General features: G+C 41.8%; 10 protein-coding genes, 1 long non-coding RNA gene and 1 pseudogene across 22 annotated transcripts in view; 7 read left to right on the top strand and 5 right to left on the bottom strand.

The window, feature by feature from the left end:
• The window catches only part of nfatc3b (nuclear factor of activated T cells 3b), a 25,303-nt gene extending 5,795 nt beyond the window's left edge, over positions 1 to 19,508 (bottom strand). Inside the window, 10 exon segments of the mRNA XM_044192316.1 lie at positions 1 to 375; positions 4,927 to 4,982; positions 5,095 to 5,235; positions 5,598 to 5,770; positions 7,533 to 7,732; positions 9,398 to 9,560; positions 10,134 to 10,532; positions 11,539 to 11,630; positions 11,633 to 12,216; positions 19,023 to 19,508. The exon segment at positions 1 to 375 is cut by the window's left edge and continues 424 nt beyond it. Coding sequence (XP_044048251.1) covers positions 1 to 375; positions 4,927 to 4,982; positions 5,095 to 5,235; positions 5,598 to 5,770; positions 7,533 to 7,732; positions 9,398 to 9,560; positions 10,134 to 10,532; positions 11,539 to 11,630; positions 11,633 to 12,216; positions 19,023 to 19,095 — 2,256 coding nt within the window. The 5' untranslated portion in view covers positions 19,096 to 19,508.
• A 2,591-nt stretch (positions 19,509 to 22,099) lies between these two features.
• On the bottom strand, positions 22,100 to 30,147 carry dus2 (dihydrouridine synthase 2). Of its 3 annotated transcripts, none has more exons than XM_044193932.1 (16): positions 29,996 to 30,147; positions 29,156 to 29,293; positions 29,029 to 29,074; positions 28,808 to 28,899; positions 28,656 to 28,699; positions 27,852 to 27,912; positions 27,719 to 27,766; positions 27,438 to 27,503; positions 26,997 to 27,067; positions 26,686 to 26,772; positions 26,206 to 26,374; positions 25,834 to 25,955; positions 25,596 to 25,736; positions 24,858 to 24,945; positions 23,145 to 23,218; positions 22,100 to 23,031 (listed from the first exon to the last, which is right to left on the bottom strand). In XM_044193932.1, the coding sequence occupies exons 2-16, from the start codon at positions 29,276 to 29,278 to the stop codon at positions 22,767 to 22,769; spliced, it is 1,497 nt and encodes a 498-aa protein (XP_044049867.1). In that variant the 5' UTR covers positions 29,279 to 29,293; positions 29,996 to 30,147; the 3' UTR covers positions 22,100 to 22,766. The 3 variants fall into 3 exon arrangements, with proteins under 3 accessions (XP_044049867.1, XP_044049868.1, XP_044049869.1); XM_044193933.1 differs by lacking the exon at positions 29,996 to 30,147 and adding an exon at positions 29,406 to 29,857; XM_044193934.1 differs by lacking the exon at positions 29,996 to 30,147 and adding an exon at positions 29,383 to 29,402.
• A 2,950-nt stretch (positions 30,148 to 33,097) lies between these two features.
• On the bottom strand, positions 33,098 to 55,478 carry slc7a10b (solute carrier family 7 member 10b). Its single transcript, XM_044194279.1, has 11 exons — positions 55,223 to 55,478; positions 49,573 to 49,777; positions 46,996 to 47,147; positions 39,869 to 39,994; positions 39,624 to 39,777; positions 38,512 to 38,635; positions 36,209 to 36,312; positions 36,024 to 36,120; positions 35,302 to 35,451; positions 34,159 to 34,336; positions 33,098 to 34,076 (listed from the first exon to the last, which is right to left on the bottom strand). The coding sequence occupies exons 1-11, from the start codon at positions 55,362 to 55,364 to the stop codon at positions 33,946 to 33,948; spliced, it is 1,563 nt and encodes a 520-aa protein (XP_044050214.1). The 5' UTR covers positions 55,365 to 55,478; the 3' UTR covers positions 33,098 to 33,945.
• Positions 55,479 to 59,999: 4,521 nt separating this feature from the next.
• LOC122874858 (E3 ubiquitin-protein ligase TRIM21-like) lies at positions 60,000 to 63,496 on the top strand. 2 transcript variants are annotated; one of them, XM_044193327.1, is made up of 2 exons: positions 60,000 to 60,157; positions 61,463 to 63,496. In XM_044193327.1, the coding sequence occupies exon 2, from the start codon at positions 61,470 to 61,472 to the stop codon at positions 63,111 to 63,113; it is 1,644 nt and encodes a 547-aa protein (XP_044049262.1). In that variant the 5' UTR covers positions 60,000 to 60,157; positions 61,463 to 61,469; the 3' UTR covers positions 63,114 to 63,496. The 2 variants fall into 2 exon arrangements, with proteins under 2 accessions (XP_044049262.1, XP_044049263.1); XM_044193328.1 differs by having other exon boundaries at positions 60,020 to 60,157; positions 61,468 to 63,496.
• A 6,016-nt stretch (positions 63,497 to 69,512) lies between these two features.
• Positions 69,513 to 77,437, top strand: LOC122874862 (annotated as a pseudogene).
• On the top strand, positions 77,432 to 80,908 carry LOC122874860 (E3 ubiquitin-protein ligase TRIM21-like). 2 transcript variants are annotated; one of them, XM_044193331.1, is made up of 2 exons: positions 77,432 to 77,549; positions 78,879 to 80,908. In XM_044193331.1, the coding sequence occupies exon 2, from the start codon at positions 78,881 to 78,883 to the stop codon at positions 80,513 to 80,515; it is 1,635 nt and encodes a 544-aa protein (XP_044049266.1). In that variant the 5' UTR covers positions 77,432 to 77,549; positions 78,879 to 78,880; the 3' UTR covers positions 80,516 to 80,908. The 2 variants fall into 2 exon arrangements, with proteins under 2 accessions (XP_044049266.1, XP_044049265.1); XM_044193330.1 differs by having other exon boundaries at positions 77,440 to 77,549; positions 78,874 to 80,908.
• A 7,229-nt stretch (positions 80,909 to 88,137) lies between these two features.
• On the top strand, positions 88,138 to 92,281 carry LOC122874859 (E3 ubiquitin-protein ligase TRIM21-like). The gene is made up of 2 exons (XM_044193329.1): positions 88,138 to 88,278; positions 90,239 to 92,281. Exon 2 carries the CDS (start codon positions 90,248 to 90,250, stop codon positions 91,886 to 91,888), a length of 1,641 nt encoding a protein of 546 aa, XP_044049264.1. The 5' UTR covers positions 88,138 to 88,278; positions 90,239 to 90,247; the 3' UTR covers positions 91,889 to 92,281.
• Positions 92,282 to 94,500: 2,219 nt separating this feature from the next.
• Positions 94,501 to 100,348, top strand: LOC122874861 (E3 ubiquitin-protein ligase TRIM21-like). Its single transcript, XM_044193332.1, has 2 exons — positions 94,501 to 97,783; positions 98,015 to 100,348. Exon 2 carries the CDS (start codon positions 98,188 to 98,190, stop codon positions 99,454 to 99,456), a length of 1,269 nt encoding a protein of 422 aa, XP_044049267.1. The 5' UTR covers positions 94,501 to 97,783; positions 98,015 to 98,187; the 3' UTR covers positions 99,457 to 100,348.
• faap24 (FA core complex associated protein 24) lies at positions 99,617 to 106,155 on the bottom strand. Of its 2 annotated transcripts, none has more exons than XM_044193337.1 (4): positions 105,867 to 106,155; positions 104,549 to 104,691; positions 104,306 to 104,461; positions 99,617 to 100,910 (listed from the first exon to the last, which is right to left on the bottom strand). In XM_044193337.1, exons 1-4 carry the CDS (start codon positions 105,967 to 105,969, stop codon positions 100,659 to 100,661), a joined length of 654 nt encoding a protein of 217 aa, XP_044049272.1. In that variant the 5' UTR covers positions 105,970 to 106,155; the 3' UTR covers positions 99,617 to 100,658. The 2 variants fall into 2 exon arrangements, with proteins under 2 accessions (XP_044049272.1, XP_044049273.1); XM_044193338.1 differs by lacking the exon at positions 105,867 to 106,155 and adding an exon at positions 105,737 to 105,826.
• LOC122874863 (uncharacterized abhydrolase domain-containing protein DDB_G0269086-like) lies at positions 105,235 to 111,632 on the top strand. Of its 3 annotated transcripts, none has more exons than XM_044193334.1 (2): positions 105,235 to 105,570; positions 109,474 to 111,632. In XM_044193334.1, exon 2 carries the CDS (start codon positions 109,993 to 109,995, stop codon positions 111,181 to 111,183), a length of 1,191 nt encoding a protein of 396 aa, XP_044049269.1. In that variant the 5' UTR covers positions 105,235 to 105,570; positions 109,474 to 109,992; the 3' UTR covers positions 111,184 to 111,632. The 3 variants fall into 3 exon arrangements, with proteins under 3 accessions (XP_044049269.1, XP_044049271.1, XP_044049270.1); XM_044193336.1 differs by lacking the exon at positions 105,235 to 105,570 and having other exon boundaries at positions 109,037 to 109,685; positions 110,031 to 111,632; XM_044193335.1 differs by lacking the exon at positions 105,235 to 105,570 and having other exon boundaries at positions 109,037 to 109,685; positions 109,976 to 111,632.
• Positions 107,050 to 114,884, bottom strand: LOC122874865. Of its 2 annotated transcripts, XR_006377700.1 has the most exons (3): positions 114,762 to 114,884; positions 113,542 to 113,671; positions 107,050 to 108,612 (listed from the first exon to the last, which is right to left on the bottom strand). It is a non-coding gene; the product is annotated as an uncharacterized LOC122874865 (long non-coding RNA). The 2 variants fall into 2 exon arrangements; XR_006377701.1 differs by lacking the exons at positions 107,050 to 108,612; positions 114,762 to 114,884 and adding an exon at positions 113,932 to 114,027 and having other exon boundaries at positions 113,338 to 113,671.
• tdrd12 (tudor domain containing 12) lies at positions 113,943 to 136,731 on the top strand. 4 transcript variants are annotated; one of them, XM_044193322.1, is made up of 37 exons: positions 113,943 to 114,054; positions 114,310 to 114,378; positions 116,163 to 116,327; positions 116,434 to 116,570; positions 116,886 to 117,005; positions 117,263 to 117,318; positions 117,483 to 117,568; positions 117,936 to 118,113; positions 118,699 to 118,763; positions 118,848 to 118,963; positions 119,093 to 119,158; positions 119,274 to 119,325; positions 119,571 to 119,680; positions 120,589 to 120,657; positions 120,873 to 120,947; positions 121,309 to 121,360; positions 121,974 to 122,081; positions 124,369 to 124,554; positions 124,806 to 124,959; positions 125,118 to 125,245; positions 125,814 to 126,005; positions 126,135 to 126,263; positions 126,639 to 126,756; positions 126,893 to 127,032; positions 127,176 to 127,405; positions 128,405 to 128,486; positions 128,918 to 129,099; positions 129,463 to 129,670; positions 131,404 to 131,496; positions 131,758 to 131,930; positions 132,039 to 132,341; positions 133,087 to 133,151; positions 133,661 to 133,742; positions 134,021 to 134,134; positions 135,851 to 136,004; positions 136,186 to 136,246; positions 136,397 to 136,730. In XM_044193322.1, the coding sequence occupies exons 2-37, from the start codon at positions 114,355 to 114,357 to the stop codon at positions 136,468 to 136,470; spliced, it is 4,347 nt and encodes a 1,448-aa protein (XP_044049257.1). In that variant the 5' UTR covers positions 113,943 to 114,054; positions 114,310 to 114,354; the 3' UTR covers positions 136,471 to 136,730. The 4 variants fall into 4 exon arrangements, with proteins under 4 accessions (XP_044049257.1, XP_044049258.1, XP_044049261.1 ...); XM_044193323.1 differs by lacking the exon at positions 113,943 to 114,054 and having other exon boundaries at positions 114,061 to 114,378; positions 120,876 to 120,947; positions 136,397 to 136,731; XM_044193326.1 differs by lacking the exon at positions 113,943 to 114,054 and having other exon boundaries at positions 114,061 to 114,378; positions 119,571 to 119,650; positions 120,876 to 120,947.
• Positions 136,732 to 141,807: the final 5,076 nt, after the last annotated feature.

The raw sequence follows: 141,807 nt of genomic DNA, 5'->3' as shown, positions 1-141,807 counted from the left end.
AGTAAACATTAAGGGGGTCTGATGGGGGACAGAGGAGGGAGGGGGGTGATGAAGATTAGGTGCGTTCTGGGAAGGAGGACCACGATGCACTGGGATGTCACAGGAATCATAATAAACCACGTCTGGGCCGAGCACTCGGTCGTGGGAGGGCACCTGGCGGGAGGCTGGACAGAAGCCAGGTGGATTGCGGGAGATGTGGTCCGTCTCCCAGCGCTCCTGTTTGACTCCAGCAGGGAGGTGACGTCTGACTCTAGGCAGGTAGGTGAAGCTCTGTGTTAGACTTCTTCTTTTCTTCCCGTTTGAGACGTAGAACTGGACTTGAACCGGATCCGTTGTCTTCTTATTGTAGGGAGGAACCTCCACCATAATGCTGGACTGAAAGACAGAAACATAGAGACATGAAGAAAACTAGAGAAAACCAAAAAAATGGTCTCTGGGTTGATGACAAAACAAGGATTTTCCTCCTTGGGTTCATGTATTTCAAATAAATAGGATTTAAAGACAGAACTTAACTTTGGGAGGGAGTAAATTTAAAACATAAATGTCAACAGAAACATGTCTGTCACACAGTCTGTAGTTGTCACAGCTACTATGATCTTTGAAATTAATACTGCACACTGTAGCACTTTCAGATATGCTAATGTTTTTTAAACCGATACCCAAATTCACACCTTCAGGCAAACAATGTCTTTATCGTGGCAGAATCTTAAAGTCGTCACCATCTTTGCAAACACATGCAGGTTTTTAAGGTTTGGCCTTAATGACAGTGACAGTGACTTTGCAGGAAGACAGAAGGGTATGATTTCTACGTAGAAGGAAACAAAAGTATATTTTGTGGCATTGCAATATTTGCCAAATTACAAAAGAAGAACAATACTTTCATGGACAAAATGTAATATAAACACATTTTTCGTTATGTAATGAAACAGAAATAATCAAAGAGCCACAATCACGTCTAAGTTACAAAATCTACAACAAACTGACTATATTCAGTGATGTCACGGCATCCTGTCCTTCTCCCTCAGACATAGACACACTCAAACTAAGCCTCAGACTCTTTGTGGTTTTCAACAAGCTCTTGTTAACTTCCTCTTTTTACTTCCTCTTGGGGGAATCCTCATCGCCATCTTAAGTGACGTTTAAACGCCCCAAATACTAGAGTGAATTTCTGTGAGATCGACCCTTCAAGGTGGACATTTGATCCAGAATGCATTGCGAGCTTTCACAATTCCCTCTGCTCATTGCATAACAGAACATCACATGATATACAGTATATAAGTGTAAGTAAACACAGCTGCATTAAAGTGGCAATAATCAATTTTTTAGGGCAAAAGGACTCCACAACAAGCAGACAGAGCAACACTATCATCCCATTGGCAGTGGTAAAAGAACCACTACAGCAATGTGAAAATACACCATTACAAGTAAAAGTCGTAAAACTCCTACTTAAGTAAAAGTACAGAAGTATTATCAACAAAATAAACTTAAAGTATCAAAAGTAAAAGTTCTCATTAGATAGAAAAATGTCTTGTGACTGATACCTGATTCTATCAGACATTTATTAGATTGTTAATCAACTCTTAGAAATAAGGGCTTCAAAAGTTCAAAAGTTATACCCAGAACCATTTGTTTCTGAAGAACCGTTTTTTGAATTAAGGGTTCTTCAAGGATTCTTTGTAAGACTAAGGGTTCCATTAAGAACCCATTCCATCCAAAGAACCCTTTTTGGAAGAAAGAGTTCTTCAAGGATTGTTGAAAGCATGGGTGTTAAAAGATCCTCACCCTCAATTATTATCAGATTAATTTCTACTTTTACACACGGGTTCCCAAACTTTTTCAGCTCGAGACCCAAAAGAGAAATTTGGTGTCTTCCCGGGACCCAAATTTATGAAAATGCATCATGAATTGCCATTACATCTACATTTAAAAACTACTGATAAAGAATACAACAAACCTTGAATTTAAAATGTATATGAAATGTATTTATTTCATTATAAAAGTACATTACAGCAATAATCAAATTTGCTGAGTGTAATGTTTCTCACCACCTCATAACGAACTTGGACTGTCACTGAAACGCTAGAGGGCTTTTAGTTTGAAACAGATACAGGAAGTGTTGAGTTTGTATTAACAGCACAATGCAGTAACTTTAACAAGGCAAACAGGAGAGGATCAAAACAAGGCTTCATACTAAAATATTGTAGTGACGGCCCACATTTCCCATCATGCCTATTGCTGGACTGAGTAGTTTGTTAAGTTTGGTTTTTTTATGTTCCAAAAGGCAAATGTTACTTTCTGTTAGTGTCTGTAATGTGTCTGTTCAGAACATGGTGGTTTATGTTAGTAACGTAATTGTAATATTTGTGCTGGTTTATAGTTTTACCCATTAGGTGGCTGTTACATTTCTTGACAATAGCTGTATTTTACCACTATATTTCACTATAAGTTCTTGTCCCATGAGTTGAATGTCATTAAATGGTTGACGTTGCCAAGAGCTGTTTTCTGTTTCTCATTCTGCCTCTCGTTCTGCGCTGCCTGCCACAACATCACTAATCACACTTATCAAACAGAGGGAATTAGAAATAAATGCCTGCCTCTAATACAAGCCTGTTTCAAATAAACGCCTGTTACCTTCTGCAGTTGAGGTAAATAAAAGCCCTGGTCACTATTTGAGGAAATACAGTATGCATTTCATATAGGGTTCTCCTACGGGGACAACCCTATATGGTTCTAGTTAGCACCTTTATTTATAAGAGTGTACTGATGCATCCATGTTAGAGCACCTTTTTTGCTGTTGTAGCTGGTCGCGTGGAGCCAGTTTGAACTACTTTATATACTGTACAGTTAGCTAGTTTGAATTGCTTTATGTACAGTTAGCTAGTTTGAACTACTTTATATACAGTTAGCTAGTTTAGTTCAGTGGTTCCCAACCTAGGTGTTTGGCACCTCCAAAGGGTCACCAGATAAATCTGAGGGGTCGTGAGATGATTAATGGAAGAGGAAAGAAGAAAAAAGTTCTGATACACATCAGTTTTCGGTTTTTGGACTTTTCTCTAATCTTTGCTTTTTTGTTAAATATTGGAAAGTTTTAGCCTCAAATAGTTATTTAATTAAAAAACAAGTGAGAAGTTTAGTTTGGTGGAACTGCTAACAACTCATGGATATCTAAAACGTGACAAGGAGACACAACCAGACACTAGGGGTGTGCCATGTCATGTCATGTCATATCGTTCACAATAATACCGGTATATTTTTTAATGTAATAAAAAAAAATTCATATCGTGATAATGGCAATATTCCAACTTGTTGACGTAATGATGCTGAAAGCGCAAGTAACATTGCCCAGTTCCAAAAAGGAGTGACTTCAGTTGTGTGGAAGTGATTTCAGTGTTTGCCATACAGACTTTACTTGGGCGGACCGCAAAGGTATATTAACGGCCACCAAAGTATATTTGGCGACTCATTTTAACTTTTTTATTTTTTTATTTTTTTATTCGTCCAATGCCATCCATGATCGATTAACTAGTGGACAATCTCCCCTCGCTTTCACCCCTCCCGTGCGGTCTACAGACAGTCGCACATGCTCTGCAGAGAAACACAAACAGAGAGTCTCCTGTTTATGTAGTCCTACTTATCCCGTTGTTTTGTAAAAGCTTGTAAGTGCACCAGTGCCAATGTCATTCGGTACCACGTTGGTTTTGATCGTTCATTAACAACAAGCCTCCTCGACACGTGGCACACCTGCTGCTGTGAAAACGAAATCGTGGGTGAAATAACAGAATACACATACAGGGAGAGAGAAACAGAAAGAGGGCAGTAATCATACCACCATATCACCATACCAGACAATGCTTTTTTGTGTGTTGGGAACTACTTGTTAAAACTTGTGTTTTAAGTCCCCCTAATTAGCATTTATAAGCAGTATCTAAACATTTAATAAATGGCTTGTAACACACATATTTAGCTGTAAGCAGAAAGTGCTTATTAAAGTATTTGTCAACGAAAATAACTCCTCCTGTGAGCACCCATAAATGCTAAATAATAACTACACCTGTTAAATAAATGTGGTGGAGTAAAAAGTACAATATTTCCCTCTGAAATGTAGTGGCGTAGTTATAAAGTAACATACTTTAAAATACTCAAGTGAAGTACAAGTACCTCAAAATTGTACCAGTACAGTACTTGAGTGAATGTACTACTTTGCTACTGTTTGGTCTCCACCAACTCTGAGGAAAATATTTCTCTCTGTGGAATCGCGACCAAAATAAAGGTTTGGCTCTAATTACGTCCAACATCTTGATGCTATAAACACACACGATGGGCAACTGGGCCTTTTATTTCCCCTACCTGCTCTGAAGAAAGTGTCAGACTGAATGTTTTTTTACACGTTAGCTTGCTGGATGCAGCAACAATAGGAACACAGCACGCACAGACTGAGTAACGTGGCAGATGATAGACTGATAACCTGTCGTATTGATGACCTACTTTAGTTCAAAATCAGTATCCTGTTGTTGGAGTGACAGGGAGTGATGATGAAAGATGCACAGACAGACTGCACCAAAGGTAATTACTGCAAAATAGCCAATTAAGTTCTATAATTAGAATTAATGTTTTTTGCCAAATCATATTATCCCAGTCCTGACCACTGTTTCTCTTGACCTGTCTTCCCTGTTATAATGTATACTGTACATGTCCTGATTTTTTTCATCTCTTTTATATTTTATAGCAATATATTTCATATCTGGCACATTTTTCTATTATTCCCATATTTCTTGTGCTGTATCTATTATTCCTGCTCCCAGATCCCAATTTTGTCAGGAATCACTGAAAAATCATTGTTTTTTATGATGTTAATCTTATCTATCTTGGTATTTTCAAATGTAAAATATATTTTCAAGGTGCTTTCCAAATAATGTTTCTACTTACTCCGCTGCTTTTTTCTGGTACAACTCTGGCATCCATTTCCCACAGTGATCTTCCATCTGAGGAGACAAAACATGTTAGTTAAAATTTGTCATTCAGGATGTTGAACATTAACAAAATCTGATGTAAACGTATTTAATGTACAGTAAAATCGATGTAAATTGGTCTTACCAGGCCCTTTATCCATGAAAACAACCCTGGACTGTGTGGAGATGTTGGATCCAGTGATGAGCAGCTCCTCTCCTCCGTCCACAGAGCAGCTGGCTGGACTGAAGCTCTCCACCTGGGGAAGCTCCTGGCCCGAACGCTGGGCTGAAACACAACACAGTTTTTGTTTTGATATTTAAATATATCAGTGGTTTCTCCATGTTACATGGCAGACCACAGCATAAGCACATTTCCTTAGAGACAGGAAATATTACTCAGCAGAAAGAAAAAAACCTCACTGATTAGGATCTGTGTTTGTCAAAATTTTGAAGCATGAAGAAATACCTCACATCCCCTGAACATCCTCCTCTGCTTGTTTGACTATAATCTGATTTCAAAATGGAGGAAATAACCTTTCTGTTTTCTTGCCCCCTGTTGAATGTAATGTACTGTTGACCTCTATGGAAGTCACTCTGCATAGCAAAATCAGATGCAAATGTGATGTATTAATTTTACAAGTGACTCACAGCACTCCACAGGAATAGATGTCGTCTGCAGCCACAGCATCTGGCCGTCCGGTTGAGGGACGGCGACCCTGAACACAACTCGCACCCTTGTGTTCTTCCGCCCGATATCCGTCTCTCCTTTCTTCAGCTCGATGTCGGCGTTACGCAGCTTCAAGATGCCGGCACAGTCAATGCTGTGGAAAAGAAAACCAATAGACATGCTGTTTATCATAATGCATTATCTATCACTAGTAGGGCTGTAGAGCAATGTTTTGATGTGTGAGCCCATCTTGTTTGTATCTTGTGTTCCACTAGCATGCGCAGAAGCATATAGGTGAGAAGATCCATATTTCACTCGACTGCAGAGGGCGGTAATGCAAATGTATAGTGCAGGCAAGCTATGAAACACGAGGAAAAGGAAGACGAACAGGTGAAACAAGATAACAGAAGAACCGTGTCAACTGGGGAAGGTAAGCAGTCTGACTTTGGCTGGAAACATCTCATTAGTTGCGAGCTTTGCCTGCATATTAAATTGCCCAATATTTTGGTAAATGAAAGTGGCATTTACCTAAAAAAATAGGTAGTCTAAAAAGCAGGGCTATATAATGTCCCTTGCAGACAGTTCCTCTGATCGACAGTTGGTTGGTAATGTACCAAGAAACGTAGCCAGCAAAATGACTACTACTATAATTACTACTGCTACCACTAATGATACTACTATCAGTGCTGCTATCAGCCTACTACTACTACTGCTGATTATATTGCTACTACTACTACTGCTACTACGACCAGTACATCTACCACAACAACCTTATTCAGATTACTACTACAACTGCTACTGATTCTACTACTACTGCTGCTGATACTACTAGCTTACAGTTACTACTTATGCCAATGACCTATAATATTAACATCTTTAACCTGAAAATCATTTTAGTATAATGGTCAGCATAGAAATGTCACTGGGATTCAATGATAAATAGAGCAGCATGTCATCAGCATAGAATTGAAGAATGTGAAAAAAGGGCAGCACTGGGAGGGGGCGCAATTGGATAGACCTACAACCAATCAGAGCAACGAAATGTGTGACTTTACATAGCGCTGAGCAACAGGGTGGTGCTTGGTCTGTTTTCAAGCAGGAAAAAATGGCGACCTGGTCACAAACTTTCTCTAATTACAACTAAACAGTACACTAAAATGTGTTTCTGAAAACATAAATAGGAATAGAAATAGGCAATGCAGTAACAGAATCTGGATTCGTATTTGATCAGCACTGCCTAGTTTGACAGTTTTATCTGAGTTTCGTGAACCTGGTGCGTTGCACTGGACGGACCTGCAGACTGGACACAGGCCCAGACCTACAACTAATCTGAGCAGCGAAACGTGTACGTTCATATACGTCCATGTACCATATACGTCACCTGCTTCAAGATCAGCCAATAGCAAAATTAAATTGCAATAACTGGGTTTCAACCTGTCGAGGGCAGTCGCTATGCATATTTATAACACAATATGTATAATTCAAATACTTTGCACTAAAAAAGTGTTTTGGGGGTTTAGTTACTCTTTAGGAATGTCATTAGTAATTCTTAATACTTAGCAGTTTTTGAGCTAAAATCTAGATTGAATTTTTTCAAAAATGTTACTGTGTTCAATCAGCTGTAACAACTGGGTTAAAACAACATTTTTCCAGGGGTTTGAAAATAAAGAGTAATTTAGAAATGGGCTTATAGCTGCTTAGGTCAGAAAGGCTAGGCTGTATATTACTACTACTTCTGTTGCTACTACTACTTCTACTAATGCTGCTGCTGTTATTACTACCATTACATTTGAGTTGGGCAACACTGACATGATCAGCTCACAGAAAGGACAACATGGGTCCAGATATCAGGGTAACCCTGGTTTTAATGCCTTACAAATCAACTCAAATATTAAATCCAGGTCTGATGCTGTTACCTGGCAGACATGTTGTTTTCTGGAAGCAGAGGGATCTCCAGGACTTTCGTGCTACTCATAATTTTCTCCTGGCAGTTGGTGGTAACCATCTTCCCCGTCACCCGGTGTACCTGGTAGAAGGAATGAGGGCGAAGGTAGCGGTCGTCCGCAGTGCCGATGAACAAAAACAGGCTCACCGGCCGCTTGCTGTATCCGGTCAACTGAAGACACAAATTCAATGATTCACATCTGATGAGCAGTTGCTCTTCTTGCCAGACATCTCAACAGTCATATCACTTAGACTTGTTGAAACTCGGAGGGATGAAACATCTTCACACTCTCCATGTGTAAAAACTTCCAGGAAGGGTGATAAAATTTAAAATGTTGAATATGAAACTAAAGTGTGAAATCTCAGAGAGAATCAGTCCAATTTTTGACTAAACTTGGAGTGAAGTGGATGCATGTTTGGCAGCATATTCTGGTGTTTTCATACACTTACTGGCCTGATTGGTGAATGTAATTCCAATGTAATTTAAAATGTCCAACATTTTGGGAAATGTATTTATTCGCTGAGTGAAATGAGAAGATCAATACCAATCACATGTCTGTATGTTAATTACGGAGCTAGAGCCATAAAATGGCTATCTTAGCTGAACATTAAGACTGCAAGCAGACCAAAAAACAGAAATGTAAAAAACAACAATTAGTGGTTTTACGGGGAGTTACGTGCTGGATCTATTTAATTGTTTTTGAATGGATTCAACAAATGAGATATAACGTGTGGTGTTAGACTGTGTATTTTTGAACTTCAGACAGATCAAGGCTAACGGTTTCCAGTCTTTATGCTACGCTAAGCTAATAACATCCTGACACCAGCTCCGTACTTAACACACACTACTATATTATATGATATATATATTACAAGGTAGAACTTTTGTTTAAATCATATTTTAGATACCACTGTTGATTTTTGGTTTTGCCAATGATTAGCTTGAAGAAGGCGCAACAACAATAAGAAAAAAACACTATGCCACCAGTCTAATTTGATGATGACATCTTGTTACTGACAGAAGTTCCTGCATCATTAGTAAGGAAAGATATATTTACTTACAAGAAATGCTAACATTTACGTGCATTTGCTATATAAAAAGCTCCCTAACTAATACATTAGACCAATAAATATTGGTTTGTACAATGACAATAAATAAAAGTAAATAGCAATAACTTATGAAAATTAAGAAACAAATGGATTAAAACATAAATGAATAAATAATAAAAGACACAAAAATAAAGAAATAAATATAAACGTGTAAAAACATTTATTTCTATAGGAGGATTTTGTTTTCGTCACTCTGTAAAATAAAAGGCCTGGTCTGGCAAAATACATGTCAGGTTTGATCCTCTAGAGAGTTCTGCTGTCTTTAGTGGATTACACAAACAAAATCTTCACCCTGTACTGATGGCTGCAGGGTGAAGATTTTTTTTGATTGATTTTCTGTTTCCTGTGTGACCCAGCAGCACTGTGAGTTTTTACACATCTTGCAGCAGGAAGCTCATCTGGCTTCAGTAGTGGCCTCAGAATGTGACACCCAGAATAGCCCTGCTTATATTTTGTGCAAATACTCAATATCTTGAAACTTGACAATGGCCCTGCTACCATGAACTACTAACATGATTTCGCCTGCATCAGAACATCTCTTGACATAATCTCTTGCACTTTAATGTTTGTTAGTCATTTGTTTCCCAAATAAATTAAGTGTGAATGTACCATCATTTTCCCAGAATGTTCCACTGACATTAAAAGCCTCGTGCAAGAACAAAATATAATCTACAAATCAGGGTGAAGTCAAACTGAGTGTGTTACTCGGTTAGAAGTGCGGACTTACCTTGACGACAGGATGTCCTACAGTAGCTGCCTTAATGGACCCTCTGCTGCCCTCCGTCTCATAATGCGCCCTGTGGTAAGATCTGGGCTGGACCTCCAGCTTTAGCTCACACTGGTCAAACTGGTTGGGCAGAGGCCAGTCCAGAGGAGGGGGCGATGAAGTCCTGGAGGCAGAGACAACAGACACAAAATGATCAGATACTGTATGAGACCAATCACTTAACCCTAAAATAGAGGATCTCTGAAGGGAGGGTTCCCAACATTTCTTTTCCTTTCACTACAGTTAGAGGATAGAAAATTAGAAAAGAGACATTATCCCAGATAGAGGATGTTTAAAGCAAGACAATTTGAAAAATATGTTTATTTGCTTTCTGATATCACTCTCATGTCTGTACAGTAAATATGAAGCTACTGCTTGAAGCTGGTTAGCTTAGCTTAGCATAAAGACAGGAAACAGGCAGAAACAGCTAGCCTGGCTTTGTCCAAAGTTCAAAAATGTACCTAGCAACACCTCTAAAGCTCACTAATAAACATGGTATATCCATACAAAAACAGTCAAATAATAACGTGTTAATTAAATATAACGATATTAATATTAATTATTTTATTATTAGTAACTGTAGGTAGTAGCAGCAGCAGTAGTAGAATCAGTAGCAGTTGTAGTAGGTGAGCCAGGCTAGCTGTTTCTCTGTTTCCACATTCGAAAGTAACAATAACTTTAGTGAAATGAAGCCAACCTGAAGAGAGGAGGGTTTCCAGGTTTGGGTTTGTTCCAGCTGAAGTGGCAGGGCACCTGAAGGAAGAGCTCAGCCAGGCCGTCCTGTTCACGTCCCTCCTCCCCGGGGGAATCCAGGAAGGGCTCCAGCCCGGGGTCTCCCTGACCGGCCATTAGGCCCAGCTGGCTCCCCGATGTCCTCCTGGTCTTGGAGGGGACGTCCAGTTCCTGGTAGCCGGACATAAGGAGGGGCCCCGAGGCACCGGCGGGGCTTCCCGCCCAGGTGTCGTCCGTCACGCTGCCTCGTGGAGAGGCGACTGGCGTGGGGCTGGGGGAGTGGTGAGGGGAGGGCGAGCGGGCGTGGGGGTCGGCACTGGAGTGGCGTCTCTTCCCGCCGGGGGAGGTCGGTCTGGATGACGGCCTGAGAAAGAAATCCAGTCGGGATTAGCAGGATTTTACCAGCGTCAATGTTGAATCAATTCAAAATTCATATTCAACATTTGACCCAAAAGTTAAAACTCAAACTAGGCTTCCTGTATAGAATTAAAGGGTGTCTGTCTCTTCTAACCCAAAAACTATTGTTCAGTCAACTTTTATGTCTGCACTTGATTACAGAGATATTCTGTACTTCAGCAGTTAAACCCTGTTCATCACAGTGCATTATGCTTTATCACTAATGACACATTTCATTCTCATATTTGCTCCCTGTATCACAAGGTTGGATGGACTTCCTTACTGTCAAGAAGGAATAATTGTCTCATGATATTCACCTATAAAGCTCTACTGTTAAAGCTGCCAAACTACCTCACATCTGTCCCTCATTTAAATACTACCATAACTACAGAAATACAGTCCAATAACTACTTACCCTTAGATATTCCATATGTTCGCACTAATCACAGCAGAACTGGTTTCAGGCACCTTTTAAATGGAATGAACTGCGAGGCTTGTAATATCTGATGTTTTTTAAGACTCTTGTAATTGTTTTTATTTATTTTGTTAATTGTCACTGTTACTGTTGGCTGCCTGGCCTTGTATGTGTTGTTTTTGCATGCTGGTTGCAAGGGCGTAGGTTTGGAAACAATGACGTCTGTATGTAGCCTGAGAGGCGAAAACCAGAGAAAAAAAAAGGTCGGCAAAGCACTTGCTGCTGCTCATTAAGCCTATTGCTCAACATTGTTATCTACTTTGTCCTTCTCTCATATGGATTTTGGCAGCTGGACAGTCTGAGGACACTGTTTAGAGAGATTTTAGTAAGAAAATCAACCCACTTAAATTATGCCCTTGGTTGTTTGTGTGGTTGTCTGAGTATGAATGTTTCTTTTTCTCAGGTCTCTCTTGCAAAAGAGATCTTGATCTCAATGACACTAGCTGGTTAAAGAAATAAAGTCACTAATTAGACATTTGGAAACCATGATAACATGTACCTGGAGGTGGGCCGACGGCTCAGCCAGTTCTCCTCTGTGACACTGGTGCGAGGGGAGTGGCAGGGCGACTGACGGGGCGACTGACGGGGCGACTGACGGGCGACTGATGAGGGGACAGCACCGGGCTGAAGGCCAGAGGATGCTGGTACTTCTGCTGCCACAGCTCCACCCCGAAGGCCCCGCCCCCGCAGCCTGGGGACCCCAGGGGCGACCCAAGGGGGGACCCCAGGGCGAGGCAGGCGGCATCGCGCAGCTCCCCCTCCACGTCGTCGTAGACATAGGAGAAGGACTCGCAGGAGGAGAGGTCAGACATCCAGCTCCTGGAGGACAGGCTGCTGCAGGGGCTCAGGGAGAGCGCTGTGTCCCGGTAGCAGGGGTCCAGGGGCAGGTAGAGCTGGCCTCTGGACCAGGACGCCTCAGGGTAACCCCCCTCTGCCCCGCCCACTGCCAAAGCTTCCTGGCTACTGCCCGGCTCCACATGATTGTTAGGAGCGATGGAGGTGATCTGGATACTTGGGCAATCAAAGGCTCTGGGGTTCCCCTGGGTTTGGTAGCCGACATGCTGGTAGTTGTCTGCGGTGGAGAAACATGAAGGGTGACTCTGCAGCTCCTGGAAGATGGGCTGCTCGGCCAGAGCCTGTGTGGAGGTGGGAGGTGTCCTCCCATCGAGATCTGGACCTGTGAGGTGCAAGAGATTAACCAACATGTAAATCAGACGTGTGATCATTTGCATTGTAAACATGTTTTCTTATTGCCATGTAGCAGCAGTCTCAGTACCGCACCTGACAGCTAATATTCATCTATCACCAGCAGACAGATTCATAAAACGCTGACAAGACACAACATCACAGGGTTCCCCACAGTGTTTTATAGCGGAGGTGGACCACCTTGCTTGTTAATCAATAGAAAATTAAGCAGTGACTTCATTAATAATAAGGATGTGCTGCTTTTCTGTTTCTGGTCACTGTAAACTGAATTTGTTTGGGTGTTTAAAGTTGTAGGTGCAACAACATAAGTCATTTTCAGACATCAGATCAGTTCAGTTCAGATATTTATTGTCCTACAAGAGGAAATTCTTTTTGCTCTGGAAACTTGTGATTGTGACAAAAGTAATTATTGTTTGACATTTTATAGACTAAATAATTAGTTGAAGAAAATAATCAACAATCATTTTGACAATCCATTGTTAAGGTCATCTGTCAAGCCAAAATGCCAAATATTTACTGGTTAGTGCTTATCAAATGTGAGGATTTTCATCTTTTCTTTACATCACTGTAAACTGAACGTCTTTGGGTTTGGACTTTTTGTCGGACAAGACATCCCCTCAGACTCTGGAAAGGACAGACATTTCTCACCAACAGACTAAAGGGCAACACACAGCAGCAGTGAGTGACACTCTTCAAAACACCCACACCCACTGTTTTCAGCGTAAGCCAACACACCAGCAGTGTCTCGCTGCACTCCATCAGGATACACCACTGTCTTATACCCCAGCGGCTGCGCACATCAACCAGTAAAGCTTCGTTCTTTTCACTTCACAGCAGCTAATGTGCTGTGAATCCTTTCTCCAACTAATGCCGCAACAATTAGTAGATTAACCAACAAGTCGACTGACAGAACTATTTTGATAGTCGATTAATCGTTTTCCTCTTTTATTAGTTGACAGTACACATGATTGCACTACTATTACTTATATTATTACATTGTACTGTACACTTACTTAGCTTTATACTTCATACCCACTTGTACTTATTTTGATCATATTTCAATTTGCTTGCAGACTTATTTATTATTATGTCTATTTCTATTCTATCAGTACTTCTTCTCCTGTGTGACGTGACAGTGAGCAGCTGGAACAAAGAGTTTCCCCTCAATCAATAAAGTATTTCTGATTCTGATCATGCCACAAAAAACAATTGCAAGTTGCAGCTTCTGAAGCGTGAGGATCTGCTGCTTTTCATTGTAAACAGAATATATTTTGGTTCTGGGGTTGAACAAGGCATTTGAAAATATATATGGGATACACGGATGATTCGAAACCCAACATCTACATTGGCAAAGAAACAACTCCTAGTTCAGTGTTCTAACATCCGCAAGCGACAACTGCTACCACAACTAGAGATTGATGAGGTACAACAAAGATGCAACGGCAAGAGGGAGCCAGGACGACAGGTCGGGGGGGGGTACAAGACTGGGTACCAAGCCCCAATAACAAGCCCTTACGGCACAGACTCACTTAACACAAGGGCGACTGACCTGAGAATGAAGATCATGACCAAGCTGGACCCCCAATTACAACGATCATGATTACCAAGGCTAAGTGACACGGTAACCTCTGAAAGTCTGTAAGAAGATGTGAATGCAGCACTCCATACTATCACTACTAAAACCATAACTTTAGACCAATGAGCTGATATACGCCACAGCAACAGTGATCCTAGAGATGCTTGGCTACAAGATGATCACCATAAGCCACAAAGAGCATTATCCCCCATGGAGGAGAAGGCTAGAGGCCAAGATCAAGGCAACACGGACAGAAGTTAGTCCGCTCTCAGAGGTACAGAAAGGTGCAAGGAAGAAAGGGCTACCTAAGAAATACAACAAGCCGTCTATACCCGAGGCACTGGAGACTGCCAAGCAAAGACTCACAGCCCCGGTTACCCGCCTGAGGAGATACACGGGAGAAGCAGAAGCCAGGAGAATTAACCGGATGTCCTCCACCGAACCATCCAAAGTGTACTCTCAGTGGCGGGGTAACAACACAAGAACAGATCACCCAGTGGGTGGGAGAAAGAGGCATCACATAACAACAATGCTGAACGCCATCACCAAGTAGCTGGCAGAGTGCACAGGAACATCTGCCATGAGTATGGGCTGGAAGTCCCAAGGTCAAAATGGAAGACACCTCCTGAGGTAGCCGAGAATGACCGAGCTAAGATCCTGCGGGACGTCCAGATGCAGACTGACAAACCGGTGACGGCTAACCAAGCAGACATCGCGTTGATCGACAGACAGCAGAAGAAGGCAGCGGTGATAGACGAAGGCATCCCAAGGGGCAGCAACATTGAGAAGAAGGAACACGAGAAAGCTCGAAAAATACGGGAACTGAAAGGAGGAGCTAGAAAAGATGCGGAGAGTAAAAGCAACAGTGGTGCCAGTAGTAACGGGAGCACTGGGGGTTGTGACCCCCCCAAACTGGGAGAGCGGCTCCAGCAGATTCCAGGTACAACATCTGAAGTCCTAGGAACAGCTGAGATACTGCGCAGAACCCTCAAACTCCCAGGCCGCTAATAGAGGACCCGAGCTTGAGGATGACACATATCACCCCCATATACAGTATATATATATATATATATATATATATATATATATATATATATATATATATATATATACACACACACACACACACACACTCTCTGCTCCCTGCCTGCTGTTTATGTTTTCCAACTGTGGTGACACGTGTTTATCATTTATTATTTTGTCTATGCACTTACAGTATATTACAGTACAGTGGCACTAGAGCTGCAGTTAATAGTTCATGCACTGGTTCAGTAAGTTCATTCACACAGCTGCGCTCACTCCTCACCACAACCCTACTATTAATACCCACACACCTTGCACGCTACATGCAAAAAAGGCGTCAAAGTGGCAACTGTGATCTGCTTCAACAGCTCCACTCGCTGCATCTTTGCAAATAGCCCTCAGTGAGCTGGATAGAAATAAACGATGTGATGCAACAGTTGCCCCCTCCAGGGCAGAAAGAGGGGGAGGAGGAGGTGATGCCTGCCGCCAGCTGTGCGCCACGGAGCTGTTAGAAAACCAGGAAGTAAAACCTGCCAGCAGACAGGCTAGGCGGCACGCCGTCTGAAACACAACCCGCCTCCACACATCTACAGTAACTATCTATCCATCGATCTCAACTGGTTGTTTTTTTTACCTTTTGCATTTCATCATCTCCAGACTTCGTCAGTGATTCTTCAGCTGCAGCAGTCCACCTGTTTCATTTTCTGGTTGATGTCATTTAGTTTGGGAGGGATTTGAACTTTGGATAAAAGCCTCCACTGAACAGCTAAAATATTTACTTAACCTGCGCTTCATGTGGACAAAACTGGTACAAAAAGTACCGATGAAATACCAAATCAATCTTTTCAGTCTGTGTTATTCATTCAGGGCTTCAACAAACTTTATTTTCATTACTGAATAATAAACGATTATAAACATGATTAACTGATTATTCCTTTTGTCCATAAAATATCAGAAAACGTAAAGAAAATGGCCATTACAAGTTGTGCTGAACTAAACTGAAGTTTACACAAACGGAGAGGTATTTCTTCACCACAATGACACTTAACTCAGCCGTTTAACAAACAAGGTAAAACACTGTTATGAGGCAATCAGTGACCAGGCAGAAACTGAAAACAACTACTTTTATTTTCAATTCTGCGTTGCTCCAAACAGACTTTTCAGTCAATTCACTGTTATTTAGACTCTATCAATTACTGATTTCACGTTATTAGATTCAGCCCTTTGACCCTCAGAGCAACATGTTTACTCTCACACTTAATGATTATTAACTGACTAGTCAATCTGCAGAAAATACTGCTGCAACTATTTAGATAATTTATTAATCATGTAAGTCATTTTTTAAGCAGAAAAGCCAAATACTCACTGACCATCTATGATTAATTGATTAATTGCTTGGTCTATAAAATATCAGAAAATAGTGACAAACGACACAATTTCCCAAAGCGACGTCAAATGTTCTGTTTTGTCAGAACAACAGTCAAAGACCCAAAGATATTCAGTTAAATCCCGTATAAGAGAAGATGGAACCAGTGCTTTTTTAGCATTTTTAGCCTCGCTAGCAGCATGGCTCATGGGACGGCAATGATGGTCTGTCGGTCGATCTTTCCACCACTTTGATCTGGACTGAAATATCTCAGCAACTATTACATTGATTGGCATAAACTTTTGTACAGACATTTATGGTCCTCAGAGGACGGATCCTGCTGACTTTAGGGATCCTCTAGCGCCACCACGAGGTCGACATTTCTGGCTTTTAGTGAAATGTCTAAAACAACTATTGGATGTATTGCCATGACAGTTGGTTCACACATTCATGCTCCCCTCAGGATGAATCCTCTGACTGTCCATCTAGCGCCACCATCAGGTCGACATGTTAACGTGTCCAACGCTTTGGTTTCTGACCTGCAGAGCTGATGGCGTCCCCATGATGGCGTTCTGTGTTTACTGCTTGTTAGCATGCTAACAAGCTAAATTAAGATGGTGATCATGGTAAACGTTACACCTGCTTAGCATCAACATGTTAGCATGCTAGCGTTAGCATTTAGCTGAAAGCACCACTGTGCCGAAGCACAGCCTCACAGAGCCGCTAGCGTCGCTGCAGAGTCTTGTTGTCTGATAAATGACTTAATTGATTAATCGATTATCGAAATAGCTGCATAATTTTCTGTTGACCAACAAAGTGATTTATCGACAAATCGTTTCCAACTTCTCAAATGTGAATATTTGCCAGTTTTCTTAGTTCTCTGTGATAGTAAATAAAATATCTTTGGGTTTTGGACTGTCGGTCGGAGAAAACGAGCAATTCGAAGAAGTCAGCTTGGGCTGACATTTCTGACATTTTATAGACCAAACGTTTGGTCAATTAATTGAAAACATAATCTGCAAATTAATCGATGATGAGCCTAATAGCCTAATTAGTTGCAGCCCTATTCCTATTCTTCAAGGAGGAATTAATTCTGACTGTCATCAGATCAATATTTCTTACTAGACTGAGCCATTAAAAGACTGAAAAATGACTTATAGTGAGTACTAAATAACAAGTGATACTTCATCTCATAGCATCACTATAAAATACAATTAATAGTCAGCATCAAGTGCTTGTTCAGTAAGTTTAGGTGAGTTAAGTCCTGAAATATCCGTTAACAGCTTTGGGAGTTATTAGTTAGTGGATCCCAAATAATTACAGCAACTTGTGCAACAGCCTGCTGATCAATACATTAAAACTACAGCAGACTAATCAATAATACTAATCAACACAGTAAAGACTCTGTAGCTTTCAGGGGTTTTACTGGAGGCTGATTTAGTCACTTCTTCACCTCCTGATCCACATTTAAAAATTTACCTAAATTTAACAGCAGACAGCTGGAAGTGTCACATCCACTAAACTAAGACAACATGACTTCCGGTTACAATCTCCAAAGTAAAATCCTGTATGCCTAACAAAGCAACTCCAGAGAGACCAATGTGTAACAAAAAGTGAGTGATCTCTTTAACAAACTTATATCCGCAGTTAGTTGATTAATCAAATTGTCGATTGAAAGAAAACTGATCACCGACCATTAGTGTATAGTTATTATCAGCCACACAGACAAAAATAAACCTGATATTCAGACAAAATAATGATGCTTTATACAAGTTACATCAGATTGATGCCATTTATTAGGATTTTAAAAAGCATTTACCTCATTTAACCTTTGAAAGGAGGTGTAAAATATCACTCAAAAGCAGTACACTAAAATGTACACTTTTTGTATTTTCTTCATACTTATATTTGTAGATCACCATAACTGACTGCTGTAATAGTTGCTGCTATAATTCCCACTGTCTATTTTTCTATTCTGACACTTATTTTACTATGTACTATAATAATTACCTCTTAATTATACAAATGTTTAACGATTTCCCAATATATCCAACACTACATCATATACACTTCCTGCATCGACAACACAAAGACCCACAATCCTAACGACAAAGCGAGACAGGAAAACAAAACAATATATGAGACAACACACATTTACATACAAAACAAACGAGATCACCACGAGTATCTTCATATCTGATCAACTTAAGTGAAGTACGTGAAATATAAATCAACATAAAACATATTTTATCGTTCACCAATAACTTCAACAACACGATCGGGGCCTTTAGATTCTGGCCACTTTATTCTCATCATGTGCCAGGTGTCTTTATTGTAAAGAAAAAAGCAAAAAAAACCTCAGACTACATTTAAAGTCCACATTTTTATGTTCTCATTGCTGTGATACCTCTCCCTACGTGACTTTCAACAGCTGTTGTCCTTTCCATTTTCACATCATAATACATATATTTTTTCCAGTGCAGTATTGTAGGAGGGGATGTGGATTCCCAGCGTTTGAGCAGACGTTTCTCAAATACAACTGATGAAAAAAGAACAATCCAACTCTTGAAATATACAAATTGAAGGATTAAAATTTAATTTCTCTCATATTTAATATCTTTATCTCTCTACAGTAGATTATGTACATGACTTTATATTGGATTAAACGCATATTTTCATTGACCGTATGAGGAGAGTCGCGTATTTTATTTTGAAAAGCACAATGCTTAACTTCCGGTGTAACTGCTGCTACTTCTTGCTAGCTTAATGCAGCTGACAAATTGCTAACTAACGTCGCCAAAATGACACGTACCTGCGGTCTGTCTGCCGTCGTCCTCAAAGATCAATCTGAAGTCCAGCTCCTCGGCGAAGTTTACCGTGGACATTGAACCGGAGAGACACTAAATGTCCTCAGAGGCAGCCGTTAAACCGACCTGTCTGTCTTCAAAACTGACCTGTCTCACTCACTTCCATCCAACTGAAAGCAGAACTCTTGTTTCAACTGACGCGCCAACAACACGTCGACTAATTCCCCGACTAAAAGTTGTTAACGGACATCAACACGATCAATAAATACGCCTCCGCACTCCGTAGTAAAACCGCAAGAGTCCCATTATTGCGTGAACTTGCTGTGCTCGGTGTTTCTGTTCGGTTGCAGCGACTTTTACGCTCCTCCAGGTTGATCCTTGTGCTGCGTTCACGGTGTCCTCGTAAAATTAATTATCACAACGATGTTAGGAAATTATAAAACCGTCCCTGAAATACAGTTTTCAATAACTGCTGTAGTTTAATTATAAATTATAAAATCAGCAGCCAAGAGTCCAGATCTAGCAGTTTGTGAATTTGGGCCTTATACTGACGAACAGTTCACCCCAAAAGCAAAAATACATATTTTTCCTCTTACCTGTAGTGCTATCTGTCCATCTAGATTGTTTTGGTGTGAGTTGCCCAGTTTTGAAGATATCAGCTTGTTGAGCTGATTAATGAAGGATTATCATAGATGTATGTGCTAAGACAGAATACAGGTGCGTCAATGAGAGGGACCCAGGTGGGACGGTGAGGTCACAGGGAGCAGAGGTGAAGAAGGTGCAGGACTTTAAGTACTTAGGGTCAACGGTTCAGAGCGATGGAGACTGTGGAAAAGAGGTGAAGAGGCGAGTGCGAGCAGGTTGGAGCGGGTGGAGAAAAGTGTCAGGTGTGTGATAAAAGAGTCTCAGCAAGAATGAAAGGAAAGGTGTTGGAGACGGCGGTGAGACCAGCGATGTTGTACAGCTTAGAGACAGCGGCGCTGAAGAAAAGACAAGAGGCAGAGCTGGAGGCAGCAGAGCTTAAGATGCTGAGGTTCTCTTTGGGAGGGACGAGGACGGACAGGATCAGGAACGAGGACATCAGAGGGACAGCTCATGTTAGACGTTTCGGAGATAAAGTCAGAGAGGCCAGATCGAGGTGGTTTGGACGTGTTCAGAGGAGAGACTGTGAATATATTGGTAGAAGGATGCTGAGGCTGGAGCTGCCGGGCAGGAGGTCTAGAGGAAGACCAGAGAGGAGGTTTATGGATGTAGTGAGAGAGGACATGAAGCTAACTGGTGTGAGTGAAGAGGACGCAGAGGACGGGGTTAGATGGAGGCACACGATTCGCTGTGGCGACACGTACTTAAGTAAAGATGGGTTCTTATAGAGTACAGCTGCACGAAATGTGGTGCTTTTGTTTCTCTCCTGCCATTTTTAGATGCGAAACCATACGGTTTCACCTTCAGCTTCGGCGAAACTCATTCACACACTCACAGGATCGCGATCAGCGAGGCGCGCTCCAATAAGCTGTTAGCAGTCGCGTGATTCTGACGACGCTCAAAACGAGACAGGAAGTGAAAGGCACAACGGACAAGATGGAGAAAAGCCCGCACTGTGCTGGTTACTGCGTCGCCCAAGTCAACACGTGTGTGAAATCTCGTTTGTTCGTAAATTATGGCTAAAAACCTATTTTGAGGTCACAGTGACCTTTGACCTTTGAGTCAAGCGTCACCTATTCAGCGTCCGACCAGCTGAGTTATGGTGTTGAATAACAGCAACAAAAAAAAGGACATTATGATGTCACAGTGACCTTGACCTTTGACCACCAAAATCTGATCAGTTCATCCTTGAGTCCAAGCGGACGTTTGTGCCAAATTTGAAGAAATTCCCTCCAGGCGTTTCTGAGATATAGGAGGCATAAAAACTCATTTAAAATACTTACATTTACCTTTAAATAGTGCAATAACACACTCTCAGTAAGATAAGTGTCATTAACTTTGCAATTAAATCTGAAAGCTGAAAACGTTAGAGCAGACGTGTGAGGCAGGCAGGCCTAAATGAAATCAGAAAGGTGAATTTAAAAGCCTTTACAAAGCTGATTTTGCTATTCCATTTTTAAATTCAGCTATCTATTCATCATTTTAAGACTAAGAACAAGGAGCTATTGTTTTAAAGTATAATTTCTCTGGTGGCACACTCGAGGCTCGGCACATGTAGGCTAGTAGATAAGTTCATAATGTATATAATAATCTGGTTTTATTACGTTACTTCTCACATCTATACTATGCATCGGTTTGTGCACTTCCTTTTGCTGCCGTGACACTCATTTCGTGAGATTAAATATATTAATCTGATATATTTTTTCAGTCCACAGGCTTGCACGTTTCGGCAGGTCTGTTTTGCACTGAGATGCTTTAAAGATGTGTTAAAAGGCTGCAGAACAAAAATATTCACAAACCTAAAAACATTTTTTTTTTTTTTTTTAAACACTCCACGGGGTGTGAATGACTTTCTGATTCTAGTTTATTTTAATCCTTTTGCGGTTTAGAGCGATGCATTTAAAAGTATGGTGTCACTCGGTGTTGCAGTGCAGCTTTGTTAGTCTCGTATCTCCCAGGGCCCTTGAAGGCACCATTGGCAAGCCCGGTGATGACGTCAGTGGCTGGGTGTCTACACCTCGCAGGTTCAAGTCAGGACTTAAAGACTTTTTAATCACAAGACCAAAGGCTGCATTTCAGTTAAAGGGCAAGTCCGGTGTTGTTTTGTCACGACGTGCACACTGGCCGGTTCATCGGAATCAAACGTGTCACCTAAATGCAACAGTTTGGCTCTTTCGCGTGTTTTTATCAGCTTGTTGTGGAGGCATCAGCTCCACCAGACAGCAGCTACACTATCAGTATTTGTTCTCAGGATGCATTTATCACTAGTTCTGCAGAAAACAATAAAAAAAGATTTGTTTTAAAAAGTAACACTCTCGGTTCCTTTAACATGACAATGAAACCAACTGTTTCTGGAGGATTTGGAAGATTTTTGAGGTGAAAACTTAAAAAATAAATAATAATAAATAAGTGCAAATAGAAACACACGTATCTACTTTAGTGAATGTTGATGACGACAGTTAAACTCTTTTAATCCAACATGAGGCGTGTTCAACAGAGTAAAAGATGCAATCAGGAAACAAAATAATGAGTTTAAAGGCCCATCCAAAAAAAAAAAAAAAGGTTCTTCTGTAAGGCACCAAGGTTCAAATGAGTAGTGTTTTTCTGAAATATCTTAAATGATGAAACCTCAATATGAAGGTTCAGCACTGCCCCCTACTGGCTGCAAATCCACATCTGAACCTCTTCAGTTACCAGGTTAAAACGGGGATTTTATCCAAAGAAAAATGTCCATGATAACGATGATGAAGACTCTCTCCCATCCGACCCAGTGGAAGACTGTATTTGCACTGGGCAAAACCCAGTTTGAACGTGTGAAAACCGGTTCTGACTGAAGCGATGAAAGAAAAAAAAAAAAAAAAAACTAACTGAAAAACCTTAAAGAGAGTCGAGCAGCTGCGGTTTGCGTTTGAGAGCAAATCATCTAAATTAAGAGTTAATTTTTAGGATCATCAGAAACGAAGTGATGAGCTTCAACACCAATAAAGGCTGCTTTTTAAAACTTCCAGCAGCTTCAGATTTGTTCTTCCGGTTCACACAAACGTCCGAGAGAAGCTTTTTATCCTCCGGTTTAAACTAAAAGAGACGTTTCTGACTGTTCGCTGGCGCTACGGTCGCTCTGGAGGCGTGTCTGGTTTGCGAAGGTCACCATTGGCCACAGCAGCAGTCTTTGAGGTGTCCGTTTCCTGTCGGATATCCGCTACATGTCGTTTGTTGCTCCCCTCTTCCTCTGCGGCGCCGTTCATCTTCCCCTCCCTCTTCCTCTTGCAGACCAGGCCGGAGTCTGCCTCGCCGATACGACCCTCCGGTATTCCCAGGACTCGCAGACAGACGATGGCGGCCGCTTGTTCGGCAAATTTCTTCGACTTCTCCCTGAAAATGACGAGATAATTTAACATGAGAGCCCTCGGGTCTATGCTGCTGCTGCGTAGTGTGTGTGTGTGTGTGTGTGTGTGTGTGTGTGTGTGTGTGTGTGTTTTACTGACCACAGTGAAGATCTGTATTTCTTCTCTGCTACAGTCACGATGGACTGAAAGGCTCGATCCTGCAAGCGCTGCACCTGAAAACGCAACACACGCGAACACAGTTGACGGCTACAACACCAACTACAAAATAAGACGGTGTAGTCCCTCATTCATTCGTCCAGCAGTGCTCCATCGTAGAAAAGGTTTCAGTCGTAGTCATCTGGACGCTGTTTTCAGAATCAAGACGTTTCGGCTCCCATCTGGAAGTCATTCTCAATTGTGAAAAAAATGGGGCGGGAACTAGAAATTTAAGCTACTCTGTGTTACATAAGCCCCGCCCTCAGGAAGGAGTCTACCTGAGTTGATTAGCTGGTTTCACCTGAAACTGACCTAATTGTTTCCATGATGGCCCAGTAATCAGTAATCAGGCCTATTGTTTTCTGGCTGTACCTCCCTCATCACTGTTAAGTACCTGATTAGCATACGATTGGCGTGACCAACGTGCTAATACACTGCGGTAGACTTTGGGCAGATTGAATCTCAGACCACCATTTCTGTTCAAAGAGGGGTTTTCTTCATTTCTTCACAATTGAGAATCACTTCTAGATGGGAGCAGAAACGTCTTGATTCTGAAAACAGTGTCCAGACGACTACGACTGAAACCTTTTCTACGATAGAACACCAACTACAGTTCGTCACTGCGGATCTCAACAGACCCTGGAGATGTTGGTGCTACTGATTTCCACGCTTGATGAAGCACGTGTGGCTTTATACTGAAATATGCGGCCAGGTGGACAGCCTCCTGCTCGCAGAATAAACTGCGTGTGTCAAATGTAAATCACATCTGACGTCTTTGTCACACTGATCTGTTGCACAACTTTATCAATCGAGGCTCAAACATCAGCTGGTAAAGCAGCTGATTAACCAACATTTAGTCACAACAATCAGGAGCTCTAAATCTGAACACCTCTATAATAAACAGAAATCTCTCAACCGTTCCCACTCACTCATCAAGGTGACGGTGTAAACGGTGACATTAAAAAGGTCCAGTGTGGAGGATTTAGTGGCATCTAGTGGTGAAACTGCAGATCGCAACCATCTGAATCCCGCTCGCCTCACCCTCCCCTTCCAAGCCTGTAGGAGAAACTACGGTGGCCGCTAAACTCGCGAACAGCCCTCTCTAGAGCCAGTGATTGGTTTGTCCGCTCTGGGCTACTGTAGAAACATGGCGGTGCAACATGGCGGCCTCCGTGGAAGGGGACCCGCTCCCTCTGTAGATATAAACGGCTGATTCTAAGGTAACGAAAACACAACGCTTCTTATTTTCAGGTGATTAAACACTGATGAAAACAAATATTATATATAAATATTTATAAATAAATATTATATTCCATTTCTGCCGACAGCTGCTCCTCAATGTTAAACTAAAATGCTTAAAACATGGGAAACATTTTCCCTCAGATTTTCAGGGGCATTTTGGTTCTTTTTGTGTTTCATTTTATTTTCTGTCGTAAGTTTTGTTAGAAGCAACTTAATTCCTGCTCAGGTGAAGATCTTCCCATCGACAACCAGCGCAGTTATCAACATAAATGCTATCAGACTGGAGCAAAACCCAGAATCAGCTCCAGTATTACCCTCAGCATCAAACTCAGGACTTTGGGCGTGTGCTTCAGTGTCCGTTTCAAAGCTGCAGAAGTTCACAGGGCAGATTTAAGTAACTCAAGAGTTTCTTACCGTCTCATAAAGCGGCTGCTCCAGTTTCTCCTTGCGGCTCCACTCAAGCAGGAACATCTTTGGAGTGATGTGAGGCGGATACTCCCTCCTAAAAGCACAAATACAAGTCGAGATCATCAAACGTCTCCTGAAAAATACCTGCTTAGTAAAAGAAAACAAAAAAAAGAAACCTTCACGAATATTCACGGGGTGAAATAGTGAAATTTGCAATGAGATTGTGAAGTATTTTCAGTTGAATGCTAACATAGCATGATAACATTAGATTGTGACATATACATACTAAACTTTAGTATGCTAACATGCTAACTGGATGGCAAATTTATAGCATACATGAGGCCGTTTCAAAGTGCTTTACACACGAGTATATTCACATGCTAACAAACGTTCGTATGTGCACGATGACATGCTAAATATTACATGCAAACTTTAGCATACTAACTGGATCTGGGTGGCGAGCTGCTGCATACAATTGCCCTTACAGAAATAAATAAAGTTGTATTGAATTCAAGTGAATTAACATTCTAAATGTTAGGCGCTAACGCTAACACATCACCATTCAGCACAAAACACAGCTGAGGCTGACAAAGTCCAGCCAAGTCGGAAAGCGTAGAGCTAAATCTGACAAACTCTACAAATAGATCACACTAAAATACCAACATCTGGTTTTACAGATCACACTTCCTAGTGCGGTGGCACAAATCTCTCACCGTACATTCATTAAGATGCATGATAACTGACCGCTCAAACTTGACAGCCATGGTGGTGACGTCTCCGTCCATTACGAGTCGCTCCGGCTGGCTGCTGCTCTGCAGGGCGTCCCTCCTGGCCTGCAGCCGTTCCTGCGTCTGCTGGTACAACTCCTGCAGCCCGTACGCCTCGCTACAACGCAACATTCACACCGCGTCACATTAAATCACCGCCATCGGACACCAGCAGTCGGCTGTGTCACCTCCGGTTTATAACGAAAGTCCTGTACCTGATCTCAGCGTTGGTCTGAGCCACCTGCACCTGCTTCCCCAGAGGAGACTCCACCTTGTCTCTCAGCATCTGGCACAGACAGTACTTTGAGTTGAACGCGTGGTTGTCGTATCGGATCGCCTGTGAAACACAAGACAACCAGGAACTGAGTCAGCCTGCATCCAAGTTTCCCCACTGGTTTGTCAGAGAAGTGGAAGACGTAGAACAGAGGTCAGAAGTTTCAACTTCCAACTTAAACAAAAACAACAGTTTTCAGTAAAGCAGGAAATGAAAATTAACTATAATCCACACACGCGACAAATTAAAGACATTGCTATACTTTTAATGCCTCACATTAAAACCATGGGTCTGTGATCATACAGACACTCACATATTTGAGGTATTCCTCCATGACCTTCTCTAAAGGAAGTGGTCCCTGGCTGCTGAACACCGATGCGTTCCACATGGCGGCACGGGCCAGCATGACCGACGAGGCGCCCGTCGCCTTCCTGAACTCCTCGATGTCGGCGTTTGTCTTCACCAGATCCAGAGAACCTCCACTGCAGGAGAGACGGGACACCGGCCGGGTTTAATGACTAATTAACAAACTGATTTTCTGTCCTGCATCTGGTTTCTGCTGCTATGAAAAAAATCTACTTGGAGACCTGAAACCCGCTTTAGTGGGTTTCTGTAATCTGGCACAAATAACTTGGTTTTTTTGTCAAAGCTTTGTCGTTGTCTTATGTTTATGCATTTGGGAGCAAAAATGGACTTACAAAATTCACGTTTTTTCAAAACATCAATTTCTTTTTGTCGAGTTAATTCTATTTATTTAGCCCAAACAGAAAGATCAGGAGGTGTTGAGGCTTACTTGGCGATGACGGGGATGGAAATCGCCCGAGCGACGGCCTGAATGTAATCGCAGTGGACGGGGTGTCTGGGACGCTCCTCCTTCAACCTGAACACCGCATCAGTCAGCAGAGAAACACGGAAATGTTGCAAGTAAACGCATCGTAATGCATGAATGAAGCAGGCCAATCAGGTAAAACACCAGACCAAGGGGAAAAAATCATGAATTATAACATGTGTGCACAAAAAGCAGCATGAGATAGATAGATAATATAATATTTCACGTTGTCTCCATGATGCTGGTGTGTCTGTTGAGGGACCTGAGCAGTTTACCTGCCGTGAACAGCGACAGCAGCGACGCCGGTCTTCTCAATCCTCTGGACCAGACTGACTGTCTCCTCCAACTGAAACCAGTGAAGAACATGAAGCCAGTCACAGCAGATGTTACTGGGGGACACTGCAAGACTTCCTCACTTTAAACAGCTGATAAATCTGCCTCTGGTGTTAGGACAGGCTACTGTAAGACAATATGAAATATAACATAACTGACAACTACAATAACCCTGATGGAGAATACAAAGTGAGACACATTCATACGATTACAAACCTTTTTAAATGCAGTAAAAACATCACGAGACAACAATAAATAAAAAACATCCTATCATAAAAGAAATCTGAATGAATTCTGAATGAAATTAGAGGGAGAGATATTGAAAGAATCGGATAAATGTCGACATAAACATGAACTGATAATGATGAATTTTCACATCTTACCGAAGGCAGGATTCGGATTTTACAGGTGACGGGTATGGAAACTCCGGTGACCAGCTTCTTGAGGATCTACAGATAAAAGTTACTTTGATAGTTAATCTGCTGTCTTTTTGTCCATATATAATCAATGGTATTTCAAATGCAAAAAGAGTGGTGGTGGTTGATTATATATATATATATATATATATATATATATATATATATATATATATATATATATATATATACATACACTTTAATACATGCGGTTTGTCAGAGACACGTTGTCTGGGGGAAGTACTCACCGCCTCGATCTTGTCAGGATCTGACAGAAGAGCAGCTCCCATCCCGCCCTGCAAGAGGTCAGAGGTCAGCCAGAGGTCAGCCAGAGGTCAAAGGTCAGAGCAGCAGCAGGTTGGTTACAGACAGGAAACTCACCTTGGTGGAGTACTCTTTTGGACAGCCCATATTCACATCGATAGCAGCCACGTCCTTCTCCCTGTACGACAAAGCAGATGAACTAGTCTTTAACCGGCCAGATTCAACAATGCATCATGGGATACAAAATGGCTCATTCACCACTTATTCAGTGTATTACAAATAGTGTATTTTCATCATATTTCCATTTCCCCCCCTTCTTTTTTTAAATGTGTATTTTTAGAGTTCTATTGTATTTTACTCTGCAAATTAGTTAGTACTTTAAAAAGTAAGTGTTTCATTCATATTTCCTCTAAGTGTCAGTCTGTATGATCCTAAGTCACTAAACTGGACATTGATCACGCTGTGCAATATACTCTTTTCAGTTTAAAATTCCCTATTTATTGATATTTATTCATACCTCTATTACTGCTGTGCAATATCCACCGTCTCTTAATCATCTTAATAAGCTACACTTAACTTGACAGTTCATTACTTTATACCGTATTATTATCATCAACCGGTAAACCCACTTTGTACTTCACACTTATTTTATTTTATGCTTATACCCAGCTGGTGCTTAATTAATCTGACCTGTATTATAGTGTATTATATTTTTTGCTTGGTACTTTTCTTCCTGTGTGCACTGACGTGACAGTGAGCTGCTGTAACAAAAGAGTTTCCCCTCGGGGGATCAATAAAGTATTTGTGATCTGATATTTGAATTTTATGTCACACTACAATTTTTATGTGAATTTTATGTCACACTACATACTTTGTATGTAGTGTGTTCAAGTGGTGTCACGCCACACTACTACTACTCACACAAGCCGGGCCACGGTCAGCGCTCTGTCTGGGTCAGCAGTTCCCTAAACAAAATTAAAAAAAATAAAAAAGGAGACAAGTCGCGGCTCCGACTGTGAATCTACAAACTGTCTGCACACGTGGGAGGAAAATATTCATGTTTCCTGTCTCACCATCTGGAAGACGACTCTGTCCTTCTCCCTCTCACAGGTCCTGAACATCACTCGATCATCTGGGGCAACAAAATCCACCGTCTCCAGCACCTCTGACACACACACACACACACACACACAACAAAAAAATAAAAAAACATGATGTAAAAGTGTGTCTTTGCCTTGTGTCAGTGGGTCTGGATCATCAGATACCATCTGGTGTGAAGGAGGAATGAACTAACCGTTCACCACTCTCTGACACTGGGCCATTTTGATGTCGATCAACTCCTGAAACAGTAAAGCAAGAGAGTTAATAACACTTTAACACTGATTTCACACTTGTTTCCCTGCCAAAGCCTCCACCCTCACCTCACAGTAAACCACATCAGCTCCGTAGTCCAGAGCCAGCAGCCTCATGGGCAGAGTCCCCACCCGGACCATCGGAGCCAGGGCGGTGATGTTGCTGAAGCTCAGCCTGCCTGCGGCCTTCATGGCGGCTCAGTCGTCCTGTTACCGACACAGAGGAGACAGCACTCATTCAGACACTCGTCTATAACCACTGGGTAACATTATCAACTGTTCTTGATTCGTTTTACCGCGATAAACCTCGTTTTCTTACACAAAGACCCTCACGCCAAACTCCGGTCAAAAATCAGTTGATTTGATGCGGTGTCGGTTCTGGCCCAAGTGCACACTTAACAAACGACAACTGAAGGCCTTAAACTTAAGACCTTAATTTGTATAATTTATTCTTCGACCCGGGAAACAATTAGCACACATATAACAAACAATATTAACTTGTAGTACCGCTTCTATATCTTGCTACTCCTACAGGTCGGCAAATTAATCTAGCTTTCTCCAGCGGTAAGAGCCAAGAATAAATTAAGATTTTATTGAAATTGAATTGCAATTAACGAATCAAAAGTGTGCCGAAATAACTACAGAGCGATGACGATTTGTAAAAAGATCCCATTTATGCTCTGGCAGGTCTGTTCGCTAACCGCCAAGCAAGCCACCTTTAAACCGCGACCTTTCTGAATGTAGTTTGGCGGAACGGATCGATCAGGGCTATGCTATGCTAACATTCTAGCTGCTCTGTTGCACCATGACGTTAGTTAAATAGTCATTAATATATTAGCGACGCTTATGTTTATACAGATGTTTACCTATATACTGTATGCCTTTTTTTAATGAATTAAATAAACTCACCGGCATTTATGTTGTCTAATATTGATGACAGCAGCTGTAACGTGTGGTCATGTGGGGCAAAAATGAAGCATGCTGTTTAAACTTCCTGTTTAGACCTCTACGTCATCATGCCATTATAGATCAGTGGTAAGTAGATCAGCACTACATTGAACCATGATCACAAAGAACAGCAGAAAAGCCATTGTAGTTTAAGTCCATCAGCATCTCACAAAAAAAGATAAACAACACCAGTCGTGCTTCAGTTCATTCTCGATTTATTGTGCTACTTATAGTTATTTACTCGTTTTTACAAAAAGTGCTCTAAGATACATCCAAGTTAACAATCCATGTAATGATCCCATTGTAAACACTGGACGCTTTACAAATAATTTACAGTGTAAACGTGTCTGTATGTCAAGACAACGCGAGACAGGTGAAGACACCGGCTGCTACACATCCTGTGCTGCGGTTTTCCCGATCTCCTGGACTTCAGCTTGTTATTTACCAACAGAACGAATCCCCCTCTAGTCTGTGAAGACAGAAATACTGATGTGTCTACATGAGGCCATTAAAGACTTATGTTACAGAATAATAATAATGATAATAACAGTTAAAAACAAGTGGATTTGCTGTATATTCTTGAAGATATCTCGCTTCTCGATGAGAGGTTAAATTAAAAATCATGTTGATTTATTTGGGGTGATGCAGCTGGGAAGGTCTGACATCTGGAACTTCTAATTCTGTGACAAAATACAGTTGCATTCATGTTCTGCTTAGTCTTAAAACCAAACCCACATGGCCACAAACAACCTGCTATGGAGGCTGCAGCTTTGCATGTTCACAGTTGGAGGTGGGGGGCATCAACTGAAACAAAATATTAAAATACAGAAATATTTTCAGAGTCAGCTGGTCTCTACATTCAAGCAGAAGCAGGCGAAACAAAGAGGACGAATGAAATATATAAACAGTTGGAAACTTTGGGCATGAATGAATGAAGCCGTGTCCCAATTCCACAGTACATACTAATTCAAAGCACGCTCTGAAAATGTCGTGTGTTTTTACTGGAAAAGTTACCAATTACCAAGTGCACTCAAAAAAAAGTCAGAATACATGTTGATGATATACGCTGTTGTCCCACAATGCAATGCACAAAGGAAAACGGAGGCACTGCTCACAGCTGCAAAAAGTTAAATAAATTGCAAATAGTGTTGAAAAAGCTCCAGAAATATCTTTGAAAACAAACAGCGTTGGCATTTCATAAAGTATCGTATACCAGTACATACTACTATAGTGTACTAACATTAGTATACAGTACATACGGTATACAGTTGGTATGTTTCGTGGCATTGGGACACAGTTTGAGGCTATGCAGTTAGCCTGCTAGCATTCAAAACCACTAGTAACAACTGCGTATTTAAACCAGAGATACAGATTTATTTTAAAATAAAAAAAGAAGTAATTTTGGATATTAACTAGCTAACAGCAGGAATAGCACTTCTTACCAATATCACCAATATACACGCAGCGGTGTTGATCAGAGACGTTTGTATGACTGTACAAACTGTGTGCTTGTTTCTCTGCTATTGATTATTTTGCATTATGAAGTATCACACAATACAGGCACTCTGTTATTGACACATATTTCTGTTTTTATGTGTCAAACAGCTGCACAGGTATAAAATAACGATTTGATCAAGAGTTTAAAAATGCTAACTGGCTAACGTTAAGTGTAATTCTCGTTTAACGCTCAATTAAATCACTGTTTTATAACAGCACAGTTGTCTGACACCAAAAACACACAGATATATCAGTGGTAACCCCTGCAGAGTATTATGTGTCGTATTAAATCATAAAATAAGTGAGTCAGAAGTTACTGGAAGTTGGCTTTGTACTGTTTAGAGAGCCAACTTGAGCAAAGTGATTAATTCCCTACTAAATAGACGTGAAACTACACGGACAATATCTGTAAAAAGGGTCAATTCTGTCTCAGTCACATGTTGCATTAGCACGGCTTAAAATACATAACAAAAGCTGCCACGACAGCATTTTAAAATCTTACTTTGCTGCAAGGATTTGTAAGCATTTCTACATCTGATAACAATCACAGTGTAAGTCAGTAAACCAGAGTGATGTGGATTGACGCGAGAGCAGCAGCAGGCAAGATTACTTAGTTAACGACAGATTAATAAACTCGAGCTTGCCCTTGGTCTCAGGGATATGACGGCATCTGGTTTTACAACTGAGAGGGAAAGAGTTCATACTGATCAGCAAGGAAACAGACGATATTTTGCACTGGCAAAATATATTAAAATCTAATATAGTGAATCAGTTATTAAACAATATTTGAATATACATTTCCCCAGTAAAGGCCTTTTCACACCAAGTCTGAAATCTCCATGAAAATACCTAATTTAAAAAAAAATAACACATTCAAATCTATGATGTGATGGAGCGTTTATTCAGAACCATTTTCGATTTCTATGTTGTTCATGTGTGTTTAAAGTCTGGATAATAAACAATCTCAATTCTGCTGTTCACATCATGTGTCTAAAAGAAATGCAGCGGCCGAACAGCTGATGTTTTCACCAGGCGTTGTATGACAAGCAGGGCGTTGTTGTAGATTTGAGGGGGCCTTCAGGTTATCCATAAAACTCAGTAAACCTGCCTTTTAGAAGAGAGCCTAGAAAGAAAACTGAACCTGAAACTGAAAGAAAACACGTGGCAAATTACCAACAACACGAGAGCTGAAGTGTTGACGTAACATCTGGCCCGGACGCTGCTCCACTAGCTTCTGAAACTCAGTGCAATCTCTCATTGAGAGTAACTTTTACTGGAGTTTCTGAAAAAGTGAAACGTGTTCTGTTTACTGTCCATATTCTACGATAAATTAGTGTCTGCTACAGCAGAGGATATCAGAATTCAAACCCAAAGTCAGCATGCTAACATGCTCACACTGACAGTGATAATTATGCTGATGTTTAGCAGGTATAATGTTTAGCATGTTAGCATGCTAACATTTGCTGATTAGCTCTAAATGCAAAGTACAGCTGAGGCTGATGGGAACGTCATCAGCTCTGCAGGTATTTGGTCATAAACCAAAGTATCTGACACATTTAAATGTTGACCTGATGGTGGCGCTAGATGAAAGGTCAGAGTATCGCCAAAGTTATTACAGTTCGTCCTGAGGGGAGCATGAATGTCTGCACCAAATTTCATGGCAATCCATCTAATAGTTGAGAGATTTCAGTCTAAAAGTTACCATCCTCATCTAGACATGCAGTGAACCACACAACATACTGCTGAGTGAGTTTTTGTTCAAGGCTGGATTTTTAGTAATTTGTGTTCCAACTTAGTTTCCTTACTTCTGTAACAGAATCCAAAGTTCTGCTTTCACTTGGGCTCCCTATAAGGACGACGGGCGTACATCATCGATCTCTACTGATACACATGCCTAATACGCTGTCTCAACCCCTTGTTCCAGAAGAACAGGATGTAAGATTCACATTCACTCAACTGCAGATCTTTTCTGAAATCATTTGCATCAGTTTTCTTTCTGTTTTCAGATTGCTGACTATAGATTTGTTTCGGGACTTGGTGTGAAAAGGCCTTAAGGCACAATAAAACACCAGCAACATTCAGAAGAAATAACCGCGCGCTGTCAGTCGGTCAGAGTTCTGTCATGTTATGAAAAAAGAAACAAATGGGTCCAAAAGTCCTTTTCACAGTGTGACACTGTTGGCATTAGGTTGTTGTACTTGACGACTTAGTAGAAAAGAGAAGAAAATCAAAAGTGCAAGCAGCCTGCGCAGATGAACAGGCGTTTCCACTCGACTGTAGGGAAACCAGAGTCTCGGAGGGTCAAAGGTCAGACAGGAAGCTCCCGTACCAGGAGGAAGTGTCTGGACTTACACAGTAACGGAATAAAAACAAGAGGCAAAAAAAAAGATCTTCATATATTCAGAAAAAAAGTTTTAAGAATTGGCGGACAAACTGCCCCTGCCTGATGACCGGTCAGTCCATTCTGAAGGATTGGCGATCTCGATGGGGTCAAACTGAGGAAAGACCACGAAACACAACCTCTGGCCCACGTACGTCGCCCTCTCTGCAGGAAAACATAAGAGTCATATATTAACTATAACAGACAGAGTCCAAACCTTTAATCAGACCGCCTTTTAGAAACTCACCAATGAAGTTGTAGATACACTTTGGCTTTTCTTTCCAATGGACGCCCAGGAAGTAGACGGGTACGCCGGTGAGCATGATGACTAAACCAACGCCACAAACCACCGGCTCTGAGTAAAGACTGAAACCCAGCAGCAGCGCCCAGAACATCAGGTAGCACACAGGAACCAACAGGTTCACCTGAAGAAAACGTTACAGTACAGTTTACCATAATTCATTGCTTATGGATACAACAAAATGTATTGGTAGTGAGTGAATGTGGTAAAAAGCAGAGGTGGAGGAAGTATTCAGATCCTTCAAGTAAAAGTCCTGCAGTGAAAATGTTGCTGCAGTGAAAGTGTGTGAGTGTAATCAGGAAAAGTCCTTAAAGCATTAAAGCAGTGCAGCGTCCCTGTGGCTGCTGTGCTGTTATATATTCTATCATCAGGTTATTATTCCTCGTGCATTAATGTAAAGCAGGATGTTGCTGCTGCAGCTGGTGGAGCTGGAGCTCATGTTGAACCGGTTTGTATCGGACTGCAGCTGATGATGCTTTTCATTCTGGATCCATCTGCGGATTCTTCTCTCCATCCATCCATCGATCGATCGATCGTTTGGTTTGGAAAACTGGTGAAAACAGTGAGAAACGCCGTCACGACGACCCAGAGCCCAAAGTGACGCCTTCACCGTGTCGTCGTGTCCGACCGACAGTCCAAAGCTCGACGTTATTAACAAACATCACAGTTATTACAGTCATTCAGAGGAAAAGCAGCAGATCTGCACATCTGAGAAGCTGCAGCCAGGAAGTGATTTTATATGAAAAATGACAGTTGGCAATTCATTTTCTGTCAATCGACTGCTTAATTAATCGACTAATTGTTTCAGCTGTACTTGAATAAACTGTTGGGTAGTTTAATTTAGTTAATGAACATATTTTAAAAGCTCTTTGTATGTTTTGTGTGCAAAAATCTTAATCTGTAAAGTAACTAAAGCCCTCAGATAAATGTAGTGAAGCAAAAAGCACAATATTTCCCTCTGAGATGTAGCGGAGTAGAAGAAGAAAGTGGCGTGAAAAGAAAAGACTCAAGTAAAGTACAAATAGCTCCAATTAGTTCTTAAATACAGTACTTGAGTAAATGTACTTAGTTTCTTAGAAGTGTTGGTACCTTGATGGGTCGGTACAGGTTGGGTTTCTTCCAGCGGTAGTACAGCAGGCCTGCGATGGTGACGCCGTACGACAGATAGTTGATGAAGGACACGTAGTTGATCAGGTTGTGTGTTTCTCCGATGCAGAGTATAACAATGGTGGCAGCGCACTGAAAAACACAGCAAGCCATGTCAATGTGATGAATATTAAAGGGGCACTCCAACCGATTTTATCAGTAGAGTGCAACTTTAAAAAACTAAAAATAAAAAATTACACGCATGTTGAATTCAACAGTAAAAGTGTCGTTTCCGGACAAGATAGGAAGAAACTTCGGTGACCCCTGTGGAGAAATCATGTCATCGCAGCTTCAGATGGCCACAGGACACAAAAAATGGCATGTAAATATGAACGTGACAGGTTTAAATAACATATTTAAGTTAAATTCCAATTAAAATTGATTATGCAAACATCGCCTTCAAATTTAGACGTAGAAGTGTCTTTGTTAGTTTCATAGTCAGAACTAAAGCAAGAAAAAGGGTTTCCAACTCAAATTAACTTTTTCTTTACCCTTTACAGCAAATCTGTCCTAACATACACTAAGAAGAGAGACAACGGGTACTAAAAGGAAAAAACTACAACTAATTTTAAAAAATACAGTGTACGGACAGATGCATCATCTAACAGAAGCAATAACAGAAGCAGAATAAGATCAGTGTATTATCAATGTGGGGTGGTACGTACGCAGACCAGCAGGGCAGGGATGGGCGTGCAGTTCTTATAATGGATCATGGCCAGCAGGCTGGGCAGGTGACCCTCTCTGGCTCCAGAGAAACACAACCTGCAGGCAGAAACATCAGACAGCCCGTCAGCAGCCACGGTAAAGCAGCGTTGGAGCGTGAAGGAGCAGGCGGAGCAGCGGATCTCACCTGGAGGAGGTGAACAGGTAGCCGTTGATTCCTCCGAAGGTGGACAGAGCCACGGAGATCGGCATGATGACGGAGAACATTCCCAGCAACTTCTCTCCAAATGTCTGAACAGCAGAACGACAGACAGAATCGCTGATGTGTACAGATCTTACAACATGAAGTCCAGCTGCCCCATGTGGGCTTTAACGGCTGGTATACGTATTTTTCCTCTGCTGTTTCATCTGAAAACGTTTCTGGCTGACGAATCATTCCACGTCAGAAACAAGCCTCTATAGAGTCAGTTTCACGCTAGTTTTAAAGCTGCATGCTTTTAGCCACACTAGCGGTGAGGGAATGGCAATATCGACTACTGAGTGAATCTCAAAATGGATTTTCATGAAATTTTGTACCAACATTATTGCGATTCTCTGACTTTTCACATATCACTACAAACAGGTCAAGTTGAACCCCACATCTAACATTTCACTAAAAATTAATGACCAAATTTCTGTCAGCATGCTTTTATTGTCAGCCTCATCATATTAACAATACAAACACGTTACTGCACACGCGCTAACATTACCGTCAGCAAGCTATGCTAAATGTTAGCATGTTAACATGATAACTGAAAGCATGCTAAACAAGCTATGTTAGTGTTAGTCTCAAAGTAAGCCGAGGTAAACTTGAGCTGACAGCTTAGACTGATGACTGTTGACAATTTCGAGCTGAGCCTGACAAGCTGAGGCTCAGATGTCCTTAAGTTTGAGGACATGTTGAGTGGAGAGCCTAGCCTAGCCCAATTACTGGATGCATATGTGAGAAGCTCTGCTAAATTAATGTATTTAATAGCGACATTAAAGACATTATAAATACATAAATGAAAATTAACTTTAGTTAGAGCAGCCATTTATCTTTGGATCAATCATAAGTGATTGAAAGGTAACAGTAAATTTATCTACATTGCAGAAAAGATGCTTCTGATCCCACACATCCATTAACTGAGCTAAGCTAACGTAGGTTAATCAATATTCGCCATACTTTCAAATTACGCAGGGAAAAAAGGCAACCATGACTTTGTCGGACTTTTAATAAGGAGGAAAAAGATCAGCGTAAACCAAACTCTACTTTAAGAATTTCACTGTATTCCTACAGTAGGTTGTCTTCGAACAACTCAAGGGCAAAACCCCCGAAATGCCCAAATGAAAGATGGCTGCCAATCAATGTGAAATTTGGTTCCAATTTGTTCCAGTTCATGTATATGAAGCATGGCAGTAATATTCTCACTACTTCCCTCACCTTTCCATCAAGGATGTAAAATAATACTATTAAATTATACTATTTTAAGCACCAAGTGTTCCCAGAATTCAATGCACTGCCCGGGCGCACAGGTCGGACACTGTAGGCGCTCTAAGGCAAGAAATCCTGCCTACCAACAGAGGTGGAAGAAGTATTCAGATCCTTTACTTGAGTAAAATAGCAAAACCAGACTCCTGCATTGAAAATTGTACTTACGTACAAGTTTGTAAGTATTATCAGCAAAATGTACTTCAAAAGTAAAAGTACTCATAATGCTAAACAGTTACCCCTGAGTGTTTTACTATTGTATATTGGATTGTTGGATTATTATTACTGATGCGTTCATGTGTAATTAACATTTTTCTGTTCGAGGTGGAGCTGATTTGAGCTATTTTTTAATATACTGTTATCATGTTTAAGTTAAGTAAATCATATGCTTTGTATGTAAAGTCTGCAATGTAACTAGCAACTAAAGCTGCCAGATAATTGTAGTGCAGCAGAAGTATAAAGTAGCGTAAAATAGAAATACTCAGTAAAATACAAGTACCTCAAATGTGTATTTAAGTACAGTACTTAAATGCCAGATGCCTACATGTCAAAGTGTCCTTGGGCAAGACACTGAACCCCATTTTCTCCCGATGGTTTGGCCAGTACAGTAGGTAGCTTGCTGCCATCTGTAATTTTATAAGACTTAAATACAATTTATATAATCTTTATAATTTTTTATAATTTTATTAAGGGAAAGCTTGTTGTGGTCTCTGGTTCTTGTAGCTGCTCACTTGTATGTAACACATTTCATCACTTTGGGGGCTCACTGACGGAAAGACGGAGGTAATGTTGAACTGAATGCATGGTACTGAATAAGTCTATTATAAGGGTGCTATCGCCTCTGACCTTTAACCTCCTATTGGTTGCTTGTAATGTTCCTGATCTAGAAATTAATTCTTATCCTCCACTGACCTAAATGCCTAAAAGAGAAAAGCATAATGGTGACGGCAGACTGATCATCACGTAGCCGCATTACTCACTACAGCCACAGCATTGGATGACAGCAGCTCCTCGGGCGACATGGAGGAGAAGTAGGCGATGTTGGTGAGCGTGTACACAAAGGTCACCAATGGGATGGAGATGTATATGGCACGAGGTAGATTCCTGACCGAGGCCACACACCATGCACAGATGATACAGTCAAAACCAAAACGCAATTAAACATGCATGAAAGTTGGGTTCACAGTCATAAAAAGTAGAAAGTGTTGGCAGCACACAGCTAGTGTGGGTGGAAAATACCAAGCAACACAAATCTCATGACATGAACAACATGTTTTACAGGAAACAAAAGTTAAAAAGTAAACGGGGGAGAAAAAGCTAATGAGCCAGTGGTATGCACCAGACTCCCTCTGCCAAATTAGAAGGAAATGGTTAAACTACAGGGTGTTTGTGTTGCAAATGGTTTTTTTAGGGTCTGATTTTAGCCAATATTGTGATATTATAATTTAATTTCAAATCTGGTAACCATTTTCAAAAAAAAAAATAAAAACTGAAAATGATGAGCCCTAACAATATGGAACATCATTCAACGGAAAAGTGTAGATGTACAGGCTAAAGACAGATATTAAAGGAATAGTTTGACATTGTCTTGTTTGTTTAATCCACACAAAAAAACGTAGTTTGTTTTACGGGGGGGGCTATTTTTTTTTTTTCTGAGCAGTTGCCAGGCAACCAGCAGAGATTCCAGGAAGTAACTGCTTCCAGCCAAAAAATATAATGTGTAACGCCCAGTAAAAACGTTGAATTGTTATTTTTATTTTTTAACCTGTTAATTAGTGCACTTTAAAGGTCCTGGTAGGTGGATTTTGTCAAGCTAACTGTTTCCCCCTGTTTCACGTCTTTGTGCTAAGCTAAGCTAACTGCCTGCTGGCATTACCTTCATATTTATTGAACAGATATGAGAGTGGTTTTTCCACAATGTCAAATTATTCCTTTAAGATTTGATTTGGATAAAAACTGCCCTTGAAAAACCGACAAAACGTCGGCAACAATCAAACAGAACAAAGAAACAAGCTGAGATGGAAGCTGAACATTTGCAATGTTAACGGCACTGGAAGATGTTGAGAAGGTGATGAGAAGCATAAATATTCACCGTCTGGGTTCGACCACTTCCTCCGTGACGTAGTTGAGGAAGTTCCAGCCGCTGAAGGCGAAGGAGGCCTGCAGGAAGGCCAGAGCGATCTGCCCGACTGACGGCATCCTGTCCAGGGAGAAGGCCACCTGAGGAGTCAGCGCCTCGTAGTTCCCTGGAAGATAATTCAGACATTTGAGTTTGTTTTTGTTTTTTTTTTACTTCAGTTAGCAGTAAAGCTTTAGGCCACAGACTGAGGACGTTACCATTGCAGATCTGGACCAGGCCGACCACAATGATGAGGCCCAGAGCCATGAGCTTCCCCACCGTGAAGACGTCCTGGATCCTGGTGGCCATACGAACGCTGGAGCAGTTCACCCAGGTCAGCAGCACTGAGCAGAAAACACACGGTCGGGATCACAGTCAAACCAGGAGGACATACACAGGGGTACATACTAACTGTTTAATCAATAATTATAGATAATGTAGTGAAATTCCTAATATTTCCCATTACAGTCTTATTTAATGCATAAATAAATGTTCTGCACACCATCCGAACACTGCAATGACTGGTCTGAAAACACAGCGCTACAACGGTGACATTCAGGAGTTTTTGCCATTTTGTGAGACACACCCTACTCTAATTGATCAATATTTCAATTTTAACAAATTGGAATATTATAATATTGATTGATTGAAACGTTAAAATTTTGCTTGATTTGCCTTTCGCTTTCGAAAATGAAGAAAACGTCGGAAGAAATGTTACATATCTTGATCTGAGATAGCTGTATTGATAATTACAGAGAAATCTGACTGAGAGCCTACAGCCACGCTAACAGCTCTGTGAGGCCAGATGGTGGCACTAGATGATAAGTTAAGGGATCAATAAAGTTATAACAATTCATCCTGAGGGGAACATGAACGTCTGGACCAAAGTGGTGGACCAACAGACCGACACCGCCATCTCCAGAGCCACTACGCCGCTAGCGTGGCTAAAATAAATATTGACACATTTTTTTGTCCTGATGATCAATTTCATAATTGTTTATTGTTCCAGCCCTGCAGAGTTCAGCCTCACAGCTGCCCGCCATGTTAGTGAAGTCAATGCTACTCCTCAATAACATTGGCATAAATAATACTAAACACCCGAGCAAGTTCTATTCACTGAAGAAGGTGGTGAGTCGAAAGATCAGGAAAAAACCTAGCAAGTGAACCTTGAGTTTAGGATATTTTAACACAGATAAACAATATGTTCCCACAGTCAGGAATGAAACCTCAAGCTCAGATATTGTATCAATACATCTGTGCCAACAATACTTCAGTCGGGATCAGGTAAAACACTTTCAATACTTAGTTCGTGCACTTGGTTGTTTATAAAGGAGCGAATAGAAAATAAAAATGATGATTTCAGAGGTTTTACTGTCCCGTCATAATCTAAAGGGTTTGGCATTATAAGTTTAATTTAAATGTTGGCATGACTCATCACTAATTAGCAGCTTTAACTTAAAGCACTCTGGTTTAGTGTTGCACTTCCATAAAGTTGGGGGACTTTTGAGAGACAGATTTAATAATTAATGGTCAAAATCGAAGCAGCAGAGGCTGAGATATACTGACACAAGGCGGCGGTCTACTCCATCAGAACTGCCTGTGAGGTGGTCAAATAGCTTCGGAAAACCCCTCCCCCCCCACACACACACCTTTCTGACGTCACAACTGAGGTTTTGTGTCCGTCAATTTCTGTAACTTTCCGAAACCAACAATCTGACATTCACACCAGCTTCACGCGGTGGTTGGCCAGCGGTGTGGAGGCGAGAAAGTAACCAGGGTTTGAAAGTCTCTCTCAAGCTGTATGTTTTTTAATGTTACACAACTATTTCTGGGACTTTTTGCACAACACTTCCAGGGGAGACTGAAAATGTTACCACATATCTAAATGATTACCATGTCTTGGTTTTCACCCCACCCGTGCTTACGGTCGTTCTGAACAGCTATAAACACTTTTGCCTACCGATATGCTCGGACACGTTGTACAAACTTATTTTCTAGCCCCAGCTCCAAAAACACTGGATCCTACATTTCCCATAATGCAACTCAGTAGCACCTTTTTGTTAGACTCTCCCTACCAACATCCTCCAAACCCCATGCCTCCGGTTTGTAACGCAGGCCATCTGTTTGTTTGTAGCTTCCAAGCCCAAACTGATGACATCACTACAGTATGACATCATCAAGGTTATTTTGTCAGACGTGTTCCCGCAGAGCCACACAAGACTTTATACAACTGTTTTCAGTCTTACTAACCACGACGAGTAAACACACTTTGTACAATTGGTGGAGTGCTCCTTTAAATTTCAGTATCAGCATTGTCCCATCCCTACACTGGGGAAGCGGTGCTGGTGTTCTTGCCGGCAGTGGGCGGCAGCAGCCAGTTGCCATGGGACGCAGGAATGTGGGAAACGGGCGAGTGAGGGAGGGCATGATTGTTTCACCTCGTCCATCATTGTCACCGGCTTTGCCCCGCTCTCTCTCATGTGGGCCTCGCTCTCCAACACAAAGACAAAGCTGTCAGCCCCACAAAACAAAACACTTCCGTTGCGAAGAGCAAACAAAATGTGGCAAGGTCCCCCCCCCCCCGCAGAGGAGGCTGGGCAAAGCTCACATTTCAGCATCCAGCGGCAAAAACATTTGTGAATGATGGCATCAGAGGCGAGGAATCACACGCTGAAGTACCGCTGTTTCACCTCGCCGACGGGATTTCGAGCCAGACGTTATTTACTCATTGACTCAAAGAGGCTGTGTGGATTAATGGTGTTCAGTGCAGGTACTCTCAGGCAACACAGCAAGCAATTAGGAAGCCTGACAGGTCCACACTGACTAATGTGATGTCAGCTCAGGGCTGCACAACACCGAGATCCTCCATGAGGTCTACTTGGCCTGTCACTTCTAGTACTGACAGTCCTTACAGGCCTCATGCAGCATTTCTTTTTTTGTACAATACATTTTTGATGGGAACATTTAAATTTTTGAGGAGTGAAGAATCTGTCTAATGATTTTGCATCCGCAAAATCCAGCAGGATGCTTCGTAATATCTGCAGATACTTCAGGTTTTGATGAGGTTAATGCCATCGTCTAGTTTTTCCTTCTTCTATTAAAGTCTTCCGCTAAATATTAACACGCAGAGCGGAATTTGGTATACTTCAAGCAGGTATACTTCACACAAAGTGCTTGTCGGATCGTCGAACAGTGTCTGAAACCCCCCTACTTCCACACCTTTCCAAGGTCATAACCGTTCATTAAACCCCTCCCCCAAACAGTGATTGTCCAATCACAGTTCAGCAACTCTAACAAGACACAGCAGGTCTGTCAGTCTTTGGTATATTTTCTTTCAGCCGTTCCAAAACCAAAAACACAGAGGAATTGATTAATCTGGTCTAACGTAAACGGCAAACATTAGCATGTCCGGCTAACTAGCTTACTAGCTACAGTAGTCATGCTAATGAAGGCGTTATACTTCCAAGGCCAAGGAACATTTCATTAGCTAACTGTATTATTTTGTGGGGTTACAGGTAACATTAGAAAAAGCCCCATTGGATATTGGATCATCCACTGTGTGGGAGCAGGTCCTGGATGCTATCAGAGTTTAGGCTAACGTTAGCAGCTCTGTCCTGCTCATTGGATTTGAGGAAGTTTACACTGCAGCCAAACTCGTTTGATTACGTTGGACAAACGAATCAGTTAGTTCTCATCCACAAATCTTTATTTTTCTTGTAAAACTGAAACATACTGTTGAAAATATAAACAATAAAGCATACATTTAACCTCTGTGTTGCTTGTCTGAGTATGTTTTTCTATAATAAGCTTAGAATCCAATCAGGGATTTTGTGAACAAAATAAGAGTATGATATGTTTCCTTATCATACTGTACTATAATATTAGGACTAACTAGTTCTACACTGCAATACGAGAACAAGTGCCACCTTTATTTCCATGGTTCTACATGAATCATTAACTGGAGCTCTCTTTATCCCGAGGACATGTAGGCCTACCGTAGCTTTAGCCTCAGTTCTTGTTTTTAAAAAAACTTTAAACCACGTTTTCAACCAACTCACAGAGTTAGCATTCATTAGCTAGCTAGCTAAAGCTGATAAAATCAGCCAGTGACGGTTGTCAGTTCAGCCGGCAATTCATTTGAGGAAGGTTACAGTCTCGCCATCGCTCCACACAAATCTGATGTTTCGTCTGCCTCCATTTTACGTCAGCGGAAGCGACAGTGGATGTTTACGTCACATGCTTCATGTACGTTATGATTTATTGGCTAAGTAAGATTTTCACCTTCTAGTGTGGCCGTTTGGAAAACAGGCAGAAACACTTTTGTCTTTTGATGTGTTCAGACTACACTTCATACGAACTAGTTTGTTTCAACTGTACCCCGAAACAAGAAGCATCCATTTCTTGCGTTCATACTACAGTCAAATGTATCTAGTTACATTTAAAGTAGCATAGACAACAAAATGTCTTGATTCTTTTTGTTAAATTATTAATTATTATCTTTCTGATCTACTGCCAGTCCTTAATTACATTCTTTGTCAATTTCATCATAAATACTTTTTCATTTTGCTATATATTTTAACGTTCAGGAGCATTTTTTTTTTACTTTATAAATAAATTATAGCTTAAGTGTTTATGTACAGTATTCATCACCAGCTTTTGTTTTCCAAACTACAGAAACCAAACGTTCTCCCTCATCCCATCTTCTAGTCTTCTAGTGCTTTCCTCCTTCCTAAAGGGATGCTGTGCATTATTTACTACAGCCATATAAAAGGTTTGAAAAAGCCTTCAGTCAGAAGTTACATAAGAGAGATTTTACATGTGACCGCAACACATGTCATCTTCATGAATGATGCAAGCGTACTGCGGACTGAATCAAAATTATATAGTGGAGCTGTTGCGTCCTTTAAATCCCCCACCCCTGAATGGGCGTCTCCTCATTAGCAGCCCTGTTTTACCAGACGATGCTAAACATATAACATTTTTAAGTAGCATTAAGTAGCAATATCACAATTTAGAAATACTTTGTCACAAGTAAAAGTACGGTGGCAGAGCGGCTAAAGCTCCTGCCTCCCAATAAGGAGATCGTGGGTTCGTGGGATCGATTCCCGGACCAGACTAACATCACACAATCTCTCTGGGTGGAGTCTGCATGTCCTCCCCGTGTTACAGTGGGTTCTCTCCGGGTTCTCCGGCTTCCTCCCACCGTCCAAAGACATGCATGTGTAGGTTAATTGATAACTCTAAATTGCCCGTATTGAATGAATGTGAGAGTGAATGGTTGTCTGTCCTTGTCTGTGTCTGTGTTAGCCCTGCGACGAGTTGGCCACTGTCCAGGGTGTACCCTGCCTAAGGCCCAAAGTCACTGGGATAGGCTCCAGTCACCCGCGACCCCTAACGGGACCAAGCGGTAGAAAATGGATGGATGGACAAGTAAAAGTCCTGCGTTCAAAATATTACTCAAGTAAAAAAGTATTAGCATCAAAATATACTTAAACTACTAAAAGTAATAGTACTCATTATGCAGAATGGCCCATTTCAGAATAATTTATGTAATATTATTGAATTATAATTAGTGATGCATTAATATGTACGTTATTTTAATGTTGCAGCTGGTAAAGGTGGAGCTTATTTTTTTTACTATATGTACGGGGATAAAAAAAATCTTTATCCAATTTAAAAGGAAAAGTCGGTCATATTTTATGTGGCTGTCCAATCAGTGTTGATGCAGTCGATTGAAGCAATAAATTCCTCAGTGCGTGCTATGTTGCCCCAGAAGGCTGAGTTCGCCAAGTAGTTCTTCCTGCATCCGCGCTGCCATTTGACGTGACAGTGACGTAGGTGGAGGCAAGGCAGAACTACAGGCTTCTTCAGCTTGGATTCCTAGCTTCTGCCTCTGGGCAGCCAGGGGCCCGCTCAAAAACAAAACGAACTTGCTCTCTTCACTTGTATTGCAAACTAGCTGCATTTCAAACAGCGAAAATGGCAACTCAAAATACGAGTGCAGAGGATGTTATGGACGAGGATTCATTTTACAGCGTTTAGGCTGACTCGGATATTCAGCCGTATATTCGAGTCAGAGCACACGGCTGAAGAAATGCAGCGGAGAGAGGCCGAGGCTGCCGCTGCAGCTGCAGCCGTGCAAGAGGACATGGCTGCACCCTCCAGAACCTGAACAGGTGGTGCCTTTGCTCAAACTGGCCTCCGATGATAACAGGAACTGAATCATTCTGCTGCAGTGAATTTCAGCGAGGGCCATTTTTGTTGGATGCTGTCGCCGACACCAACCCAGAGAGAGACCCCGAGTGTGTGTTACTATGCATGAAAGTTTTAGTCCAAACTTGGACAGAAGTGTGCTGGAGACCTTCTATAGGATCCCAAAGATAAACTGGAAAAGACAACCAGGACCTGCAGGGCCGAGAGGGCGGACGACCGTTGAGTGAATATTTCACCTAACGCTAAAAGTTATGTTTTGGCCATGAAAATAATAGCTAACGTTATAGGCTAGGGTGGTAACTTACTCCCACAGGCTGGGGCGATGTCGGACTAATGTTGTAATACTGAGGGACAATCGAGAGAAACTGTGTGAACGTTAAGCCTCATTTGAAGCCAACGAAATAACGAGAGTAGTCGGTTGGATACCGGAAACAGTTTTTTTGTGTTGCTTTTTGTGGAACTTTATACTGCAGCACTAGCTCAGCTAGCGTTAGCTTTGTTGTTATAAGGAAGCCCGTTCTGCCGGTACGTGCGTGTATGTGTGTGTATTGCTGCTGTATGTTACTTGATAGACATGCCTTGATGGCATCCATGGCAACAAGATAAACTGGTTGCTCAGAGCTGTAGTGGTCTGCTGGGTGTGGGCGGGCGTGGACATCAGAAGCTTGTGCGCAATGCATCCTGGTACATGTAGGCACTGTCAGACATCTGCTTTCTCAATATAGCACGCACTGAGGAATTTATTGCTTCACTTGACTACATTTACCATTAACACTGACTGGACATCCACATAAAAGGTGCCAAATTTTTCCCTTTAATATATCGCAATTTATTTGTTGATTATATTTCGATTTATTAATCTGAATCTGCAAAGTAACTAAAGGTAACAAATAAATGTAGTGGAGTAAAAAGTACAATATTTACCTCTGAAATGTAGTGGAGTAGAAGTATAAAGTAGCAGAAAATGGAAATACTCAAGTGAAGTACAAGTACCTCAAAATAGTACTTAAGTAGAGTACTTGAGTAAATGTACCTAGTTTCCACCACTGATCACGCCCTCTATGCGGGGTGGATCTGAGCCCCGCTGAGGAATAAAAGTTTAAAATCAATCAAAGATGGTAAAGCCACTTACAGAGACAGGTGGCGGACAGCATCCGCATCGCCATGTATGGAGGAACGCAGTTTGGGAAGACAGGCTGCAGGACGTAGCTGGAGAAAGTGAGGGCGATGACAGCCAGCGTGGTCGGGTACATGATGAGGACGGCGCTCCACAACAGCAGAAACCTGAATAAGAGAAAGACATTCAATGCCATGAGACAGATTCAATAATTGGTGTGTCAAAGTACGGCACCCTAATTCAGCATGACACGAGAACAGATGGAAAAACCTTGACCTGAAATTACTCGTAAAAATTTGTATTAGATTACACACATGAATACACATTACTTTTACTAGTAGGCTACTATTAGAGGTAATAGTTTTGGTAGTAGTGGAGAGTTTTAATGTAATTTGGTGATCTAAAATGCTTTTTCTGTGTTTTTCCACCTTGACCCCCAGGTAGCTAAAATTGCTTTCTCCAAAGGTGGCCTAAATGTGTTACACCTGGTTGCCACTTACTTTGACTCATGATGAGCGATGAACCAGAATTAGCCCAAGTATACCAAGCTTGCTAACATGCTAACATTTTTGTTTTAATATGTGTAAAGCTGCAATGTTATCATGCTAACGTTTAGCATGTTACACTGAGCATGATAGGAAACATATACAGTATATATATATATATATACGTTCTGTTTATATTTACATGTTTGTAACATGATAACATTGTTCAATTAAAGAAACTAGGTAATATTAAGCATATTAGAATGCTAGCATATTTGAAATGCTAATGGTAACTGCCTAATGGATAATGTTACCATGTTAGCAAACTAACAAGCTTGGATATATTGGACCAGTCGTTCATTATGAGTCTGACGTGAGTCTCACGTGAGTCTGGCAGCCATGCGTAACACATTTAGGGCCACATTTATGCTATGTTAGCATTGAACTCATAAGGAACCTTCACATTAAAGTTCTAAGATGATATTTTCAACATCAGAAGCCAAATACACAAAATACATGGCATTCATGTGGTTGAAATCTGCACTGATTTCTTTGGCAACTTGGGGGCAAACAAGTTGTGAACACAACATTGACATGATGGTGTCGTCCCTCATTCGTCCAGGAGTGTTCCATTGTAGAAAAGGTTTCAGTCGTAGTCATCTGGACACTGTTTTCAGAATCAAGACGTTTCGGCTCCCATCCGGATGTCATTCTCAATTGTGAAAATGGTCTGAGAACTCGGAAATCTAAGCTACTCTGTGTTGCTTAAGCCCCGCCCTCAGGGAGGAGTCTACCTGAGTGTCTGCTGTTTACCCTACCTAGTTTCACCTGAAACAAATGAAGGGCAGTTTCAGGTGAAACTAGGCAGGGTAAACAGCAGACACTCAGGTAGACTCTTTCTGAAAACAGTGTCCAGATGACTACGACTGAAACCTTTTCTACGAGACAACATGGACATGTCATCACTTAAGTTGATATGTTGAACTTGTTGCTTATGTACACCTTTAGCAGCTACAGAGCAACATGATCATCAGGAGGCGTGTCTGTGTCCTGATGGACGTCAGTCCAGTCTTCTCTCTGTCAGCTCTGTGTTTGGACTCCAGCAGCTGCTGAGGGAAACATCTGGCTCTTTAGCTGCTAGATGCTCCGCTATGTTCAGCAGCTGCTCTCTGACTGAGTCTGTCTGCAGCTCGTGTTCAGCGGCTTTTTACAGCTTTTTCTCTGGAAACGACGCTATGAGTGCTGAGAGGGAACCAGAACAGTGAAGTTGTAACAGATAAACAACGAGCTGAAACTCACTGTAAAGCTCCGTAAAAGCCGACGGAGCTGCAGATCCAGCTGATAAATCTCTAGAGGTTCATCGCTACCAGAGACACCCAACACATTTTTTCACATTGTGATTTGATACATTGTTATATGTATGTGTGTGTGTGTATATATATATATATATATATATATATATATATATATATATATATATATATATATATATTATTTTTGTTTATTTATTTATTTTTTTAATAAAAATACAATTATAACTGCTTGAAGTTGTGACTGTAATTTTGTATTTTCTGTTTTCAATGTCATGCTTGGAACAAAATAAAAGCTACAGAAAATTATGAACAAATAAAATAAAATAGGACATTTTTCTGGACTTTGACATTTTGAAAAACATCAGTGTATGTCACAACTCATAAACTTGCAAAGTCATATAAAAAACCACAACAGTGGATCATTCACATGAGGTGTATCAGAAATCTGTTATTATTTACTTTACAGTCCACTATATAGTGTGTTCGTCATATCGTAGTGTTGTCTAAATGTCTAGTGAAAATCGTTACACCCTATACCCTGCATAGTAAACTCAAACTTTCCCACAATGCATGGGCACTACACTCATGTATCGAGCAGACAGAAAAAAAGGGTCAGTTTAAACAACTGCGGGATGAAAAGCAATCACCTGAGTCCAAACCTGCTTTTTGATTTTGCCATCTGACACATTATATAGTCGTCTACATAGAGCTTCCTGTTTAGTGACACAACCACGGACTCTTCTCATAAATCCCACTCGACGGCACAAAAAGTACAGCAAAGGCGCTTTACTCACCCCATCAGACCACCGAATATCTCTGTGACATAGGAGTAGTCTCCTCCAGATTTGGGGATGGTGACGCCCAGTTCAGCGTAGCAGAGGGAGCCCAAGGCAGCGATGCAGCCTCCCAGTAACCAAACCACTAACGCCACCCCCACTGAGCCCGAGTGCTCCAGGACCCCCTTTGGAGAGATGAAGATCCCAGAGCCGATGATGTTCCCTGAGGAGGGGAGAGGAGGAAGAAGGTTTAAGATACTGACAGGTGTATATTTGTTAATTAATTAACAGAAAATATACACTTGTCAGTATAGTATAATAATGTATATGTAACAACTCCAAATGTGGTCTGGCCGGTCCGATAGCATTCTGGTTGCAATGTGTTCTGCATGTGTTTTTCCTTGTCCAGATAAAATATCGAAATACACACAGCATGTTAATAAAATGGAAATGGGGTCTTTGTATCGTTGAGCTACACTTGTGAAATATACTTCTTCCTGTGTGATGTCTTTCCACCTTTTGTCTTTTTGCTTGTAATCAGAGGTGTGGACTCGAGTCACATGACTTGGATTCAAGCCAGACTCAAGTCATAAATCTGATGACTTTAGATTTCAGGAAATCAAAAAAGACTTTGAAGTGAAAACTCCATCCTCTGCTGATGAAGATGGTGTGCTAAAGCTCCAGAACAGCTACTAAATGGACCTTAAGGTGAGATTGTTCTGTCAATTAAAAGATATGTTTAAAAAAAAAAAAAAGCAAATGAATTTGCCTGACATATACTGAATCAAACTCAACTGCAGCTAATCACGTTGTACAAGATGAACGAAAACTCATGATTGCAGCTGAGCAGACAGACAACAGATGATATCTCTGTTTATCACATTCAGATGCAAAACATTAAATTCAGAAATTACAAATTATTATAATAGTGTCACAGGAAAAACATACCAAGACACATCTGATCATTTTGCTTTTAAATGTTGTAAAGTTTTGTTACTCTTTTTAAATATTAACTTTGGTGAAGGATGCATAACGACTTGTTTAGGACTTGAAACACAAAGTTCAGAACTTGGACTTGACTTGGGACTCGTTGGTTTTGACTTGAAGCCTACTTGTGACTTGCAAGACTTTGCCCCGACTTCTGCGTGTAATTACATTTTTTAATTTCTGAAATAAATATCGAACTTAACAGCTAGTGGAGATGAAAATGTTGAAAATGCTCAAACATTAATCTAGCCCACGAACTGAAATTTTGCACATTTAATGCAAACATTTTCACACGTGCTTTTCACATGTGACTTGTTTGGAGGGGTTTTCACATGGTACACATCAGCCAGAACACCTCCAACTTTTCTGCTGCTGCACCTTAAAAACACCAGTCCCCCGCTGAGACTCTTGAACAACCCCAGTCACACAATCCAAACTGTTCCCCCTCTGAGTTTATACAGAGGGCATCAAAACACAAAGAGCTCTATAACAGAGTGAGCTAGAGAAGGAGGTAAAGGCCATCACTCAGGCCGGGACAATCCCTCCTGCCCAGAGCCTCAGTATGCAGTGTAGAGTACCAGCAGATCCGACACATTCAGACTACAGCGCTACCAGTAGCACGGCAGAAGGCAGCCAAGTGGCACAGACAGCCATTACATAACCAGACATAAATTATCCACTCCGGGCTGCAGAGGTGGGAAGTGCCCGACTCACCTTCTGCATCCGTTTACTCCTGCAGCTTCCTAAAAGTGACAAGCAGGGGCAAAAACAGACTGGTGTTGAGGAGATGAAGGTCTACAAAAACCTCAGTTCAATATAATCTAGTGGCACATGACTCTTGATGCTGAGCCTGGTCCAGTGTGCGGAGCCGCCAGCTTGTTCACTCAGTCCTCTCTCTGAATGGAAAGGTGCTTCAGCATTCTGCACACAGGACCTTTCTCTTGTTCTGGAGAAGGATTTTTACAAAAATGTCCGCCTTGAGCAAGCAACAACAGCTTAGCCGGCAGGGAGAGTTGGCCCAGTTAGCCAAAACCTGCACCAAAAGCCAAGGAGGCGCAGGTCGGACCTCATAAGGGCCGCTGTAACGTGCAACTGCTAAAAAGCCCTTAAGCGGGATCCTGAAGCCATCTGCTCCCCAGCTGCATTTAGTTCTTACTAAATGTCTAACAAGTCTAAAAGTCTGCAAATAGTAAATGGACTGCATTTATATAGAGCTTTCACACGCTCACACACCGATGGCAGCAAACTACCATGCAAGGTCCTGGTCTGACTATCGGGAACGATTTGGGGTTCAGTGTCTTACCCAAGGACATTTAGACATGTGGACCCTGCATTTAGTAAATAACCCGCTCCACCTCCTGAGCCACAGCCGCCCTCAGGCTGTAATGTTCATCACACGCCAGAAAACAAAACTGTCCGATGGATGAAAAACGGAGAGACAACTTTCAATCCCTACATCCTTACCACCAGTGGAGAAAGCTGTGTTTAGAGATTGGCGCCAGAGTAATAAACTTTATTTATAGAGCACTTATCAAAACAAAGTACAAAGTGCTTCACAGACAGAGAAATAAAATACCACAGTGAATGATAAAATACATAAAAACCAATCAAACAGACAGCTCAGGTAAGATCGGGATATGCTTTCCGATAAAAATGCGTTTTGAGAAGAGACTTAAAAGAAGACACTGACTCAGACAGCCTCATTTAGAGTAAAGACCATGCGGTTACTTAAACCAAAAGGGTTTATCCCGAGCGTAGTGAACGATGAATACATTTTCCTGCATAAACAGAATTTGATCCATTCAGTCCAATAAAATGTATCATCCCTCCTCTGTATCATTAAATTATTTCAAATCATTCATGTGTGCGGGGAGCCAACAGGAAGTCAGCTTTTTCAGCGTATACACCCAGCGAGCAACCTTCATAGGAATGAATGGGGCGCCATCTTGGAACCCGGTGTACAGTTTGTCTTAATACATCCATGATTTATCCTGTTCGGTGACCGTTTCACCATCTAAGATTCAGCCTATCGGGCTCAGCTCCACACTGTCAGACTTGGCTCAGCTTTCATCAGACTAATCTGGACTTTTCAGCCTCAGGGAGCCGCTCTGCTGCACTGGGTGACGTGTTCCTTCATCACCATGAACACACACACTGTAGTTTATTCTGACTCAGCCCCACACACACCGTCCTGCTGCCCCAAACACTCACTACAGCACCACATGTGGATTCATCCGCCGCTGGAAATAGTCCCCAACAGATGCTCTATTTCCTCCTGTTAGTTTGATAAAAACTACAGCGAGCAGCTGTTTGAGGAAATTATTGAGCCTTTTTAAACAGGAAACTATATATCTGTGAGGTGTTTTTAAAGATTTACATCTTCAGCAGGAACCAACGGGCTCGGAGCCGAGAGCCACAGACAGGAAGTCAAAGTATTGAGAGACGGACACATCGTTCACTTCAGCTCCACCCTGACTCTGTCACCTCGTAGGTAAATAGTAAATTCAATGTCCTGTTATACGTCAGCATGGTTTCCTTCAGTCTATTCTGTACAGTGGCTCCATCTCAGCCTTCTTCGAAAATACACATCAGATTTCATGAAAAAACTGCTTACAAAAAAAAATACAATTATTTCATAACCAAATTACTGCACTGACGAGTTCGATATGCACAACAATATTCTCTCTGATGAAGCTCTGACCGTCCAACAGCTTTCTGCTGGCATGAAAATAATTGTCAGTGAAGAAAGCAGACGAGGTATTGAGGTGAATATTGTCCCGCTGGAACAAAAGCAGAATTGTTTGGCTAAAAAAAACATCACTATGACCTGCATGTGGAAACTGAGGGACATCCTGTGCTAAATTCAGAGGTTTATTATCAGGCGAAGGTAGAGCTAGAGCAGCGAACTTTGGCTGTCCTAATATGAAATCAATACACACTGACATGGGACAAGGGAACTTTCCTTTTTTCAGACTGGACAAAGGTAAATGAAACTCTCACAGGTTCAATCATATCGCTGCTACATCTGCAGCCACGCCCATTAGAAAAAATCTAAAAAGCTAAATTGATCTATTAAGACATTTTTCGTACACTAAACAATATTACAGCAAAAAGCGAAACACAAAAACACAATTTAAAGTTCCTCTTTCTTCTTCTAACACCCTTACATGCTGTCGCCTCCGAGTTCCCATCATGAACAGAGCAAAACAACACAGCAGACAGCTTCATTACATCCAGTCGTCTCATGCTGGAATAATACGGAATAATGTGCACATTAACCTGTGGTCATTTGACTGATTGATTAAACACAACTGTATTTAGGAATGTGGAGCATGTACGCACAATATAGACTAACCCAATCAGAGCACAAGGTCCATTTAGTAGCTGTTCATATCACATGATCTTCATCAGCAGACGGAGTTTGCCAGGGTGTCGTGGAATCGTTCAAATTTGTCTCTTTTTTTTCTTGGCCCTTAACGGACGTCTCAGGTTACAATATGCGACTCCATCTGTTGATGAAGATCGTGTGGTATGACCGAAAGCTTCAGAACAGCTACTAAATGGACCTTCTGATGAGATTAGTTTGTCAACTACTGTTTCCAAGGTCAAGAACGAACGTTTTAGCTCAAAATAATTACAACTAGAGTTGCTACGGGGCCCCTACAAGACAGGGGCCACGAGATCAGGTGATAAAGGAGCCCGCCTTCATTTATATTATACTGAAGTGGTGCAGAATTGTGGGCCCCCACTGACACCCCGGTGTCTCCCTCTCTATGTGAACTAGGTACGAGCAATTAGTTTGTGGTAACTTGTTTAAGCACAATTATATTTAGTAAAATATTAACTCAGGGCCCCTCTAAAAGATGGGGCCTCAAGATTAGCAGGTGTTGTTTTAAGGCCTCTAGCATTTCAGCTGATAATATGCTTTAGCGATGAATACAGATAAACACATTTGCAGGCAATAAAATGACCACAAGCTAATTGCCCCCACAGTGAACCTGAAGCCTCTGGGCCCCCCCTCCCGAGGCTCTGGGTCAAGGCTGGTAGTCCAGTTTTGGGTCAACTAGGTGAAAAACTCGGTTGTGGGATTATCCATAGAGACCAAAAAAACCTCACAACAGAATTTCAGAAATCAGAATTTAAAATGAAAATTTAATATGAGATTACGGTGGGAAAGAGTGAGTTTTTGTGCTGAAGTCTGGGGAAACCAGACAGCTGACATTACTCCATCACCCCCCTGCACAGCAAAGCGTTAATATTAATACTACCAGTGATTTCTGAGAGCAGAGTGGTGCAGCCCCCCAGCCTGGATGATGCTCATAATTACTGTGTTTAAAGGTCCCTGCTGTTCATTCTGCTCCAGCAGACAATGTTCTTCTGCTTGACCACCAGCCTCCCTCTGGACTTCATATATTTTAGCCACGTAAGCACTAGTTTGATCTGAATCTCAAACATGGAGTCCCTCATTTTCTTATGACCAGTGCCACAAAAAACTATGATTTCCCTAAAGAGTCAAGTTATTAGTACTGCACAGGGAGTTTTATTCTAACACTTGTCTGTAGTGAGTCGGTCCTGCAGCAGTTTCTGAGGAAGTCAAAAGACACTAACTTGTTTTTAAAAGTTGTGCGGTAATAAAGTAAAAGGCAGGAGTGAGCGCAGCTCTCGTGTTTTCCTGCCTCACCTATGATGATGGTGCAGGCGCTCAGCAGCCCGATCTCCTTCTTCAGAGTCACTCTGTCGGGGATTTTCTTCTTCTTCTTGCCGTCCGTCACGGTGCCGTGCGGCCGGGAGCAGATGCTGCTGCTGCCGTTCTGTCCATCCATGTCCGCCTGCCCGGGTCCGGTCCGGTCCGTCCAGTCCACTGTGTCCTCCCAGTCCCAGTACTCCCAGTGCTCCTGTCCTCTCCTCACTCCGTATTCATGCAGACTGAATGGGCTGCGCTTGCGCAACAACCTGCCGCTGTCCAGGGTAGAATGTTAAATACCCAGGGCTCACCATGATGCGTTCAGGGACACCGGGAGGAACCATACTCTTCCCTGCCCCAGGTCGAGTGCTTATCCTTCAGCCTAAAGGTCGAAGGCTCCTTTAGAGGATTTAATTTTCTTTTAAATCAAAGATTTTTATTTTTTTTTACCCAAGTCCTGTAAAGTAATAAAATTCAAATACTACAATGTAAAAGTACTTCTTTAAACCAGGCAACGCTTTAAGACAGAAACTCGTTCACCCTAAGGACAAGATGCCCACACAGAAACAGAGCAATGTAGTTTATTCAATTCAACAGTACATAGGTGAGACTAAACAGCCACTTCACAAAAGACTTTATCAGCACAGACGACACGCTAACTCGGGATTGCACAGCGCCGTGCATTTGCATCTAAAAGCTACAAACCGCACATTTGAAGACAGCGAGGTGAAGATTCTAAGTAGAGAGAAGAGTTGGTTTGAAAGAGGAGTCAAGGAAGCCATTTTTGTGAAAAAAGAAAACCCCTCTTTGAACAGAAATGGTGGTCTGAGATTCAACCTGCCAACTGTTTACCACAGTGTATTAACACCATGGTCAAGCCAATCATATGCTAATCAGGTACTTAACAGTGATGAGGGAGGTGCAGCCAGAAAACAATAAGCCTGATTACTGATTACTGGGCCATCATGGAAACTATTAGGTCAGTTTCAGGTGAAACTAGGCAGGGTAAACAGCAGACACTCAGGAAGACTCCTCCCCGAGGGCGGGGCTTAAGCAACACAGAGTAATTTCTGAATTCTCAGATTTTCACATGAGAATTTCGAAAAGTCTTGATTCTGAAAACAGCCCACCGACTTACTTCATGGAACAGTATTTGTATGAGGGTTTAACAAATGCACTTAAGAACAATACTAAGAACAGTACTCATTCAGAGTGTTCATCTATAAAAAATCTAATAAAATGATGCAAATATGAAGCAACATTTCAATGCTGGAGTTGCCTAACTACTTTTATATACTTCTGAGTAGTTTAACTTCCAAAAATCACAGGGCTTCATAGGTTTTGTTTATCTTAGAATCAAGTCTTTGACTGACTCTTCTGATGTGCTGGACATTGTTACCTGATCTCCATACCTGTCCACTGACATACTCCTGTCTGCTCTATGTGCACGCAATCATCCAGCAACAACCGACAGAGGTGGAAAGTGACTAAGAACATTTACTCTAGTACTGTACTGAAGTACAAGGTAGGCCTTCTTGTACTTGAGTATTTCCATTTTATGCTCCACTGCAATTCAGAGACAAATGTTGTACTTTTTAATCCACTACATTTATTTGATACCTTTAGTCACTAGTTACTTTGTGGATTCAGATTAATAACACAAAATATAACCAATCCCTTGGTGAAATTCGCAAGCTACTACATATGTATATAAGCAGTACATATAGTAAAAAATAACCCCACCTTTTCCAGTGCATAACTTATCATAATTCAATAATCTAACATATATTATCCTGAAATGGTGCATTCTGCATGAGTTACTTTTTGTACTTTAATACTTTTGTAATTTCACTTAAGTAAGATGATGAAGCTGTTTTCTTCTTGCCTTATTTGTTGTTGTCGTGTTGTTTTTTGGGGCTAATAATTAAGTTATAAATTAAAAGAGAACATAAAGTCTGATCTCCAGTAATCACCACGATGCAACCGACATTTGAAACAAAAACGAAATACTGGATATCTTCAGAAATCAGCCTTATCCTTAGGTCTCACTCGTCGTGTCATTCATTCCTTTGGAAGCCGGAAAAATGCCACGCTGTCGATGAGCATCTCAAGATTTCTGTTTCTTTCCTGTCAAAAAAACTATTTTTTTCTTTCTTTATCATTTCCAAATGAATCTGATTCTTTTTTTCACTGCAGACATTTTGACTTGTCAAAGCAGAAAAAGCAAGGAAGCGAGAGGAACTAATAACACTGACGATGGCTCAGTTTCAGAAATGATTGCAAAGCAATGCAGAACTGAACCCTTTCAGTCCCAGGTTTCCATTGATCTGCCTCCCAAACCCTCTTATTCCCTTCAAATATGGATATATTGCACCTCTTTTTTTCAGAATTACCAGGGCTATTTGAAAATGAAGTAACATTTCATGTAAATGAATGTCATGAATAATATACATGTTGAATTAAGATTTGCCTGAAAAACATCCAGGTACAAAATGGATTTATTAGAATTCTGGATGTGTCAAATATGATAGCTCCTTAAAAAAAGAGTAATCCAACTTATCAGTGACATTTGTGAGGTTTTTGGTGGAACTGATGAGCCAAATTTGATAAAGTACAAAAATGAACCTTTGATACAGACAGCTTTTCTTCAAGTCAAACCATGTCACTAATCGCCCTGAATTCACAGTCAAGAGTCAACACCTTGGCTGTCGAGTCCCTACTGCTGCCTCACCTCGGAGCAGTTATGATCCATAATGGTACGCCACAGCGTGCACTGCCACAGCGTTCTCAACGTTCTTCCTTCTGCTTTGATGCAGTGGACATACAGTCCTGGACGAGGATCCAAGGGTGTGCCAAGCAGCTCCCTCCCCAGCTGCGTCCTGAACTCTAGATGAGATAGTAGTGTGTAGCCCCCGCCCCCGACAGTACTCCTTCTACAAGATGAAACTATTCAATACTCGTACAGTTTTGTATCACTTGTGTTTCTTCTGGCAGTGTAGATCTGAAGACCTTGGTCAGAAAGGTCCAACCCCCCCCCCATGTATTTGTTGTACGCTCTGACGGGGTTGGGAGAGAGGACACTGGTTCTGGTCCTCGTACCATCAGGCAGCCTCTTCCTTCTGGAAACACTGGATGAACTGTGGATAACTAATGTCTGACCAACTGAGCTCTGCAGTCAAAGATGTTTTTCAGATGTTTTAACACTCGTGTCTAAGTAAAATAAATAAATAAAAGGACTTGAGACTTGAAAGCAAAACTATTCACGTCTCAAGTTCTGACCTGGTAAAATCCTCAATGAAACATGATAAGACAGGCAGGACTTGAATATTTAATTGTCCAGTCTTTGCATTGAAAGGACTTGATCTCAGCTACAACATGCTCAGTAAAACAACAAACACTAACACAGATTTACCATTAACACACTCCAATAAATTCGCCATGCGCAAGGCCACAGAATTGTGAACTATTGACGAGTGGATGAACTTTTACTACTTTTGAAACCCCAAAATCACAGAGAAGCCCACTTGTGGCCCAGTGACAAAAGTTTTCCATCTCAGTGTTTCTTTACATTCCCCTGTAATGTGATCAGTAGGCTTTTAACCAGGACACCTGTGAGCCTCTTTACACTGGCTCCCTGTTTGTTTTAGGATATTATTGATTACCTTTAAGGCTCTTCATGGCTCCAGATTATATTTTAGACCTTATGAAACTTTTACATAGATGTCTGTTTATTTTATTGGTTTTTATGTATTTTGTCATTCACTGTGGTATTTTATTTCTCTGTCTGTGAAGCACTTTGTACTTTGTTTTGATATGTGCTCTATAAATAAAGTTTATTATTAATATTATTAAATCTGTCACATAAAGAAAAGATGGTAAACACTTTGAAAAGTGAAATTACAGGCTAAAAAGTGAGCTGAACATGTTTGTGGGATTGTAGATACAGTATGTTCTTGACTATCTTGTCTATTTAGGGCCCGAGCAGCGGCCGCTGTGTTGTCCCTATTGAAACCGAAGGAATCATTATTACTATTTATAGAAATTAATCTTAGTTTTGAGGGGCTAAAGGTGCTTGAGCACTCATGAAACTATGCACACTTGTCAGAAGTGGTGAAAATGTACATGTTTTGTGGGTCTTGGGAATGGGCACGGCAAAATGGCTCCATATCACCCCCTACAAAATTTTAAAACAGCAGCCCCCAGCCTAAATTTCATCTACATCTAAGAAATATGGGAGGTACATGTATCACCCCAGGACTTCCAAAAAAGCCTCTTGGAGCCATAACCTAAATCCAACACGAAGTCAGCCATTTTGAATTGAATGTGCACTTTTTCGCCATTTCTTTCACCAAACTACTCCTAGAAAATGAATGGGATCGACCTTTCGCAGAGCAATCTAAAGACCTTTGCAATAAAAAGTTTTCTAAAGTTTGAGTTTTCATTGAAGTTGAACGGGCCCTCGTCTGTGGCTTAGCATCGAATTTCGATGTTTCACCATTAAACAGGAGGTTTTTGTAATTTGAGTGTACATTATCCAATCAGTCCCAAATTTCACATGTTTGATAAGAGTCCCGGCCTGAAGACATTTACATCCCAATTAGGAGTTGTAGTCATTGCGCCACCTACTGGCAACAGGAAGTAAGCCTTGCATGACAATCATCATTTGATTTAGATGAAATTTTCATGGTGTGGTGTACACTTGATATACTGGAATATGACTTGTAATTAGTGGGTGTTGTCTTGTGCCACATAACCGACACAGGAAGTGATGTTCACCTCCTTCGTCACATTTCCTCAAATGAAAGTGAAAGTTGGTCTGAGCGACAGCAGAGCTGCAGTCGAGACAAGTCTCTCTGTTTCTCTCTAAAGAAACATTCAGCTGAATCCATCAGGTTTTTCTCAACAAAACAGCAGAAGCTCTGCCAAACACTGGTGAGTACACGGCCCTACAAAGCCAAAATGCACTGACTACATATTTGGTCAGTTTAGTTAAAACCAGTCTGACTTTGTTACATCTGTTCTACCATATAAAAATATTCTGCAAAAGAAATGTGTCATTTTCGATCCAAACAACATGTATATTTAGCCGGAGCTACAAAACAGAGGTATGCAGTCACAGCGAGCATTACCTTCAGCTGATTGAACAACTTTTTCCAACCTGTTTCTGGTATGAACTCTGAGCGCAACTCAGACAGGAAGTTCCTCTCAGGGCCGTAGCCATTTTTAACTGAAGACCATCAGTGGCTGTTTCCTGCAGTCCAGAGCAGCTTCCATCTCTTCTTCTGCACATTTAATGTGTCTGATTCTCTGCTCTCTGTATCATCATCCTCTCTCTCTCTGTACCTCCTCTTCCTCCTCTTCGTCCAAGCTGACTCTCTGACACTGAAGGTCTCTGGACAGAGAAGGAGATCTTTCTGTTGCTCTCCTCCGTCAGATGCTTCAATAAAACTAATAATAAAGACAAATACTAGCTAAATATATCGCAGTGAATGTAATAAATGTGTTGAGTCCAATATTAATTCAAAATATTTAGCCCACTTTAAAAATTTGTTTCACTCTAATAACAGTATAAGCAGCAGGGTAGCAGAATTACTATATTATTTAATGTGTGATGTGACAGTAATGGAGGGATCGCATTGTGTTTTTTGGGGTTTAGATCTGAATTCTTTTATGAATTCACAGATTTAAAGTAAGATATCAACAACAACCAGAGGGCTTGGGATGTTATACATGTGTAATGCTGAAGACATCAGATTAGTTTGTCATTGTTTTCTTATTATCTCTCTCTCTCCACCTGTTGCAGTAGCTTCTGTATATTTTGTGTCTTTGATTTCTCTTATTATATCTTCTTTTCGTTTTCCAATAAACATGTGTAGGTTAATGCTTGAAGATCTCCATGTTGTCACTTATTTTCTGAGCTTGGTGATCTCATAGAAATACCACCACTGAACTGCACATCTGAGCTCTGCTTCACTCGCAACAAAGTCCAGGACCTGACTGTGTAATGAGCTGTCTCAGTAAATCAGACGCTGAATAGACGCAAATTCATTGACAACTACAGCTCATATTTGTTTTGCGCCATTTTCTTAGTAAATGTGTCCCTCAGCTGGGAGCAATATAACAACAGAATTCAGGATGACTCTCCATATATTCCACTAATCATTGTTTGATTTTATGAAACAATTAATCAAAAGATATGTCATTACAGTTTTGTTGTTTCACACTTTGTGTCCTCAGAGTAGATATGTCTGCTGCCAGCTGTCTGCTGACTGAAGATCAGTTTCTGTGCTCCATCTGTCTGCATGTGTTTACTGATCCAGTCAGCACACCATGTGGACACAACTTCTGTAAAACCTGCATCACTGAACACTGGAATACTAATGTCCCGTGTCAGTGTCCCAACTGTAAACAGGTTTTCTCCACACAACCTGAGCTGCAGGTCAATACCTTCATCTCTGAGATGGCTGTTCAGTTCAGACAGTCAGCTCAACAGAAAGCCAGCAGCAGCAGCTCAGAGCAACAAGTTGCCAAACCAGGAGAAGTTCCCTGTGACATCTGCACTGGAACCAAACTGAAGGGCCTGAAGTCCTGCCTGGTGTGTCTGGCCTCCTACTGTGAGACTCACCTGGAGCCTCATCTGACAATGTCAGGCCTGAAAAGACATCAGCTGATCGACCCTGTGGAGAACCTGGAAGGCAGGATGTGTACGAAGCACGATAAACTGCTGGAGCTGTTCTGTAAGACCGACCAGACGTGTGTCTGCATGCTCTGCACTGTTTTAGACCACAAGACACATGATGTTGTTCCTCTGAAAGAAGAATATGAAGATAAGAAGGCCGAGCTGGGGAAGATAGAGACTGAAACTCAGCAGCTGATCCAGGAGAGACGACTGAAGATTCAGGAGATCAAACGCTCAGTGGAGCTCAGTAAGGAAGATGCAGACAGAGAGATAGCAGGTGGTGTTCAGGTCTTCACCGCTCTGAAGGAGTCTGTTGAGAGAAGCCAGGCCGAGCTCATCGACACGATCAGAGAGAAGCAGAGAAAGACAGAGAAACAGGCTGAAGGCTTCATCCAAGAGCTGGAACAGGAAATCTCTGAGCTGAAGAAGAGAAGCTCTGAGCTGGAGCAGCTCTCACGCTCTGAAGACCACCTCCACCTCCTCCAAAGCCTCCCGTCCCTGAACGCTGCTCCACCCACCAAGGACTGGACAGAAGTCAACGTCCGTCCACCTTCATATGAGGGGACTGTGGTGAGAGCTGTGAATCAGCTGGAGGAGATGCTCAGTAAACAGATGAAGAAGCTGTTTGAGGCCGAGCTGAAGAGGGTCCAGCAGTACGCAGTGGATGTAACACTCGATCCTGATACAGCACATCCCTATCTCATCCTGTCTGATGATGGAAAACAAGTTAAACATGGTGATGTAAAGAAGAATCTCCCAGACAATCCAGAGAGATTTGATACTTCTGTTATTGTCTTAGCAAAGCAGAGTTTCTCTTCAGGAAGATTTTATTACGAGGTTCAGGTTAAAGTGAAGACTGAATGGGATTTAGGAGTGGCCAGAGAGTCGGTCAACAGGAAGGGACAAATCATAGCGAGTCCTCAGAAAGGTTACTGGACGATATGTTTGAGGAATGAAAATGAGTATGAAGCTTATGCTGGCCCTGCAGTCTGTCTCAGTCTGAAGTCTCAGCCTGAGACGGTAGGGGTGTTTGTGGATTATGAGGAGGGTCTGGTCTCCTTTTATGACGCTGATGCTGCAGCTCTGATCTACTCCTTTACTGGCTGCTGCTTCACTGAGAAATTCTACCCACTCTTCAGTCCCTGTCCTAATCATGGTGGTAAAAACTCTGCCCCTCTGATCATCTCTCCTGTCAGTCACTCTGAGTAAAACAACCATTTGATTTACAGAAAGATTCACTATCATTTAATGTAATAAATGTATATTTATCGGTGACAGTGTATACATTGTTGTTTTTTTCAGATTCTGATCTGTTTTTCTGATACTGATTAATCAACTGATGACTGATTGATTGATCTAATGTAACCTAATATATTCTAATAACTGCATTACCTGCTTTCAAGAATGTTAAATCATCAGCAACAAGGTACACAGCGATAAGACGTTCCTAAAAGTCTGGGTTCCATTGTGTAATTTTAATTATTGTATATATAAAAAGTGTTGCATACTGTCACAAATTACTGAAGAGCAGTTTATGACAAAAGTCATTTGTTTTTCTCTTTTTCTTTTTAAATAAACAAAAGCAAAATCAAGTTTTTATTGTGTCTGATTAAGTTATTGTTTTGGATTGATGTCAAAGCTGAAAAACAGCTGATGGGGAGCTGATGCTGAAGCAATTAAATTAAATTAAATTTGATTTATATAGCACCAATTCATAACAGAAGTTATCTCATTGCGCTTTTCCTATAGAGCAGGTCTAGACCATACTCTTTATAATATTAATTACAGACACCCAACAAATCCCACCATGAGCAAGCATTGGGGGGGGGGCACAATGCAAAGACCACGTAGAATTCTTTTTTTTTTATATAGTGGAATAGTTATTGTAGTGTTAATATTAATAAATTAGTAATAATAGGAATGACAGCTATAGGAAGAATAATGTCAGCATCAGTAACCAAGCCAATAACAACAACTGTAGTAGCAGTTGTCGAGCAGGAACACGGGGACAGCAGGTGGCCCATAACCACAGATCCAGACTCTGCAGCTCCGGAGGCAGAAATACCTGCTGAAAGCGACAGAAGGAGAGAGGAGAGAAACGAGAAAGCACAAAACTACGGGAGAGAGAAGATGTTGAGTTAGTAACATGCAGTAATGGGATAAAAATGCATACAGACGGAGAGGGAGAGAGGAAAGAGGCGCATCATGGGAAGTCTCCCGGCAGTCTAGGCCTATAGCAGCATAACTAAGGGATGGTTCAGGACTCACCCAAGCCAGGAAAGTCTTTAGCCTACTCTTAAATGTGGAGATGGTGTCTGCCTCCTGAACCCAAACACTGGGACCTGATTCCACAGAAGAGGACCTTGATAACTGAAGGCTCTGGCTCCCATTCTACTTTTGGAGACTATAGGAACCACAAGTAACCCTGCATTCTGGGAGCGCAGTGTTCTAGTCGGATAATATGGTATTATGAGATCTTTAAGATACGATGGTGCCTGACAATTAAGAGCTTTGTAGGTGAGTAGAAGGGTTTTAAATTTTATTCTAAATTTTATAGGGAGCCAGTGCAGAGAAGCTAATACTGGAGAGATATGATCTCTTTTCCTAGTTTTTGTCAGTACACGTGCTGCAGCATTCTGGATCAACTGGAGAGTCTTAAGGGACTTATTCAGGCAGCCAGATAATAAGGAATTGCAGTAGTCCAGCCTAGAAGTAACAAATGCATGCACTAATTTTTCGGCATCATTTTGAGACAGGATGTGCCTGATTTTTGCAATATTACGTAGGTGAAAAAAGGCAGTCCTTGAAGTTTGTTTCATGTGGGAGTTAAAGGATAAATCCTGATCAAAGATAACTCTGAGGTTCCTTACGGTGTTGCTGGAGGCCAGGGCAATGCCATCTAGAGTAGCTATATCTTTAGATAACGTGTCTCGGAGGTGTTTGGGGCCAAGTACAATAACTTCAGTTTTGTTTTTCTCTTTTTCTTTTTAAATAAACAAAAGCAAAATCAAGTTTTTATTGTGTCTGATTAAGTTATTGTTTTGGATTGATGTCAAAGCTGAAAAACAGCTGATGGGGAGCTGATGCTGAAGCAATTAAATTAAATTAAATTTGATTTATATAGCACCAATTCATAACAGAAGTTATCTCATTGCGCTTTTCCTATAGAGCAGGTCTAGACCATACTCTTTATAATATTAATTACAGACACCCAACAAATCCCACCATGAGCAAGCATTGGGGGCACAATGCAAAGACCACGTAGAATTCTTTTTTTATATAGTGGAATAGTTATTGTAGTGTTAATATTAATAAATTAGTAATAATAGGAATGACAGCTATAGGAAGAATAATGTCAGCATCAGTAACCAAGCCAATAACAACAACTGTAGTAGCAGTTGTCGAGCAGGAACATGGGGACAGCAGGTGGCCCATAACCACAGATCCAGACTCTGCAGCTCCGGAGGCAGAAATACCTGCTGAAAGCGACAGAAGGAGAGAGGAGAGAAACGAGAAAGCACAAAACTACGGAGAGAGAAGATGTTGAGTTAGTAACATGCAGTAATGGGATAAAAATGCATACAGACGGAGGGAGAGAGGAAAGAGGCGCATCATGGGAAGTCTCCCGGCAGTCTAGGCCTATAGCAGCATAACTAAGGGATGGTTCAGGACTCACCCAAGCCAGGAAAGTCTTTAGCCTACTCTTAAATGTGGAGATGGTGTCTGCCTCCTGAACCCAAACACTGGGACCTGATTCCACAGAAGAGGACCTTGATAACTGAAGGCTCTGGCTCCCATTCTACTTTTGGAGACTATAGGAACCACAAGTAACCCTGCATTCTGGGAGCGCAGTGTTCTAGTCGGATAATATGGTATTATGAGATCTTTAAGATACGATGGTGCCTGACAATTAAGAGCTTTGTAGGTGAGTAGAAGGGTTTTAAATTTTATTCTAAATTTTATAGGAGCCAGTGCAGAGAAGCTAATACTGGAGAGATATGATCTCTTTTCCTAGTTTTTGTCAGTACACGTGCTGCAGCATTCTGGATCAACTGGAGAGTCTTAAGGGACTTATTCAGGCAGCCAGATAATAAGGAATTGCAGTAGTCCAGCCTAGAAGTAACAAATGCATGCACTAATTTTTCGGCATCATTTTGAGACAGGATGTGCCTGATTTTTGCAATATTACGTAGGTGAAAAAAGGCAGTCCTTGAAGTTTGTTTCATGTGGGAGTTAAAGGATAAATCCTGATCAAAGATAACTCTGAGGTTCCTTACGGTGTTGCTGGAGGCCAGGGCAATGCCATCTAGAGTAGCTATATCTTTAGATAACGTGTCTCGGAGGTGTTTGGGGCCAAGTACAATAACTTCAGTTTTGTCAGAGTTTATCATCAGAAAATTGCAGATCATCCAGGTCTTTATGTCTTTAAGGCATGCCTGAAGTTTAGTTAACTGGTTAGTTTCATCTGGCTTGATCGATAGATATAATCGGGTATCATCTGCATAGCAATGAAAGTTTATGGAGTGCTTCCTAATAATATTGCCTAGAGGAAGCATATGTAAGGTGAATAGAATCGGTCCAAGCACAGAACCTTGTGGAACTCCGTGACTAACTTTGGCGTGCACGGAGGACTCACCATTAACATGTACAAACTGAGATCGATCTGATAGATAGGATTTAAACCAGCTTAGTGCGGTTCCTTTAATGCCAATTACATGTTCCAGTCTCTGTAATAAGATGTGATGGTCAATGGTGCCGAATGCAGCACTAGGATCTAACAAGACAAGTACAGAGACAAGTCCATTGTCTGATGCAATTAAAAGGTCATTTGTAATTTTCACCAGTGTTGTCTCTGTGCTATGATGCACTCTAAATCCTGACTGAAAATCCTCAAATAAACTATTGTTATTTAAAAAGATTTCTCAAGGATCTTAGAGAGAAAGGGAAGGTTAGATAGTTGGCTAAAACCCCTGGATCAAGAGTGGGCTTTTTAAGATGGTACTTATATAGCGCCTTTCTAGTCTTTCTGACTACTCAAAGCACTTCAACTACATTTCTCATTCACCCCTTTCACACACATTCATACAGCGATGGAAAACAGTGAGTGACTTCATGTACACTCTGACAAAAGCCAATCGAATCTAATAATAAGATAAACGCAGTACTAAGGCTATCATTTTCAACGTCCACATGAATATTAAAATCACCTACAATAATTACTTTATCTGTTTTAAGGACTAAACTTGATAAAAACTCTGAGAATCCAGATAAAAATTCAGAATAAGGACCAGGAGCCCGGTACACTATAACAAATAGTATTGGCTGTCGTGTTTTCCAGGTTGGGTGTGAAAGACTAAGAACAAGCCTTTCGAATGAGTTATAATATAGTTTAGGTTTAGGGTTGATTAATAGGCTTGAGTCGAAGATGGCTGAAACTCCATCTCCTCTGCCGGTGCCTCGAGGAAAATGAGTATTAATATGACTGGCGGAGTGGATTCATTTAGGCTAAAATATTCTTCATGACCCAGCCAGGTTTCAGTAAGACAAAATAAGTCAATATGATACTCTGATATTAAATCGTTCACTAGTACAGCTTTAGATGACAGAGATCTGATGTTTAAGAGTTCACATTTAATTTGTCTATTTTGTGCTATGTCAGCGTTTTTGTTTAGGTTTTTATGTATAACTCCTCTTCTGTTAACTTTTGGTTTTGTTAATTTAAGTGGTTGGGGGGCAGACACCGTCACTAAGGAGTTTTGGGTGGGTAACTGCTCTGGAAGCGCAGAGAAGCGTGTAGGACTGCGACTTTGCCTCCTGGTCTCAACTCTGAGTTGTCATGCTTTTGGTCTACTAATAAAATCAGTCAGATTTCTGGATATGAGAGCTGCTCCATCCAAAGTGGGATGAATGCCATCTCTCCTAATCAGACCAGGTTTTCCCCAGAAAGTCTGCCAATTATCTACAAAGCCCACATCGTTTGCTGGACACCACCTCGACAGCCAGCGGCGGAATGAAGACATACATGTCATCACTGGTCAGGTTTGGCAGGGTCCCAGAGAAAACTACGGAGTCCGACATTGTCTTTGTATATGTACACACCGACTCAACATTAACTTTAGTGACCTCTTATTGGTGTAATCGGTAGTCGTTACCCTCAACGTGATTAACAATCTTACTGTTTTTACGTTTATCCTTAGCCATCAGTTTTAAATAGGATTCAACGTCGCCCGCTCCGGCCCCAGGAATACATTTGACTATGGTCGCTGGTGTCGCTAACTTCACGTTTCTCAAAATGGAGCTGCCAATAATCAGAGTTGGTTTCTCAGCAGGTGTGTCGCTGAGTGGGGAGAACTTGTTAGAAACGTGAACAGGTTGGTGGTGAACCGTAGGCTTCTGCTTAGGGCTATGCTTAGGACTATGCTTCCTTCGGACAGTCACCCAGCCTCCCTGGAGACGGCTAACAGGAGCTACCTCTGGTCGGCCCGCACCGGCTACTGGGGGCTGGCTAATTGCAGCAGCTAATGGTTGAGTTCCCATGGCGCGGAACAGCGTTTCCAATTCACTAAGCCTCGCCTCCAAAGCTACAAATAAACTACATTTATTACATGTACCATTATCACTAAAGGAGGCAGAGGAATAGCTAAACATTTGACACACAGAGCAAGAGAGAGCAGGAGAGTGAGAGGGAGAGAGAGAAGCCATTGCTAGCTGCTAAGCTAAAAAACGGTAGCTAACAAAAATTAATAGCGTGTAAACTGTGGGATTAGCGAGAAAGTTGTTAATAGAGGGAGAGAGCTATGAGTGCTTGAGCAGAACTAGGGTATGTTTAAATGTATAGCAGATAGTTAGTCACTATAATGAAGAATCGAACAAAATTAACTGTGATGAGCTAGAGCAGCAGAAATATGCTGCTAGTAAAACACAAACACCGGTGACCAGAAATGAGACAATGCGCTTACCGCAGCACGTCAGCTGATATTAATGTCAGATCCCCCTTGCTGTCTTTTTATTTAATGTAATAAATGTATATTTATTGCTGATGTACACACATTGCTACTTATTACTACAACACACCAATTTCACCGCCCTGATTTATTTGACGCTGTGACGTCCCTATTGAAACTGAAGGAATCATTATTATTATTTATAGAAATTAATCTTAGTTTTGAGGGGCTAAATGTGCTTGAGTACTCATGCAGCAGCCCTAAATTTCATCTACATCTACAAAATTTGGGAGGTACATGTATCACCCCAAGACTTCCAAAAAAGCCTCTTGGAGCCATACCCTAAATCCAACACGAAGTCAGCCGTTTTGAATTGAATTTGCACTTTTAGGCTATTTATCGGCATTTCTTTCACCAAACTCCTCCAAGAAAATGAATCGGATCGACCTTTCGCAGAGCAATCTAAAGACCTTTGCGATGAAAAGTTTTCAAAAGTTTTCTAAAGTTTGAGTTTTCGTTGAAGTTGAACAGGCCTCGTCCGTGGCTTGGCATCGAATTTCGATGTTTTGCCATTAAACAGGATGTTGTTGTAACTTGAGTGTACATCATCCAATCAGTCCCAAATTTCACATGTTTGATAAGAGTCCCGGCCTGAAGACATTTATATCCCAATTAGGAGTTGTAGTCATTGCGCCACCTACTGGCAACAGGAAGTAAGCCTTGCATGACAATCATCATTTGATTTAGATGAAATTTTCATGGTGTGGTGTACACTTGATACACTAAAATATGACTTGTTATTAGTGGGTGTTGTCTTGTGCCACATAGCCGACACAGGAAGTGTGTTCACCTCCTTCTTTACATTTCCTCAAATGAGAGTGAAAGATTGTCTGAGCGACAGCAGAGCTGCAGTCGAGACAAGTCTCTCTGTTTCTCTCTACAGAAACATTCAGCTGAATCCATCAGGTTTTTCTCAACAAAACAGCAGAAGCTCTGCCAAACACTGGTGAGTACACGGCCCTACAAAGCCAAAATGCACTGACTACATGTTTGGTCAGTTTAGTTAAAACCAGAGTCTGACTTTGTTACATCTGTTCTACCATATAAAAATATTCTGCCAAAGAAATGTGTCATTTTCGATCAAAACAACATGTAAATTTAGCAGGAGCTACAAAACAGGTAAAAACAAAACCACAGTCACTGCATTCTGGCTAGTTAAGGTCAGACAGAATGCAGTTACAGCGACCATTAGCTTCAGCTGATTGAACAACTTTTTCCGACCTGTTTCTGGTATGAACTCTGAGCGCAACTCAGACAGGAAGTTCCACTCAGGGCCGTGGCTGTTTCCTGCAGTCCAGAGCAGCTTCCATCTTTTCTTCTGCACATTTAATGTGTCTGATTCTCTGCTCTCTGTATCATCATCCTCTCTCTCTCTGTACCTCCTCTTCCTCCTCTTCGTCCAAGCCGATTATCTGACACTGAAGGTCTTCGGACAGAGAAGGAGATTCTTTTCCTCTACTCCCTCAGATACTTTAAAAAAACTAAAAATAAAGACAAATACTAGCTAAATATATCGCAGAGAATGTAATAAATGTGTTGAGTTCAATATTAATTCAAAATGTTTAGCCCACTTTAAAAATTTGTTTCACTCTAATAACAGTATAAGCAGCAGGGTAGCAGAATTACTATATTATTTAATGTGTGATGTGACAGTAATGGAGGGATCACATTGTGTTTGTTGGGGTTTAGATCTGAATTCTATTATGAATTCACAGATTTAAAGTAAGATATCAACAAGAACCAGAGGGCTTGGGATGTTATACATGTGTAATGCTGAAGACATCAGATTAGTTTGTCATTGTTTTATTATTATCTCTCTCCACCTGTTGCAGTAGCTTCTGTATATTTTGTGTCTTTGATTTCTCTTATTATATCTTCTTTTCGTTTTCCAATAAACATGTGTAGGTTAATGCTTGAAGATCTCCATGTTATCACTTATTTTCTGAGCTTGGTGATCTCACAGAAATACCACCGCTGAACTGCACATCTGAGCTCTGCTTCACTCGCAGCAAAGTCCAGGACCTGACTGCGTAATGAGCTGTCTCAGTAAATCAGACGCTGAATAGACGCAAATTTAGTGACAACCACAGCTCATATTTGTGTTGCGCCATTTTGTTAGTTAATGTGTCCCTCAGCTGAGAGCAATATAACAACAGAATTCAGGATGACTCTCCTTTTATTCCACTAATTTGATTTTATGAAACAATTAATCAAAATATACAGTTTTGTTTTTTCACACTTGTCCTCAGAGTGTAGATATGGCTGCTGCCAGCTGTCTGCTGACTGAAGATCAGTTTCTGTGCTCCATCTGTCTGGATGTGTTCACTGATCCAGTCAGCACACCATGTGGACACAACTTAAAACTGTAAAACCTGCATCACTGAACACTGGAATATTAATGTCCCATGTCAATGTCCCAACTGTAAAGAGGTTTTCTACACACGACCTGAGCTGCGGGTCAATATCTTCATCTCTGAGATGGCTGCTCAGTTCAGACAGTCAGCTCAACAGAAAGCCAGCAGCAGCAGCTCAGAGCAACACGTTGCCAAACCAGGAGAAGTTCCCTGTGACGTCTGCACTGGAACCAAACTGAAGGCCCTGAAGTCCTGCCTGGTGTGTCTGGCCTCCTACTGTGAGACTCACCTGGAGCCTCATCTGACAGCTTCACGTCTGAAAAGACATCAGTTGATCGACCCTGTGGAGAACCTAGAAGGCAGGTTGTGTACGAAGCACGATAAACTGCTGGAGCTGTTCTGTAAGACCGACCAGACGTGTGTCTGCATGCTCTGCACTGTTTCAGACCACAAGACACATGATGTTGTTCCTCTGAAAGAAGAATATGAAGAAAAGAAGGCCGTGCTGGGGAAGACAGAGCAGCTGATCCATGAGAGACGACTGAAGATTCAGGAGATCAAACGCTCAGTGGAGCTCAGTAAGGAAGATGCAGACAGAGAGATAGCAGGTGGTGTTCAGGTCTTCATCGCTCTGAAGGAGTCTGTTGAGAGAAGCCAGGCCGAGCTCATCGACACGATCAGAGAGAAGCAGAGAAAGACAGAGAAACAGGCTGAAGGCTTCATTGAAGAGCTGGAACAGGAAATCTCTGAGCTGAAGAAGAGAAGCTCTGAGCTGGAGCAGCTCTCACGCTCTGAAGACCACCTCCACCTCCTCCAAAGCTTCCCGTCCCTGAACGCTGCTCTACCCACCAAGGACTGGACAGAAGTCAGCGTCCGTCCACCTTCATATGAGGGGACTGTGGTGAGAGCTGTGAATCAGCTGGAGGAGACGCTCAATAAACAGATGAAGAAGCCATTTGAGGCTGAGCTGAAGAGAGTCCAGCAGTACGCAGTGGCTGTGACACTCGATCCTGATACAGCACATCCCTATCTCATCCTGTCTGATGATGGAAAACAAGTTAAACATGGTGATGTAAAGAAGAATCTCCCAGATAATCCAGAGAGATTTGATACTTGTGCTATTGTCTTAGCAAAGCAGAGTTTCTCTTCAGGAAGATTTGATTACGAGGTTCAGGTTAAAGGGAAGATTGACTGGGATTTAGGAGTGGTCAGACAGTCGATCAACAGGAAGGGAAAAATTACACTGAGTCCTCAGAAAGGTTACTGGACGATATGTTTGAGGAATGAAAATGAATACTCAGCTTATGCTGGCCCTGCAGTCCGTCTCTCTCTGAAGTCTCAGCCTGAGACGGTGGGGGTGTTTGTGGATTATGAGGAGGGTCTGGTCTCCTTTTATGACGCTGATGCTGCAGCTCTGATCTACTCCTTTACTGGCTGCTGCTTCACTGAGAAACTCTACCCATTCTTCTGTCCCAGTCTTAACTATGGTGGTAAAAACTCTGCCCCTCTGATCATCTCTCCTGTCAGTCACTCTGAGTTGAACAACCATTTGATTTACAGAAAGATTCACTCTCATTTAATGTAATAAATGTATATTTATCATTGACATTGTATACATTGTTATTTTTTTCAGATTCTGATCTGTTTTTCTGATACTGATCAATCAACTGATGACTGATTGATTGATCTAATGTAACCTAATATATTCTAATAACTGCATTACCTGCTTTCAAGAATGTTAAATCATCAACAACAAGGTACACAGCGATAAGAAGCAGTCGCACGTTCCTAAAAGTCTGGGTTCCATTGTGTAATTTTAATTATTGTATATATAAATAGTGTTGCTTACTGGCACAAATTGCTGAAGAGCGGTTTATGACAAAAGTCATTTGTTTTTCTCTTTTTCTTTTTAAATAAACAAAAGCAAAATCAAGTTTTTATTGTGTCTGATTAAGTTATTGTTTTGGATTGATGTCAAAGCTGAAAAACAGCTGATGGAGTTTCTAATGGCCACCAAATCATGTGATTAAAAACACCATCAGCTGTTCTCAGACTGACTTGAGCTGACGAGCTCCGACACCCCATCACATCTGAGGCTGTTGGTAGTGTGAGATAATGTAGTGTTATTTAAGGTCTGAGTTGTGTTTGAGCAGCTGATATGAACACTAAACCAGTGCTGCTAGTTTGGAGAGAACAAGTGATATCTGAGGACGCCCTCCAGTGGAGTTCTTAACAAACTGCAGCCTGTGGCCACATGAGGACATGCTCTTCATAAATAACTACACAGTCTGATGCTGAAGCAGATCACATGAATGCAGGAGCACAATGAAATCTGGGTCTAATTGGTACAAGTACTCTATATAATGTCTTTTTTGTGTGTTTTGTAGTTTTTTGAGCTCATTCTAAAATCAGAAACTTTGCTTTCACTTAAGAAGACTTTAAGTTAAAAAGTATTATACTTCAACTACTTATGATGAGGGACATTCGCAGAGAAGCCCATTAATCTACTGCTGTGGCCCAATCAGAAGGATTGGGCCGCTGTACTTTTTACTCCACTACATCTGTCTAACAGCTTGATTTGCTGCTTACTTTGAAGATTCACATTTTACATTCAACAGGAATTAAACTCATATCACTGTTGTTGTGCCTGAAACAGCTACAACATTAGCATCAGTCATTTTCCACTGTGAAAGGGAAACTTCACAATAACTACTTTTACTTTTAACCAGAATATATTTGTTGTTCTTACATTGACCCAAGGGAGTGAGAAAAAATACAGGCTGTTAGTGTGTGTAAACTGTAAATATCATTTTCCACTAAGGGTTAAAAAAGTTGAGTCAGTTTTGAGTATTAAGACATATGTTCATGATTTGTTAATGACTTTGAAGTGTAACATTGATTTTGTTGGTAAGAGATGTGTTCTGTAGTTTAAATGGAGGCTGCCAGACTTTCAACCGCTGTTTCTAACTTTGGCCACAAGATGGCAGCGTTGAGAGAGACTACTGTTACATCTTGGTCTAGCTATTGTTTTTTTTGTGTGGATAACCCGGAGAATTGTATGGTGGACAGTGCTGTGACTCTGTTGTGTAAAATAGTACATACATATGCAGATATCTGGTCAAAATATGCACACATAAAGGCTTTTCAATAAAATTATCTAGAAATTGGAAACTGGCTGCTAGAGGCTAGGGGAGACCTTATACATCCATGGGGAGACCAGGGTGCTGTCACGGATAGGCCAGGCTCCACCGTCTGCTAATGAAGCACACCTGCTCCCTATCAGCACAGCACTCCCTGCTGGATCGCAGCAGTCAGCTCCTCGCTCACTGACTCTCTGCCGGACCGCAGTAGCTCCTCGCTTCCGGACTCTTTGCCGGACCGCAGCAGCTCCTCACTTCCGGACTCTCTGCCGGACCGCATCAGCACCTCACTGCCGGACTCCTTGCTGGATCACAGTTGCCTCCTTTCCCGGCTAGATCGCAGCAGCACCAATCCCTAGCTGATGCTGGATAGCAACCACCTCCTCTTCTGGTTGGATCACAGCACGCCGCTGGACCGTCTGCTGGGTCGTAGCACGCAGCAGAACCGTCAGCTGGGTAACAGCAGCAGCAATACCCTCCTTCTCTGCCGGAGTGGCAGGCTCCGGATTCCCGGACACCTCTGATCCAGCCCGCTCCTCTACCAATCTTCCCGTCACCGGCTGCTTGTCCTGCTGCCCCATCGCCGGCTCCTGATCCGGTTCGCTGATCTCCAGAGGGTTCCTGCCAGTTTGGTTCCAGTGCAGACGTCAATCTGACGTATAATCAGATCATTGCAGTCCTAATATGTAGTGTTTTTGTATCTCAAACTGTATGAAAAGAGCACCACCCCAACAGAACTGGCAGGGCTGAGAATAGTTATGAAATATAAAACAGTTGGACCAACATGAAACAGCTAACAGGAAGAACAGGATTGTACAGGAATTCAAATGAGGCTTTTGCATAACATTGAATCCCTTTATTTGTCATCACGCTGTCATCTGTCACTATGACGTCTGTCATCTGTCTGCGCTCTCTCAGCGGCTCAGTCGATGTGACTATCTTCCGCCGCGCAGGGGATTGTGGGTCAGAATAGCCAGAAAAGCATGCTGGCTTGCATACTGCAAAATGCGACCGGATGTAGTAGGACATCCTGGTCTTTTTGGCATACTGCATTTGACATACTATGTATTGGGACATAGTAAAAATTCTTCTGGCCTACTAAATAGTATGGTGGTATTGAAACACACGCAGCAAGTTCCTCTCATTTTTAACTGAGGTCCTTTGGTGGCTGTTTCCTGCAGTCCAGAGCAGCTTCCATCTTTTCTTCTGCACATTTAATGTGTTTGACTCTCTGCTCTCTGTATCATCATCCTCTCTCTCTCTGTACCTCCTCTTCCTGCTCTTCGTCCAAGCTGACTCTCTGACACTGAAGGTCTTTGGACAGAGAAGGATATATCTTCTTTTCATTTTCCATGTGGAGGTTAATGCTTGAAGATCTTCATGTTATCACTTATTTTCTGAGCAAGGTGATCTCACAGATATACCACCGCTGAACTGCACATCTGAGCTCTGCTTCACTCGCAGCTAATTCCAGGACCTGACTGCGTAATGAGCTGTCTCAGTAAATCAGATACTGAATAGACAGAGAAACAGGCTGAAGGCTTCGTCCAAGAGCTGGAACAGGACATCTCTGAGCTGAAGAAGAGAAGCTCTGAGCTGGAGCAGCTCTCACGCTCTGAAGACCACCTCCACCTCCTCCAAAGCCTCCCGTCCCTGAACGCTGCTCCACCCACCAAGGACCGGACAGAAGTCAGCGTCCATCCACCTTCATATGAGGGGACTGTGGTGAGAGCTGTGAATCAGCTGGAGGAGACGCTCAGTAAACAGATGAAGAAGCTGTTTGAGGCTGAGCTGAAGAGGGTCCAGCAGTACGCAGTGGCTGTGACATTCGATCCTGATACAGCACAAACCTGGCTCATCCTGTCTGATGATGGAAAACAAGTTAAACATGGTGATGTAAAGAAAAATTTCCCAGACAATCCACTACTATTGTCTTAGCAAAGCAGAGTTTCTCTTCAGGAAGATTTTATTACAAGGTTCAGGTTAAAGGGACTGAATGGGATTTAGGAGTGGCCAGACAGTTGGTCAACAGGAAGGATTTTGTTGGTAAGAGATGTGTTCAGTAGTTTAAATGGAGGCTGCCAGACTTTCAACCGCTGTTTCTAACTTTGGCCACAAGATGGCAGCGTTGAGAGAGAGTACTGTTACTGTTACATCTTGGTCTAGCTTTTTTTTTGTGGGTAACCCGGAGAATTGTATGGTGGACAGTGCTGTGACACTTTGACATAGTGGCCAAACCGTGTAATTACAACTTCCGGGTCCGTCATGTGATGCACACGGGCCCAAAAATACTTTTTTCCATAGACTTACATTGTGAAAGAAGAAGCTGTAAAATGTTGGATACATTTTTTTGAGCATGTCAAACCCCCGTGAAATGATGGCAAAATGGAGGTACATGTATCACCCCCTACAAAATTTTAAAACATCTACGAAATTTGGGAGGTACATGTATCACCCCAAGACTTCCAAAAAAGCCTCTTGGAGCCATACCCTAAAGCCAACACGAAGTCAGCCATTTTGAATTGAATGTGCACTTTTAGGCCAATTTTCGCCATTTTTTTCCGCCAAACTCCTCCTAGAAAATGAATGGGATCGACCTTTCGCAGAGCAATCTAAAGCCCTTTCTGATGAAAATTTTTCATCACAGTGAGTTTTCGTTGAAGTTGAACGGGCCCTCGTCTGTGACTTGGCATCGAATTTTGATGTTTTGCAATTAAACAGGAGGTTTTTGTAATTTGAGTGTACATTGTCCAATCAGTACCAAATTTCACATGTATGATAAGAGTCCCCGCCTGAGGACATTTACATCCCAATTAGGAGTTGTAGTCATTGCGCCACCTACTGGCAACAGGAAGTAAGCCTTGCATGACAATCATCATTTGATTTAGATGAAATTTTCATGGTGTGGTGTACACTTGATACACTAAAATATGACTTGTTATTAGTGGGTGTTGTCTTGTGCCACATAGCCGACACAGGAAGTGTGTTCACCTCCTTCTTTACATTTCCTCAAATGAGAGTGAAAGATTGTCTGAGCGACAGCAGAGCTGCAGTCGAGACAAGTCTCTCTGTTTCTCTCTACAGAAACATTCAGCTGAATCCATCAGGTTTTTCTCAACAAAACAGCAGAAGCTCTGCCAAACACTGGTGAGTACACGGGCCTACAAAGCCACAATGCACTGACTATATGTTTGGTCAGTTTAGTTAAAACCAGAGTCTGACTTTGTTACATCTGATCTACCATATAAAAATACTCTGCCATAGAAATGTGTCATTTTCGATCCAAACAACATGTATATTTAGCCGGAGCTAAAAAACAGAGGTAAAAACCAACCACAGTCACTGCATTCTGGCTAGTTAAGGTCAGACAGGATGCAGTCACAGCGAGCATTAGCTTCAGCTGATTGAACAACTTTTTCCAACTTGTTTCCTGTATGAACTCTGAGCGCTACTCAGACAGGAAGTTCCACTCAGGGCCGAGGCTGTGACTGTTTCCTGCAGTCCAGAGCAGCTTCCATCTCTTCTTCTGCACATTTAATGTGTCTGATTCTCTGCTCTATGTATCATCATCATCCTCTCTCTCTGTACCTCCTCTTCCTCCTCTTCGTCCAAGCTGACTCTCTGACACTGAAGGTCTCTGGACAGAGAAGGAGATCTTTCTATTGCGCTACTCCCTCTGACGCTTCAATAAAACTAATAATAAAGACAAATACTAGCTAAATATATCGCATTGAATGTAATAAATGTGTTGAGTTCAATATTAATTCAAAATGTTTAGCCCACTTTAAAACTAGTTTCACTCTAATAACAGTATTAGCAGCAGGGTAGCAGAATTACTATATTATTTAATATTTGATGTGACAGGAATGGAGGGATCCGCATTGTGTTTTTTGGGGTTTAGATCTGAATTCTTTTATGAATTCACAGATTTAAAGTAAGATATCAACAACAACCAGAGGGCTTGGGATGTTATATGTGTAATGCTGAAGACATCAGATTAGTTTGTCATTGTTTTATTATTATCTCTCTCTCTCCACCTGTTGCAGTAGCTTCTGTATATTTTGTGTCTTTGATTTCTCTTATTATATCTTCTTTTCATTTCCAATAAACATGTGGAGGTTAATGCTTGAAGATCTCCATGTTGTCACTTATTTTCTGAGCTTGGTGATCTCACAGAAATACCACAGCTGAACTGCACATCTGAGCTCTGCTTCACTCGAAGCAAAGACCAGGACCTGACTGCGTAACGAGCTGTCTCAGTAAATCACACGCTGAATAGACGCAAATTCATTGACAACCACAGCTCATATTTGTGTTGCGCCATGTTCTTAGTAAATGTGTCCCTCAGTTGGGTGCAATATAACAACAGAATTCAAGATGACTCTCCTTATATTCCACTAATCATTGTTTGATTTTATGAAACAATTAATCAAAATATACAGTTTTGTTGTTTCACACTTTGTGTCCTCAGAGTAGATATGGCTGCTGCCAGCTGTCTGCTGACTGAAGATCAGTTTCTGTGCTCCATCTGTCTGCATGTGTTCACTGATCCAGTCAGCACACCATGTGGACACAACTTCTGTAAAACCTGCATCACTGAACACTGGAATACTAATGTCCCGTGTCAGTGTCCCAACTGTAAACAGGTTTTCTACACACGACCTGAGCTGCAGGTCAATACCTTCATCTCTGAGATGGCTGCTCAGTTCAGACAGTCAGCTCAACAGAAAGCCAGCAGCAGCTCAGAGCAACACGTTGCCAGACCAGGAGAAGTTCCCTGTGACGTCTGCACTGGAACCAAGCTGAAGGCCCTGAAGTCCTGCATGGTGTGTCTGGCCTCCTACTGTGAGACTCATCTGGAGCCTCATCTGACAGCTTCACGTCTGAAAAGACATCAGCTGATCGACCCTGTGGAGAAACTGGAAGGCAGGATGTGTACGAAGCACGATAAACTGCTGGAGTTGTTCTGTAAGACCGACCAGATGTGTGTCTGCTTGCTCTGCACTGTTTTAGACCACAAGACACATGATGTTGTTCCTCTGAAAGAAGAATATGAAGAAAAGAAGGCCGAGCTGAGGAAGACAGAGGCTGAAACTCAGCAGCTGATCCAGAAGAGACGACTGAAGATTCAGGAGATCAAACGCTCAGTGGAGCTCAGTAAGGAAGATGCAGACAGAGAGATAGCAGGTGGTGTTCAGGTCTTCACCGCTCTGAAGGAGTCTGTTGAGAGAAGCCAGGCCGAGCTCATCGACACGATCAGAGAGAAGCAGAGAAAGACAGAGAAACAGGCTGAAAGCTTCATCGAAGAGCTGGAACAGGAAATTTCTAAGCTGATGAAGAGAAGCTCTGAGCTGGAGCAGCTCTCACGCTCTGAAGACCACCTCCACCTCCTCCAAAGCCTCCCGTCCCTGAACACTGCTCCACCCACCAAGGACTGGACAGAAGTCAGCGTCCGTCCACCTTCATATGAGGGGACTGTGGTGAGAGCTGTGAATCAGCTGGAGGAGACGCTCAGTAAACATATGAAGAAGCTGTTTGAGGCCGAGCTGAAGAGGGTCCAGCAGTACGCAGTGGCTGTGACACTCGATCCTGATACAGCACAACCCTGGCTCATCCTGTCTGATGTTGGAAAACAAGTTAAACACAGTGATGTAGAGAATAATCTCCCAGACAACCCAGAGAGATTTGATACTTGTACTATTGTCTTAGCAAAGCAGAGTTTCTCTTCAGGAAGATTTTTTTTCGAGGTTCAGGTTAAAGGGAAGATTGACTGGGATTTAGGAGTGGCCAGAGAGTCGGTCAACAGGAAGGGACAAATTACACTGAATCCTCAGAATGGTTACTGGACGATATGTTTGAGGAATGAAAATGAGTACAAAGCTGCTGCTGGCCCTGCAGTCCGTCTCTCTCTGAAGTCTCAGCCTGAGACGGTGGGGGTGTTTGTGGATTATGAGGAGGGTCTGGTCTCCTTTTATGATGCTGCAGCTCTGATCTACTCTTTTACTGGCTGCTGCTTCACTGAGAAACTCTACCCACTCTTCAGTCCCTGTCCTAATCATGGTGGTAAAAACTCTGCCCCTCTGATCATCTTTCCTGTCAATCACTCTGAGTAAAACAACCATTTGATTTACAGAAAGATTCACTATCATTTAATGTAATAAATGTATATTTATCAGTGATGGTGTATACATTGTTGTTTTTTTCAGATTATGATCTGTTTTTCTGATACTGATCAATCAACTGATGACTGATTGATTGATCTAATGTAACCTAATATATTCTAATAACTGCATTACCTGCTTTCAAGAATGTTAAATCGTCAACAACAAGGTACACAGCGATAAGAAGCAGTCGCACGTTCCTAAAAGTCTGGGTTCCATTGTGTAATTTTAATTATTGTATATATAAAAAGTGTTGCATATTGGCACAAATTACTGAAGAGCAGTTTATGACAAAAGTCATTTGTTTTTCTCTTTTTCTTTTTAAATAAACAAAAGCAAAATCAAGTTTTTATTGTGTCTGATTAAGTTATTGTTTTGGATTGATGTCAAAGCTGAAAAACAGCTGATGGAGTTTCTAATGGCCACCAAATCACGTGATTAAAAACACCATCAGCTGTTCTCCAACTGACTTGAGCTGACGAGCTCCGACACCCCATCACATCTGAGGCAGTTGGTAGTGTGAGATAATGTAGTGTTATTTAAGGTCTGAGTTGTGTTTGAGCAGCTGATATGAACACTAAACCAGTGCTGCTAGTTTGGAGAGAACAAGTGACAGCTGAGGACACCCTCCAGTGGAGTTCTTAACAAACTGCAGCCTGTGGCCACAAGAGGACATGCTCTTCATAAATAACTACACAGTCTGATGCTGAAGCAGATCACATGAATGCAGGAGCACAGTGAAATCTGGGTCTAATTGGTACAAGTACTCTGTCTAATGTCTTTTTTGTGGTAGTTTAGGTGTATCACTTCCTGGTTTATTTTGTAGTAGTCTCCTTCCCTTGTGTGTCTTGTGTTTTTACTTCCTGTCTGTGTTTTCCCTCCAGTTTTGATTGTTGGTCCTCCCTTGATTGTTGGCACCTTTGTCTTGTTATCTCACCTCCCCTAGGGTATTTAGTCTTGGTCTTTTCTTTGTTCTGTGTCGGATCATTGTTGTACACATGGTGTTGTTCCTTGCCGAGCCCTTGTCTGTGAGTTTATCTTGGATTCTTTGTTCTCCGGTGGACCTTGTTTGGATTTTTGGATTTTTGGATTTTGGATTTTGGATTTTGTCGGCTCATTACCTGTCTGCTCACCTCTGCCTGTTCTTGCCTGCATTCCACCCCACAATAAACACGGTAGTTATCCGGCTACTTCACCCTGAGACCGCTTCCTCGTCATTTGCTTTTGGGTCCACATCCTCCATACAGCACCCCTACGACATTTTTGTGTGTTTTAGTAGTTTTTTGAGCTCATTCTAAAATCTGAAACTTTGCTATAACTTAAGAAGACTTTCAGTTAAAAAGTATTGTACTTCAACTACTTATAATGAGGGAGACTCACAGAGAAGCCCATTAATCTACTGCCGTGGCCCAATCAGAAGGATTCTCCATCTCAGTTCAAAACTCTGATTTCCATCCTTCTAATGTAATCTGAGAGAAATCTTTCAGACAGAGAAAAGCTGCTCAGCACTTTGGAGAACAGCAGTGAAGTGCAGAGGGATTTTGGAACAGATACATACTGACATGGTTACAGTCACAATGGCACATTGGCAGAGGCAGGAAGTAACAAAGTACATTTACTTACGTACAAAAGTACAAAGATCAGGCTGCCATACTTGACTGGAGGATTTCGGTTTTTGGAAGCTTTTTACTTTTCCACCACTACATCTAACAGCTGGATTAGCTGTTTACTTTGCAGATTCACATTTTACATTCAACAGGAAATAAACTCATATTACTGTTGCGCCTGAAACAGCTACAACATTAGCATCAGTCATTTTCCACTGTGAAAGGGAAACTTCACAATAACTACTTTTACTTTTAACAAGAATCGATTTGTTTTTCTTATATTGACCCTAGAGAGTGAGAAAAAATACAGGCTGTTAGTGTGTGTGTGTGACAGAATGATCCGACCAAACATGGACCCAGCAGGTAAAGACCCGGAGGTAGCACATTACCACTTAACGCTAGCTAACAGAGAGATTCTGCTAGGGAAGCATGAACAATTACTCCGAACTCTGACAGACAGCAAACATGCCATGGTTTCCCAAATCGCACAGCTAACCCAGCAGGTCTCCCGACTCATCACCCAGCTCTCAACAGCCGGCACCACCTCGCCTACAGATTCTGGTCACTCTCCACCACTCCGTGTCTCTGCTGGATGGCAGCAGCCATCGCTCCCGGTCGCCGCTGGATCGCAGCCGCACCCTGTCCTCGCCTCCGCCGCTGGATCGCAGCCGCACCCTGTCCTCGCCTCCGCCGCTGGATCGCAGCCGCACCCTGTCCTCGCCTCCGCCGCTGGATCACAGCAGCCTGCGCGCCACCGCTTTGCCGGACCGCAGCCGCACCTGTGTCTCGCCTCCGCCGCTGGATCGCAGCCGCACCCTGTCCTCGCCTCCGCCGCTGGATCACAGCAGCCTGCGCTCACCGCCTTTGCCGGACCGCAGCCGCACCCTGTCGTCGCCGCCGCTGGATCACAGCAGTTTGCACTCACCGCCTTTGCCAGACCTCGGCAGCTCCCTGGACTCTCCGCCGGACCTCGGCAGCTCCCTGAACTCTCTGCTGGATCGCAGCCGACTCGTTTCCCGGCTGGATCGCAGCAGCTCCGTACTCCCAGCCCTGAGGTTCCGAAGACGGCGCCATGTCCGGAGGTCCAGTCGCCAGTGACATGTCCTGCTGCCACGCCGGTTCCAGTCCCTGCTGGGTCGCAGCAGCCCCTGGCTCCAATCCCTGCTGGGTCGCAGCAGCCCCTTGCTCCATTCCCTGCTGGGTCGCAGCAGCCCCTTGCTCCATTCCCTGCTGGGTCGCAGCAGCCCCTTGCTCCATTCCCTGCTGGATCGCAGCAGCTTCTTGGTCCAGAGCCGGCTCCATGTCCAGCCATCCAGCCGCCGGCTCCCCGTCCCGAGGCCCAGCCGCCGGCTCCCCGTCCCGAGGCCCAATCGCCGGCTCCCCGTCCCGAGGCCCAGTCGCCGGCTCCAGATCCAGCCACCTCACCACCCTGTCTTGATGTCCCGCCGTTGCCGGCTCCCCGCTCTGACGTCTCGTTGCCAGTCCCCGGACCCACTGTACCACCATTGGTCCCTGAGTGGATGGTCAGGCCTCCAGAAAGGGTCAGTGTCAGCCGCCGGCCTCCCGGAAGGTTCAGCGTCTCGTCGCCGGCCTCCAGAAGGGCTCCGTGTTCGTCGCCGGCCTCCAGTGACTCTCCGTCTTCGTCGCCGGCCTCCAGAAGGGTTCCGCCTTCGTCGCCGGCCTCCAGAAGGGCTCCGTGTTTGCCGCCGGCCTCCTGTGACTCTCAGTGTTCGCCGCCGGTCTTCTGTCTGGTCTTTGGATGGTGTCAGTCTCCATCACAGACCTCGGGAGATCAGCTCCGAGGTCCCCAGCTCCACACCTGTCCAACCCCCGGGCCGTCCGCCCGAGGTCCCCAGTTCCGCACCTGTCCAGCCCCCGGGCCGTCCGCCCAAGGTCCCCAGCTCCGCGCCTGGCCCTTGGGTTGTTGTTTGGATTTTTGGATTTTGGATTTTGTCAGCTCATTACCTGTCTGCTCACCTCTGCCTGTTCTTGCCTGCATTCCACCCCACAATAAACACGGTAGTTATCCGGCTACTTCACCCTGAGACCGCTTCCTCGTCATTTGCTTTTGGGTCCACATCCCTCCATACAGCACCCCCTACGACATTTTTGTGTGTTTCGTAGTTTTTTTGAGCTCATTCTAAAATCTGAAACTTTGCTATAACTTAAGAAGACTTTCAGTTAAAAAGTATTGTACTTCAACTACTTATAATGAGGGAGACTCACAGAGAAGCCCATTAATCTACTGCCGTGGCCCAATCAGAAGGATTCTCCATCTCAGTTCAAAACTCTGATTTCCCTCCTTCTAATGTAATCTGAGAGAAATCTTTCAGACAGAGAAAAGCTGCTCAGCACTTTGGAGAACAGCAGTGAAGTGCAGAGGGATTTTGGAACAGATACATACTGACATGGTTACAGTCACAATGGCACATTGGCAGAGGCAGGAAGTAACAAAGTACATTTACTTACGTACAAAAGTACAAAGATCAGGCTGCCATACTTGACTGGAGGATTTCGGTTTTGGAAGCTTTTTACTTTTCCACCACTACATCTAACAGCTGGATTAGCTGTTTACTTTGCAGATTCACATTTTACATTCAACAGGAAATAAACTCATATTACTGTTGCGCCTGAAACAGCTACAACATTAGCATCAGTCATTTTCCACTGTGAAAGGGAAACTTCACAATAACTACTTTTACTTTTAACAAGAATCGATTTGTTTTTCTTATATTGACCCTAGAGAGTGAGAAAAATACAGGCTGTTAGTGTGTGTGTGTGACAGAATGATCCGACCAAACATGGACCCAGCAGGTAAAGACCCGGAGGTAGCACATTACCACTTAACGCTAGCTAACAGAGAGATTCTGCTAGGGAAGCATGAACAATTACTCCGAACTCTGACAGACAGCAAACATGCCATGGTTTCCCAAATCGCACAGCTAACCCAGCAGGTCTCCCGACTCATCACCCAGCTCTCAACAGCGGCACCACCTCGCCTACAGATTCTGGTCACTCTCCACCACTCCGTGTCTCTGCTGGATGGCAGCAGCCATCGCTCCCGGTCGCGGCTGGATCGCAGCCGCACCCTGTCCTCGCCTCCGCCGCTGGATCGCAGCCGCACCCTGTCCTCGCCTCCGCCGCTGGATCACAGCAGCCTCGCGCTCACCGCCTTTGCCGGACCGCAGCCGCACCCTGTCCGCCGCCGCCACTGGATCACAGCAGTTTGCACTCACCGCCTTTGCCAGACCTCGGCAGCTCCTGGACTCTCCGCCGGACCTCGGCAGCTCCTGACCTCTCTCTGCTGGCTGCTGGATCGCAGCAGTTCCGAACTCTGCTGGATCGCAGCCGACGTTTCCCGGCTGGATCGCAGCAGCCCGCACTCCCAGCCCTGAGGTTCCAAGACGGCGCCATGTCCGGAGGTCCAGTCGCCAGTGACATGTCCTGCTGCCACGCCGGTTCCAGTCCCTGCTGGGTCGCAGCAGCTGGCTCCATTCCCCTGGCCCCTGCCCATTCCTGCTGGGTCGCAGCAGCCCCTTGCTCCATTCCTGCTGCTGGGTCCCGCGCAGCCCAGAGCCGGCTCCCCAGCCATCCAGCCGCGGCTCCCGCCCCGAGGCTCCCGCCCCCGAGGCCCAGCCCAGTCGCGGCTCCAGATCCAGCCACCTCACCACCCTGTCTTGATGTCCCGCCGTTGCCGGCTCCCGCTCTGACGCCTCGTTGCCAGTCCCCGGACCCACTGTACCACCATTGGTCCCTGAGTGGATGGTCAGGCCTCCAGAAAGGGTCAGTGTCAGCCGCCGGCCTCCCGGAAGGTTCAGCGTCTCGTCGCCGGCCTCCAGAAGGGCTCCGTGTTCGTCGCGGCCTCCAGTGACTCTCTCGTCGCCGTCGCCGGCCTCCAGAAGGGTTCCGCCGCCGCCGCCTCCAGAAGGGCTCCGTGTTTGCCGCCGGCCTCCTGTGACTCTCAGTGTTCGCCGCCGGTCTTCTGTCTGGTCTTTGGATGGTGTCAGTCTCCATCACAGACCTCGGGAGATCAGCTCCGAGGTCCCCAGCTCCACACCTGTCCAACCCCCGGGCCGTCCGCCCGAGGTCCCCAGTTCCGCACCTGTCCAGCCCCCGGGCCGTCCGCCCAAGGTCCCCAGCTCCGCGCCTGGCCCTTGGGTTGTTGTTTGGATTTTTGGATTTTGGATTTTGTCAGCTCATTACCTGTCTGCTCACCTCTGCCTGTTCTTGCCTGCATTCCACCCCACAATAAACACGGTAGTTATCCGGCTACTTCACCCTGAGACCGCTTCCTCGTCATTTGCTTTTGGGTCCACATCCCTCCATACAGCACCCCCTACGACATTTTTGTGTGTTTCGTAGTTTTTTTGAGCTCATTCTAAAATCTGAAACTTTGCTATAACTTAAGAAGACTTTCAGTTAAAAAGTATTGTACTTCAACTACTTATAATGAGGGAGACTCACAGAGAAGCCCATTAATCTACTGCCGTGGCCCAATCAGAAGGATTCTCCATCTCAGTTCAAAACTCTGATTTCCCTCCTTCTAATGTAATCTGAGAGAAATCTTTCAGACAGAGAAAAGCTGCTCAGCACTTTGGAGAACAGCAGTGAAGTGCAGAGGGATTTTGGAACAGATACATACTGACATGGTTACAGTCACAATGGCACATTGGCAGAGGCAGGAAGTAACAAAGTACATTTACTTACGTACAAAAGTACAAAGATCAGGCTGCCATACTTGACTGGAGGATTTCGGTTTTGGAAGCTTTTTACTTTTCCACCACTACATCTAACAGCTGGATTTGCTGTTTACTTTGCAGATTCACATTTTACATTCAACAGGAAATAAACTCATATTACTGTTGCGCCTGAAACAGCTACAACATTAGCATCAGTCATTTTCCACTGTGAAAGGGAAACTTCACAATAACTACTTTTACTTTTAACAAGAATCGATTTGTTTTTCTTATATTGATCCTAGAGAGTGAGAAAAAATACAGGCTGTTAGTGTGTGTGTGTGTAAACTGAAGGGTTAAAAAAAGCGGAGACAGCTTTGAATATTAAGACATATGTTCATGATTTGTTAATGACTTTGAAGTGTAACATTGATTTTGTTGGTAAGAGATGTGTTCAGTAGTTTAAATGGAGCCTGCCAGACTTTCAACCGCTGTTTCTAACTTTGGCCACAAGATGGCAGCATTGAGAGAGACTACTGATACATCTTGGTCTAGCTATTGTTTCTTTTTGTGGATAACCCGGAGAATTGTATGGTGGACAGTGCTGTGACTCTGTTGTGTAAAATAGTACATACATATGCAGATATCTGGTCAAAATATGCACACATAAAGGCTTTTCAATAAAATTATCTAGAAATTGGAAACTGGGTGCTAGAGGCTAGGGGATCCCAAATTTCACATGTTTGATTAGAGTCCCGGCCTGAGGACTTTTACATCCCAATTAGGAGTTGTAGTCATTGCGCCACCTACTGGCAACAGGAAGTAAGCCTTGCATGACAATCATCATTTGATTTAGATAAAATTATCATGGTGTGGTGTACACTTGATATACTGGAACATGACTTGTAATTAGTGGGTGTTCTCTTGTGCCACATAGCTGACACAGGAAGTGATGTGAACATTCAGAGCTGCATCAAGTGACCTCCGGGATCGACGCCCCCCCCCCGATTTGCAGTCAGTGGCGAGGGCCCGTTCATGGCTGCTTTAATTGTGTATTCCTCTGGCTGCTGTATATTTCCAAAAACAAAAACTCATCTTGGTCCAAATTGAGGTGTTTCCCAAGAGGCAATAAAACCTCACTTCCTGGATTCATGTACTTATTTTAACCCAAACCATGATCTTTTCCTAAACCTAACCAAACTGCGACCGTTTCGACGGCGTGTCCTGTACTTGGCCTAATGTGCACCCACAGATTGACTTACATGAAAGAGGAGAGCTGCAACGTCACATTTCCTCAAATGAAAGTGAAAGTAGGTCTGAGTGACAGCACAGCTGCAGTCGAGACAAGTCTCTCTGTTTCTCTCTACAGAGACATTCAGCTGAATCCATCAGGTTTTTCTCAACAAAACAGCAGAAGCTCTGCCAAACACTGGTGAGTACACGGCCCTACAAAGCCAAAATGCACTGACTACATATTTGGTCAGTTTAGTTAAAACCAGAGTCTGACTTTGTTATATCTGTTCTACCATATCAAAATATTCTGCCATAGAAATGTGTCATTTTCTAAAAAAAATGTATTAACTACAAAACAGAGGTGAAAACCAAACCACAGTGGTTGTATGATTATTATGTTCACTTAAACAATTCCTATTCCTATAATTACTATCTATTGGACTGGTCAGCAGTAGGCATGTAACCCCCTGTCACACACAGCTCTCTGTTGCTGGCAGATGGTTTTTTGTTGTTGAATATATTTTCATGCAGAGATGCAGCTGCTGGCACTGTGATCTTACATTTAACTTCATTTTATTTGTGGTGTAACATACGTGCCGCTTCTGTTTTGTAACCGTATACATTTCTGCAAAACTTTATATGTGACAGTGTATAATCAGATCATTGCAGTCCTAATATGTAGTGTCTTTGTATGTCAAACTGTATGAAAAGAGCACCACCCCAACAGAATTGGCAGGGCTGAGAATAGTTATGAAATATAAAACAGTTGTACCAACATGAAACAGCTAACAGGAAGAACAGGATTTTACAGGAATTCAAATGAGGCTTTTGCATAACATTGAATCCCTTTATTTGTCATCACGCTGTCATCTGTCACTACGGCGTCTGTCCATGCTCTCTTGGCGGCTCAGTCGATGTGACGTATCTTCCGCTGCACAGAGGATTGTGGGCCAGAAAAGCATGCTGGCTTGCAAACTGCGAAATGCGACCGGATGTAGTAGGACATCCTGGTCTTTTTTGGCATACTGCATTTGACATACTCTGTATTGGGACATAGTAAATATTCTTCTGGCCTACTAAATAGTATGGTGGTATTGGAACGCACACAGAAAGTTCCTCTCAGGGCCATAGCCATTTTTAACTGAAGTCCATTGGTGGCTGTGGCTGTTTCCTGCAGTCCAGAGCAGCTTCCATCTCTTCTTCTGCACATTTAATGTGTCTGATTCTCTGCTCTCTGTATCATCATCCTCTCTCTTTCTATACCTCCTCTTCCTCCTCTTCGTCCAAGCTGACTCTCTGACACTGAAGGTCTTTGGACAGAGAAGGAGATCTTTCTGTTGCTCTACTCCCTCAGACGCTTTAATAAAACTAATAATAAAGACAAATACTAGCTAAATATATCACATTGAATGTAATAAATGTGTTGAGTTCAATATTAATTAAAAATGTTTAGCCCACTTTAAAAATTTGTTTCACTCTAATAACAGTATAAGCAGCAGGGTAGCAGAACTACTATATTATTTAATGTGTGATGTGACAGTAATGGAGGGATCACAATGTGTTTTTTGGGGTTTAGATCTGAATTCTTTTATGAATTCACAGATTTAAAGTAAGATATCAACAACAACCAGAGGGCTTGGGATGTTATACATGTGTAATGCTGAAGACATCAGATTAGTTTGTCATTGTTTTCTTATTATCTCTCTCTCTCTCCACCTGTTGCAGTAGCTTCTGTATATTTTGTGTCTTTGATTTCTCTTATTATATCTTCTTTTCGTTTTCCAATAAACATGTGTAGGTTAATGCTTGAAGATCTCCATGTTGTCACTTATTTTCTGCTCAGTGTGATCTCATAGAAATACCACCGCTGAACTGCACATCTGAGCTCTGCTTCACTTGCAGCAAAGTCCAGGACCTGACTGCGTAATGAGCTGTCTCAGTAAATCAGACGCTGAATAGACGCAAATTCATTGACAACTACAGCTCATATTTGTGTTGCGCCATTTTCTTAGTAAATGTGTCCCTCAGCTGGGAGCAATATAACAACAGAATTCAGGATGACTCTCATTTTATTGCTCTTAACATTGTTTGATTTTATGAAACAATTAATCAAAAGATATGTCATTACAGTTTTGTTGTTTCACACTTTGTGTCCTCAGAGTGTAGATATGTCTGCTGCCAGCTGTCTGCTGACTGAAGATCAGTTTCTGTGCTCCATCTGTCTGGATGTGTTCACTGATCCAGTCACCATACCATGTGGACACAACTTCTGTCAAACCTGCATCACTAAACACTGGAATACTAATGTCCCGTGTCAGTGTCCCAACTGTAAACAGGTTTTCTACACACGACCTGAGCTGCGGGTCAATACCTTCATCTCTGAGATGGCTGCTCAGTTCAGACAGTCAGCTCAACAGAAAGCCAGCAGCAGCTCAGAGCAACAAGTTGCCAAACCAGGAGAAGTTCCCTGTGACGTCTGCACTGGAACCAAACTGAAGGCCCTGAAGTCCTGCCTGGTGTGTCTGGCCTCCTACTGTGAGACTCACCTGGAGCCTCATCTGACAGCTTCACGTCTGAAAAGACATCAGCTGATCGACCCCGTGGAGAACCTGGAAGGCAGGATGTGTACGAAGCACGATAAACTGCTGGAGCTGTTCTGTAAGACCGACCAGACGTGTGTCTGCATGCTCTGCACTGTTTTAGACCACAAGGCACATGATGTTGTTCCTCTGAAAGAAGAATATGAAGATAAGAAGGCCGAGCTGAGGAAGACGGAGGCTGAAATTCAGCAGCTGATCCAGGAGAGACGACTGAAGATTCAAGAGATCAAACGCTCAGTGGAGCTCAGTAAGGAAGATGCAGACAGAGAGATAGCAGGTGGTGTTCAGGTCTTCATCGCTCTGATGGAGAATGTTGAGAGAAGCCAGGCCGAGCTCATCGACACAATCAGAGAGAAGCAGAGAAAGACAGAGAAACAGGCTGAAGGCTTCATCCAAGAGCTGGAACAGGAAATCTCTGAGCTGAAGAAGAGAAGCTCTGAGCTGGAGCAGCTCTCACGCTCTGAAGACCACCTCCACCTCCTCCAAAGCCTCCCGTCCCTGAACGCTGCTCCACCCACCAAGGACTGGACAGAAGTCAGCGTCCGTCCACCTTCATATGAGGGGACTGTGGTGAGAGCTGTGAATCAGCTGGAGGAGACGCTCAGTAAACAGATGAAGAAGCTGTTTGAGGCCAAGCTGAAGAGGGTCCAGCAGTACGCAGTGGCTGTGACACTCGATCCTGATACAGCAAATCCCAGGCTCATCCTGTCTGATGATGGAAAACAAGTTAAACATGGTGATGTAAAGAAGAATCTCCCAGACAATCCAGAGAGATTTGATACTTGTGTTAATGTCTTAGCAAAGCAGAGTTTCTCTTCAGGAAGATTTTATTACGAGGTTCAGGTTAAAGGGAAGATTGACTGGGATTTAGGAGTGGCCAGAGAGTCGATCAACAGGAAGGGAAAAATTACACTGAGTCCTCAGAAAGGTTACTGGACGATATGTTTGAGGAATGAAAATGAATACTCAGCTTTTGCTGGCCCTGCAGTCCGTCTCTCTCTGAAGTCTCAGCCTGAGACGGTGGGGGTGTTTGTGGATTATGAGGAGGGTCTGGTCTCCTTTTATGATGCTAATGCTGCAGCTCTGATCTACTCCTTTACTGGCTGCTGCTTCACTGAGAAACTCTACCCATTCTTCTGTCCCAGTCTTAACTATGGTGGTAAAAACTCTGCCCCTCTGATCATCGCTCCTGTCAGTCACTCTGAGTAGAACAACCATTTGATTTACAGAAAGATTCACTATCATTTAATGTAATAAATGTATATTTATCATTGACATTGTATACATTGTTGTTTTTTTCAGATTCTGATCTGTTTTTCAGATACTGATCAATCAACTGATGACTGATTGATTGATCTAATGTAACCTAATATATTCTAATAACTGCATTACCTGCTTTCAAGAATGTTAAATCATCAACAACAAGGTGCAAAGCGATAAGAAGCAGTCGCACGTTCCTAAAAGTCTGGGTTCCATTGTGTAATTTTAATTATTGTATATATAAATAGTGTTGCTTACTGGCACAAATTGCTGAAGAGCTGTTTATGACAAAAGTAATTTGTTTTTCTCTTTTTCTTTTTAAATAAACAAAAACAAAATCAAGTTTATATTGTGTTTGATTAAGTTATTGTTTTGGATTGATGTCAAAGCTGAAAAACAGCTGATGGAGTTTCTAATGGCCACCAAATCACGTGATTAAAAACACCATCAGCTGTTCTCAGACTGACTTGAGCTGACGAGCTCCGACACCCCATCACATCTGAGGCAGTTGGTAGTGTGAGATAATGTAGTGTTATTTAAGGTCTGAGGTGTGTTTGAGCAGCTGATATGAACACTAAACCAGTGTTGCTAGTTTGGAGAGAACAAGTGATATCTGAGGACGCCCTCCAGTGGAGTTCTTAACAAACTGCAGCCTGTGGCCACATGAGGACATGCTCTTCATAAATAACTACACAGTCTGATGCTGAAGCAGATCACATGAATGCAGGAGCACAATGAAATCTGGGTCTAATTGGTACAAGTACTCTATCTAATATCTTTTTTGTGTGTTTTGTAGTTTTTGAGCTCATTCTAAAATCAGAAACTTTGCTTTCACTTAAGTAGACTTTAAGTTAAAAAGTATTATACTTCAACTACTTATAATGAGGGAGACTCGCAGAGAAGCCCATTAATCTACTGCTGTGGCCCAATCAGAAGGATTCTCCATCTCAGTTCAAAACTCTGATTTCCCTCCTTCTAATGTAATCTGAGAGAAATCTTTCAGACAGAGAAAAGCTGCTCAGCACTTTGGAGAACAGCAGTGAAGTGCAGAGGGATTAGTTGCTGTGATGGATCACAGACTGTTTGGAACAGATACATACTGACATGGTTACAGTCACAATGGCACATTGGCTGAGGCAGGAAGTAACAAAGTACATTTACTTACATACAAAAGATCAGGCTGCCATACTTTACTGGAGGATTTCCATTTTTGGAAGCTTTTTACTTTTCCACCACTACATCTAAGGGGGAAATATTGTACTTTTTACTCCACTACATCTGTCTAACAGCTGTCTATTTGCTGTTTACTTTGCAGATTCACATTTTACATTCAACGGGAAATAAACTCATATCACTGTTGTCGCGTAATCTTTTAATTTGAAACAACAAATTCGTTTTAGGTATTTGTTGGTGCATTTTTTACATAATAAAAAATATTCTAAACCCATAGAGGGACATCATGTAATCCATCATCTCATCTGATGACATGACCCCCAATACGACAACATGATGCATTTAACTTTCTCAGTAGTATAAAAAAGTACTCAGATCTAAGGCAGCCTGAAACAGCTACAACATTAGCATCATTTTCCACTGTGAAAGGGAAACTTCACAATAACTACTTTTACTTTTAACCAGAATATATTTGTTTTTCTTACATTGACCCAAGGGAGTGAGAAAAAAATACAGACTGTTAGTGTGTGTGTAAACTGAAAATATAATTTTCCACTAAGGGTTAAAAAAGCTGAGTCAGTTTTGAATATTAAGACATATGTTCATGATTTGTTAATGACTTTGAAGTGTAACATTGATTTTGTTGGTAAGAGATGTGTTCTGTAGTTTAAATGGAGGCTGCCAGACTTTCAACCGCTGTTTCTAACTTTGGCCACAAGATGGCAGCATTGAGAGAGACTACTGATACATCTTGGTCTAGCTATTGTTTTTTTTGTGGATAACCCGGAGAATTGTATGGTGGACAGTGCTGTGACTCTGTTGTGTAAAATAGTACATACTTATGCAGATATCTGGTCAAAATATGCACACATAAAGGCTTTTCAATAAAATTATCTAGAAATTGGAAACTGGCTGCTAGAGGCTAGGGGAGACCTTATACATCCATGGGGAGACCAGGGGCGCGTTCAGCCCAAGCCCCCAGGAAGTGCGCAGTGCTTTGAAGCCAATTTGACATAGTGGCCAAACCGTGTAATTACAACTTCTGGGTCCGTCATGTGATGCACAAGGGCCCCAAAAATACTTCTTTCCATAGACTTACATTGTGAAAGAAGCGCCTGTAAAACAGTGGATACACTTTTTTGAGCGTCTCAACCCCCACAAAATGAATTTGAGCCATTTGGTCCGAAACATTTGGAAAGTCTAGAAGAGCCGCACGATTCAATAATTTTATCCCCATTCAAGTTAGCAGAGGGTGGAGTCTTCAGTGAACTTTCATAGAAATGAACGGGTTCCCACCACCGACGCTGTATCCACTTCTCTTTATTCATTCATGGTATCATTATTAAACATTAACTTCATGGTAAGTTAATGATAATCAGTTGCATGCTGACAGTCAGTGGAAATGTGTGTGCTTACAGCATACCAAATATCAGAAAGAGGAAGACAGGGGAGTCCCACTTCCATTGCTGGAGAGGCCTTCAGATTAAATAAAACAGGGCAAATCAGTCAGGGGAGTGGCCAAATCATATGGCATTTGCCATGTGACCCTTTACCATTTTCACAAGAAGAGGCAGAGGCTGGAGTGCAGGGTACTGCACCCCCAAGAGGGTTTTCTCTGCAGAACAGGAAACCCTTCTGAGAAACTGCCTGATGCAGGCAGCTGATCTGTACTATGGGTTGAGCCCAAAGGAGGTAGGCTACTTATTAAATGGTAGGCTGTATGTATATTTATTATGTATTCAACTAATTCAAAAGAATTTATTCATTTTAGGTATGGAAGTTTGCCTATGATTTAGCAAAGACCTATTTGGTAGAAATCAAGAGTTCAGAGGCAAAGTCATCAGAGGTTTTGAAAGACCTGTATTGAAATCAATAAAGAACTGAATCGGGGTTGACTGAAATCACACAAGCATACAGTTCAGTATTTGTGCATCTTGTCATAGAGGGTTGTAAGCTCACGCACCAATTACAGCAGATCCTGAACGCACACCTCTTGATCTTCTGATTATCTATTTTGATGTCACGGCATGGAAAGCCTTGTTCTGTGTGTCACATTCAAGTTAAGAGCACAAACACTGGATTTCTGTCTAGACTTGTCATCCCAAGGCTTGCTTGATGGGTCTAAACCTTTGTAATGTCAGCTTCAAAACTGTTTATCTTCATCAAACACGTCTCTAAGGCACAGTGCTCTGTTTCAAGGTGCACGGTCATCATATGCTGTATCACACAAAACCAAGAATATCATTGCACATGAACAAAGGTGCTATTATAATGATATTACAATGAACATAAAACACATATGTAAATAAATATGAGTTTCCACCACACCTATAACTGCAACTAACCTGAAACCTGGGCAGAGAAAGGCATGGCTGGTAGCTGACTGGTTCACAGCTTCTTTGAAAAGGCACCCTACCCTTTGCAAAGCCCTCAGGCTACCAGCCTCTCATTGGCTACAAGCTTCAATACAACAATTATCAATGTAGAGAAGTATTGACACAGTGAACAAACTTTTGACAACCTGTCTGCTGTCCTGACCAAACACAAATTTGCTACACAAGACATCTGGAATATGGACGAGACAGTAATCACCACTGTCCAAAATCCTCAAAAAATTGTGGGGCAGTGACGTCTGCAGAACAGGGTCCTCTCATCACACTTGTATGTGCTGTAAATGCCAAAGGGGAATTCCATCCCACCATTTCTCATATTCCACCGCAAAAAGTTCCAGCCTTTCCTTACCAACAATGGCCATCCTAGCTGTATTGGTACAGCAAATGGGTCTGGGTAGATGCAAGAGCAAGACTTTTTGGTCTTCCTCAAGCACTTCCAGACTCGTACCAAGTCCTCACTGGAGTCAAAAGTGCTGCTAAATCTGGACAGTCATTCCTCCCACCTTTCTGTAGAGGGGATTGATTTTTGCAGGAGCCAAGGGATCATCCTCCTCTCATTCCCCCCCACACTGTTCTCAAAAGCTGCGACCCTTAGATCGCAGTGTATATGGGCCACTGAAGAGGCTCATCAACAACTGCTGTGACAGCTGGATGAAAGCTGATCCAGGAGTCACAATGACCATTTCTGATCTGCCAAGCATTGTGAGGAGTGACCTTTCCCTGGATGCATCACCATCAAATATTCAGGCAGGGTTCGCATTGGAATTTGGCCTTTTAATAGAGATATTTTCAGTGACAGAGACTTCGTATCATCCCTACTCACAGACTAGTATAAAGAGCAAGATCCAAGTCCATGTCAGGAGGAGGTCAAGGTGGTTGGATGGGTCAAACACAGGACGTTCACCCAGGAGACCGCTGTTCGTAATTTAAGTTTTGTAATTTAACTTATGTAACTAACGTACTTATTTGAACCCAAACCATGATCTTTTTCTAACATAACCAAGTAGCTTTGGTGCCTATATAAACCTAACCAAACTGTGACCCTTTCACAACGTTAACCACGTTTTATTTTCAAAGTCCAACCAAATGTTGCAGATTATTATTATTATTGCTAACTTGACCGCGGAGCCCTAACCATGCAAAACTGAGGCAAGAAAGGTACGTAGAGCGTCTTAGTTTGAAGTGTAGGGCCACTGACCAAGCTGCCATATTTCACGAGTCGGAAGTGAGAACATGTCGGACCTTTTCACCTGGGTCCATCCGTCCACATCCAAAAGCTGGACCAAGATAGCAGACCTCAAAAGGGAGGAAAATAAGTGAAACCGCTGTCCTTACAGATACTCCCATGAAAAAATAACTGGAGACTGAGAAAAGCAGGTCCAAAGCTAAGAGAAAAAAAATTTTCAGTGACAAAAAAACAAAACAAAACCACAAACCCAGCAAAAAGCAGATAATTCAGGACTCCTCTGATGAAGATGAATTCTACATTGTGTGCCTGGAGAGCTACTCCAAGTCAAGGGAGGTCTCACTCCAGTGCTGGTCCTGTAAAGCCTGGGCACACAAGGACTGCACAGATGTAAGTGACTTTTTATATTTAGATTTTCTGTTAAACCATTCCTGTGTGTTTTTCTACATTTTAACTGTGTCTGAAAGCAGATGTGCTGCACTTAAAACAGGTTTATTCATTTCAGCCTTCTGTGTGAAATCTGTTCGAGTTTTTTGTCAACAACAACACTAAAGCTACAAGAACCCCAAATAATAATTGTATTCATTGTGGCAACTAGTTCTGTAGGTTACATGTCATGTGAAAAGGTTAAAAAGTTAACATTGAATTGATGTTGGGATTGTTGTGGGCTTGAAGATAGACTGTAAAGGGAGCGTTGTAGCCCACTGAGCCATAGATACAGTATGTTCTTGCATGTTTTGTTTTGTTGTTTGACTGTCAGAGCATGATATCATTAAACTCAGTGAAAAGTCTCCAGTAACCACAGAGCGCCCTTACAAGCCTTCAGTGCTTTGCTCCAGATTAAATTCACCATGTGCCAAAAGAACATCACTAATCGGGTCAAACCTGAAAGGCAGAACCTCACCGGCAGAGCAGAATGAGGCGGAGCAACACCGGAATAACTTGACAGTCATATTCTTCAAATGAAACAAACAACATTAATCTGAGTGACAGCAGACCTGCAGTCGAGACAAGTCTCTCTGTCTGTCTTGAAATAAAAATTAAGCTTGCCTAATCAGGCCTTTTTCAACAACACGTCTCTGCCAAACACTGGTGAGTACAGCTACAAACAACATCAACACAAAACTTCAGCTCTACTCAGATCGGACGTTCTATTGTTTTTATTTTATGCTTTCAAATTAATGTTTTGCTTAAGTGTAAAATAGCAAAATAATTCAAAATGACTTCCTGATGTTCCAGTTAACCTAGCTGGACATTTTTTATGATAATCAAGAATTTTGTAATTAAAGTTTTTCTTTTTAACACTGTCACTTTCATCTTCAGAGTGTAGATATATTTGCAGCCAGCTGTCTGCTGACTGAAAATCAGTTTCTGTGCTCCATCAGTCTGCATGTGTTCACTGATCCAGTTGCCATACCACGTGGACACAACTTCTGTCAAACCTGCATCACTGAACACTGGAATATTATATATATATATATACCTTCATCTCTGAGATGGCTGCTCAGTTCAGACAGTCCGCTCAACAGAAATCCAGCAGCAGCAGCTCAGAGCAACACGTTGCCAAACCAGGAGAAGTTCCCTGTGACTTCTTCTACACTGGAACCAAACTGAAGGCCCTGAAGTCCTGCCTGGTGTGTCTGGTTGTCTTCTTGCTCTGGATGATTTTATACCACAATATACATAATGTTTTTCCTCTGAAAGAAGAATATGAAGATAAGAAGGCCGAACTGGGGAAGACAGAGGCTGAAACTCAGCAGCTGATCCAGAAGAGACGACTGAAGATTCAGGAGATCAAACGCTCAGTGGAGCTCAGTAAGGAAGATGCAGACAGAGAGATAGCAGGTGGTGTTCAGGTCTTCACCGCTCTGAAGGAGTCTGTTGAGAGAAGCCAGGCCGAGCTCATCAACACGATCAGAGAGAAGCAGAGAAAGACAGAGAAACAGGCTGAAGGCTTCATCCAAGAGCTGGAACAGGAAATCTCTGAGCTGAAGAAGAGAAGCTCTGAGCTGGAGCAGCTCTCACGCTCTGAAGACCACCTCCACCTCCTCCAAAGCCTCCCGTCCCTGAACGCTGCTCCACCCACCAAGGACCGGACAGAAGTCAGCGTCCGTCCACCTTCATATGAGGGGACTGTGGTGAGAGCTGTGAATCAGCTGGAGGAGACGCTCAGTAAACAGATGAAGAAGCTGTTTGAGGCTGAGCTGAAGAGGGTCCAGCAGTACGCAGTGGATGTGACACTCGATCCTGATACAGCACATCCCTATCTGATCCTGTCTGATGATGGAAAACAAGTTAAACACGGTGATGTAGAGAAGCATCTCCCAGACAACCCAGAGAGATTTGATACTTGTGCTATTGTCTTAGCAAAGCAGAGTTTCTCTTCAGGAAGATTTTATTACGAGGTTCAGGTTAAAGGGAAGACTGAATGGGATTTAGGAGTGGTCAGAGAGTCGGTCAACAGGAAGGGACAAATCATAGCGAGTCCTCAGGATGGTTACTGGACAATATATTTGAGGAATGGAAATGAATATGAAGCTTTTGCTGGCCCTGCACTCCAACTCTCTCTGAAGTCTCAGCCTGAGACAGTGGGGGTGTTTGTGGATTATGAGGAGGGTCTGGTCTCCTTTTATGACGTTGATGCTGCAGCTCTGATCTACTCCTTTACTGGCTGCTCCTTCACTGAGAAACTCTACCCATTCTTCTGTCCCAGTCTTAACTATAGTGGTGAAAACTCTGCCCCTCTGATCATCTACTGTATGTAAATGCATGTAAATATTTTTCTTTTATGTGCTACATTGCTACTTACTACTACAACACACCAATTATACCGCTCTGATTGATATTATCTAATGTGGTCTAATTTATTCTAATAACTGCATCAGAAAACAATAGACTCAGACATAAGAAGCATTTGCACGTTCCTTAAATGTCTGGGTGCCAAATTCAAAACTTTTTATTGTCTGATCATTGATCAAAAAGTTTTACATACTGGCACAAATTACTGACTACTGGCTACTGACTACTTAGCTCTGTGACATGAATGTAACCACAATACACGAGGCACAAACTGGGACTAACATTAAACCATCAACTAAACAGCAATAAACAAACAGTATAATGTTGACTAATGATCACACATGTCAAAATGTGAACATTTAAGCAGTACTAAAACTAAATAATGGCAGAAAAATGTCAGTTATGCAGGCAATGAGTGATACAAACTGGTTGCAACACTAGTTTGGGACTCGAGTAGGTTTTTGTATTTCAAACAAACTAAAGAACTTCCATTACAAGACAAGGGCAATAATAAGAGACTGGAATTGCAAACAACACATGTTGTACCTGACAGCATGAAACAATTCCAACAGAAAAAACAATATTTCTCATAAGGACATGTAGTATTTAACCTTTTCTGCATCTTGCCATTATATAGTTGGGTGTTGATTGTCAGTTTTTGACATCTACATGTCATAGAAAACTGTACTATTTCTTTTCAATCCTTAATTTCACTGTTGCCTAAAGTGCTTTAAAAACTGTCTGACCACATGTATCAGTCTACAAATAGACAAACCACTGACTGCTCCATCACTGCTTTCTGTTTAATCACACATACATATGGACATCATCCACAAATAAAGATGCTCATGTATTGTAGTTTTATTCACATATTATCTGTTGACTTCGTAACATACTCTTTCATACACACACGTCAAATTTCAAGTCTCAAAGCCGGTCATGTTTTCCGAGTTTCATAAGGTGATGAAAGTGAACGTGGCTGCCTCAAGTGAACAGTAAACAAATATTGTTTCTTAAAGTTTGTACACTAGTAGAAACACTGCAAAGTTAGATTTCTTAGCATTGCAATCTTTCAAATAAAGAGTTAGTGTCCGTGTGAGCCCAAGAGTATCTGCACTATCATTAAATCCAAACCTTCCTTGTTAGATAAAGACCCAGAGTCAAGCCTTCAGGATCCAGCAGCAGTGGCTTTGTGGAAGAAGCTGTGGATTTGCTGAGCTGCAGCCTGACCCACGATGGGCTCCAGTTCGGCAGGGACGGCGTTGCAGAGCTGCTGGATGCTGGAGAAGTGCTGCAGCAGGACCAGAGCTTTGACCCTGCCGACCCCAGGGACCTGCTGGACCAGAGCCAGGACCAGCGGGTCCAACAGCCGAGACGAACTCCTCCTCTTGAAGGGGTTCTCTCTCCCCTCCCCATGAACCTGGAGAGCAGGTTGGAAAATCAGCATCAGACAACAAATCTTACTGCTACAAGAGCTTTAAAGGAGCTGTATGCGACTTTCACTGCCACTAAATGTCGCACTAGAGCACCACCATCACAGTACCTAACAGTAATTTTACCTCACAGATCATAGTAAAACACACTTCATTCAAACTGGATAGAAACAAAATAAAACTCACCAAAACCGTCTTTGTTAGTCTTTCCACTGTTCCAACAATCACCAACTCTGGTTTGGTCGAAAATAAACCCTTAATTCACCAAAATATTTTGGCTCTACGCCTCAGCTGGCAGCCACAGAACGGACTGCAATGGCTGCAACATAATCCTTGGGGACAAACGCGCCCGTCAAAGTAGCCTCAAAAACGCAACATGACAACATTATGGAAAAGATGCCTACAGAAATAGACCTTTTTGTTAAACAGTAAGATCCTTTTTGTTTAACCAGAAACAGCGGTTATATCGCTCTTGCTCGCCACGAGACTCCATTGAAAAAAAACAACCCAATTATTTTACCTCGCAGATCATCGTTAAACACACTTCATTCAAAATGGACAGAAACAAAATAAAACTCAACAAAACCGTCTTTGTTAGTCTTTCCACTGTTCCAAATAAACCCTTAATTCACCCTGTCGGATGAGTAAATAAACAGCTGTCATATCGCTCACCTCACAGGCGGATAGTTTCACAGGAGGGACTCACATGCACGAACGACTGGTTCAGCTGTATAAACAAAGCGCAGAGAGGCTCCGACAACAAGACAGGCAGAGGGAGGGTGACGTCGTTCTCTGCTCAGGACGCCATTACTCCACTACATAGCGAGAAGTTGTTTGCTGCTATATTAAACAAGGCAGCTTAGTTTTACCCCTTTTGTGTTTGACTCTCTTATACTAAAAAAAACACACATGAATGGGTTATCATTGTCAACTCTCCACCTGCAGGCTGTGACACCTACGCTCTCTTTATTTTCCTCTCAGCAGCAAGAACAAGGATGTGAACTCTCAGTGGCTTCCCACTGGCCATGAGTGATACAAACTGCCTGCAAAACCAGGCTCCTAAATTGGGTCTGCTAATTAGCTGTTGCATCATGACAATTAACCACAAAACATGAACAGTAAACACAGATGTTTGCACAGATATTCATGGTTCCCAGAGGATGAATCCTACTGACTTCGGTGATCCCCTGACTTTTCCTCTAGCGCCATCAGCGGGTTGACACTTTTATCTTAACAACTATTGGATGATTTGTGATGAAATGTGGTTCAGACATTCATGTTCCCCTCAGGATGAACTGTAATAACGTTGGTGATCCTCTGACTTTTCATCTGGCGCCACCATCAGGTTCGACATGTTAACGTGTCCGACACTTTGGTTTATAACCAAATACCTGCAGAACTGATGACGTTCCCATCAACCTCAGGCTCAGCTATACTTTGTGTTTAGTGCTAATTAGCAAATGTTAGCATGCTAACACGCTAAACTAAGATGGTGAACATGAGAGGCTGTTTACACTTGGCATTAACATGCATCTTGGGTGATCCGATCACAAGTGGCCAGCTGCAAGTACGTCGGTTCACACCTGGCATTAGAATGCGTCTCCACATGCGCCTCGAGTGACCACTTGTGATCGGATCTCATTTCGCTGCTCTATATGCAAATAAACACGTACATCATTTCCGTTTGCACAGAACAAATGTGCTGTTGTTTTTAACCTGAAATTGATGAATTAACTGTTCATCAGACCACAAATGAGACAAGAATTAGGTTGGAAAAACGATAGATGCTGCCGGAGCGGAGTGTTTCTGAGGGCCAGGCCTCACTGATTACTGCACAAAAGCACACCTTTTTTCACTGATTTTGATGAAACTGGATCATATTTTATGGAGACAATATTCTCTGGTTTTTAAAGTGATTAACTCCAAAGTTCAAACCCCCAATTATTTTACCTCGCAGATCATCGTTAAACACACTTCATTCAAAATGGACAGAAACAAAATAAAACTCCACAAAATCGTCTTTGTTAGTCTTCCCACTGTTCCAAATAAACCCTTAATTCACCCTGTCGGATGAGTAAATAAACAGCTGTCATATCGCTCACCTCACAGGCGGATAGTTTAACAGGAGGGACTCACATGCACGCATGACCGGTTCAGCTGTATAAACAAAGCGCAGAGAGGCTCCGACAACAAGACAGGCAGAGGGAGGGTGACGTCGTTCTCTGCTCAGGACGCCATTACTCCACTACATAGCGAGAAGTTGTTTGCTGCTATATTAATGTTCAGAATCTCATATACAGAACCTTTAAACAAGGCAGCTTAGTTTTACCCCTTTTGTGTTTGACTCTCTTATACTAAAAAAAACCACACATGAATGGGTTATCATTGTCAACTCTCCACCTGCAGGCTGTGACACCTACGCTCTCTTTATTTTCCTCTCAGCAGCAAGAACAAGGATGTGAACGCTCAGTGGCTTCCCACTGGTCGATCCAGTCTGCTGCTCTGATGTGATACCTGGTGGCAGTGGATGCCTGCTATTAGCTCAGCACTAACACCGGGTTCACCTTACTTTAGGCGGCAGGCAAACACGCCTACTGACACGTGTCAGTAGATTAACTGCTGGTCCGCGGAGCATTTTTCACAGAGCAACCTGCATGTCACACTGATCCTGGGCCTGTATCTGACGGGTTGAGGGTTTGGTGTAAAGTTAATAGTGTACAGGTTGCTGCAGATGACCGCAGATTTAGTTCAGACTGAAAGAAGCACTGCATTAAACATTAATTGTGTTGCTACAGGTAAAGGTAAGAAGATGAAAGACAAGTCCAGTGTGAGTGACACCACCACACTCAACAGCAGTCTATAATACTATAATGAGACAGGATTTTAAACTCTGGAAAGTTATCAGGATTAATTTGATCTTCTGTCTCCACAATGGCCAGGTGAACAGTAGAATCTCACCGTTCAAAGTAATCTACCAGGAATGTCCGGTTGCATGTATTTGATTGGCCAACGTGGCACCTTGCATTGCATTGCACCAAAAATTGAATAAAAAAATAAAGGAGTCGTCAGGACCCCTGCTAAGACAGAGGTCTCATTGAAATGAATGAGAGGGCTGCGTCATCAGTCTGAACAAATCCTTAATCGTGAATACTGGACGTTTATGTTAAGTGGAAAGAGGGAAACATTCAAAAATAGTGAGGATAAACGTGCAGACAAAAACCTGCTTTAGCAAAGAGGAACAGGGGACACTGACTGAAACACAGATGACAGGACATTTTCTTAATAACAAAAAAAAAAATGGGTTGAATCAACACATTTGACAGTATCAACAAATCAAACTGGTATTTATTGCAGGTCTATCGTTTTTTTTCTTTCTACTTACGATCTGAGTGATGAGCTGTGAGGCTTCAGTCTGCCCGCTGACCGGCAGTAGAGTCAGGCCGAGGTCAAACACCACAAACTTCTGCACTGCGGAGAAGTACTGCGCACTGAGTCTGGTGTTCTCCACCAGCACCAGCTCCTGGAAACTACTGCTGGTCTTTAAAACAGGACGGACACAAAGTTCATATAAGACACAACGGCACAGATAAGCTTTTAGCAAAACTGCTTTGTTCATTTAACTCACATTTCTGTAGCGAACCAGTTTCCTCTTGTAGCTGTTTCCTGCTATGATGTCGCACTCGGACACGTAGAGGATGCTGATTTTGTTGGGCAGGTGGAAATCTGCCACACCGAGCTCACTCTCAAAGAGGATTTTCACACCTCCACCTACAGCAGAAGCAGAGCTTGTTTATGGGTGCATTTTATTTACATTACATCCTAATCTTGACAGACTTTGTGAGCACAGAAAGACAAAAGATATTACAAAGAAGAAGCTACATAAAGCACACATTACATAATGTAAAGTACATGGTGCAACCAAGAAATATATGAGGTACTACATCAAACTTAAATGTTAATTATGAACCTTAGCTCAGTCTGGCCAACTACACACATGTAACAAAAGGTTACTAATAGGAACTAATTATTATTTTTACAATTGGCTAATCTAACAATTATATTGTTATAATTATTAATCCTTTGGTCCATAAAATGTCATTTTATGTTTTGCCATGCCCAAGGTCCGAACTCTAAAAGTGTTTTGTTTAATATCATATAAGACTAAGAAAACCAGTAAATATTCTGATTTGAGAAGCAGTGAATTTTAGGCATTTTTGCTTAAAGAATGACGATTAGTGGATTATCAAAATAGCTGTTGAATAATTTCCCGTCAATAGACTGACTACTGAGAGTCATGAAATTTAATTGTGTGTTGAAAAGAAGAAAATTCCCACAAGACAACAGATACACGAGATATACATTACTTATAACTTTACTGTAAAACTGCGGTGTTCAAATGTCACTGTATCCAATAAATGTGAATGCAGGTTTTAGTGGGCGTTTGCCTTTCACGCAGAACTCCACTCAAAAACGTATTAAACGCTACTCTAATCACGAAAACACGATAATATCAAACATTAAATGTGTTCTTAGGTGGTTCGTCTGACGCTGTAGCAGGAACTCTTCATTTCGGCACTGACAGCATCCTCTTAGCAACGCTTTCTTTCTGTAAACAGTCAGTAGCTGGATGCCCTGCTGACAGCGCAGGTGAGTGGCGTGCAGGTATTGCAGAAGTTGTGGTTTAGCTACATTTAGGCATTTTAAATCGATGGCATGCGAGCCGAATTGAAGAGTGGTAGTATTTAAAACAGACAGGGTGTACTGTCATATTCTATAAGGCGTGTTTGTCTGCATTTAAGAGAAACCAACTTACACATCGTTATTTTTGAATGGCGTTTGGCACAAGTTTGATGTCTCCGTGTAAAGAATAACGGCACAGACGTCAGCCGACGTTACATGTTGAAAGGTTGCCATTGGGATGTTTTAATAAAGCAATTAATTACCCTTTAAGCTTTGAATGAGGGACGAGTTTCTCCATTTCTCGCTGGCAATAACATGTCCGTAAGGAGGAACCGCATTCAGCAGAACAGCCGCTTTGGTCTCCATGCAGCTAAACAGAGAAGCGTATCACCGTCTTAATGTGGTTAAACACAAATTTATTAAACCTTATCGGAATAGCGTACGTAGAAATATAACTGTATCCATGCAACCGACTTCAAAACACTACGTTTTATTTTGTTGCCTCCAAAACGGCCAAATCTCTTCTTCGTCTTCAGTAAATTGGTGTCGGTGAGGAGCAGAAGCCTCTCTGTCGCCCCCTGTAGGATAACAGGGAAAGCGCACATACACACACTGACCTGTCTCACGACTTTGTCACACATTTAACGCACAACCAACCTCATAATACTTTACAGCTTTAGTTACTATACTACTTTACTGTACTTTATTTACTTATGCACATGTTTGCATAGTTTTTATATTTAAAAAGTAGGCATTAAGACAATGTGGCTCAACGGCTTATTTAGTAAACAGGATTATGTATTTACATTGACCGAGAGTCATGTAATCAATAAAAAAAACGTACATTTTAAATTTGACAACATATCAAAACAAGAATGGAGAACCTGATCTTCTATTATGTGACTTTACATCACAACCTGATTTTCCCTTTAATGAATAACGCTCTTAATATTCTATCAGAATCAGAATCAGAATCAGAAATACTTTATTGATCCCCGAAGGGAAACTCTTTGTTACAGTAGCTCGTCTTTACGTCAGTGCACACAGGAGAAAGTACTAGAAAACGATATGATACACTATAAACACTATAAAACTGGTCAGAAATAAATTAAGTATCATGTCGGTATAAGTATAAGATAAACCAAGTAAAGTGTCGAGTACCAAGTGGGTTTACTGGTTGATGATGAAAGTACAGTATAAAATACAATGTAACTAATTATGTAATAAATAATAGTAATAAGCAGAGGTGCATGTACTGTCGAGAGTAATTGAGGTATATAGTATCAGTAACAATAAATAAGAAAAACTAACAAGGGAAAACTAATATTGCACGGGAGTAGTACACAGAATATTGCACAATTATTATTAATTATGGCGGAGATGTAATGCTCAATGTCCAGTTTAGTGGCCTATCGTGAACAAATCCCATGAAAAGATCCAAACCAACAATGAATTGATCCGGCTAACAGCGTTGTGTGTGTATCCATTAGCCTTTGGTGACAATAAGAAAAATATAAAACAACAACAGCCTTAGTCTTTAAACTTGTCATTATGCTACTCTAAAGTTAGAAAGCAACATATGTCCACACTGTATGACAGTATCACACGTACACTATATATTCTGTATCATGGTTTTTTCCAACACTTCATTGAAGCTATATAGAAATATTCTGGATTTCTTGTGCATTCCCAACATTTCAACCTGATATATTTGTTCTCTGTGCAAATGCTGGGATCTACGCTAGATCGTAAATTAAAAGCTCTGTGGTTTTTAACTATGCTTGGCCAGAAAACATGCATTTAGAGCTGCAACAAATAGCCGATTGTCAGAAAATTAACCGTCAACTATTTTGACATTTGATGAATCATTTCAGTCATTTGCCAGACTTTCTCTGGCTCCCGCTTCATGAATATGAGGGTATGCTTCTTATTGCTGCTTTATATCATTGTAAACTCAATATCTTTGGGTTTCGGACTGTCGGTCAGAAAAAAAAAAAAACAAGACATCATTTTGGTCTATGGGGAGATTCATTTTTCACGATTTTGTGACATTTGGAGGACAAAACGACTAATCGAGAAAATAATCAGAAGATTAATCGATAATGAAAATAATAGTTAGTTGCGAGCCGTATGTGCATTTGTAATGACAGACTCACTGTTTGGTTATCTGCATTAGAGCCGACCAATAGACAGATTCCCTATCAATATAATATTTAAGAGTTTAAAATCACCTGATAATATATCAGCCAACATGTAAATTTGTTTTACCTAAACGCAGAACATGAACAAGCATTTCTGATAAGGATCCTTAATTTCGGTTATTAAAGAACTGTGACAAGGTTATGCACTGAGTTTGACATTTTACAGTGTATAAACAATCTGTGCTCTCTAGTGGACAAACTATGCAATGGAGATTGTCTCTTTGGCATTTCTGCACTTCAGTTTCCTGTTAGTAATCAGCTGAAACATACGCGGATATCGATATATCCATCCATCCATTTTCTGCCTCTTATCGGGGGGCCGGGTCGCGGTGGCAACAGACTAAACAAGGTGGTCCAGACGTCCCTCTCCCCAGCAACGTTTTCCAGCTCCTCCTGGGGGATCGAGAGGTGTTTCCAAACCAGATGAGGCACTAGATAATCTCTCCAGCGTGTTCTGGGTCCACCCCGGGGTCTCCGACCAGTTATAGATATATCCGCGTGGGTCTAATATCGTCCACAGAATTAAAGCAGAGGTCCTTGAAAGTTTGTCAGCAGAGCACAGACCGTCCACAGCTGGTTGACTGAACCACAAAGTGCTGAGGGAACAACGTCATCAAAGATACGGTACTCTTTGATGCGACTGATCGCCCTCTCTATGTGGATTTCCAAGTGGCCGACGTGTTGTGTGGGTGTTACATCGTCTTGATTGAACTGTCCGTTTGGCCCCAAGAACGTCGGGATGACGAGGTTTACACCGATCACATCGAGGAGGTCATGATCGCGAAGCACCTCTGAAGCCTCGTACGAACTGTGCGTGAGAAAGAAAACACAGAGAAAAACAGCCAACGTTGCTCAGGCACCAAACCACAACCATGATTAGGCCTGCAAACTTCTATTTATACTCAAATGACTTTAAAGTTTGATTAAGTACTTTTAATTTTAATTCTGATGATTCGTACGTAAACTGTTCCACCTGATTAGTTAAGACGTACTCAGATCTTTTACTTAAGTAAAAGTGGCAGTAAATCTGATCAGAATCAGATCAGATCAGAAATACTTTATTGATCCCCGAGGGGAAACTCTTTTGTTACAGCAGCTCACTGTCACGGAAAATAGAGGCGGCTCTGGCCCTTCCTGTACAGAGCTTGAGTGTTCTTAGCCCAGTCCAGTTTATTGTCTATGTGTACTCCCAGGTACTTGTAGTCCTCTACCATGTCCACACTGACCCCCTGGATGGAAACCGGGGTCACTGGTGCCTTGGCCCTTCGTAGATCCACAACCAGCTCCTTAGACTTTGTCGAAAAAACGTAACATAACATGTTGTACAGTTTCTTCTTGATCACAGAATGTACATCTTCCTGTATTATGTTTTCCTAGTTTACATAATGTATTATTTAATCCTGTCTCCCCGTTTTCCTCATCGCACCTACTTTTCTTTGAATAATGTTGTATAACCCCCTTCCTTTTCTCTCTTCTTCCCACTGCTTTACATGTAAACTTGATGATTCTTCTTCTTCTTTTCTTCTTCTTCTTCTTATTCTTCTTCTTCTGTGTGTTAATGCCGCATACCGCCACCTACTCTATCGGAGTGTGTAAAAATATCTGAATGCTGAAAGTAACTAAGTACATTTACATTTGTTTCTTTGTTTGTAATTTCTGTTTATTGCAGACAACTGGTAGCACTACGCATTCCACCATCAGTAAAAGATGTTAACCGCCTCGACCTGAGTTATTTATACTCAACATGGGTGCTTTAGGTGTCCGCCATACTCTCTAACCGGAGTAATATCTGAAGGGGTTACTCAGCCAAATTGATATCCATACCTTCCCTCCATTACAAATGGACCGAGAATAGACCCCTGCGGCACCCCATTATTGATGGTAAGCTTGAACCAGTGTTTACCACGTTGAATGTAAATCTCTAATAAAACATTATTCCTTTGGTTGAACGTGACAGCCACCTAACCATAGCTGTATAAGTTAGCCTCACTTAGCTAACTTCAATAAAGAATGGTTACAAACAGGGACGTTATAACACAAAGTACAGAAGAAGGATTACACATACAGTAGCATATAACGCTCAGTTAACTTAAGCTAGCTGACAACGTTCGATCTAGCTGTCATATCTTTTGCTACTGTATGTTCTCATGTGTTATGACGTAATGTTCTAGAATCCAACAGGAGGAAGATGCAAACATCCTGTTCGGTTGTCACACTTCTTTACAGGCAGACATTCATCACAGTGTGTTATCAGACAGCAGCGTTTTTACTGACCCAGTTCAACACATCAGAGATGGAGAAACTGAGAGCCAAACATTTGCACATGGACCTCTGTAACATCTATCAGAGTGAGATCAGGGTCCTTTCCAGAGACATGGAGGCCCTTCAGCTGGAGAACCAGGAGCTGAAACACGAGTACGAAGCTCTGATCTCAGCTGAGACGAAGGACCGAGAGGCCATGCTCCTGGAAATTGAGGAGCTGAAGAACGAGCTCCAGGGAGCTGAAGCCAGCAACAACCACGAGATGAGCCGTGAGATGGTGGCCAGCCCCTTCACAGTGGAGCAACAACTCGAGGAGGCGAAAAGGAAGCATTCAGCTGAAAAGCAGATGCTTGTCACGGAGCTCACTGCGGCCAAACAGGAGCTGGAAGATCTCAACCAGCAGCTCAAGACAGAAAAACACTTGAGGATGCAGGTGGAGGCAGAAAAACTGGAGGCTGTGGAGATCGCTGAGACTCTTTTCCACAAACTGGAAGACATGCAGAGGGTCTTAGAGGAGCGTTCAGCTGAGAGCTGGCTGCTTTCAGCCGAGCTCAAATCTGAGAAAACCAAACAGGATCAGCTTGCTCATGAGATCCTGGAGCTGCAGCAAAAGCTCCAGAAAGAACAGGACCTGAGGAACCAGGCGGAGGCTGAAAACTTCAAGGACTTTGAGATGGAGGTGTCCGTTTGTAAAGAGTTCGACCGACAGCTCCAGAAAGAGAAGAAACTGAGGGCGGAGGCAGAGCAGAGCAAACTGGAGGCCCTTTTCCAAAGATTGGAGGAGGCCCGAACGCTCACAGAAGAGGTTTCAGCTGGAAGCCAGATGCTCGCTGACAGGCTGCAAAAGGAGGAAAAGAAGCAGGATGCTCTTGTCGGAGACATCGTGGAGCTCACTCAGATGCTGGATAAAGAAATGGCTTTGAGGATCCAGGCAGAGAACTACGAACTGGAGGCCGTCGGCATCGTGGAGGCTCTCCGAAAGAGAATTGAGCGGTGTAGAAGGAGGTCGTCTGCCAGGGCGAGGACTTACTGCTGCAACAGGAAGAGCTTTTCTCTTTGTTTCAGAAACAGAGGGAGGAGAAGAGCTGCACACCAGCACCGATCAGCCCTCTCTTAGAGGATGGATGGATGTTGAGTTCAACTTCACTCCTTTCTGAAATAAAAAAAATATGACCTGAAACAATGTAGCTTCTGTAGAGTTTTATTATCTGGGGAAGTACATTATAACTCGAACGACAGGATACACAATATAAACACAGTGTGATCCACAGTGTCGTTATATTGTACATTCATAAATGCATGTGTGCTTTCATCATTTAGACGCTTTTGTTTATAAAAATGTTCCTTTCTTTGTTCACTTTCTCTTAACAATCTAACTCAGAAATGAAAATGAACCTGCCCTTTTTATATTAAATTTGACTCACTTCGTAACCGTGGAACTATAAGGTTCATCTGACGTGGTTTTCAAATATTAGTCACTCACGTATTGCAGCTCTAAAGCTTTAAACACTGTTTTTATTGTGTTTTTAAGAAAACAAATATATGTACACAAAAATATAATAAAATACAAAAAATAAATAAAAAAGATAAAGTTAATATCTTTAGTTTGAGATTTTTATATTTTTCATTTGATATTTATTTATTTTCTTATATGTGTGTGGATGTCAAAAACAAATGAAAAAATCCCAACTTTTACTAAACAACCAATATATAGATAAATAAAAACAATTGCATCAGTTCCTAGTTTGATTAAAGTGGTCTATAAAAAGGTAACCAATCATATTTTATACAATTTATCTCCCTTTCTGTTTTAGATGATTTTTTGGGGGCATTTTTCACCTTTTTTTGACAGCTTGAGTGAAGAATCAGACAGGAAACGGGGGCGGGGGGTCAAAGGTCACCGGCTGGAATTGAACCAACGACGTTGTGGTTATGCAGCATGTGCAGTAACTATTCGGTTGCCAAGGCGATCCCCATATTTCCTTTTATGTCTTTTTAATGAAAATGTTCACACCTCAACATGTTTATGAGTACTGATATGCATTGTTAACAATAAGCCTTAAGAAAACTACAATAAAAATGACATTCAAATCAGACAATATGTTTACCTTCATTGTTATTATTTTTGTTAGGATTGTTGGCTTTAATCTGATAGAAACGGAGCACAGGGGTGGAAGTAACGAATTACATTTACTCTCGTTACCGTAAGAAAGTTGTTTTTTGTGTACTTGGAGTATTTGTACTTGTGCTTATGTATTTTTTATCACAAGTGTTGTACTTTGCTACATTTTAAGCTGCATCCGTTACAGAGCCACCAACCACTACAATGCAATAAAATGAAGGATGACTTCATTATGGGTTATGGGTTGGCATTATTGTACCTCGGCATAGTTAAAAAAGGTTACCAGTGGTGGAATACAACTAAGTCGATTTACTCATGTACTGTACTTGAGTACAAATTTGAGGTACTTTACTTGACTATTTCCATTTCATGCTGTTTATACTTCGACTCCGCTGCAGTTCAGAGGAAATACTGTACTTTTTACTCCACTACATGTGATGACTTCAGTTAGTTACTTTTCAAATAAGATTTTGCACACAAAACACATTAGGAGCTTATAAAATGTGATGCTTTGTTAAGAATTAAACTACCCAACAGTACAGACAAGTAGAGCTGAAATAATTAGTTGATTAGTGAAAATTAATTGCAACTACTGTGAACGTTTAAGTAATTTTTCATATAAAATCACTTCCTGGCTGCAGCTTCTCAGATGTGCAGATCTGCTGCTTTTCCTCTGAATGACTGTAATAACTGTAATGTTTGTTAATAACGTCGAGCTTTGGACTGTCGGTCGGACACGACGACACGGTGAAGGCGTCGCTTTGGGCTCTGGGTCGTCATTTCTCACTGTTTTCACAAGTTTTACAAACGAACGATCGATCGATCGATCGATGGAGAAAAGAATCAGCAGATGGATCCAGAATGAAAAGCATCATCAGCTGCAGTCCGATACAAACCGGTTCAACATGAGCTCCAGCTGCAGCAGCAACATCCTGCTTTACATTAATGCACGAGGAATAATAACCTGATGATAGAATATATAACAGCACAGCAGCCACAGGGACGCTGCACTGCTTTAATGCTTTAAGGACATTTCCTGATTAGACTCACACACTTTCACTGCAGCAACATTTTCACTGCAGGACTTTTACTTGTAATAGAGTATTTTCACAGTGTGGTAGGCTATTTTACTTAAATAAAGGCTCTGAGTACTTCTGCCACCACTGCATGTACCTTTATTAATCACTGACTTGATGTACCACCAGGTGAGCACGCTAAGTGACCCAAATCAAACAAACCCACCATGTTGGGCAGCAAACAGGTGTATGCTGGGTCTGGCTAACATGCTAAATGCTAAAAAGCTCATGGTGGATCCTCCAGCAGTAACTCCTACGTTCACTGAGGAGCCTCTACCTTCAGACAGGTGTGTGAGAGCGTCCTGCTGTTTTTGATCATCCCTGATTGTTGGTTTGGACAGGAAGTCAGAGCCCCGTGGTGCGGTTCACACCTGGGGATGCTGAGGCCATGACTTTGTTCCACGAGTCTGTAACATTATATGTTGACATGTAAATACGCTTTATTTTGTAGCCTAAATGTGTTCTTTAATTGAATACTTATATCATATAACATTATCATCATCATATACCCCCCCTTTTTTAATTTAACTTTGTTTACTCACAGTACATTTAAACTGACCTACTTTTTATCTGAGTATTTTTTTTACACAAGTAATGTTAGTTTTACTTGAGTAAAATATTCTAGTACTCTTTCCATCCCTGATTAAAAAAAGACTAACGGTCTCACCTGGGAGGTAACCGGCGTCTCCATAGTGACCTCTAACGGTCACAATCAGAATGACGTAACGTTACTCCTCCCCTTTTTTTGTCTTTTTACACCGACTGTTCCCGTTCAGAAGCTCGGAAACAGGTGCGTTTTACAGGTTAAATTAGATGCAAATCAAACAGAATGAATACAAATTATTGTATAAATAAACACCTGTCAAATTCCGCTTCCTCCAGGCGCATTTTTAGTTTTTAAGCCAACTTAGTGTAACGCCGGTGAGCTAATGCTAACGTTAGCTAGCGTTAGGCGCCGAGTCAGGTGCAAAATGTCGGCTTCAGTCTAGCTAGCTAACGTTACGCTTTTAGGCTTTCAGCAAAATCATTTAACGTTTTCTTGCAGTGTGTGTTTTTAAGACTTTGGTGTGGATTGACGAACCCACGCACGATGCTGAAGATATCAATTTTGAAAGTAAGTGAGCTTTTCGGTAACTTAAAAACTAACGTTAGCTAACGCTAACGGTAACTGTTGATGCTCCAATTCACGTGAATGCTGCCAGCCAGCGGAGTGATGCAGGAAAACGTTGGATAAAAGCGGATAAATCATACGGTTTTGCGGGGTTTTCATCATGTTTTTGGTTTGTGTGTTTTCTTGAGGCAAATCATGTCGATTTTAAAACTGTTTATATTGTATTAAAAAAAAAAAAAACCTTTAAAAGTTAGACTTTTAGGTTGCAATTTTGCTTGTGCAATTTCCTTAAAGACATGTTTCAAATGTAATTATAAAAATCCACCTGTCTGTAAAGCAAAAACAACCGAACAAAAAGAGTAAAAATGAGAGTTAACAAGTCATACCTGGAAAAATCCCCAGTAATGTTAAATGTGTCCTGTCAAATCTGTCAGATGTGGGTCTGGATTAGCCAGCTGTGACTTTTAATGTGACTGTAGTCCCTGGTGGAAGAAGTACTCAGATCTTTCACATAAGTAAGAGTAGCAACGCCACAGTGCAGAAATGTGCAGAAAGTCCTGCATTCAGAAAGTAAAAATACAAAAGTATTGGCATCAAAATATGTACAAAGTACCAAAAGCAGAATGTCAAAGAATGTGTATTGTGTTACTGGATTATGATTATTGATGCATTAATGTGTACATTACTTTAATATTGCAGCTGGTAAATGTGAGGCTAATTTTTTATTTATTTATATATATTCTATTACATTTATTACTTTATAAACTGCTGGGTAGCTTGTGATCAATAAAGTCTTAGTGATATAATGATTTATTTGTTGATTTATATTTTGTAGTATTAATCTAAAGCTCAAAAGTAACTAGTAACTTAAGTTATCAAATAAATGTAGTGGAGTAAAAAGTATAATATTTGCCTCTGAATTGTAGTGGAATAGAAGTATAAAGAAAATGGAAATACTGTTAAGTACAAGTAAAAATTGTAGTACAGTAATTGAGTAAATGTACTTAGTTACTTTCCACCACTAACTGTAGTTGTGGCTGTTTCTTTTCATTAATAAACCAAGCTTTGTTGTTCTTACTAAGAGCAAAAGCTCCATTAATCTAGTGTCAGTCTTAGATCATAAATGCAGTTTTTAAATTGAAATAATGTGATGTTGCCATTTCCATCAGTATATTCTAAAGATTTGTCATGCCATGTGAATCTCTGTTGATGCTGGAGATACTAATACTAATACTTGTTGTATTAGTAATGTTACAGCCAGTGGTAGGAATTGCAGGCAGGGTATTAAAGTGTCTTAATTTAATGTATTAGCCAAAGTCTCCATTGGATCGTCTTTAACGCAGTCAATGAGCCGATTGGTCCTCTACATGAAGATACTGTTAGAAGTGCTGAAACGATTAGTCCATTAATTGATTAGACAGTCAGTAGAAAATGAGGTTCTGATTTCTGCCTCAAGTGTGAAGAGTTTCATCTTCTTGTAAATTCAATATGTTTTGGATTTTTTTTGGTCAAAGAAAAGTTCCTTTCCTATTTTGGGTCATTGTCTCGATTACATCTTTATTCAGCAGTAGAAAAAGTGAAATTTACACAATTTGCACATTTACGCTACAGTATGTTGATGCTCCAAACAGCGTATGTGGACCCATGTGTGATAAGGCTTTCCATTTTACATTAATTACTATGAAAGGTTGGGAACAAAACAAGGATTATAGGACTGGAAGTCATGTGAACTGAGAGTGTATATCTGTAAATCTGCCTCTTTGAAATATTTCTTCTGGCCGTTGCAGGTCGAGAACCCGTCCTGCCTCTGGGGTCGGGTTGTTCGGGGTCACGGCGGTGATGCAGAGACCAAAGAACAGTACAACAATCTGCTGGCTCAGATGAACCTCTTCTACCATGACGTCACTCAGGACCTGCGCAAGCTGAAGCCCACGTTGTTAGAGGAGGGACAGGTAACGCAACACCTACAGTCTACACTCTGTCCGGGACGCCGTGTTGTGACACCTTTAATTGGACTGGAGGTGGATTGGATGTGTGTGTTACTGTATTTCCTCTCAGGTGTGTGTGGTGTACTGGTCAGTGATGAAGTCGTGGTGTCGGGCTGTGGTGGAGTCGATCATTGTGGACTCGGTGTCCTGCCAGGCTCGCTGCCTGCTGGTCGACCACGGAGAACAACTCATTGTCCCCTCAGATCAGTAAGACCAGAACAGTACCAGTCCTCCTCAATACTGGACCACTGGCGTTTCACTAAATTAGTCCAAATACAAGACTGCTTTGATCAGAAGACATTTGATTGCATATTTTAACAGCTTATTGGTCTCAAGCAGTATTGATCAAAAAATCTTAATTTTAGTTGGGGCAAGAAATTAAGACACTGTCATTTTAGGCCTGAAGGCAATAAAACAAAGATCATGTCTAAGAGTTTGCAGACCTGAGAGGTGTGTGTCTGTGATTGTGCGTCTGTGCTGTTTTAAGTTTTAACTTCTGTGTTCTCGTCTTGGTCTGACAAGGATCCGAGTCGCTGTGCAGAACTTCCTCCAGCTGCCCTTCTGGGTGAGGAGGTTCCACCTGGCGGGAATCAAACCAACAACCCTGCGTGTGTCTCTCTATGAGGAGAAGGCAGAGCTCATGTAAGACAAGCTCACTGCTTACCGCTGAACTGCTGATGGATTTGTGAAGTGCGATACACACTATTTAGGCCATTGACTATCTACAGTCTGTAAAAATGTCAAATCTGAAGTAGTTTAGTTGCTCTGAAGCAGACATCCATCACTGCTTTTCAGATCGTTGTCTCCTTAACCCACTTTATGTCTGTGAAGATTACAGGTATTTGTACTGTGAAATTAAATTCACTTGCAGCTAGATGTTTTATTCTTTTCCTCTGCAGTTCGTCCACTCAGTGGGACAGCTCTGCTACACTCTACCTGCACAACCTGCTGCAAGGTGACAATTGTCGTGTTTTTTGTTTTTTTTCTGTAGATTTTACATCTTTAGAAGCAACATTTGATGTACCCTAAACTTTTGAGATATTGCGGTGAGATTGATGTTAAAACGTATTTGCAATCTTTTGCAAGGAGTCACTTTGAAAGTTTGCTTCCTTCCACCAGCGTCGACCCGGACGGAGGCCGTGTTGCTTGAATCCGAGTCAGACTCCACCTCTGTTGAGCTTTATCTGACCGTAGGGAACATCAAGGTGAACTCTGACTCCTCAGTGTAGGATTTAGAAAGTCACATTAATTCAGAAAAAGAGCTTCAAACATTTAGTTTTAACACAGATATATACATAAATATAGATAAGATCATACATAAAATCTGCTCCTTTAATTTGATCTCTGAAGTCTTACCTACAAATTAGCATTTTAAAAATGTAACATTGTTGACCACATCCAGTTTTTATCGGCTCGTCTCTTGTTTCTTGACGGTTGACAGTTATTTTATATTGTGTTGTGTTTTCACTTACATTTCCTTGTGCAATTTGTTATCAGAGCTTGTATTTTTGCACATAGAGAAATGAATTGCCAGGATTTTGTTGATTTTTATTTATTTATTTATTTTTTCAGATCTGTGTGAATGACGATCTGGTGGCCAAGAAGTTTGCGTATTACATCAGAGAGTCAGCTGATGGCGGCGGGCTGGACGAGGTGGACCAATTTCCCGTCATGTTGTCCTCCAGCATCTTAACCCAGACTGTCTGCGCGACCTCAAACAAGCCGACGGCACAAACCCAACCACCTCCTGGTAAACGCACAGATGTGACTTCGTGTCACGTATTTCATGACATACATGGACAGCGTGGCGGACAGCGGTAGTTCACACTACACTGCGTGTCTGCTTATGTAGACACGTCCACATGTGTAGTCAGTCAGGTTAAACATTTTAGGCTACACGCAGACCTTTGCGGAGATGGACGTGACAAACACTGGATCATCATGACAGCAGTTGACAAAACAATCTCACCTCAAGGTCCATTTGATAGTGTTTCTGGAGCTTTCGCTCATATCACACGATATTCATCAAAAGATGGGCGTTTTCATTTTGTCATGTAGTTGCAGATGTTCAAAATTCCATTTTGTTTTTTGAAATTTTAAGAACTTTTAAGCCAACATGGACAAAAAATCTGTAAAGTAATCAGAAAAAATGCTAATTTGGACATCTGAGAACCAGCAGCGAAAACTCCCATCTGCTGATTATCATGCGATATGATCGAAAGCCCCAGAACAGCTACTAAAAGGACCTTGAGGTCAGATTGTTTTGTCAGTTGTAATAATTTAGATTTTAACCCGACTCTAATTCACACTGACTCTAATCTGGTTTAACCCTCAGTGATGTCAGAAGGTCTGGCTGCAGCCGGAGCAGGTGATTGGCTGACAGCTTCCTTTACACCTCAGGTCAGCGGCTCTGCTCACTGTGGTACTGTCAGTTCTGCAGTGGATATCCACACATCCTCACCTCTGACCTCTCTGCTGCTTTAGAGCCAACAACATAAGCTGAAGACGTCTGAGGAAGGCGGCAGGTCAAAGGTCACAGGAGAACAACTGTCTCCAGGCATCCAATCAAAGAAGGTCTCAGACACTGCTGCTGCAGAGAGGTTAGCACGCATTTGGTTCGGTTCAGCAGTCTAATGTTGAACTGAGAAACAAGTAAGGACGGGTTATGTCATAGTATATGTAGTTTATTTAATGTAAATCTAAGTTAACCGACCTGCTCTCATGTTCAGTGACTCATCAGAGGACACAGACTCGTCTCTGGCTGCAGCTCTGACCAAAAACCTCAGTCTGTTCAGGTGAGAGTTGATCTCAGTCAAGTACAGTGTCTCTCATGTAATTGGCTGAAACCACGTTTCATGTCTTTTTAATATGACCTGTTGATACTCACCGAGCGCTTCCTGTACCCCACAGGTTCCTGAAGTTTCTGAATCCTGGCAGCAGCTACCAGCAGGTGGCTCCCAGTGTGAGTATATGTAGTTTTCAGCACATTTTTGGACACACTCGTGAGGCTATAGGTTATGTCCACAGGAGTCTAAACTCCTGGAGGCCTGTTGTTTTCAAAGAGGTTTTTCTGACTCTTTTTCTGCCTGCTGTAATGGAGTGCATACAAACGTGGTAGTTGGGTATCATACTGTATCTCACCTGTACAATTTGGTCAGTAACTCCTGAGCAATAAATCTAGAACCAAAAGCTTGTTTGTTTTTCCAGGTTAGTCAGCATGAAGAGCTAAAAGACTGTCGACCTGAAGAGACGACTGCAGCCTCCAGCACCTGCACAGGACAGGAAGTGTATGCTGCAAGCACACCTTCAACGATTCAGTTAACTGACTAAATTCTCATTCGGACTGGATTAGAATTACAGGGGGAGGTGCAGAATGAAATATTCACTGTGCTCTGTGCTAATTTAACCCATCATGCCCGAATGACATTTTAACCATTGAAATTACAGGATGTGAAGTGCTACTGTGTGAGGTGAATACCAAAAATCGTACTGCTTCTCGGAGTCATAACTCGGTCAAATCTTAAAGGTCCAGTGTGTAACATTTAGGAGGAGCTATTGGCAGAAATGGAATATAATATAAGTATGTTTTCATTGTTAGCGTTTAATCACCTGAAAATAAGAATCGTTGTTTTCATTACCTTTTAGAATAAGCCGTTTTTATCTACCTTCCACAGAGATCGCCATGTTGCACCGCCATGTTTCTACTATAGCCCAGAATGAACAAACCAATCGCTGGCTCTAGATAAGGCCGTTCGCATTTTTCACGAGTTTCGCAGCCACCGTAGTTTCTCCTAACCGCTTGGGAGGGTGAGGCGAGCGGTATTCAAATGGTTGCAGTCTGCAGTTTCACCACTAGATGCCACTAAATCCTCCACACTGGGCCTTTAACACACAGTCACACTGAACGATACCGATGCGTTTGACATCTAACACTTTCCGAGGATATCATTTTCTCCTATGACTTTTAATGGTTCCAATTTGCTAACATGTAAACAAATAGAGGCCAAAATACTCAAAAGAATATACCAGTATGTACCATTTCAACAGCTCCTTTGATGAGCAGTATGAGGTGAGGAAGCTGGCAAGTGACTGATCGATGTTTTCTTACTTCAAATGTCAATATTAGTTAATTGAGCTGATTTCCTTGTTGTTGTTTTTTATGTTGAGTGAACCAAATAGTCACCCTTAGTAACTGCATGCTTTGGCTGGATTTATATTTTATTAGTGGAAAAAGTGGAGCTGAAGGTCTTCATGAGAGCAGTGAGGTTGAACATCTGGCAGATGAAGAAACGAGGTACAGTAAAATGTTCTGCACTCGTAGTGTTGAAAACTTCTTTCCCAACATTAGACCTATATCTGTTACAGCATGACTGTATTACAGTGTAAATATCGGATGTAAATGTAATCCAGCTAGATTAGATCTGCATACCAGACACATTCTGATACCAGGTGGAAAGTTAATTTTTGTGTCTCAGGTGATCAGCTCCACTCTGTCTGTCTGTTTTTCAGCAGTTCGAGTAGATCAGTGGAGTCAGGACCAGCAGAGAAGATGTGGAGGAGTGAAGAGGACTGGGCCTGTTCACGGTGAGCTGCAGCTCAGAGAGGAAAGATTCGCAAACAAACAAATATATGCTTAGTGATGAGTCAATGTTGCATCAACAAAGACAAAACGGGACAGGAGTGTTGGTTTCCTGTAGAGTTCACTAACTGATAATGGCAATGAACACCTGGTGGCTTGTCAGGTTACTACAAATCTCAGCCTGTAAGTTAATGGTTGAGAGTAATTCCAAAAAAAATTGTAATTGAAAAGGTAGTATGATTATATGTTAGTAAAGAAAAACTGTTAAATAGTATCCAAGGCAAAGCTTCTTAGAGTTTGCTGTTAAAATAGTATTATCTTATGGGGGGTTTAAATACTAATGATATCCAACGTTTTTGAATGCAGCCTTTTGGAGTGGTTGAACCCGGAGCCTCTGAACCCCGATGCAGACAACGCGGTGGGTTTTCTCAGTTCATTATAAACTTAAATTACAAACAAAATGTTTTACATTGCAGAAGCTGCTGCTCAGAGTTGTGGTCTGAAGGTTGTAGGTGCCTGTTGTGGTGGCAACCCAAGAACCCAAAAACTGCCTGATTGAATCCATCAAGCTGAAGGAGGAGACTGTTCTTTATCTGTCATGCTGGCTGCTTGTAAATATACGTCTGTTTAGTTAGTAGATAGTGGCCTGAAGGAGCAGTCATTAGGTTCGTGGCATTTGCTGTGCAAAATACCACCTCTGCTCTCCATTAAGGTTCATGTGTTTTTTTTCCATAAAAGTACATTAATGTTTTTTGTTTGTTTTATGAGGTGGTGTTTACTTAGGCTGAGATGACCCACCTCCACCAAAAAAACTGTTGGAAACCCTAAAAATTGACCTAAACCCTAGTTGATACATTGGTCATTTAAGCCAAAATTAAACACAAAAAAACCTTCAATTCACCTGGGCTGCAAAATCTGTTGACCTCAGTGTCATGTGATGCCAGGATGCACTGCAGCAGGTGGGACATTGGTCTTTATGATGTTGCCACCATAATTACTGTCTCATTTGTGTTTGTTTCTCCTGTCCTCAGGTTGTTCCCAGCGATCCCAGGAGGACTGGGATTCTGGTGCACTCTGCACTCCCAGTGGATTCCTGCACCGGCCTGGATGATGCCCCCATCACCGATGCTCTCCGCTTGGTAAACAAGAATGTGCTCTGAGTTTTGTTTGAGGCTATTTAGATTTGATAATGAGAAAAATGGAAAGTAAGACAAAAACAGATTGTAGGAGACATGAAACAGTGTGTCACAACAAATTCACTTAGTGACCTTCACTTACAGGTTTAATTGAAAATAACTTATCAGAATTGTTTTACTGTTAATAACAGGGTTCCAGTTTTTAAATTAAAAAGTATTTTTTCCTAAGTTTGGAAAATTATGAAGAAATACAAAGCTTAATGTTACTGTGTTCTGAAAAAGCCTGTGCAAATAAAGTTTGTTGTTGTTACAATAATGTTTATTCTTTTCTATCTGGCTTGGGATGTGCGAGTTATTTGTAAAACCATTACTAAGTTAGTGTGTAAAGTCCTTACTAAGATCTTTGTAAACTAGCAAGCAAGAAAACTTCAAAACCGAAGTTACAAAGTGCTTTACAGGGAGGAGAAACTACAAGCTCGTTTTAATTTAGGGGTCTACTGAATCAGCTTGCACCATTAAAACTAAAAGGAATGTCTTAGCTAATAAAGCTGTGAGTCATGTGAATCAGTTGGTAGGAAATTTTTGTAGCATCTTCTTACAATGTAAACAGGAAGCCTGTAACATAACTAATAAAAATAAGTTCAAAGGGGCTAAGTGATATATTAAACTTACCTGAAAATTCTTTATAAAGTTAGTTTATTTATTTTTTATATATATATATATATACGTGGAGAAATGTTTCAGAATAGAATCATGCTGTTAAGAGTGAGTGAGTAACAACTGATTAATTAAGCCTGCCCAACAGCCCTTAATAGGTAATTTTGTCTTATTATTGCCATAAGGTTTTGTAACTTGAGCCGTATTGTGTTATTTTGTGAAATGTTACTTAATATAGATCTTTTCAGTTTCTTGAACATTTTCGGTGGGTTTAATCAGATCAATGGTAGTTCATATCTGTTGTGATGTTGGTTGTTTAATCTTTGCTGTTACAAGAACTAGTTTGACGATTGAAGCCTGCCCACTGTAACTCCAATTTACACCATTATTAGAACAGCATTTCCATCTAAGTGTCAGATAAAGTATGTCATCCATATTCTGTGTTACATTTAATGTTATTATAGTATCTTTCAAATTATGTTTGATGATTTTTGTTGAAAAAGGAAACCGCATCAGTCTGTGTTGCTTTCAGTCCATTCATGTCAGTGTCCCGAGGTTGCATCTGTGGGGGGAGGGGTGTAGTGCCGTGCATTGGTGTCTGCCATAGTGTATTTTCTGATACTGTCACTCGGGATGCTAAATAGAGAAATCGTAGAAAAGGTTTCAGTCGTAGTCATCTGGACACTGTTTTCAGAATCAAGACGTTTCGGCTCCCATCCGGAAGTCATTCTCAATTGTGAAAAAATTGGACGGGAACTGGAAATTTAAGCTAATCTGAGTTACATAAGCCCCGCCCTCAGGAGGGAATCTGCCTGAGTATCTGTTAATAGCTAGTTTCACCTGAAACTGACCTAATAGTTTCAAGATGGCCCAGTAATCAGTAATCAGGCCTATTGTTCTCTGGCTGCATCTACTTCATCACTGTTAAGTGCCTGATTAGCATTAGCACTTAACAGTTAACAGGGAGCCGAAACGTCTTGATTCTGAAAACAGTGTCCAGATGACTACGACTGAAACCTTTTCTACGATAGAACACTCCTGGACGAATGAGGGACTACACCGTCTAAATAGAGAAATCTTTACATTCTACACATAGGGGCTTTAATAAATATAATTAGCATCCTAATAGAGTCATAAAATGGTAGAAAGAGCAGGTTTGTTCAGTATTTATTTGGAAGAATGAGACATAGACACTACCCGTGGTTGGCTGACGCTGTAGTGGCTGCTGACAAGCGCGATGATGGTAAGAAGCTGCCAGTACCAACCACAGCTGCCACTACAGCCTGTCCACAGCTCAGTGGATGTCCCTCCAAACTGCAGCTGAAGCAGTTCCAGGTGCCAGACAGTCTCCAGGTATCAGAGGTAGCCCTGGATGGCTTTTGGCAGTGTTGAAGTTCAGGCAGCAGAGGGGAGATCTTGGGTGGGCTGCAGATCCATCAGTGACCTTCCCTTGATCAGCCGCAATTGTCACTGACACAAGAGCTGGTGATGAATTTAGGACTTATGGAAGGGAGGTGAAACAGTTGGGGGGATATTTTTTTGTTGTGGACAGTTTGTATTTGGGAAAGATGTTTATTCGCACTGAATGTTTAAACTCCATCCGAGTTTCACAAGACGACCGATCTGTCTCCAGGTCTTGCGGAGGAAGCAGTACAGCGCTCTGTCTCCAGCTGACCGTTACAGCTGGCCAGCTGTGGCTCGAGGATGCAACACAGTCATCGTCTCCCACAACGCTGACCAGCCACTCAGCTACCTCGCCCCGCTCCTCACCCACATCCTGCTCAACTCCATCTTCACCTCCCTCACCTCCAGCGCAGGGGTGAGTACTGATTTACTGGATGAAAGTGGCTTATTTTATTCCAAGGCTACCTCATCCAAAACTTATATTCACTACATTAAAATTCTAAAATACTCTATTTACATTTTGTGAAAACTGAACCACGCATCCCTTTATACAGCACCATCATTTGATTGACTGTGCTGTCATTTAGTTTATTGTAAGACTTGTTGTTTTCAGAGGATGGTGTTCTAATTTTTGGATCTGTACTTTCTGTGTTGATGTGTGTCCAGCCCATAGCCGTGGTTCTGTGTCCAGGCTGGGAGAAGGTCCAGGTGGTGTATGACCACCTGGAGGAGCTCAAGGTCGCCCCAGCCCTCCACCCTGTCATCGTGCTGCTGGGCGTCGGCAAAGACGAAGCCAAGGCTGTCAGGATCCCCAAAAACTGTGAGTAAAGCATAATCTCAGACATCTCGGTCTGCTAGTGGTTAGCTAATGACTCTACATTTGTGAGGCTATAATCTCTAAATGCATTTATTTGTGGAATCATTCCAAACTAAGGTTGTCATATAATTTCCTAAATTTTCTATTTTTATTTCTACCAGGCCTGTTGTTAGTGACCACTCCCTTCAGTTTGGTCCGTCTGCTGTCCTGCCACTGCTTCCTGTTCCTGCGTCTGTACCACCTAGTGCTAGACGAGGCCGACCGGCTCTTTACTCTTGCTCCAGACCAGGTGACAGTCTGCTGATCATTCACACTCAGCAGCTTCTGAGCTACAGTAGCTGCTAACCGGCCAACTGGAACTAATGTGGTCGGCAAGATACTTTCCATAGTGAAGACTCACTGACGCACTGAAACTGTCTGCTCTTGCTTTCTCTTTGAAAACAGTCTTTGGACAAGTGTAAATAATGCACACATCAGTCTACAGGGGATTCAACAGACAAGACACAAATGTTTTATTTTCTAGTCTAGCCCGCTCTGTGGTTTGAAATTAATGTTCTCTACAACTGACAATATCCGCAGGTGACAGTTGTCATTTCAGAAAAATACAAAACCTGCTTGATGATGATAAATGTTTTTTGTTCAAATGCAAAGTTCTGCACTTGTTAAATTTTAGAATTAAGTTTCAAATTTACGAAGATAAAGGCTTGTTTCTTAGACTTTTTCCAGGATTTTTGAAAGCCTTAATTCTCTAAACTTTCACTTATTTCATGAATATGTTGCGGTCACATCCACATCATTTGCTTTTACACCCAAGGTAAAACTTTTCCAATATTTAAACATGAATGTTCTCCCGTTAGATGGCGACCATCTTGCAGCATTTCCACAAGGTGACCTCCAGCGAGGAGAAGGCTTCCAGTCCTCAGCAGCTCGTCGCTGTGGCGAAAAGATGGTCCAGTCACATGGAGGGTTTGTTAGCCAATCACATGCCATACCCCTGTATTGTCATGACTGTCCCTGAGGAAGCTGCTCTCTATGCTAACGTTCAGCAGGTCAGTCTCAACGAATCATCAATAATTACAACTTTATGTTGCAGCCGCTGCCATAAGTTGTGTAGACTAATGCTCAGCTGTGTGTTCTGATGAGATTTTCAGTTTGTGGACATGTTTGTCTTCCTACAGATCATCCTCATGACTCTAGAGAACAGTAAGATCTCAGTACTGTTGGGTGCCTTGGATTTCAACCCCAATCTCGGCCAGAAGACTCTGATCGTAGCCAACTCTGCTCAGGAGGTTGAAGATGTGTTCAAGGTGAAACGACGGCTTCAGTTATACTGTGCATTCCAGTGCTTTGAATCTTTAATTTAGGAACAATATCACCTTAACATGCTAAGGTTCAGTACACTGTGTCTATAATAATAGAAAGTTGTGTGAGTTTGTCTTTTCTGCAAATTGGTATATTAACAAAAAGCATTAGTGTACCAGAGAGCAATGCAACAACAAGACAGGATAACTGTTTTCAATGACAGTCTCTTATCCGCAAGTGGGATAACTCCTCTATCGTTACCACGCTCCATCCACATTCATAATCTACAGATAGAGTGCACTGATGACATCTGACAGTGGAAAGAGAAACCAGAGGGGAGTTTTATTTTAAGTTTACCAGAGTCTTTTATTTATCTTCAGGCCGTGAGCAACAAATCAGTATTCTGCCTCAAGACCCACGAGGGGTTAACACACCAGTTTGAATTCGTCATCCAGCAGTGGAGGAAAGACATCGGCACTGGCACTCATGTTATTCTGGGTAAACTGAATATATTTCTGGAAACTGCCAACATGGAGAACATTATCATTATAAAACAATTCGAGCAATTCACTGAATTTCCTTCCTGAACATTAATAGTGCTGCTGACATTTTCATTTTGACTTTTGACCCGTAGTGACCACCAACGAGTGTCTGAAATGTCTGGGAATCAGAGATGCGACTTGTGTCGTCCACTATGGCTTCCCCACTTCTCCCAAAGTATTCGGCAGCCGACTCTTCTGCATGGCCGAAAACTTCAGAAACATTTCTGAACAAGTAAGAACGAACGGACAGGATTAATTTGGTGGATACAATCTTTTTATCCCTGTATAAATGATCAATGCATTAACATAACCACAGTTTCAGTATCCACGTTTGCAGCTATAAGGTTTCTCTGATTTCTGGGATTTCTTTCCAAGGTTTCCTCTCAGGATCAAACAGGGAGCTGCCCTCATCTCACCAGGTCGGTGCTGCTGATCTCTGAGAGGAATGCCTGTCATGTAGTTGGGGTTCTGCGTTACCTGGTGCGAACCAACTCCCCGCTGCCCCCTGAGCTGCTGTCCTTTGCCCAGGGCGTCCATGTGGCCCGGGAGGACCAGAAGACCAACAGGCCTCTCTGTAGCTACCTGAAGAGCTTTGGAGTCTGCAGGTCAGCTTTTCCACTTCTTCAAATAATGAGAAAATGGCTCTGTGGTTTATATTGATATTTCTGTTGACTCTTATTTAGCTGTATGGGCTGCTCAGTGTAATCAACACATTACATTACACATTTTTAACTACAGTCCAGAGCTGAAACAATTAGTCAGTTAATCGATTAATTCAAAGAAAGTCAATTTACAAAAACAAGTGACAAATGATTAATCCTTTTAAGTCTTTAATCAAACATGAACTGGTTGCAGCTGCTCATTACATCTGTTCACACGTCGATGTGAGACGATGAGCTTCTCAGTGTCACAAGGTGCTGTAGACTTTTGGAATAAAAACTTGCACTTTTTTTTTGCATCCATGTATTATGGTTGGAATCCACTGGGCCAGGTCTGGCTAAGTTTGTGAAACATAGATTTCTGGTTCATTACAGATTTAAAGGTACTTGTGTGGATTTTTTAACATGTAATAATCGCTTTTTATGGCCAATCTGTTAATGGATTGTAACGTAATTTAAAAAATTAGACTTTCTCGGTTGCCTATAACAGCCTGTGGACTGATTTCAATGTAAAGGACTCTGGACGTTTTTTCCGAGAAGTTTGTGTGCGCTCTCGAGTGCCTTGCCTCTCTTCAGCGCCAACAGTGTGCAACACTTGCTATCGTTAGTTTAGAAATGGAGTCCACTAACGTCAACAAACTCCCGGCACCCGCCCATGACAGCTACAGTAGCTTGGAAAATACTGGTCGGAGCCTCTGTAAATCACCTCGGTACTGTATTCCCTGTCGTCAAACTGGCCTCAGTCAGTCTCAGTCTCGGTCTGTGTTGCTACAGAGTGCGAGTGCGAGCAACAGGATGCTGACTGCAATTCACTTAATGTTGACTGGTGTCGTAAATAACAAGTATTTTCTGAAAACTCCACACAGTACCTTTTTTTAATTATTATTTTTTTAATAAATGAGAAACTGAGCCACATAATATGATTCTGTGTGTTTTCTTTTGCAGAGACGGCAGTGTGTGTCCCGACCGTCACAGCCTCATTTCCCACCTGGATCAGTCTGTGCTTCCTGCCTCAGGAGTCATAGAAGTGAGGACATTTACATCTTTGTCTCTACTTTAGTCCATGACTACACTTTTCATTCTGAATGGCCATCAGACACTTCAGACAGACAGGAAACAAGAATTAATTATTGGTTGCACATATACAAAAAATACAAACATTTGCCTACTTTTTACTCTGTTACTAAGTGTAAATCTCATTCTTGGAACTCATAATCAGGTCTTTGATTTCAAATGATTATTATTTGTCCTAGATCCTGATGTGAAGCAGAAGCTCACTGTATTTTATTCCCTTTACGCAGTTCCTGGCCTTCATCATGATTAAAACCACTTCTTCTTTTTTTCAATTCTTTTTTACAAAATATTTAATAAAGCAACCATAGTGTCGTCTGTTGCTACACCAAAATCTATGAGTACACTGCAGTAAAGTCGGACCTGTGTTGTGTCCGATGCTCCCAGGTCGTGCCTCTCTACATTAAGACGGCATCAGTGTTCTACGGTCGTATCGTCAGGAAGGAGGACGGAGGTTTCATGAGCATGGCGTCTGAGATGAATTCTTTCTTTGCTGACAAGAAACCTGGAGCCAAGGAGGTGCTGGAGGGAGGCTTATACGCCGTGCAGGAGGACGAGGTCTTCCACAGGTCTGACATGCAGTCTAAATACAACTTTAGGGGGTGTTCGCACTTTTCAGGCCTGAAACACCTACTTCGGTCACAACACTTGAAGCCCAAATGCTGTTTGTTTTTAGCGTGATATTCTGTTGGTGAAGCAGAGCGGGCAAGTAACCAGTATCTTAGTTAGTGTCTTTGCTAAATGGGGCTGCTGGTTAGTTAGCAGGCTACCAGTTGATTCATGTTGGTTTCTTAACATTTAAATTTGATGTAATTTAATTAAATAATTTAAATTTTACTGGTTTATAAACTGAAGCTCATTTTACTTTTGACATCAGTACAAGTCTCCGGACCGCAGATAAATATATTGTGACTGTGTGCTCCCTGCGGCAGGGTGAAGATCCTGTCTGTCCCAGACAGAGTTGACCGGCTGTTTTTCAGCGTCTTCGTTCGGTTTATTGATGTGGGAAAGGAGGAAGAGGTCAAATCCCATCAGCTCCTCCAGCTCCCGGAGCAGTTTCACTCTCTGCCCGGCCAGGCCGTGGAGATCATCGTCTGCCGGGTCAAACCAGTCGACGCAGAGACCGACTGGCACCCCAAGGTTTCCTGCTCCCCTTCTCACTTTGCTCTCAAATACACAAACACATTAGCACTATTCCTGTGTTTGCTCTATTAATTTACTTGACAAACTAAATTCATACCTGCCAACACTCCCGTTTTTCCCGGGTTTCTCCCATATTTCAAGGCCATCTCCTGGCGCCCTCGTGTTTAGTTGTTTCTCCAGGGAAACTCTCGTAATCTGCATGGCCCTCAAACTTTATTATTAATAATCGTGATACACAGATCCAAGTTTTGGATGTTTGTCTGACATCACCCAAGTTGCCAGATCATCTATGAAACACAATCCACACACTACATATACTTTCAACCCATCTGTCACTGCAACCTGGCAACCCACACCCCGATCCAAGGGGCGTGTGCACAGCTGCCGTCGAACTGCATATTTAAGCAGAGTTGCAGTGATTGGCCACTCCAGAAATACAGTTTTTGGACCGTCTGATGGTCAGAGGATTTGCAGTAGCTTGAAAATACAGACATTTGTCTTTAAAACCCACTTACAGTGACCTCATGATCCTGTTCAAATCAGTAAATTTCCTAAAAACCCTGCAGCTCTGAAAGTTGTGTACGATAATCTTTGTGAACCACAGTCTGAGCTAAAATATATTACTGGTGCTCAACAGAAGGAACAGGGTGCTTTTTATCAGCTGGCAGAACTCACTCACTCACTCTCTGCAGTCAGGCGCTTAACTTGTAAGGACTTGATGCCACCTTCCTGTGAAATACAGACTTTGTTCCCTTTCAAAACGTCTCCTGAAACAGATTATCACAGAAAGTGATGTATCTCTTACAGTAGGGGTGGGCGATATGGCCAAAGTCTTGTATCACGGTATATATATTTTTATATCACGGTAACGGTATATATCACGATACAGTAATTGTTCTGTAAATTCAATTAGGTGGTTTAAAATAACCGTACTTCATCACATTTGATTATTTTCTTCTTTTATTTGGAACTTCCATACAAACAAAAACAACTCCTCCTGCTCTGTATTTATGATTTCACTCTCCTCCCAAGTCTTCTTCTGCGGTGGTTGGCAAACAAGCTTAACGGTGCATTACCTGTCGCTGTCACGTCACGTGAGAACGTGGCAAGCAGTCCTGCTGCCCAACCAGGCAGCTGGATTCACAAGATCACGAGAGAATCCAGCCCTGATTTGCTACATAGCCTGCCCCGGAGATATGTCTTTATACCTTTTTATTCACTTCCTTCCAAGTATTCATTACAAATATTATGAGTCTGGACAGACATGGATGTAAACTGCAACTTGACTGGTTGGCAGAGGCAGACAAACCTCAGAGCGGTAATTCTATTTTTATAACATTTTTAAATGAACAAAGAACAAAAGAAACAAAACAAGAACAGGAGAACTAGAATAAGGTCATCTGCATTTATAAACTGTTGAAATACAGTGAAAAATGTCAAGTCTGAATCTGTTTTAGAGCTTCAGTATGTTTCTTTGTGGCAACTAGAAACTACAGACTCTCAGTATATTCTGACAGAATTGAGTTTTCAGTTTTATTTCAATTGTGAAAATGATCCTTAAATTTAACTGGCATTAAAACTATTCTCCGTCTTGAGTTTAAATTGATTTAAACTTACAGACACCTAGCATTATTAGTATTAGATATTAGTGGTCAGATCGATGGCTTCCACTGTCCTGGACTTCCTGGATCAGTCGGTCATGTGATTGTGTGACATTTTTTCGCTCACAGGTCACCAGAGCGATCAGCCAGAAGATCCGAGGTCTGCAGCACCGAGCCAGAGCAGTTTTCAGTCTGGGAAACACCGTTTTTGTTGATCCCATGGTAGGTTTTTACCTGTCAATCATCTCCTCGTTCAGTCAGTGGGTTACTGATGGACAAAGAAAGTCGGATCACAAGGTTTCTTAGGTACCTCATTTTACAGTTTAAGGTTTCTCCAAAAGTCCAAATTAGATTAAAAATATTTTGTCAGCAAATTTCAGTCTGTATAAGAAGTTTAATGTGAATTCTGGTATGTTTTGGGTGCAGTTGGTACCAGTAAAATTGTTACTTGTTGTGTTTTTTTTTTTTGTTTTTTTTTTCAAGGTCCGTGTGACCCAGATGCCAGGTATGAAAACTGTGATCAATGAATACAGCTTACAGTCAGAGATCCTGAACACTGGCATGGGAGTCAGCAACCCGGAGCATCTGGACCTGCTGAAGGCGCTCTGCCAGGAGACCAAGACCAGCAGCGGCAAGGAGGCGGGTCATATTTCTGGGTAAGGAAACACTCAACTGTCCTAGAAGTGGACTAAGTGGTGGGTCCGAGTCAGAATATGTCAGCCACCTTCACTCTGATAAATGAAGCAGCACTTTGTTGTTTGTAGGTCAGGGGATGGTCCGGCGTCTCTGGAGGTCAGGATCAAAGCTGAGGAGGAAGTTCTGGCTGAAGTCTTCAGGGCAGCTGAGGTCAGTAGGCTCGCTGACCCTCCTCCTCTCAAACCATGTGAGCCACTTAGTCCAGTATCTTCAATGATCCAGTCCCTGGTCCCAGCACCACCAGTACCACCAGCAGCTGAACCCCACCGGGTTCCAGTGTGTGATCAGAAATCCCTGTTGGCCAGCCAGGCAGCTATTGGACAGAAAAACACCCACACTGCTGATCTGAAGTCAGCTGAGCAGATGATGAGGTTGGTGTCTTTACTGAGGAACTATGCTTAGATAGGTTACCCCTCATACTCCTAAAATTTGTTGATCTTTATTCAGGCGTCAAAGATTTAGGACATTAGCACACAAGTCTTGAGGAAAAAATCACATCACAAACATGTTCCAACAATCATTTAACCTGCATCTGTGCTCGCACTGCAGGGATTTCCCTACCAACTCACAGTACCGTGGCACAACTCATTTCATCCAATTTAATTTGATATGTTTTAAGGTTCCAACATGAAATTGAGCCATCTTCTCTTTTCATTGCTAATGTTACAAAGTAGTTGTGTGTTGTAAATCTAGTCAGAAATGTTTATCCATACATATGTAAAAGTGTCAACATGTTGTAATCCTTTTTTAGTATCGATAGTGTATCAGCCTGGGAAATACCAGTATTGGTTGGGCTCTACTGCTTGTGATGACTTCATTTGAAAAGCTGGGAACACACTCCTCTCCAGTGCATTTTAGGATCTAACAGCTCTTGACTGCCGTGTTAGTTCGTTAAGATTTATTTATTCAGAAAGTCTCACTGAGACCTGAGAACAAATTACACTTAAACAACATCATAGCAAGACACCTCAGTCCCCGAAAACAAATTTAAACAGTATGAACAAATGTTAAAAATATCAGGAGAACAGAAAGTCCCTCAGAGGAGTTTGTCTCTAGCTTCAGCTTTTTTGGTCTAAATGGGGAACTGAACAGAAGCGTTATGATTTTGATCCACAGGAACGGAGATGGAGCAGAACTTCCCACGACCAGCCAGAATGCCTGGCTCAACCCCTGTGAAAATGGTAAAAATACAATAAAATGATATCCTATTACAGTCCAAACTTCAGTAAGAGTTGTAGATAGACACAGAGAAGCATCATGCTGATCATGTAGATTATTAAATATGAAGAGCTGCATAATTACTCAGACTGTACATCACACTTTTTATATTATTGTGACACTGTAAGGGGACTTTAGATTAAACTTTTTGCCTAAAAGTGGATCAAACTGTCACTAAACAAAAAACAGATAACTCCAGATGCTGATAAAATAGTATTTATTATTAAATTTAGTAAATAACAGCCTTTGTAAGAGTGAGGCAGAGTGAAAACAAGACTTTGTAACTGCTTCCACATTTAGGAGAATTACATGCAAAAACAATTTCAGTTTCCTGAACCTGAGAAAAACATTGCGGCTAATAATTGTGATCTGTCTCCACTACTAACACACAGTAAATCATGTATTGAAATACGGGGTATAAACTGTGTGTGTGTGTGTGTGTGTGTGTGTGTGTGTGTGTGTGTGTGTTCAGGTGTACCTGCAGGTGACACTCAAAGCAACAGCCAGCAGGTCATCAGCGCTAATGAGACCGACTGCTATGACTCCAGCAAAAGGTACAATATGACTTTTCTGGATTTTAAAAGAAAACGCCTTCTAATACAACTTCTGTACTTACAAATGGTTTATTCTTCAAAGTATACTCTTAATACGTTGTGGAGGAAAAAGAGAAGTTAATCTTACCTTTTCAAATCTACAGTAGATGATCCCGACTGTACAAGTGGAATTACAGTTGTTTAGTGTCTTGGACACAACCAACATTTTAATTTGAAGTGGAGGCTGATTTTAAAACTAAACGGTAAATGTATTTGTTTCCCCTCTGGTTGTGTTTCAGTTTCCACCCTCAGGTCCGCTGGTATCAGAGATCCGACACTGTGATTGTAACGGTGAAGCTGATGAACCCGGAGCGTCAGCGCTGTGATTTCTACCCTGACAGAGTCGTTTACAGGTCTGTCAGGAGCAGACCACCAATCGCTCACTTACTTCACATCACATCCACCATTCAGTGGAGCTTTTTATCCAGAGCACTTTATACCGGTGGGAGTGGGTACATGTTTAGCATGGCCAGCCTTTGTGTAAATTAAATACACACAGACATGAGTTTACACCATGGCCAATGAAAATACTTGTTTTTGAGTGGCTTGCAGGTGTCCTATCAAAGTAACACATCAAACATAGTTCAGGTTTACAGTTTAATAATTAGGTATTAAAGTATGTAGGAAACCTCATCCACAAAGTCTATTATTTTTCTTTGTTGGTACATTGGCCACTAAAGGTATTCTGTAATCTGTTGTTTCTGAATAACAGAGCTGTTTCACAGCTGAAGATATAATCAAATGAATCTGTGACGTCATGTGGCACAAAATGTTAGCACGGACAGAATTAAGTTAGAGGTGTCTTGGAGTTCATTCAGAGAAAAGAAAAATGGTTATCACGGTTTTTACTGCTGCTGTTCTGCTGCAGTGACACCACAGATTACAGTATCTACAGACCATACTGTGTTTATGATTTTGAAATGTTTGTTGGCATAAGCTTCTTAATTACTTAGCTTTGTAATAAAATGTTTTAAAATCAATTTTTAGTGTCACATGATTATTATACAGTTATATTATAACAGTTGGTTGGCATCATGACATCAACACCTTACCTTCTTTATTCTTTGTTTACAAGCTTATTTGTGATTGGTGCTATTAAAGTCTTGACTCCAGAGTCAACACCGTCCGTCTGCAAGCTAAGGCTGCTAGCTGACACTTTGGTGCCAGTGCAGTGCGTCGTTTCGTCTCAATTCAGCAGTTTTGCTTAACAACAATCACAGATTTTAAATGTTGTTGTTTTTAGTATATTTTCCTGGTAGTGGTTTGGTTGACCAATCCAATCAACAGATCACCTGATCAGTGCCTGCAGGAAGGCAGGTGGGATTTGGGGGGGTGATAGTGGAGTTAGAGATGACAGAGACTGCCGTGCATACAGATCTGGATATTAGAGAACTGGACATTATAAATTAATTTCTTATCATTTGATCTTGATGTGTCATGAAAATATAAGAACAATAACTGTTTCCGTGTGTGCGTGGTTGTAAATTTAAAATAAAATATGTAAACCGCTTCAAACAAAGAGGCACCAACAAATTAATTCAACAGAGGTTCACTTCAGGTCCGACTTTCTCTGAATTTCTGCTTTTTTCGGATTTATATTGTCATAAAACTGACCATCTTTCCGTTCTGGACTGTTGGTCGGACAAAACCAGATATATGAAGAGATCGCCTCAGGCCCTGGGAAGCACTGATCAGCATTTTGTGAAACAATCGTTACTTGCAGCCCTACTTCATTTGCACTTAAGTACACCTACACTGAGGTGGTGGTTGGGAGAATCTGGGTACAGGCTGAGTTACAAAACCCAAATGAAAAATTGTGTGGCACAATAGTGTGTATGGTGGCCTCAGACCTGCTCCCTGACTGGCTGAGGGCTTGACGGAGGCGAGGACAGACTGAGAAGTGCCTGAGGGTACGGTGCAGGCAGAATGTGGTATTTTACATCGAAGGGAACTGAATTTTATGACAGTAAATTCGATCGCTCTGTGTGTAGCATAGTAAAGGAAAAAAACATATGTTTCCTCAGTGTGTGATCAGGTTGACGCTTTCTCTCTCTCTTGATTGTGTTCAGTGGCAGTGCGAACGGTCGGACCTACAGAGCCGACCTGGAGCTTCACGCCAACATCGCTGCTGACCGCTGCTGCTGGGAAATGAAGTCCAATGAGCCGGTCCTCAAACTGGTTAAACAACAGCAGGGATGCTGGGAAAGACTCCTCAGGAGCAAGGTACTGGAGGTCATTTTGTTCAGTCCACAGCAGAAATTAATTTTAATCCTCAGGTCAACTGTAGGAAAATAATCTCTTTTTTTTAACTAGTAAATAAGGTCAGTTTTTGTTGCTGTACATTTTAGATGCTTTTCAGATTCGGGGGCAATTGTGAACTTAACAAGGTTGTTTATTTTCACAGAATATTTTTGTGAGTTACGACATGGAGCACTTTGAAGAGAATGAAGACAGCACCCCAAATGGTAAGAACCACAGTCACTGAAAACCTGAGAGAGACTACATTTGACTGTAACTTGTGAAACTGAAAAATTATGTGAAGTAGTACTCTTTTTAATACTGGCTGTGTAGCTACACTGAACTGACGTGTGTACTTTTCGTGGTTTGGTCTTCAGGTCTGTGGTTTGTGGAGAACACAGGAGAGGATAACCAGTATGTGAACTCGGAGAGCGGCAGCGAGAGTGACTGAAGATTAAGGACAAACGCTAAGAAACAAAAAACACCTCATCTTGTCTTTCCCTGACACTCCCGTCATCTGTTATTATCAGGATCACAAAAATACCGCCATCTGTTGTATTGGTGCTGTGACCTTTGACCTCCTTAATATATAATATATATATAATATACAAAACTTGTACAGTTAGGGATGTGGGAATAGAAACTTCTGCAGTGAATTTAGTGAACTATTCAGGACCTCGAGATTTAAACTTGTAGGTTAAAAGTGTCTGCTTCCAACAACAAGTTTAATTTTCACCCGATCCTGAGAATTTTTCATTTCATTTATCCCATTTTCACTCCCCTTTATGTCAGCGGAAGGACAAAATATCCTGAGAATGGCAGTTACAACAACAACCCCACATTTACAGCCTCCAAAATTACCACAGAGTTTAATCAAGTCACCTCTGGCAGGCTTATAAACTGGCAACTGTAATGGCAGAAAGCAAGCAGAGATTTATTTATGTAGAACTTTTCAAAATGCTTTACCAAAAGAGACAGGATAGTATTAGTGTATACACGATGTATACTGTCACTACACAGGTACATAGCACATACTAATGTTGGCTGCACTGCAGAATACCAGAAAGTGAAGTACTGTTTGGCATAGAGGTCTGCACAGATTGATGCCAGTCAAACAGACTTTGGAAATAAACTGCCTGTTTCTAATTTGAAATGTCATTTTAAAAAACCAGGAGACCTTTTTCCAGGGATTTATTAATTTCTTTGTTTTGTGAGGTGCTATTAAGTTGTCGTACCACCGTTGTTTTTTCCAGCTGTGAGTAGCTCCTCCAGTTCCTGTTCATTCTTCATTACGCGACAACAGTGACCATCAACATCGTCAAGCTGTGATGTTCTTAAAGGTCCAGTGTGTAGGATTTAGTGGCATCTAGCGGTGAAATTGCAGTTTGCAACCATTTGAAATGCATGAAAATTTGAAAAAGCTTTTATGCTTGGCTAAGATGGAGAAGTTGGTTCATCGATAAATGCAATGGCAACAGCCTCGGCGAATAAATGATGACGTACGTGAAGCATGTGACTTCAACGTCCACTGAAGCTTCCTCTCCACTGAATAGATGAAAAATAGCGGCAGTGGAAAACATCAGATCTGTGTGGAGCGATGAGGAGACTGTAACCTTCCTCAGATTGATACATGAAACAAATATAAATGCCTTATTTCTACATTGTTTTTCACCGTTTGAGGTTTGACTTGTGCTCATTTAATTCAGTCATCTTGTTGCTTCCCTCCTCTTCTGCTCCCGACTAGAAAATCAACTGTTTATCTCAACGAACAGACTCAGATAATGGTAGTGAATGGAAACACATTAATTAGCATTGTCTTTTGGCAATTTTCTCGAAAATCTGTTAAAATTTGCACTACATGTAGATGGAAACCTAACTACTGTTTGCCCGTGGCTTGTCAGCTAACGTTACAGCACAAGTCTGTTTACTTTGTCTCTCGTTCCCCTGCCGGTGCTCAGCTGCTGTCAGTCAAACACAGCAGCTGAGACAGTAAAGCCGATAGTTCCCCAGACTTTTTAATAATTAAAAAACAATACATTTATAAAGATGTTGACATTATTACTGACTGCAAAAAGGGTTAAATTTGATTTCAGTTGGACTGTAAATTGGATCCTGGTAAATTTTTTTCGCACCCTCCTAATGTTAGCGTTAATTACAAACGTCTTTTATAAAAGTTCAAAGTTAATTCTTGACCTTTTTGAAAGAGAAATTGACAAAACGATCTCACCTCAAGGTCCATTTAGTAGCTGTTTTGATCATATCTCCATCAGCAGATGGTGTTTGCTTAGTTGTCATGGAATTGTTGCAGTTAAAGCCAGGGTAGGTAATGTGTTTCAGAAACATTTTTGTTATTTGTTGAAATTGTCTTTACATCCTGACAGCAATCTATTGGGAAAAAAGAGAGACAAACATCCGGTATCTGTGGCTGTCGCAGTCCTGTAATAAGCCTATCACCATTGGCTGGCCTACCTGCCTACCTGCGCGCACTCTGCCCGTGCACTCATTGTGCATGAAAATGTGTGAGGCCTGAAAGGAGGGGGTGGGATATTTTCGGTTAGATTCTTTCAAAATCTAGCTGTCTCTTGCTAGTTTCTCCAATGTTACAAGTAATTGTGTTTTGTGCTCAGAATTTCTTTTTTTTTTTTTTTTACGTTTACAATTTCATGACACCTGAGCAAATTCCACCTGCTGATTAAGGTCATGTAATATGATCAAAAGCTCCAGAACAGCTACTAAATGTACCGTGAGGTTGTTTAGACTCTAGGTCTAAGGACACAGGGTGTTGTATGCTGTACAGATTGCAGAAATTTTGTGTTTTTGATTTGCCTTTTTTATTTAAAGCTTCCACAGTTTGAGGTCGTTCATATCAATCATCTTAGATCTGAACGCCCTCAAACTAAAGCTGAACATCAGTTCAGTGTCCTTCAGTACAGAGCCAACACAATGACCGTCCGAGTACTCTGACCACCACACGTCGGTACATTTTAAGTATTAGTGGGGGGGAAAGTCAAACAAGGCTGTTGATTGAACAAAGAAGGTGATGCTAATTTGTTCGAGCCAATCAGATCTTTAATTTAATTTAACTGATATAATTTTACCTCCCCCACTTCTTAATGTGGATCACTTCCCTTTTTTTTTTTAGTTTATTCCTCTGTTTGAGTTTGAGTTCAGTATTGGGCCTTTTAATAAAAATGTTTGTTCTTGTGATTTCATTTGTTTTGCGTTCATATACGTTTCCCATAAAAACTATTCATCAATTATTAAATATTATTATATATTATTGTTTTGGCAGTGAATCACAGTAGACTAATGTGAAAATGATTCTCTAATAATTGACCTACAATACAAAACACAAACAATGCATACGTATTTATCCCCTTCAAGTCGGTATTTAATAAAAGCCCCTTTGGTAGCAGGTTTTTAACACTGCAGCGAGGGAATGGTAGAGGAAGAAACTGCACGCGCAACAGGTGGATAACGCAGTTTAGGTGAACATCAAGTGATTGTTACCAAACTGTTCCACTGTATCGAAGTGCAAGGCTAAGGCTGGTCCTGGTGTAGAAGCGAGCAAACACAAACAGCAGAACCTCCTATGTGGATCGTGTCTAGATGGTAACCCTGGATTTGCGAAACTCTTTGCGAGATTTGAACGTGTTGTTTCTTCATTGTGCGAGTTCCTAAACCTAACCAAGTAGTTTTATTGCCTAAAAACCAAGTAGTTTTATTGCCTAAACCTAAATCTCGCAAGAGTTTCCGCAAATTCAGGGTTACCATCTAGACAAGGACCCTGTATGTGACACCCAGTGGCGGACTCAGGCTGTCTGAGGGGCACCAGCTGCATGCGGCGGGGCACCAGCTGCATGCGGCGGGGCACCAGCTGCATGCGGCGGGGCACCAGCTGCATGCGGCGGGGCACCAGCTCGCAGAAAGTCTTTAAATGTATTTTTTCACATCAGTATTGCCTCTCAATTTAATTTAATTTCAAGTAAATTTTATTTCTATCGCCTGAAATCACAAATTTACTGAGCCCCCTAAAGCTCACAGCGAGATTTTTTTATTTATTTTTATTTTTTTATGACAACTTTTGCATTTTTTGCAAGTAAATATTGCGAGGTAACGCAAAACATATTGCAAGGGAATGCAAAAATAGTCCTCAAAAAATTCTCGCCATGACCTTTAGATTTGAATCTGTGCAACATACCACACCCTCTGTTTCTGGATAAGGAGAAACTCATGAGAGCTGAAACGATTAGTTTCAAATTGTCATTTTTATTTAAAGCTAGATTAGGTAATGTATTTCAGAGGCACTTAATGTTATATTTGTTAAAATTCTCTTTACATCCCGACAGCAATCAATAAATCAAGTGCTCTGTCGCAGGCCTGTAATGAGTCCATCCAGTCATTTCATTCGCCTGCCTACCTGCGCGCACTCTGCCCGTGAACTTATTGCGCATGACAACGCATTTTGGGGGAGTGGCTTTGGAGGGCGGGGGTGGGATTTTATCAGTTGGATACTTTCAAAATCTAGCTGTCTCTTGCTAGTTTCTCCGTTACCTACCCGAGCTTTAAGCAAAAATTCACTGGTTTCAGTTCCTCAAATGCAAGTATTTGTTTGTCTAGTCTAAACTGAATATCTTACTTTTGTCTGAAAACAAATAAGCCCATTTCCCAAAATGTCGACCTTTTCCTGGAGAGGTCAGGTCATGGCAGTACTTTTCCACTGCTCATTTACTCCCCCTACTGGTGGGAAAGCAGTAGCGCCAGTTTAGACCTGCAGATGTAGACGTTTCGATATCGCCACCTACAGGCAAAGAAGGTAATTGCTGCTACAATTCTTGCACCACCTGCAGGCAATGAGCGTTACAGCTGCGCATTTTTTCCTGTATGAATGAGTGAATTTGTCAAGTCAACTTAATTTCTCAAATCACAAATTTGTCTCAAGGGGTTTTACAATCTGTACAGCATACCCTCTCTCCTTAGAGCCTCGATTCAGATAAGTAAATATATGTAATATAAATATAAAAATAAAACGTCCAAGGGGAGTGAATGCTCTTTACAAGCGCTGTGTACACATGTTGAGGTTTGATTATTAATTGATACAAATGGCACTGCTAATAACGTTTGTCCTGATGCTGTAAGATTTACGTAGCAGGCTAATTATCTAATCAGTCTGGCTTCAGAAAAATGTGGGGATCTCCCAGATCTGAAAACGTTGCTGTTAGAAAATACTCAAACTTAAACTCACAGCTGGGTGGAGGAAAGCAGCTGAGCCTGCGGACTTAACAAGCATTATCGATGTGTTGTTGACCCGCATGATGGTGAGACTGTGGTGACAATTTTTTTTAATTTTAGGATGAACTCTTCTTTCACATGACAAGGGATTTTGGCAGATAAATTCAGAGAAAATGATGGAAAATCCCTGAAAATTATTAAATCATTAAACCTTATGTAACCTCTGGTAGCAATAGAAGATGTAACTAATACATGAAACTACTGGAATTTAAGTGCTTCGACACACCAAACGCTCAAATTATTTAGGTATGTTACAGACGGTTAAGTTTATGTGTGTGAATAAATGCGGTATGCGTCACCGTGTTTAAGGTTGGAGAACATTTGGATATTTAAAGGTGAAAATTCATCTATGTTCATCATGTGACCCTCGCCCACTACTGTCCACTCAGCAATAAAGATTAAAGTTCAGCACAACCACAAGACTTCTGAAATAACTTAATTTTTACTGCTTTATTTTCAATATTTCTAATGAAATTATAGCGCCCCCTTTTGAAAA

Source organism: Siniperca chuatsi, linkage group LG4 (assembly GCF_020085105.1).
Source record: "Siniperca chuatsi isolate FFG_IHB_CAS linkage group LG4, ASM2008510v1, whole genome shotgun sequence".
Taxonomy (NCBI): domain Eukaryota; kingdom Metazoa; phylum Chordata; class Actinopteri; order Centrarchiformes; family Sinipercidae; genus Siniperca; species Siniperca chuatsi.
Note: the sequence above shows the minus strand (reverse complement) of the source record. Positions and strands in the feature narration are given on the sequence as shown.

Bases quoted from the DNA above. Each gene is read 5' to 3' on its own strand.
- slc7a10b (XM_044194279.1), bottom strand. From the start codon at position 55,364: ATGGATGGACAGAACGGCAGCAGCAGCATCTGCTCCCGGCCGCACGGC. The intron at 47,148-49,572 runs GTGAGTAAAGCG...TCTCTTATTCAG, and splicing joins ATATTCGGTGGTCTGATGGG to GTTTCTGCTGTTGTGGAGCG. The intron at 38,636-39,623 runs GTGAATATTTAT...GGCCTCGGTCAG, and splicing joins GAAGTGGTCGAACCCAGACG to GAATCTACCTCGTGCCATAT.
- LOC122874863 (XM_044193334.1), top strand. From the start codon at position 109,993: ATGCAAACATCCTGTTCGGTTGTCACACTTCTTTACAGGCAGACATTC.
- faap24 (XM_044193337.1), bottom strand. From the start codon at position 105,969: ATGGAGACCAAAGCGGCTGTTCTGCTGAATGCGGTTCCTCCTTACGGA. The intron at 104,692-105,866 runs GTAATTAATTGC...CTTCTGCTGTAG, and splicing joins CCTCATTCAAAGCTTAAAGG to GTGGAGGTGTGAAAATCCTC. The intron at 104,462-104,548 runs GTGAGTTAAATG...CCTGTTTTAAAG, and splicing joins AACTGGTTCGCTACAGAAAT to ACCAGCAGTAGTTTCCAGGA.
- dus2 (XM_044193932.1), bottom strand. From the start codon at position 29,278: ATGAAGGCCGCAGGCAGGCTGAGCTTCAGCAACATCACCGCCCTGGCT. The intron at 29,075-29,155 runs GTGAGGGTGGAG...TTACTGTTTCAG, and splicing joins CTGATGTGGTTTACTGTGAG to GAGTTGATCGACATCAAAAT. The intron at 25,737-25,833 runs GTACAGGACTTT...GTTGCGTTGTAG, and splicing joins CAGACCAACGCTGAGATCAG to CGAGGCGTACGGGCTGCAGG.
- LOC122874860 (XM_044193331.1), top strand. From the start codon at position 78,881: ATGGCTGCTGCCAGCTGTCTGCTGACTGAAGATCAGTTTCTGTGCTCC.
- LOC122874861 (XM_044193332.1), top strand. From the start codon at position 98,188: ATGGCTGCTCAGTTCAGACAGTCCGCTCAACAGAAATCCAGCAGCAGC.
- LOC122874859 (XM_044193329.1), top strand. From the start codon at position 90,248: ATGTCTGCTGCCAGCTGTCTGCTGACTGAAGATCAGTTTCTGTGCTCC.
- tdrd12 (XM_044193322.1), top strand. From the start codon at position 114,355: ATGCTGAAGATATCAATTTTGAAA. The intron at 120,948-121,308 runs GTGAGCTGCAGC...TTTTGAATGCAG, and splicing joins GAGGACTGGGCCTGTTCACG to CCTTTTGGAGTGGTTGAACC. The intron at 129,671-131,403 runs GTTTCCTGCTCC...TTTCGCTCACAG, and splicing joins AGACCGACTGGCACCCCAAG to GTCACCAGAGCGATCAGCCA.
- LOC122874858 (XM_044193327.1), top strand. From the start codon at position 61,470: ATGTCTGCTGCCAGCTGTCTGCTGACTGAAGATCAGTTTCTGTGCTCC.